The sequence below is a fragment of the Macaca mulatta genome, chromosome 1 (genome assembly GCF_049350105.2).
Source record: "Macaca mulatta isolate MMU2019108-1 chromosome 1, T2T-MMU8v2.0, whole genome shotgun sequence".
Taxonomy (NCBI): domain Eukaryota; kingdom Metazoa; phylum Chordata; class Mammalia; order Primates; family Cercopithecidae; genus Macaca; species Macaca mulatta.
Genome location: NC_133406.1, coordinates 69,119,721 through 69,263,899, shown reverse-complemented (window position 1 = coordinate 69,263,899; position 144,179 = coordinate 69,119,721). Strand labels below are relative to the sequence as shown.

Below are 144,179 nucleotides of genomic sequence, written 5' to 3'. Positions count from 1 at the left end.
GTCTGGGTGGGGGCTGCAGGGGTGGAGGCTGCATTCCCTTAATCTGAGCAAAGGATGCTCCCCTTCACCCCCAGTAGGGAAGCCAGGGGTAGAGGAAGGTGTGTGAAAGGAGGAAACCCTCCTACTAGGAGGATGGGGGTGGAGGGGGCAAGGTGTCTGGGGGTGAGGAGCTTTCTGGCTCCAGGCTTCTCTCTGATGCAGGGCCCAGAAGGAAGGAAGCCAGATGAGGTGCCTCCTCCTGAATCCTTGTGAAGTTTTGTTTCCTGTTGCAAAGCAGGCTTTTGACATCAAATGCCTTTCTTTTCCAATGGCCCTGCATTCTCACCCTGCCCACCCTTCCTCAGTCCCAGCCCTGGCCCATCTCATAGGTACGTTGGGAGTTCTGGGCAGAAGGGAGGAGTCCATCAGGGACAGGGCCTGTGTTCCTCTGTCTTGCATCACGGTGGCTGACTGGGCTCATGATTAGGCAAAGCAGGGGTCCTGGGACCCCTTTGTCTCAAGGCTCTTGGATGGGCCCCCCAGGCATGGCTGGGGTGCCCATGCCAGGTATCAGCTGGTTTCTGGTTGGTCCAGAGTGACTAATCCCAGGGTGTCCTGGGCACAGACCCTGGGTCACCTGTGAAAAATTTGTCCCCACTCTTGTCTGTGGAGGTCCCACTTCTTTGTGCCTTTTTTTTTCTGACTCTTATTTTTCTTTGCTCACTCTTTTGCCATTTATTTATTTTATTTTTTTATTTTTTTGAGACGGAGTCTCGCTCTGTCGCCCAGACTGGAGTGCAGTGGCCGGATCTCAGCTCACTGCAAGCTCCGCCTCCCGGATTTATGCCATTCTCCTGCCTCAGCCTCCCGAGTAGCTGGGACTACAGGCGCCCGCCACCTCGCCCGGCTAGTTTTTGTATTTTTTTTAGTAGAGACGGGGTTTCACTATGTTAGCCAGGATGGTCTCGATCTCCTGACCTCGTGATCCGCCCGTCTCGGCCTCCCAAAGTGCTGGGATTACAGGATTGAGCCACCGCGCCCCGCCTGCCATTTTTTTTTTTTTTTTTTTTTTTCTGAGACAAGATCTTGCACTGTCACCCAGGCTGGAGTGCAGTGGCACAATCAGAACTCACGGCAGCCTCGAACTCCTGGTCTCAAGTGATCCTCCTATTACCAGACAGGGGTCCTGATTCAGACCTCAAGAGAGGGTTCTTGGACCTCAGGCAAGAAAATTCAGGGTGAGAGTCAAGTGAAAATGAGTTAATTAAGAAAGCAAAGGGGCCAGGCACGGTGGCTCGCGACTGTAATCCCAGCACTTTGGGAGACCAAAGCGGGTGGATTACTTGAGGTCAGGAGTTCAGGACCAGCCTAGCCAACATGGTGAAACCCTGTCTCCACTAAAAATACAAAAATTAGCCATTCGTGGTGGTGCACACCTGTAATCCCAGCTACTTGGGAGGCTGACGCAGGAGAATCACTTCTCAGGAGGTGGAGGTTGCAGTGAGCTGAGATTGTACCACTGCACTCCAGCCTGGGTGACACAGTGAGACTCTGCCTCAAAAAAATTTAAAAAAAAGCAAAGGAATAAAGAATGGCTACTCCATAGACACAGCAGTGGCATGGTCCACTCTACTGAGTATAGCTATAGTTACTTGTTGATTATATGCTAAATGCGGGGTGGATTATTCATAAGTTTTCTGGGAAAGAGGTGGGCAGTTCCTAGAACCGAGGGTTCCTCCCTTTTCTAGACCATATAGGATAACTTCCAGATGTTGCCATGACATTTGTAAATTGCCATGGTGCTGGGGGAGTGTCTTTCAGCATGCTAATGCACTATAATTAGCATATAAGGAACAGTGAGGATGACCAAAAGTCACTTTCACCGCCATCTTGGTTTTCGTGGGTTTTGGTCAGCTTTGTTACTGCATCCTGTTTTATCAGTGGGGTCTTTGTGACCTGTATCTTGTATTGTCCTCCTATCTCATCCTGTGACTAAGAACGCCTAACCTCCTGGGAATGCAGTCCAGCAGGCCTCAGCCTTATTTCCCCCCCCACCCCCATTATTCAAGATGGAGTCGCTCTAGTTCAAATGCCTCTGACACTCCCATCTCAGCCTTCCCAAGCACTGGGATTACAGATGTGTGCCTTCACATCCAGGTGTATATATATATGTGTGTGTGTTTAATTTTTGGTAGAGACGGAGATCTCTATGTTGCCCAGACTAGTCTTCAACTCCTGGACTCAAGCAATCCATCCACCGCAGCCTCCCAAAGCACTGGGATTACAGCTGTGAGCTATCATGCCTGGCCTTTTTATTTGTTTTCTTTATGAATACATAATTATTACCCCTTAGCCCTTTCCAGGGCACCTCCCCTGACATCCGCAGCCTCCCCCATTGCTACTGCTGCCAAAGCTCATTCTGTTCTGGGAGGGGCTCGGGTCTTCTGCTTTATCCTCCTGGCAATGGGCTACTCCACCTGAGGAGCAGACGTGGGGCGGGCGGGGGGGTGGTTGGGTGGCAGGGAGGGAGCTCAGGGAGCTGGGGCTTACCTCCTGCTTGGAGCAGAAACAAAACCAGGCACAAGTGTGGTGCGCTGGGGAAGTCTCAGCACACTGGCGAGGCCTCCCCTGGCCTCAGAAAGCAGGACTAGCCAGGGCAAGCCGCTGGGAGAGCAGCCCATGGTCTGCTGACCCAATTCCCGGGGAATGGCTGAAGTTCATCTTCCCTGAGGAAGGCTGGCCCAGATGAGGCAGGAGGCCATTTCCAGAGCCAGAAGACGAAGCAGCCAGCTGCCTGCCACCGGCACAGGCACAGGCTCAGCATACCAAGGGGCCTTTGCACATGCACTGTCCGGAGTGAGCCATCCCACCCAGCCTGAAAATAATAAACTTTATTTCTATTTACTCTTTTTTTCTCAAAAGTAATTGCGTCATTGTTTGCTACAAACAAACAAACCTTTGCTTTATTAAAGGTCACTGGTAGATAAAAGTGGTATCTTGGAATTAGGCTCCTTAGTATAAAAGGAAGGAATTCAAACACACCCAAGCAATGGAAGTAGCTATCCATTTGCTAATGGTTTAACAAACCACTTAAGAAACTAACCCAGATGTCCATCAGTGACAGACTGCATTAAGAAAATGTGGCACATATACACCATGGAATACTATGCAGCCATAAAAAAGGATGAGTTTGTGTCCTTTGTAGGAACATGGATGCAGCTGGAAACCATCATTCTCAGTAAACTATCGCAAGAACAGAAAACCAAACACCACATGTTCTCACTCATAGGTGGGAACTGAACAATGAGATCACTTGGACTCGGGAAGGGGAACATCACACACCGGGGCCTATCATGGGGAGGGGGGAGGGGGGAGGGATTGCATTGGGAGTTATACCTGATGTAAATGATGAGTTGATGGGTGCTAATGAGTTGATGGGTGCAGCACACCAACATGGCACAAGTATACATATGTAACAAACCTGCACGTTATGCACATGTACCCTAGAACTTAAAGTATTATAATAATAATAATAATAATAATAATAATAAAAGAAACTACTTCTTTGGGACTATAGCCTGGAGGGGACTCCAAGTCTTCCAGCTAGAGATTCTCCTCATTATGCTAATGTATTGAACACATTGCCTTTGATAGTTCTCAAGGTTGTGCTTGGTGGTGGTGAGTGGGGAGGGGGATTTGCAAAGTGTTTCAGTTATTCGAATTCATTCAACAAATATTTACTAGGCACCATCCTAGGTGTTTTGGGATAAGGGCTAAACAAGACAAGATTCCTGTACTCCTGGGGTCTGCCTTCAAATAAACCTGGCAGTTTGTAGCTAACACCAACTTCTCAGGAAGCAAGCAGCCATCCGTCCCATCAAAGGTGGCAACAGCAGTGTGGTTAAGAGCCAGGTATTTTCAAGTCAGATTAAAGGTGGTTTTGAATCCCAGCTGTCTGAACTCAGGCAAGTGACTTAATCTCTTTCAGGCTTTCAAGAGTGAAGTGGGAGAAACAGAACCTACTTCACAGGGTGTTTGGAAGATTAAATGAGATGAAGGATGTGAAGTGCTTTCTACTAAGACCGATACATAATAAGCTCTCGGTAAATGATAGCCACTGGCATTAATGATCTTTGAGACAACTCAAAAGCCAAGTGAGCAGAAAAGAGGTTTTAATATGGTGAAGAGGGTGGTAATGAATTTAGGAGGAAATGGTCCAGATCACACTTCAAAATCACTGGCAGAAAGGTTTCTCAAGGGCTGGGACTGGGTTTTGTTCATTTTACATCTCCAGTGTGTAGCACATAATAGGTCATTAATAACGAGTCCTGCATGAATGGTTCTTAGCTCTCAGTCAGGACCCAGGAGAGGGACTAGGTGTCAAACAGTTCCAGAAAGATATTATTCCATGGGCTACTTAACTCTAGCCAAGAAAGGTCAATGGGACCTGGGACATCATCAAGAACTGGGTCATTTGTGAAATAAGCAAACACGGCATGGACACCTGATAACACATTTTTGGAAAGAGTGCAGAAAGCAGAAAGTTCAGGGGAGAGCAAGCTAGCAGCAGAGAAGGGGAGGAGTCATTTTGCAAAGGGAAAACCTTAGGGGAAGTGTCCTGGAAAGTCTGTGGCAAGGAACACCTTTGTTTCACAGTCCATGCCTTTGACCCTCAACCTGCCTGCCCATGAGCTGCAGCGGCACATGCGGTTCTTTCTCCTTCTCTTCAAATAAGAATGAGGGGCCTAGGGTTTCCCATGCAAGAATAGGGCTCTGGGGGTCTCAGGTTGGTCCATGATTGGACTAGAAGAGGTACAGCCAGGGTCAGAACAAGAACATCCCAAAGACCAGTCTAACAGAGCCAGGAACACTCCTAAAATCGGAGGACCTCTTTCCCTGGTTTTGGGAGGACTTTAGGGATGTTTGGGCAATACTCCATCTTCATGGGCTCACAGATTCAGAGAATGTTAGAGCTGGACAGAATTGTGGTCCAACCTCTCATCGGACACGTGAGGACTGTGAGTCCCAGAGTGGGGCAGTGATTTCACCAACGAAACACAGTGAGCTGAGATCAGAACCCACACCCGCTGGTTGATTCGCGGGTCAGTGCACACTCATACAAGTGATCTCTGAGCTCCTCACTGAAACATCCAACTGCCTAGGTGACATCTCTGTTTGGAGGTATCAAAGTTTCCCCCAATTCGACGTGTCTAGGGTGGAACACTTAATATTCTCCTTAGCCTGGTTGGTTCTCTCACAATGTTTCCTAGTTCCATGACAGGTGGTGCCACCTACCGAGTTGAGCAAGCCAGGAAGAAAGCAGGAGTCTCCCGACACACTCTGTCTTCCTCTCTCTCACCCTGCATAGCCAATCAATTACCAAGTTCTCATTTATCTTCTAAATGCATTTCCAGGCCCTCCTCTTTTCTCCACTTCCTGTACCATCACCCTATGGCAAGCTACCCTGCCCTCTCATCCCTCCACTACTGCAATAGTGGTCTGCCCACTATACTCCAGTCTGTCTAGGATCTGTCTAGCCCATTCCTCATGACACAGCCTCAGAATTTTACAGCACACACAACTAGTCATGTCATACACACATCTGCTTGGGGAAACTTCAGTGGCTCCCCTTTGTTCTTTTCTTTCCCCCTGCCCCCTCCCCTCCCCGGCTTTTTTTTTTTTTTTGAGACGGAGTCTCGCTCTGTCACCCAGGCTGGAGTGCAGTGATCTCGGCTCACTACACCCTCCACCTCCCAGGTTCAAGCAATTCTTCTGCCTCCGCCTCCTAAGTAGCTAAGATTACAGACGCGCGCCACCACAACCGGCTAATTTTTTGTATTTTTAATAGAGATGGGGTTTCACCATGTTGGCCAGGCTGGTCTCTAACTCCTGACCTCAAGTAATCCACCCACCTCGGCCTCCCAAAGTGCTGGGATTACAGGTGTGAGCCTCCACACCCAGCCAATTCCCCTTGTTCTTAGGACTATCACAAAACTTAGCAAAGTGACTTCAAAGGCCCTGCATCACCTGGCTCCTTTCCCTCTCTGCCACCCACTCTCACGGTGGGGGACACTCGCTCCCCCTCTCTCCACTCCAGTCATACTCTCTCCAACTACAGTGCCTTTCCCTGAAATGCTCACATTGCTCTCTTGGCCTGGTTAGCACCTTTCATCCTTTAGATTCCAGCCCACACCTCACTTCCTCAGGAAAGCCCTCCTGAGTGGGCCAAACCCGCCTGTGCTATGCCCTTTCAGTGTCTGTGCCAGCTAGTGGTTTACACGTGTTTGGCAAGTGTTTGATGAATGACTTTGCCTCACTATGCTCTAAGCTCCAAGGAGCAGAGACAACGTCTGGTTTTGTTCATCATACCCTAAGCACATAGTTCAGTGCCCTGCACGTAAGAGGCACTTAAATATTTACTTATTGAACAAGTGAGTGAATGAAAGCTCTGTTTTTTAAGAGTTTCTCTAACAGTGACACTATGGAAAATAATTGGCACTTTTCATCCACAGACGGCCTCCTGTGCCTCTTTTCTGAAACAAGATGATAGGCTAGGTGGCGAGATGCATGTGAACACGGTGGGGCCACGAGACTTGCCTCCTAAAAGTTTCCTTTAAGTTTTTGTAAAGAAGATCCCCATGTGATGGTAAGTGGTGAGAAAAACAAATTGAAGTAATCTCTACTGCATGACCCTCTGTAGTTTGTTAAAGGTATATGCACACATGAACCCACTGAAAAAGAGTAACAGTGCAGGGTGGCATACAAGTGACTTCCTTTTTTCTTTCTTTCTTTCTTTTTTTTTTTTTAAATAAGTTTTCCATTCTGGATATGTATTTTTTGACAAAGAAATAAAAAGTATAATAATTTTTCTCAATGTGTATATATGTATGTGTGTGTGTGTATGTGTATATATATATATCACAATCACACACACACACACATACACACACACACACGGTTGAAAAAATGGAAGATCATGTGTTCAGACACCCAAGGATGAAAACCAAATTTCCCCTCAGCCTGGGACCTCTCTGAAAGTAGAAATCATCTCACTTCCTCTCTTTATTTCTCTGAGCACGCTCCTCTGCTCATTTTGGTCACCATTATTAGTTTCAAGTGACAGAAAACCCAATTCACATTAACTTAGGAAATGTAGGCACTCATATAGCTTAGCCATTCCAGCCACGGTGGCTCCAGGAGCCCAAGTGATGTCCTCAGGAATTGGTCTTTCTCTGTTCCTTGGCATGGCTCTCCCTGGTGGTGCAAGATGCCCACCAGCGTGGTCGGAGGCTCGTGTAATCCAAATCCACCAGTAGAGAGTTTCTCCTCCCACTAGTTCCAGCTAAAGCCCTGATGCAGATGATCTCTGTGGCCAGTGTTGGAGGCTGGGGTAAAATATCTCTTGGCCGCTGGGTGTGGTGGCTCATGCCTGTAATACCAGCATTCTGGGAGGCCGAGGCAGGCGGATCACGAGGTTAGGAGATTGAGACCATCCTGACCAACATGGTGAAACCCCGTCTCTACTAAAAATACAAAAAGTTAGCTGGGCATGGTGGCTCAAACCTGTAATCCCAGCACTTTGGGAGGCCAAGGCGGGCAGATCACGAGGTCAGGAGATGGAGACCATCCTGGCTAACACGGTGAAACCCCGTCTCTACTAAAAATACAAAAAATTAGCCGGGCGTGGTGGCAGGTGCCTGTAGTCCCAGCTACTCTGGAGGCTGAGGCAGGAGAATGGCATAAACCTGGGAGGCGGAGCTTGCAGTGAGCCGAGATCGCGCCACTGCGCTCCAGCCTGGGCGACAGACTGAGACTCTGTCTCAAAAAAAACAAAAAACAAAAAATCTATTTATCTATCTATCTATCTTGTGGCCAGGCCTGGCCCACGGGCTTCCTTCTGGCAGTGGGCCCTGTGGGAATCTTACTGACTACAAGTGAAAGGTTCAGAATTGGAAAGCTTTTGCCAGAATAAGGGGAAGGGATAATAGGCAGGCAAAACAAAAGGTGAGTATCATACACTGAGCACTTGGCTCTGCACACAGTAGGTGCTCACCCCACAGGGCTGACTGGCTGGCCTCTGGCTGGAACCATCTGGGGAGAGAGGAAGTGGTGGTTTCACATCAGCTGTAGAGCCTCCACCAGGCTCACTTTTACATCTAGAGAGAGGGATTTGGATCCCACGCAGGTCCCAGAAGGTGACCAGGTGGTAGAGAGTGGTAAGTGCCTAGTTGCATGGAAAACTGCCCTTGGGCTCCAAACATGGTATGCCCAGAGGCTGAGCTTGGTAATGGGTGAACCCTGGCCCAGCCTGGCTAAGAGAGCCACTCAGGGGCACATGGGTACCCATGCCCTGCTCTCTGCAGGCTGGCCTATGGCCGGCAGGTGCCCAGTGAGCAGATTGTACTCCAAGGGATCCAGCCTCTTACACAAGGTATAAGATGAAGAAGAAACACAGTTTGTGTCTTTGGGAAGTTTTCAGCCCAGTGGGAAAACCGTAACATGACAAGACTAACGCTGTATTTGGGGGCTTCAGCCTGATGTGTCAGCCTCAGAGGGATGGCATGGTAACCCCCTCTGTACCAGATTTTAAGCTTTATTCCCAAACCCCCTTTGCTTCCCTTACCAGCTCTTTTACCTTTGTCTTCCATGTTCCCAGTTCATGCTGACCACCTAGGCTGGTTCACTACCACCACACCTGGGAGTGAGAGAAGCCCACCTTCTCCCACTGGCTTAGCTGCTCAATTGCCTGGAGGGCATCGTCAGGCAAGGGTGGTCTGCATCTCTACTATAGAAAAAGGCTCCAGGAAGCCTGGGCCCAAAATTAAAAGCAAGGCCAGACCAGGAAACCATGGCTCACGCCTGTAATCCCAACATTTTGGGAGGCCGAGGCCGAGGATTACCTGAGCTCAGGAGTTTGAGACCAGCCTAGGCAACATAGGGATGTGGAGTCCATCCAGGTCCCAGAAGGTGATGAGGTGGTGGAGAGTGATACTTGGAACCCATCTCAGTAAAGATAATAACAATTTTTGAAAGAGAGAAAGAAGAGTGAGGCTGGGTCCTGCTGTACCCCGGAAGTGGGTTTTTCCAGGCGCCTGTTTCCAAACTCTCCGTATGAAGTTGAGAGGGCAGGTAAGGGAGAAAGTGACAGTGAGCTCGGCATAGAGAAGTGACAGCAGGTTGAAGCAGGATCCTGAGAAGACAGCACGGAGGGGCCCTGAGCTGGCTGGGCAGGTGTGGGGCTATGAAGCCACACCCAGCTCAGTAATTCCCAGGGAGCTTCTGGGAGAACCTGGGCTCAGCAGTGAGATCACAGGGCCTGCTGAGGCCATATGGGTGAGGCCTCGCCCATCTTCCTGCTTCCTCTACCATGCAGTTCCTGCCTTTCCTCCCCCTTCACCTTGCATCCCTCCTCCTCCCCTGCAGCAGCCCTCCCACTCACACAGTTTAAGAAAGGCTGGTGCTGAGCCTGTGTGCACAACTGATGGTGTCATGGGCGGGGTCTTTCATGATTTTTCTGCTGCCACTGAGAAGACGGATGGTCATCTTTCGGGCAAGTTTGTAATAAACATTTAACGAATGAATGGGTTAGTGACGAACATTCGTTATCTGATTTGAACCCTTTACCAACCCTTTGAGGCAGCCCACACAGTTCCTATTAGTGCTGTTTACAGCTGGGGAAACTGAGACTCAGAGAAATTATGTGTCATCACATAGGTATGCAGTGACCAGCTGGACTCAGGACCCATGACCCTAGTTTCTGCACTAATGTCCACTGCCTGTCTCTTTCACCCACCTGCACCCTCACAGCTGCTCAGAGGGGATGACTGGAGCAGGAATAGCAAGGACACAGGCATCATGGAGGCAGATTTGACCTCACTGGCTTTGGGCTGTCCAGACAGCCAATCTGGGCAGCTGTCTCTGGCTGCTGTTATGGCTTCGTCCCAGGGGCCAGTCCACTTAATACAGGGACAGCATTTCAGGTCTGCCTGCCCAGTACAGTCACATCAGGAGCACCACGGCAGCCGAAGTGAAACCTGGCCAGTCATGGGCAATAACCTTTGACCTGCTGGCAGGTGGGTGTTAGATTAAATGTTAATCTAACATTAGGCCTCGCTGGCCAGGCGAGGTGGCTCATGCCTGTAATCCCAGCACTTTGGGAGGCCGAGGCGGGCGGATCACCTAAGGTCAGGAGTTAAAGACCAGCCTGACCAACATGGAGAAACCCTGTCTATACTAAAAGTAGGAAATTTAGCCAGGCGTGGTGGCACACGCCTGTAATTCCAGCTACTGGGGAGGCTGAGGCAGGAGAATCGCTTGAACCCGGGAGGTGGAGGCTGTGGTGAGCCGAGATCGCGCCATTGCACTCCAGCCTGGGCAACAAGAGCGAAACTCTGTCTTTAAAAAAAAAAAAAAAAATGTTAAATGATCTCAACCATGAGGCCATGGGAAATTAAGGAAAGTAGAATAGAATTCCCTGGGGGTTGCAAGTGGGAGATGCTAGGATTTTTGTGCATCTTTACTAGTAATGCCTACAGCTGAATTAGGAGAGCTCTCCTGGCACCCGAGAAAGCTTTAACCTCTGGAGTGGCCTTCACAGGAGACGGCCTCAGGGTACTGGGAGAGCCCCTGACCCTCCAAAACCTACTACCAATTCCTGCGCGCCGTTACTTGGGCATGAGGTCCTGAACCTGGTGGAGGAAGGGTAGCAATGCCTTCCATTGTATTGGTTACATGCTTTTTACAGTCAATTAATTGGTTTGATCTTTTCCAGACAGTGGAGGGCTAGAGGCTGACCTTCCCCACTCCGGACCTTGGCTTCTTGAATAACCTCACAGGCCACGGGGCATGCGGGGTGCGCGTGCGTAGCTGGGCCGGCCTAGTCACCCGGGCGGGAAGGTTTACGGCTTTGGGGAGGCGCCGCCTCGCGCCCCCGACACCGCCCGGCCAGGCCCGCCCGCCTCTCCGTGGCCCCGCCGGCTTCCCGCGGTCGGGGCGGGCGCCCCCTGCTGACTGTGGACGGCGGCGCGCCGAGGAGGGGCCCCTGGGAAGCCCAAGACCTCGCCACGGCTCGAATCCCGCGACTCTTGGCCCGGAGGGAGGTCCTGGCTGCGGGGAGCTGCCTAGGCCGCGGTGACTCAGCGCGGTGGCACCGGGAGAGCTGGGGCGGACGCCCCGCTGGGCCTGGCCACCGGGTAGTTAATGATTAATGTTCCATCCCGGGTGGAGACGTCGAAGGGGAGGGAGGCTCTGGGGCGCGTCTCGGCCCTGGCTGTGCCGGCGCGAAGCAGAGGCCCGGACCGGGAGAGACTCATGCCTGGGCTGAGGCGGCTGGGGGCAGGGGAAGGAGCGAGCCTTGAACTCTCTTCTCTTCCCGCCCCACACGCCGCCCCCGTCCTCAATGCCCTTCTCTGCTGCCCCAGGAGCCTCCAGGCGCCGCACTCCTCCTCCCTGCCTTACCAAATGCCCATCCGTGCCAGCCTCGGTGCCAGGCACCACAGGCCACTTTCACATAAATGACTGATTGCCTCTTGCCCATTTTACAGATAAACTTAGAAAGCTCAGGTGAGGTACCCATGGGCTCCCAGCTCACAGTCAGAGTGGGGATTCGAACCCAGGCTCCGGACACAGACCAGGTGTCCTTCTGCCCCACCCATTGGTGCCCAACTCCAGAGACACCTACACCCCAATCTACCAACTTAATCACCTGGGCAGAGGAAATAAGAGGTGGCACTGCCCCCGCCTACAGGGATTGCGGTTCCATTCTCTGCCTTCGTAACTCATTACCCTAATTTTAGTCAATCAGAAAATCGTGTCAGGACTGGATGTCAAGCTACCAGGGATAATGGTTCCTGTTTAAAATGCTCCTTTGAGATAAAAGCAATTGTGAAGTGAGGCGCCCGATTCAAGGAGTAAGCCTCCCCACTTGAGAAGACAACTGTGGCGGTGCCACGAGGCTGTGATTCATAGGCTCACCTTTTAGGGGTGGAAAGACCAGGGAAGAAACTTATTTACAAAAATGAGAATAAAAAATATTCTGGGCTGGGTACGGTGAGCCATGCTTATAATCCCAGCGCTCTGGGAGGCCAAGGCGAGAAGATCATTTGAGCCCAGGAGTTGGAGGCTGCAGCGAACTATTAGAGCACCACTGTACTCCAGCCTGGACAACAGAGTGAGATATTGTCTCTAACAAAAAGTGTAGGGGGAAATCGTTTTCTGAAACGAAGCTGGAGGTTCTGCACAAGATGAGGTTTTCCTGTCCTCTCTAGGGTAAATGAGGCATGCAGGCGCCTGCACCCTCTGGGTGAGGACAAGGCGTGTGAGAGTCTCTGGGTCTGCCCCAGGGCCGCCGGCGGCCTCTGGGCGGTGCCGCCTGGTGGGCATCATCCTGGACGCGTGGGTAACCAGGGCTGAGGGAGTCCAAGGTACATTGTGTTCCTCACCACAAGATGTCGCCGCTGCTAATGATTAGAGGGCTCTCAGCAAGACCAACTCCCAACCCCAGACGCTGAGTCAGAAACTCTGGGGTTGGGGCCCAGCAATTCGTGTTTTTCACAAGGCGTCCAGGGGATTCTGAAACATGCTCAAATTTGAGAACCATTGGTAAAAGGCATCCTGCAGGTCTCACTGCCTCTGAGGTCTGCCCTTTCTGCTAGGTGGTCAGGGCAACTCAATCTGTTACCCACCTGGAGTCCCACCCCAGTGCCCAACTAGGGCAGGACCTACGATCTCAGAGCTTCAGTTTTTTCAATTGCAAAATGGGGATAGTAGTACCCACCAGACAGGGCTGTCACGAGGCTAAAATGAGTGTCTGAGAATGCATTTGCGCAGGGTAAAACCCTATGCAGTAAGGATATGTTGTGACTGTTGCTTTTATTTGGAGTGACAAGCTCTAAAGCAAGTTAAAGGCAGCTGGTTCTGAAGGTTCCATCCTCTCTCTTGTCTTCTCTCCAATGCTCCTATTTCTCTCCCCTCCTAGAATTACCTTTCAGCCACCCAGGGAGAGCCACGTTCAATGCACCAGCTTGCAGCACAGAAATAGCTTAACTTTCATCTAGTACTTGTCATGTTCTAGACTTTGAGTGGAAAGGTCTAAGTGTGTTATTTTATTTAATCCTTACACAGCCCTATGAGGTAGACACTACAAAGGATGCTGATAAGGCAACTGATAAAACACAAACAGATGAGATAATTTGCCTAAAGTCATGTGGCCAGCAAGCAATAGGGCTGGATTTGAACTTGGGCAGCCCAGCATACATTCATGCTCTCAATGGCTCCACAATGCTGCCTCCCCTAAAGCTTGTTTCCCAAACCCTGCACGGTGAGAAGTAGCATGGAACTGCGGAAAGAGCACTGGGTTGGGATTCAAGATCCTGGTTTTGCCATTTTCTAGCTCTGTGATCATGGGTGAATCACTTAACCTTTCTGAAGTAGAGTCTTGGGAGGGTTACATCATGTAACACACAACAGAGTGTCTGGTATAAAGTAGCTGCTTCATATATTTACCGTGTCCAACAGCCTCCTCTTTCCTCAGTGTCCCCTCCCTCAATCAGGCAAAGATGATTCTGGGATCGAGAGGGACAAAATGTATGCCCTCTTCCCCCATTGTGTCCCTGAAAGGCACATGATGAGGCTGGAGTCAGGACCAGGAGACAGGCTCCAATCCTGGCCCTTGCTCAGGGCAGTCTCCCCAGGTGCCCTGCCTACCAACATGGGGTCACTGGTATTCAGCTGCTCTCCGGTTTCTCCCTTTGATGGTTCTGAACCTACAGCTGTCCAGGGAATGCATGGAGTTGGTCAGGGAAGCTCTACCATGCCTAGTAGCTGGCTAGCTTTCTCCAACTCTCCTTCTGAAACTTGGCCAAGCCCCCTACCTCTTACTCAGCCCACTGACTCTTGAGCTCTCGCTGGAGTGAGGTGCGATAGCCAGGTGAGTGTGTAATGTGGAGACATTGCAGATCTAAGTTTGAATCCTAGTTCTGTTTCTTACAGGATATTTAACTCAAATAAGTCCCTTTGACATGCCTCTTTTTTCTCATTTATTCTTTGGAAAGCTTTTTTCCTTTTTTCTTTTTTTTACAGAGATGGAGGTCTTGCCATGTTGCCCAGGTTGTTCTTTGAACTCCTGAGCTCAAGGTGCTGGGATTATAGGCATGAGCCACTGTGCCCAGCCCTTTTTTTCTTTTTTAATCATTTTTCTACCCCCCCCAAAATGCAGAAAAATCATTTGGATTCCTATCCACCCCCTTCACAATTGGGCTCTTTTTAAAATTCTATTTCAACTCTGTCCTGGAACCTGTTTACCTAGAGGAAGCCCCTACACCTTTCCTTCCAAACCCCCTTGTGGAAGTTTGTGTTCCAACTTCCCAGGAAGGAGCAGAGTCATCATGCTCGCCCTTGTACCAACAATGTGGTTTTCCGCATCACTCTGTCCAAGATCCACAACCTCTGGGAGAGTGTGTTCAGTTGCCCGGGTTTGGCTTCACACCCAGCCTTGGCTAGTATCGAACAGGACACCTCATTTACTAGAGTATCAAGACTGTATACACAGGGGAAAGAAGTAATTCTCCAAGAGAAAATAAATCTGGAGTAATAATAATTTTAGAAAAGTATACCTGGGCCAAGGGTGGTGGCTCACACCTGTAATCCCAGCACTTTGCGAGTCCGAGGTGGGATCACTTGAGTCCAGGAGTTCAAGACCAGCCTGGACAACATAGTGATACCTCATCTCTGCAAAAAAAATAAGAAAATTAGCTGGGTGTGGGGGGGTGGTGTCCGTAGGACCAGCTACTTAGGAGTCTCAGGTGAGAGGGTCGTTTGAGCTTGGGAAGTGGAGACTCCAGTGAGCTATGATCGTGCCACTGTACTCAGCATGGGCAGCAGAGTGACACCCTGTCTCGAAAAGAGAAGTAAGAAAAGAGAAGAGGAGAGAGCAGACCTCAAGGCAGAGGGGCAGCCACACTTGCAAGGGTGGAGCCCGTTATCCCCCCGCTGGTCATCACACCTGGACTCTGTAGGTGCCCTTGTTCTGGGGTAAGTGCACGTTGGAGCATTTAGGGGCAATAGAGCATTTTGTCTGCAGCTTGCTCTCAAATCATTCAGTGTGAAGACCTATGATAACAGAATATATGTAAAACTAGAATGATAGAGGGAGTGTGCAAATGAAATCTAACATTTGGGGAATCTGAAAGAAAAAGATGGGAGTTCTTTTACTATTTTTGCCACTTTTAATTTGAAATTATTTTTTAAAACAACACATTTGAAATTAAAAACAACAACAACAATGTATTGAGGCCTGGCATGGTGACTTATGCCTGTGATTCCAGCACTTTGGGAGGCCGAGGCAAGTGGGTCCCCTGAGGTCAAGAGTTCGAGACCAGCCTGGCCAACATGGTGAAACCCTGTCTCCACTAAAAATACAAAAATGTTGGTTATACAGTGTATGTAATTATTATAACTAGAGAACTGTACACTTAAAAATCTGTGCATTTTATTATGTATAAATTATGCTTTGATTAAAAAGGACCTGTGGAAAATACAAGAGAGGCTAAACAAAGCTAGAAATTAGTCCTTGAAGAGACCAGGAAAAATGTCAAACCTCTGTTGATACTGATCAAGAAAATACTGTCTAATATCTAACAGCTAACATCACAAATGAAAAAGGGCATCCTTGTGGATAAAGTTGAATGTAAAAAGATAATAAGAGAGGCCAGGCACGGTGGCTCACGCCTGTAATCCCAGCACTTTGGGAGGCTGAGGCGGGTGGATCACTTGAAGTCAGGAATTCAAGAGCAGCCTGGCCAACATGGTGAAACCCCATCTCTACCAAAAATACAAAAATTAGCCAGGCATGGTGGTGGGCACATGTTATCCCAGCTACTCGGGAAGCTGAGGCAGGAGAATCACTTGAGCCCCAGGGACAGAGGTTGCAATGAGCTGAGATTGTGCCACTACACTCCAGCCTGGGCGACAGAGCAAAAGTCTGTCTTAAAAAAAAAAAAAAAATCACATGTATTGAGTTTATTGAATGTTGGGTACTAAGTATGTTGTGCAAATCTCCTTTAATTCTCATAGTAGCCTATAAGGTAGGTATTTTTATGGTTGTTGTGGTTTACAGATGAGGAAACTAAGACGTAGAAAGGTTAAAGGACTTGTGCAAGGTCTCACAGCTAGGAAGGAGAACTGGGTTTTGAAGCATAGCAGTTGGGTTCTGAGCCTATGATATCATCCTTGAGCTGATGCGTGGGGCTGAGAGATGACCCTGTGCGTCATTGCTGTGCTTCTGGTGAGATGCTGTGACACAGGAGAAGCACCTAGAGGCAGGGTGGCGCCAACTGAGAACTCATTAATTCAACAGTTACTGGGGGCTTGCTGAGGGCCAGGCACTGCGCTAGGCACTCAGAAAACAATTGTAAGACAGATACTGCTCAAGTTTGCATTCTAGTGCAAATAGAGACAAATATAATACACAGAGATAATAAAGACAAGAATAAACAGCAAATTCAGGCTGGGCATGGTGGCTCACACTGTAATCCCAGCACTTTGGGAGGCCGAGGTGGGTGGATCACTTGAGGTCAGGAGTTTGAGACCAGCCTGGCCAACATGGTAAAACCTCACCTCTATTAAAAATTCAAAAATTAACCAGGCAAGGTAATATGAACCTGTAGTCCCAGCTACTCGGGAAGTTTAGGCAGGAGAATCGCTTGCACCTTGGAGGTGGAGGTTACAGTGAGCTGAGATCCAGCCACTATACTCCAGCCTAGTCGACAGAGCAAGACTCTGTCTCGAAAAAATAAATAAAAATAAATAAATAGCAACTTCAGATGGTGGAGTTATGAAGAAAATAAAACGTTATAGGGATATGGGGGCAGCAGATGGATACCTGAGATGGGGGAGTCAGAGGATACCTCTCTGAGGAGGTGGCTTTTTCTCTCTTTTTTGAGCAGAGAGACTGAGGCAGCATTGGGCAGGTCTGGAGGAAGAGTGCCCAAACTACGGGCACAACAAGAGGGGAAGCCCATAGTCAGTGTGTCAAGAATAGACAATACTTTTTTTTTTTTTTTTTTTTTTGTCAGACAGAGTCTTGCTCTGTTGCTCAGGCTGGAGTGAAGTGGCGCGATCTCGGCTCACTGTAACCTCCGCCTCCAGGGTTCAAGCGATTCTCGTGCCTCAGCCTCCCGAATAGCTGGGACTACAGACACACACCACCACACCCAACTAATTTTTGTATTTTTAGTAGAGACAGGGTTTACCAGGTTGACCAGGACGGTTTTGATCTCTTGACCTTGTAGTCTTCACCCCTTGGCCTCCCAAAGTGTTGGGATTACAGGCGTGAGCTACCGCACTGGGCTGAGAATAGACAATACTTTCATCAATTTCAATACTTTCCACCAGCCCCAAGGTGGAACTGGTGTTGGCACAACACAGGACAAAAAGAGACCAGTGAGGCTGGGCAGAACCAACAGGAGAGCCAGCAGCCAAGGGGCCTCCAAGGGGCCTCCTCTCCCTGACTGCCAAAAATATAGCAAACTCCTCCTTCAACTTCCTTGCCCTTCACCTCCTCCTGCTTTGGGGATGATTCTGTTCATTTCCTGGCTCCAAGTCTATAACCCCTCCTCTTGGAACTAGGCCCCAATTTGCCCAGGAAAGTTATGAGTGGGCGGCCCGGTCAGGAGGAGGGGAGTGAGCTGACCTGTGTCACAGACCTACTGTCAGCCCTGGCCTGGCTCATCTCCAGGCAGCCCCCAGCATCTTCCTGCCCAACCAGGAACAATTCTACTTTCTTTTTCTAGAAAGACTGTGACAGATGGGGAAGGCTCCTGGGGAAAGGGGGGCTTGAAGAGACCAGAGTGTCTTATCTTCTCCTCCCACAGTCCCTGGGTCCAAGCCATGCCCTCAGCAGCTGCTCAGCTGGGAGTACGTGTATTGGAGTGTGGATGGAGTAGGGGGGTGTGCTGCTTTCCCTGCCCTGTGGCTTGTGACTAAACAATGAATGTCCCCAACTGTGTTAGTACTCTGTTGTTGCATAACACAAGTATCACAACCATAGCAGCTTAAAACTACATGTGTGACCAGGTGTAGTGGCTCATGCCTGTAATCCCAGCACTTTGGGAGGCTGAGGCAAGCGGATCACCTGAGGTCAGGAGTTTGAGACCAGCCTGGTTCAAAGTGGTGAAACCCCGTCTCTACTAAAAATACAAAATTAGCCAGATGTGGTGTTGGGCACCTGTAATCCTAGCAACTCAGGAGGCTGAGGCAGGAGAATCACTTGAACCCAGGAGGTGGAGGCTGCAGTGAGCTGAGATTGTGCCATTGAACTCCAGCCTGGGCAAAAAGAGTGAAACTCCGTCTCAAAAAAAAAAAAAACAAAAAACATAAAACAAAAAACTACACATGTTATTATCTCATGGTTTCTGTGGTCAACAGTCTAGACACAGCTTAACTGGGTCCTCTCCTTTGAATCTCACAAAGCTAACATCAAGGTGTCAGCTGGGAGGTGCTGTCATCTGGAAGCTAGATTGGGGAAGAATCTGCTTCCAAGCTCACTTGGGTTGTTAGCAGAATTCATTTCTTTGAGGTTATAGACTGAGGGTCCTGGTTCTTGCTGGCTGGAGGCTGAAGGCCACCATCAACTCCTAGAGGCTGTCTACATTTTTAGGAGGCTATCCACAGATCCTTGCTATGTGTGTCTCCCCAGCATGACTGGCTACTTCATTGAACCAGCAAGGAGAGTCTCTAGAGCAAGCTGGCTAGCAAGAGGGAATCTTATATAAAAATGTAATTAAAGGAGTGACAGTTTATCACCTTTGTCATATTCTGTTGGTTAGAAGCAAGTCACAGCTCCTATCCACACTCCATTTCTATATATATCCCATTATCATTAGTCTTTTTCTGAATGATTTGAGAGCAAGCTGCAGACAAAATACCTCATAGCCCTTAAATACTCGAGTGTGTACTTCTCCCCAAAAGAAGGGCACTCTCCTGCAAGACCATATACAACACAGTCTTCCAAGTTAAAAAATCAACAGTGATTCAGCATTATCATCCGATCTGTAGACCTAGAAGTCTTTGATGGTTTCCTTGCTGTGTAATAGATGATGTTCCAGATTTGCCTTGTACATTTCTGCCCATACCTGAAGTCAATCTCTTCCCCAAAAAACTGTCATGACTTTTAGGAATAAATGGCATTTCAAGACCTCAGTCTGGGCCCTTAACATCCATTTATTTTGTTTTATTTTATTTTGTTTTTCTGAGATGGAGTCTTGCTCTGTCACTTAGGTTGGAGTGCAGTGGCGCTATCTCAGCTCACTGCAATCTCTGCTTCCCAGGTTCAAGAGATTCTCTTGCCTCAACCTCCCAAGTAGCTGGGATTACAGGCATTCACCACCATGCCCAGTTAATTTTTTTTTTTTTCTTGACACAGAGTCTTGCTCTGTTGCCCAGGCTAGAGTGCAGTGATGCAATCTTGGCTCACTGCAAGCTCCGCCTCCCGGGTTCATGCCATTCTCCTGCCTCAGCCTCCTGAATTGCTGGAACTACAGGTGCCCACCACCACACCCAGCTAATTTTTTTGTATTTTTAGTAGAGACGGGGTTTCACCATGTTAGCCAAGATGGTCTCAGTCTCCTGACCTCATGATCTGCCCTCCTCGGCCTCCCAAAGTGCTGGGATTACAGGTGTGAGCCACTGCACCCGGCCTAATTTTTGTATTTTTAGTAGAGATGGGGTTTCACCATGTTGGCCAGGCTGGTCTCAAACTCCTGACCTCAAGTGATCTGCCCACCTCAGCCTCCCAAAGTGCTGACATTACAGGCGTAAGCCACCACACCTGGCCACATCCATTTTTAAAAATTTTAATTTGATCTTATATTACACATATTTTTAAATGTAAGTAAATAGTTTTAAAACCATTTTTTATTTGCTTGTTCTTTGGAGAGCAGAACTAACCCATAGGTAGTGCATTGAGAGGAGCCAGTACTTGCATTAATGTATTATAATGCCTATTAGGCATCAGGGAGTTTTCTGGAAGAAGGCGGATTATAAACCAGAATAATTTAATACCACCAATTTCAGGACCCTGAAGAAGTGAGGGAGGGCTTGTGGGTCCATGCCAGGCCCCTGTGCAGTGAGGCCTCAGTGGATCCTGAGGGTCAGAGGGGCTGCTGCACGTGATATGTAGAGTAACCTGGTCTCCCAGCTGGAGCCCAAAGCTTGAGCATCTTTGTATCTGTTCGGCTGGCGAGGAAGAGATATTTGAGTGGAAAATGGGGCCAGGTAATGAGGGCAGGTGACTTCTGTTGCCATGTTTACCAGCTCGGGTGCCCCTGGGGACTGAGGGCCAGGCAAGAGACACACAGCTGAGCCTTCTGAACAGCAGCTGTAGGCTCCCCCTCAGGTCTGCTCCGTGGCACCTGACTTCTATATAAACAGGTAAGAGTCTCAGAGGTCAACAGATCAGTCTGAGCACTGCAATTGACCGTGCCCTGCCCCCAGGCCCTCAAACACAGGAGCTGGGGGTGGTTGAGTTTGCTCCAGTGAGCTATGATCAGGGAAGAGCTATGGAGGTAGGAGGTGAAGCACCGATAGGATCCTGATGTGAGAGGGGTGTTGTCCCCAAGAGTCCATTCTTGGTTGACTCAGTGCCCACTGGGCAGTTTTGTGGACAACAGGGCTCCAGGTCAGGGTGCATGGGGGTGGGGGTGTGCCAAAGGATGGCTCCATTTCGCCAAAGGAATGCAAATGGAGCCCTGGCCACAGGTCCAGGCTCCATAAGAACAAGGCTTTCTCCTCTGTTCCGTCAGCCCATGGGGATATCTGTCTACCTGCACCAGAGTCACAGGTGATGGCTCTAGGTCCCTGGTGTTACACTGAGGACCTGGCCTTTAGGATCTGCCCATTTTAGCGCCAATACATCCAACAATGACTTCCTGAACCTCAATTTCCTCCTTAACAAAATGAAGATAGTAAGAACACCAGCATGGGGTTGCTGTGAGAGCTGAATGGGTTGGTGTGTGCCAGTGGCCTTGCAGAGAGTCTCCAAAAGAATTTGGTTCTTTTTTCTCTCATCCCATTAGAGAAACTGAGCACCTATGTAAATGACATGAGTGTCTGTGGAGAGGTTGTAGACTCACCTTCAGGAGCCACAAGACTCCTAGATGTGTGAAGTAGTAGGTATGAGAAGATAAGGAGGGGACAAAGCAGAGACAGCATCCCAAGGGCATCCAAAACAGAAACCTTCAAAGCTGTGCTGGCCAAACAGCCCGGGAGGTGGCCACCAGCTTTACTCTGTGTCCCCACATTTATGTGCCCACATTGCTGGGCTTGCACGAACAAATAAGAGCCAGGGTGAATAGCTCCCCAGTATTCGGGAGGATACTGGAGGATATGTCGAAGCCTCTCCTGCCCCATGTCTCACAGCGCACTCAGGTTGGACCCTTAAAGTAGCATTTCACGTCTGGCGCGGTGGGTCACGCCTGTAATCCCAGCACTTTGGGAGGTCAAGGTGGGTGGATCACTTGGGGCCAGGAGTTCAAGACCAGCCTGGCCAACATGGCAAAACCCTGTCTCTACTAAAAATAAAAAAGATTAGCCGTGTATGGTGGCACATGCCTGTAATCCCAGCTACTCAGGAAACTGAGGCAGGAGAATCGCCCGAACTCAGGAGGTGGAGGTTGTGGTGAGCCAAGATCATGCCACTGCACTCCAACCTGGATGACAGAGGGAGACTCTGTCTCAAACAAACAACAACAACAACAAAAACACAACATTTCTCCAGCCAGAGAGCAAAGCCTTTTTCTGGATATACGCTGTCCAAGGCCTCAGAACTTGGTCTGGGGGTTTGCTGGGTAGCAAGGCCCTTGACTCACCTCCTCTCCAAGCCTGCTTGGGGGACAGGTCTGGCTCTACTCCAGGGGGACCCAGTTCCGAGACCCCATGCAGATCCTGGGGAAAGGGATGGAGAGGGACTAAGGGTGTTGTTCTTCCTGCTGGAGGTAAGGTCTGCACTGTTGGGGTGGCTTTTGATAGAACTAAGGAGACAGGGGGCTGTGGGCTCTGCCCCTGAGAATGCCAACGCAGCCACACCAAGAACTAATTCTGGGGTACCCAAATCTGCACCTAGCTGCTGCTTATTGAGGAGCGACTCAGGGCAGATCACTGGACAAGATGCTTCCCAGACCTATCTCCTTTAATGCTCACAACAACCCTACAAAGGAAGGTATTATTACCTCTAAATTATAACTGAGGTTCAGAGAAGTTGGGACACAAACCTAGGATCACACAGCAAACATGTGCTAAGTCTAGATTTGAATTCAAAGAGATGGGTCTTCGAGGAGCCCCACTCTGTATCTGTAAGGCCCTCTGCCTCTACACCAGGCTCCCACAAGGATAAGAACTGCTCTATGCAACACTTCCCAGATACTATGGAGCAAACAGCTCCTGAAGCTTCCTGAACTCAGAGGGTAAGCCAGGAGAGGGCAGGAGCTGTGTTCCAAAGATTAGATTAGTTATTCACAGCTCCAGCACCACGGGAATTTACCCTGCCTGCCCTCCTCACTGCGCTCTGGGGCAGGAGGATGAGTGTTTGTGAATGAAATGGAACAAAAGATGTGAAAATGCTCTGTAAGTTGTTGGCTGCTGTGCAAATGCAAGATGAATGCAACTTATGTTTCCTCACAGGCACAGGCACCGGACTGATGAATTATGAAGTTGGATTTGCAGAGGGTTAAATACTTTCTTCGGTGAAGTAATTAAACAGATTGGTCAGGTTCCAGAATTATGGTTGTATAGAACTTTTTCTCCTCCAGTACTGTGTATACCAAATACTTTGTATTAATAGTTACACTTTCCCTAAGAGATGTTTCCAAAATCCAAGAAGAGGCTTTTGTACTTGCAGATTTAAGCATTATGTATTATGTCGTTTTTGGCTTGTTAAGAAAACCACAATAGGCAGGGAGTTCAAATTGCTCTACCCTTTGAAGAAACGTACAAGTTCAAAAGAAACTGTGATTTTCTCTGAACTTCATATATGTCAAGAAAACAGGCGAACTCTGGAAGTGGAGAAGCTGCCAGCTAGAAGGTCAATGAATAAACTCCTCTATTCCTTGCAGAGTCATTTTTATTTCATACTCTGGATTTAAAAAAAAATTGGAACATTTGAAAAGAATCCCAGCACACATGCAGTCATTTTCTCCACCTGGGGTAATAAGTTAATTCCACCATGACACAAATGTTTTCTCCTGTGCCGCTTACCTCCCTGGCTCTGTCCACCTGCATACAGTGGGTGCACCATGGCGATTCTGCTGTTTTTCACAGGATGGGAAGCTAGAAGCCAGTTTTGTCACAAGTATTGTCTCGCGGCTGCATAGTCTGGGATATTGATGCACTGTACTTTCTAAGTGGTTCCTCCATTGTTGGACAAAATCTAGTTTTTTCCATTTCTGTTTCTGGTTTCCTCCTCATGAGGTTTCCAGTGACTTCATGTGGAGGCTAAAGCAGCTCCATCTTGGAAGCTGATGTGCTATCTTGCCTTCTGATTAACCCCCGTTCCAGGAATGACTCTAAGATTTCTACTTTATCTGCTATTACCTTAAATCCTGCCCTTAGGTCAAAGCAACCTTGACCATGAATCCTGCCCTTAGGCACTCTCACGTAGCATTCTCACCTTTCTCTGAGGGGTCAACTTCAATTATCCGACACATTCCTTCCCTACAGTAGGTAAGTCCCAGTTCTGGAAGATAATAGTTCTGGGGGATAATGGTGCAGGGATCCACCGTTCCTCTCAACGCTGCCTGGGACATGGCTTCTGTTTGTAAGTCCCTAATAAACATTTCTTCCTATGAAACTGGATTTGTCAGCCTCTTTCCTCGGCCTTTGGGGGTGGGTTTGCATAGACCTGCCCGCCACAGAACACCAAGCATCTGGCAGCTTTCACAAGGCACTTAGCTTTGGCCCAGAAGCGAAAGAAGCCTGTTGCCCCAGAGAGAAGCATGGGTCACCACTGGTTAAGCAGATGGTTCTGTTCTTTCTTCCTCCTTGACAGGCTGTTTGGCAAGCAGGAGGAAGTTAAGATGCGTTCAGTTTGTCTTCCAGGAAAAGAGCTAAGGACACTGGTGAAAGGAACCCTGGAGAACCTGCCGCTACCTTCTGGCAATTTCCAGCAGCCAGCATGGGGTCTTGCACAGCGAGATGCCCACCCTCTGGGGCATGCAGTGACACCCACATCCCCTGGGGTCCCTCCTCGCTCAGCCCCCCAAGAACAAGCTGTCATTTGGAAGACTGCCAAAATTCTTCCTCTTTTAAGCAGCCTTCCAGGACCATGAGAAGAGAAATCACACGGAATTCCACCCAAAATGCGAACGCAGATGCACACACACACAGTCTACCTCATCATCTCCTCCAGATTAAAGCGTTTACCCTTGTCAAGCACAGAAAATGAGATGTGTTTGGTGTTCATGAGTGAGGCGTAGGCTGTATGGGCCCAGAGGCTTCTATCTGATTTGCTGATGTCACAAGGTCAGCAGTGGGCAGGGCAATGGTTTGGAACAAAAAGAACATAGGCTATTGTCCTGGCTTTGTTACTCCCTTGCTGTGCTAAATGAGCAAGTTACTAGCCTCTTCTGAGTCCGTGATCTCAGCAGATGTGGGAGTAAAGGGTATAGAAGCTCCCCGTTGCTCTACTGTTTCGGGATTCTTAGTAGAGCACCCAGGGATGAAAGAACAGGGTGTATGGTGAGGGAGTGGGAGCCAGGAGGCAGGGGCCACCTTCCAGGGGCATCTCTGGGTTTCTGTGCAGCTCCCAGCCCTGCTGCACACAGCCTGTCCTCCTCCTCTGGCTGGGAGCCTCATGTGGTCACAGGTGGGCCTGCCCTCTCCAGCTCCACCCTTGGAGCCAGGCCCTGGTCCTGGCACTAAGTACATGCCTAGTAAACCTTTGTTGAGGAAATGAATGTGGGGCTAGTGTGCAGGGAGGGTGGATGTGGTGAATGAAAAACAGAGCACTTAGAGTTCCTAGGGGTTAGGATTCCAGCTGCTTATGGGTCTATCAGAGAACATGCTGGGGGAAAATCTTCCAGAAATAATTGTTCAGTCCTGGCCGGGCACGGTGGCTCATGCCTGTAATCCCAGCACTTTGGGAGGCTGAGGCAGGCAGATCACGAGGTCAGGAGATTGAGACCATCCTGGCCAACAGGGTGAAACCCCGTCTCTACTAAAAATACACAAAATTAGCCCGACATAGTCGTGGGTGCCTGTAGTCCCAGCTACTCAGGATGCTGAGGCAGAAGAATGGCGTGAACCTGGAAGGTGGAGGTTGCAGTGAGCATACATCGTGCCACTGCACTCCAGCCTGGGCGACAGAGCGAGACTCCGTCTCAAAAAATAAAAAGTAAAAAGAATTGTTCAGTCGTTCTCGTGCCAGCAGCAAGGTCTCCACTTTGACTTCTGGGGAAGGATTATGTTAGAGCAACCAGACTCCTGTCCCTGGCCTGTCTTCTCTATAGAAAGGCACTGTGGGAGGAGGCAGGTTACTGAAGTGGGAACCCCACAGAGGACATGGGAACTGAGTGCCTCGGTGAGCTCACCGCTGTGGCTCATGTCTCAGCATCATTCACGTCCGAGCCCAGCCCTCAGCGAGGTGGCTGCTGAGAGAGGCCGCTGGCTGTGTGGGGAAGGGAGATCCAGGAGTGGAGGGGCAGGGCCACAGGGAAGAGGTGTTAGTAAAGGGGGACCCTGGTGGTGGGCTGGAGGGAGAGACTGCGGAGAGAGTCAATGTCCAAAGGTAATTGGAGTTCACCATGCCGTGCAGGTGCAGTGAACACCTCCCTGTTCAGCTCTTCTCTAAAGCTTTCAGCACCTTCTGGTTTAGGAATACTTCCTGGAGAACGACGGAGGTGCTGCACCGTGTGAAGAATCACACAAGCAAGAGCAACTCTGTGTCCTCAGTGGGGTAGCCCTGGGAGTACTGGTCCCACTCCCAAGCTCCAGTGGCAGTGTCTCCAGTAACCTGTACCTCCTTCCCTGTTGCCAATGCCCCTTCCTGGGCCATCATTCTACTTGACCTCTTGTTGGCATTTAACATCGCAGATCACCATATATATATATATATATATATATATATATATATATATATATGTTTTTTTTTTTTTAGACAGTCTTGCTCTGTCGCCCAAGCTGGATTGCAGTGAACAGTGATGCAATCTCGGCTCACTGCAACTTCCTCCACTTTCCGGGTTCAAGTGATTCTCCTGCCTCAGCCTCCCGGAGTAGCTGGGATTACAGGTGTGCACTGCAACACCCAGCTGATTTTTGTATTTTTGTGGAGACGGGGTTTCACCATGTTGGCCAGGCTGGTCTCAAACTCCTGACCTCAGGTGATCTGCCTGCCTTGGCCTCTCAAAGTGCTGGGATTACAGGTATAAGCCACGGTGCCTGGCTCCCTATTTTCTTCACATTTCCTCTCTGCTTTTCCCAGAAGCAGACACTGGAACAAGGACTTGGGTGTAGCTTCCAGGACTTGGGAGGCGGTCCAGGAAGCAGAAAGGAGAGTGCAAGGAGAGTGAGACAGGAAGGAGGAAAGTCGGCACAGGGTGTGTTATCAAGGTCACTGATGGGGGCAGCACGGCCGCTGGGTACGATTCTGTGGCGCCTCCTGAGGACTGTAACAACATGCCTTCCAGAACTGTCCATGTGAGGGACAGGAGTGTGGAGTATGTATCTTCTGGTTCCTGTCTCCCGACTGAAGATTGTCCTGGTGATATGAACCACCCCACACTTCAGAGCCACACTTGCACATGGGCCCAGTGGGCTTCCCTGGCCTCAGAGGGCAGAGAGTGAAAAGGTGGCTGTGAGCTTGAGCTGGGATGCTATCAATTAAAGGAGCCCCTGATCTCACACAGAACAGCCTGCCAGAGCTGCTGTGTAGGCAGAGGAGGGATGAGGGGATGTGATGAGGGCACAGAGGCATTGTGACTGTCCCTGGTCACACTTTCTTACTGCGTCTTTGGGGTGGATTCCCCGACCTGTTGACAGTAAACATCTGCTAATGCCACATGATCTCCACATCCTTTCTTAAATGCTCACATGCTCCTTGTTTAACAGAGTCTGGAATTTGGCCAGGGTCCAGGGATCAGAACACTACCTCGATGGCCTCCTGGTCTGTGCTTTAGCCAAACCCTTTCTTCTGCATAAGGAGCTGGTCCCAGGGCCTCTCCTCCCTGGAGCCATGAAGTCTCCTCCTCCACCTCCACCAAGCCAAAGCCACACTCTACTTCCCATCCAATCTGCTTCTTCTCCTGGACACCATGTCTCACCACCATGGGCTCAGTCCTCGCCTGGACACTATGTCTCACCACTGTTGGTTCAGTCCTCCTCCTGGATGCCATGTCTCACTGCCATGGGTTCAGTCTTCCTCCTGGATGCCACATCTCACCGCCATGGGCTCAGTCCTCCTCCTGGATGGCATGTCTCACCACCATCTGTTCAGTCCTCCTCCTGGACGCCGTGTCTCACCACCATGGGCTCAGTCCTAGTCCTGGATGCCACGTCTCACCACCATTGGCTCAGTCCTCCTCCTAGACTCCACATCTCACCGCCATGGGCTCAGTCCTCCTCCTGGACGCCATATCTCACCACCATGAGCTCAGTCCTCCTCCTGGACCCCGTGTCTCACCACCATCTGTTCAGTCCTCCTCCTGGATGCTGTGTCTCACCACCATGGGCTCAGTCCTAGTCCTGAATGCCATGTCTCATCACCATTGGCTCAGTCTTCCTCCTAGATGCCACGTCTCACCACCATGGGCTCAGTCCTCCTCCTGGACACTGTGTCTCACCACCATGGGCTCAGTCCTAGTCCTGAATGCCATGTCTCACCACCATTGGCTCAGTCTTCCTCCTAGACGCCATGTCTCACCACCATGGGCTCAGTCCTCCTCCTGGACACTGTGTCTCACCACCATGGACTCAATCCTAGTCCTGGATGCCTCGTCTCACTGCCGTCGACTCAGCTGCCAGTCAGAATTTCCTGACAATTCCCCTCTCTCCTTCTTTCTCCACACCAAGTCCAGGCGGCCTCTGGTAGCCAGGCAATGGACTCTGCCAGGCTGCTTCTTTGGGAACTGATATGAGAATCTGTTAAGATCCACATGCAACATCCAGGTTCGCCTGAGCCATGTTTTTAATCCCACAGGGTTGCGCCTTCTACCATATTATCCACGAATAGTGTCTCTTTCCTTCCTGGGCCCCACCACATCCCCCTCTACAGCTTCATCAGCCCTCTCCAAAGGGCCCAGTGCAGCTTGTGCTGCTTCAGGTTTTCTTGGCTCTAATGCAACATTGCAGGGCTGACTCCCTCTTCCCATTGATTTCCCAGTATTCTACCTCGTCCCAGAAGCACTTCCAGGTTGAACAGAAGGGAAGTTCTGACTGTCTTAAGCCTCTACTGCTTTGACCTGGATGGAGAACACCCAGGCTCTCCACCGCCCTCTAATAGTCCCATGTCCTCCTCACCTCCCCTGGAATGTGCATTCTTGGACTTCTAGGTGACCGCAGCCCCACAGTCCATTCCTGCCTTCCTTACATCTGTTGTCTGTGGTCCTTAAGCCTGTGACATTACGTCTCTTGGGGCTCTTTCAGGTTCAGGAGAGCAGAGAGCAAGTCTATGGCATTTGTTTAACACAGAGACCAAGCCCAGTCACTCTGGCTATTGTGTTCTCTGTGGGTACAGCAAACACGAACTTAGCTTTTACCATGTGCTGGGGCTTGATCTCCTTGCCCTTGGGGAGCTCTTCTTCTGCAGGGATGCTGGTCAAATGCTCAGGAGATGGTGTGAAGCACAGCCAATTCTTGTTATTCACAGTAGTTATTATCTATAAAGTTGTGAATTAGCAAACACGGAAACATTGCTCCTAGGGGAAATACAGAGTGAGGTTCAGTCCTCGTCCTGGACGAGGTTCCTGAAGCCTCTGGTCATGACATTTTTGTCAGCTGACCAATACATAACCTTATTTTATGTGCATTTCTATCGAAAGACACCTTATACTCTATATTGTTGATTCATTAGCACTGAATTCATAGCCAGCAGTGCTAAGTCAGGCCTGAAGGAAGCTGATCTAACTCATGTAGTAAAGTGTGTCCCTGCCTCCTTGCACTTAGGAACATTAGACAGCCCTTCAGCACTATGCTTGGGGCCGTTTTCAACATTAAAATCACCAATAAAAAGCAAGCATAAAGTATGAAAAGTGGGGCACTAAATAGACTGTGAAAAGGACACTTAAGATTGTGAGAGCTGAAACAAGAAGGCAGAGCATGCCTTGTTCAAGCTCAGCAGGGAACAAGTCCATCAGGTCACTAACATTTTTCTACATGTGCAGAATGACCACAAAAGTATTAGGTTGGTGCAAAAGTAATTACTTTTAATGGGAAAAACCACAATTACTCCTACAGCAACCTAATACTATGAGTAGGCCGGGTGCAGTGGCTCACACCTGTAATCCCAGCACTTTGGGAGGCTGAGGCAGGGGATCGCTTGAGCTCAGGAGTTTGAGACCAGCCTGGCCAACATGGTGAAACCCCACCTCTACTGAAAAAACACAAAAATTAGGCCAGGCCTGGTGGTTGATGCCTGTAATCCCAGCACTGTGGAAGGCTGAGGCGGGCAGATCACGAGGTCAGGAGATCAATACCATCCTGGCTAACAAGGTGAAACTCCGTCTCTACTAAAAAAATACAAAAAAAATTAGCTGGGCGTGGTGGTACGCACCTGTAGTCCCAGCTACTCAGGAGGCTGAGGCAGGAAAAAGGCGTGAACCCAGGAGGCAGAGCTTGCAGTGAGCCGAGATCATGCCATTGCACTCCAGCCTGGGCAACAGACCGAGACTCCATCTCAAAAAAAAAAAAAAATTTAGCTGGGTGTGGTGGCACATGCCTGTAATTTCAGCTACTTGGGAGGCTGAGGTGGGAGAATCACTTGAACCTGGGAGGCAGAGGCTGCAGTGAGCTGAGAGCACAGCACTGCACTCTATCCAGCCTAGGCAACAGACTTTGCAGCAAAAAAAAAAAAAAAGTACTATGAGTATTGATTTTTGGATTACAAATAAATTTTAGTGAGTAGGCAAATTTGCCAGTACTTTGGTAGGTAATGAGGATCAACTGTGTGTACAGAAGTAAGAATGAGGCTTCAGGCCAGGCACAGTGGCTCATGCCTGTAATCCCAGCACTTTGGGAGGCCAAGGTGAGTGGATCTCCTGAGGTCAGGAGTTCGAGACCAGCTTGGCCAACGTGGTGAAACCTTGACTCTACTAAAAATACAAAAATTAGCTGGCTGTGGTGGCACACACCTGTAATCTCAGCTACTTGGGAGGCTGAAGCAGGAGAATGCTTGAATCCAGGAAGCGGAGGTTGCAGTGAGCCGAGATTGTGTCATTGCATTCCAGCCTGGGCAACAAAAGCAAAACTCTTTCTCAAAAAAAAAGAAAAGGAAAAAGAAAAAAAGAATGAGGTTTCAGAGTGGAGAGGAGGGAGCAACAGACAGAGGATAATTCACAAAGGGGTTACCATGAAGCTAAACTTTGCGGGATAAGTTAACTTCCCCAGGTAGGAGGGGACTCCGCATCATGCACAGAAGCATGAGACAACAGGGGATGAAGTAATGTCTTTAAGGTGATGATGAAAAAACCAGCGGTGAACATGTCAGGAAGAACCCTGATGTCCAGGAGCCTAGGAAAGGGCAGTGCTTCCACACCCACCCCTTCTCACAGGGTTTTGTGCAAGTTGGGTGGTGTCAACTGCTGTTACAGAGAAACCCCACCTCAGTGCTTTGACCCAATAAGCATATGATTTTTTGCACACATTAGAGTTCAACATGAACGATGGGTGAGCAGCTTTTCACAAAGTGATTTAGGGACCTAAACTCCTTCAAAACTGTGTCTCCCCCACCTCCGAGGGCCTCAGAGTCCTGGCTGATGATCAGCAAGGGGGAAAGGTGGAAGGTGGACAGTTGCACGGGGGTGTCCACCTGCCGCACTTGAAGTGACCCACGTCCCTTCCATCTACGCCCTATCATCACACGGCCCCACCTAGATGGGAGAGGGGATGGGGAATGAAGCCCCCGGCTGGACAGCTGCTTCCCAGGAACATGTCTACTACATGCTCACGTACTCTGGAGGAGAAATGTGACTCTTGGTGGACAGCTAGCCGTTTCTGCCACAGACCCTCACATTAGTCCATCAGACCACAGGGCAGAACTGAAAAGAAGCTGTGGTCAGTGAAGTCTATGGGAATGGAGTGTCAAGGTGCTGTCTAGACAGAGTAGATAGCCAATAAATGCTTGGTGAATGAATGAATGAGTAGATGAGAAATGCATTATGCCTCCAGCTAGCAGGGAAGGGAGCATTCTCGTTTTTCCTGCCGTCAGACACATTGCTTCCTGTACCTGATGTCTGAGTCCATCCAGGCTGCTATAACAGAATACCATAAACTGGTGGCTTATAAATGACAGAAATTTATTTCTCACAGCTCTGGAGGCTGGGAAGTCCAAGATCAGGGTGTCAGTAGATTCAGTGTCTGCTGACAGCCCACTTCCTAGTTCATGAAGTCATCTTCTCACAGTGTCCTCACATGGTGGAAGGGCCGGGAAGCTCTCTGAGACCATTTCAAAAGGGCAGTAATCTCATTCCTGAGGGCTCCCCTAGTATGACCTAATCACTCCCAAAAGGTCCCACCTCCTAACCATCACCTTGGGAGATTCAAGATCAAATTTTGGGGAGAACACAACATTCAGTCCGTAGCACTGGAGAGGAAATGTGACCACAGGAATAGAAAGAGGGATGCCCAGAGAGAAGAGGTCTAGGTAACTGCAAGTCTGGTCTGTACCTATGAATATTCTGTCCATTTAATTCAACTTCATTTGGGATTTGGGCTACACAGACCTTCTGCAGGACTTGGAAAACCCAACGCACGACTGAGTGGTTAGAAATGATTTGAAATATCCTGGAAAGACTCCAGGGAGGAGAGAATGGGAGGAGCACGCACACACACACACACACACACACACATACACACACACAATACACACATACACACACACACATACACACACACATACACACACATACACACATACACACACACACACACAAACACACATACACACACACACACACACACACACACAGAGCCAGGGCTCTTCTCTAATCTCCATGCGGATTTTAATCCAGCCTTGCATGCAGTCGCCTCATAACTCCACATTTCCAATTTATTAATCAAATTCCATCTATGAGGCAATGTTGTGGGCCCCACCGGTGTTTCTGCGTTTGATGGTTGCTGAATATCTATGCTTCAGCAACTTCCATCCATGCCAAACAAGAGAAAAACAACTGCCACCTTTTCTCCCCAGAGCAAATTCATACTCAGCAAGGATCATCACAAATCCTCCACAGGTGAGCAAATCAGAATAAATAAGCCGTCAACACACCCACCAAGGCCTGTGAGTTATGATGTCAAGGCAGCCGTCAGGGAGGGTCGTGGGGCAGGGAGTGCCTTTCTCTCCTAATCACAGGTACCATTTGAAAAATGCAGGAGAGGGGCTGGCTGCGTCTGGCAGGGAGACTCCTATAACTCGGGTCGTCTGTGTGCCTGTTCCCTGGAGTCCCCGGGTCAGGAGTCCTGAAGCTCATCTGGCAGCTGCTGCGACAAAATCTTTCTGATGGCTCAAGACATTGGCCTCTATGATCTCATTTACATTCATTGTGTGTGCATTAGAGAGGGGGATACTGATACAAAAGCATGGCTATAGAAAAGGGATGAATTGTTTTTATTCAAACACAGAATGGTCAGTAGTAGACCCAAGGTTGTACTACCTGGAGATAAAAGCCTTTAACTCTGGGCCCTAAGGCTGTCCCTGCTCCCCACCTGCCTGCCAGACTTCCACCTCCTCCTCGTCTGATCCAGCACACACAGGCGTGGCTGGGACGTGTGGAGAGGGAAGAGCCAGGCTCAGCCAGCTCCTAGCTTTGTGCCCTGTAGAATGGGGCTTTAGAAATACGTGCTGCACAGATGAGCATGTGACTTGGTCCCTGGACCCTTCTCCTCATTGCCTCCAGCAGCTTTCCTAAAGAGAAGGTAAAGTCTTGTCATCCCCCTGCTCCCTCCCCTACAGTATGGAAATGCCTGGAATTTCTGCCCTTGGACCTCCAAGCCACACCCCTTGGGAAAGTGCCAGGATAGTGGTAGGGTGCTCAGAGTGGGGGACTCTCTGTTACATGCTTTGGGTGACTCTGGCCTTAGCTGGCCCCATGGTGAAGGCCGCCTGGGAGCTGTGAGTCGGAGGAAGTCCCCTAAAGGTGGGGATCTTCCATCCCCAAGTGACCCACTCAATCTTTGGGATTGTCGTGCTGTGAACTGGTCAAGAAAAGTATATGATCCAGCTCCTGACTCAAGACCCTTGCCTGCTCGATGGATGAGGAGGGAAGGCGGATGGAACCAGCTGAGTGGAAGCAGCCACAGAGCAAGCACAAAGTGATAAATCACCCAGGGACGCAATCATGCAGGCAGGCAGGCGGGCAACCTGAGTCCATTTCATCAGCCATTGTTTAACTTCTTCTTGGCTGTACTTTCTGCTTTATTTCCAACACAATCAAAACCAGATGTGTTCATAAGTCACTTTATCACCCAGCACAGGATTACCTAAGATCTATTATAATGCAGCTTCATGCCCATTGCAGTATTCCCATGCCCCTCACAGGGCAGCGTGCATCTGTTTTAGTGCCACCTAATGTCTGTTAGGTACAAGCTGGCCCACACATGGCTCCTAGCCAGAACAGTCTACAAGTGACAGCGTGACCAGAGAGCAGAGACAGGAAGGAGGCCCAGACATGAGTGTGGGATGCCACAGAACAGCAACAGGATGCTTCGGCTAGCCCCAAATGTTATCTCAAATACCTCAACATCAATGTTTTATGTTCCATGTTCTCTTCTCCCTGGACAGCCCTCCTTCGGAAAGTCAGAACTGTCTGCTCTTGAGCTTGCCTTGAGGGAAGGAAATAATTTAGATAAGCAGAGAGGAAGACAGGCAAGGGATGTGGTGGGGCAAAGGCGGAGCTGTATCTTCACAGGTCCCTGTCCTCAGCACCCAGAATCACCCCCTCCCTGTAGGAGGGAGCTGATAGAAAGAGGGGCTCTCCATCCAGGAGCCACCCACCAGGCAGCTGGAAACATCTGCCAGCAGCAGGTACACCAGGGCTCAGCAGAGGGTTGGGTGAGCATGGTCTTGCCCAGTTTGTGCCACACTGAGCACCGGCTGGAGGAGGAAGGGGCCAGAATGCCATCTGGACACAAGTGCTCCCTCACCGCCTGGGCCTGGGTCACCTCAGGCTTTTGTGTCCGGATCAGCCACTCCCTCTACAGATAATGCTGCTCCAGGCAAAGAGGCTTAGGTGGGTCTCCAGGGCAACCACAGCTCAGGAGCTGGCCCGCCTCCATGGTTCATCAGGGAAGCTGTGGCTCCAGCCTCGCGGGACACACACACACACACACACACACACACACACACACACACACATACACACACACACACCGCAAACAACAGCCCAGGCTGGATCTCTCCTCCTGTCTCTTCTCTTGGTAAAACTTCTCAGAGACCCAAAGAGAAGCAAAATCCTAAGTCCAGTTGGCAGCAGCAGAGAAGCCCTGCTGTGGCTGCTCAACTTTCTTTTTTTCTCCTGAAAATATCTAGACACTCTCTTCTCCTAGACTGGGAAGCAGAACGCAGGCCCCCTGCTGCAACGCTGCACCTGAGCAGAGGCTGACCTCAGAGGTAAGACGGAGGTCTCCCCAGGAGACAGTCTTCCCCACCCGCACCCTGGCACAGCTGCACCTTTGGAAGTTAGGGCCGAGGTTTGGAGCTGGGTTGGGTGGCCTCAGGGGGTGTGGCAGGCTGGGGAGCCTAGAAAGCTGCCCACCTCCAGGACCCAGATGGCCACAGTGAGGCCCCTTTAGTCCTCATCAGTTCCACAGGAGTTGGAACCGATGAGGTTCCTACAGCATCCTCGGGGCTATAACCTGCCCCTTGTTTTGTAAACCTGTGGAAGCCATCACTTCCGCCTGTTCTGGAACTGCAAGCCTCTCGGGGAGGACCCAGCTCCAGCAGGTTCCCTTCTGCCTTTATAGAATGGACGCAGGCAGGGGGAAGGAAAGTGAAACCCAAATCAGAGGCTCTTGCATCAGTTTGCAAACTGTGATTCAAGCACCTACCAAGTCCAGGGCACAGAGTCAGGCTCTAGGGATGCAGTAGCACCCAGGGCACGAGGGTGATGGATGTGTCTCAGTCCCCTTGACCATGGAACAGTCTGTGCATCCCCGATAACATGCCCAGGAGAGCAGGCCCAGGCAGATTGGTGCAGGGTGGGGCACCAGGGAGAAGATCAGGCCTAGAAGGAAAGTCCAGCTGCAACTGAGGGAGGAGGGTCAGTCCTCTCCCACTGTGGTCAGTCAGACCTGTGTACATGCCCTCTCCTGGCTGCACCTCTGCCTCAGAATGGGGAGGACTGGCTGCCATTCACTCATTCATTCAGGAACCGCTTATCAAGTGCTACCATGTGCAGCAGATTCAACCCACATACCTCTCGCCCTTGCAGAGTTCATAGCTAGGTCGGGGAGAGATAAATACAACCAAAAACATGAGAAACGTGTTTGCTAGATGCTGTGGTGATGGGCCCTTGTGCCAGGCCCTGGTGACTGGGATCAGTGCTGCATGGGTGGGCGGCAGTGAGGGGCTGGCTGCTGGGAGGAGTTGTATCTTGAGGGGTTCCTGACAAACAAGCAGATGTCTGTCAGGTGGGCAGAGGATCCACAGGTCAGGCCCGCTCATACCTGGCTTAGTGGATTACAGGTTATTTTTCTATGATGCCAAAGAGAAATAAGGTCAATTTGCAATCTGTAAAGTTGGACTTGGGCTTTATCAAACACAGGGCTGGGAGGAAGATTCGCCAGAGAAGCACCTACTCTCTGCCTCCACTGAGAAGTCTCTGCCCAGACTGAGGGTCAGGCGTCAGCAGAGCCAGGCTACCCGTGCAGTGAAACAGCCGGTGCTCTGGGACAGCCTGACTCAGGTGCTGCTCCATGCCCGGGCCTGGTGGGTCACACAGGGCAGCCCCTCGCCCTGGCCTGCAGATGCCCAGCTCAGCTTCCGAGGCAGAGGACCCGGGCCAGGTCCCCTGGCCATGGCTCCCTTTGTATTGAGAAATTAGCCTTCCTGGGCAAGGTCTGCTCGCCCTCACTGTTTGACTGGGGCCAGCGCAGGGCCTCAGTTCTCACTAGAAGTGAGGGCACTCTGATCCCTCCTGCAGGGGGTCAGAGCCCTGCTTCCAGCTCCAAGGTCACACTCCCCATTGTTCCCACCATTGAGACATCCCTGGTCCCCCTCCGAGTGCCAACTGGAACCAGAGACTCCTCTTGCCCTTGAGGCACAACGGGAGAGTTCTTCCAGCACAGCTAACGAGCCACAGCTGGTAGTGGCACCTCCCAGGGAGCCACAGAAAAGACGCTATTCTCAGGGACGTTCAAAAATAGGCTGAAAGGAAGGCTCTGAGAGTGTGGGGGTGGAAGAGGTAATGAAGGGGAAAGGAAAGAGGAAAGAGAAGATCAGAGAATGGAAGATAACGGGCGTGGGTGAGTGACGCAGAAGGCAGAGACAGAACATGCGAGGGCTTCCCTATCATCTGCTCTGCTCTGTAAACCGGAGGCCGTGCCACCTGGGCCTTCTCTTGAAACAGGGAGGCTCAGTTCTCCCAGCATGGTGACCAGAAGCCAGGGATGGGGAAGGCCAGGAACAAAGCTGAGGTCAAGCTTGCACCAAGCCAGGAGATCCTTTACTTTTTGTGCCCACTTTGGGAGTCTGTGAAGCCTGTGGACACATTCTCAGAAAAATGCTTCTACATGCATAAAAGCAAATTCACTGGGTTACAAAGGAAATGAGCTCTACTGAAACGCAGCCATCAAAAAGAAAGAAAAAACGATCTGTGATACAGTAACCTGTGTGCTTCCCCATCAACATGTGAGATTATAAAACCTAGTAGCAAGTCTAATAAATGCCACAATTTCATAGCAGCGATGAGCATACTTAATAATTCAAGAATAACAACTTTAAAGCGTTTTGTGAAAAATCTGTGATTTCTGCTGGAGATAAAGCCACGGGGCTACTGATACTACTGTGGTCCATGGCCCTCATTCATAACTAAAGGAAATACCACATTTCAGCCAAAGGTTAGCAAAAATAAAGATGACTTTTTTCCCCACCCAAGTTCATAAATCTCTGAATTTTCCCTAGGACCCCAGGGTAAGAATCTGTACTAAGCGACAATGGTAGCCACTGATCTAGGTGAACCAGCTCATTGTTAGTTTATAAAAATAAAACATTTACACAGACATGACCTCATTTGATTTTCACAGTAACTTGAAGTAGGTACCTTTATTATTCCCTTATAGATTGGGGAAACTGAGGCTTGGGGCCATGAAGGTGACTTGGACACAGGTAGCTATGCGGGAGGGGAAGGGCGTAGGAACTGAATTCAGGTTTTCTCTGCTGAAGGCTGCGCTGTCTCCCCAAGCCCAGCCTGCTCCACCTGAGCTGGTGATCAAGCAGAGGCGGAGTGGGGGTGCAGCCAGGCCGCCCAGCATGCATCTGAGGTCAAAAGCAGTGGAGGTGGTGAGTGGGGGTGAGAGTGGGGAGGGTACTGGACCCCAGGCCCCAGGAATATGGGGAGAGGGAACAGAAGGCCTGTATGTGTCAATGAACAGCAGCAACTCTGTCCCCACGCTGGCTCCCAGACAAAGGAGGGAAACGCAGCCCAAAGATTCTTACTGAGGACCCCAAGGTGGATAGGGGTCTTAACAAGCAGAGTCCAGCCCATGCTCCTAGCTGGCTTTCATTTCTTTTCTTCTCGTTTTGTGTCGTCATTGGATTTGGTCATCTGTTTGCTCTCTACAGAGCCTTCAAGACCTCTTTACAGGTGGGTTTTTTTTTTTTTTTTTTTTTTTGACGGAGTCTTGTTTTGTCGCCTAGGCTGGAGTGCAGTGGCAACATCTTGGCTCACTGCAGCCTCCACCTCCCAGGTTCAAGCAATTCTCATGCCTCAGCCTCCTGAGTAGCTGGATTACAGGCACCCGCTGCCACACCTGGCTAATTTTTGTATTTTTAGTAGAGATGGGGTTTCACCATATTGGCCAGGCTGGTCTCAAATTCCTGGCCTCAAGTGATCTGCCTGCCTCAGCCTCCCAAAGTGCTGGGATTACAGTTGTGAGGCACCGCACGCGGCCTCCAGGTGAACTTTTTAGCCACCTGGTTGTGTCATAAGAATTACAACCCCTGATCACTGCACAGGATTTTTTTTTTTTTTTTTTTTTTTTTTTTTTTTTTGAGATGGAGTCTCGCTCTGCCACCCAGGCTGGAGTGCAGTGGCCGGATCTCAGCTCACTGCAAGCTCCGCCTCCCGGGTTCACGCCATTCTCCTGCCTCAGCCTCCCGAGTAGCTGGGAGTACAGGCGCCCGCCACCTCGCCCGGCTAGTTTTTTGTATTTTTTAGTAGAGACGGGGTTTCACCGTGTCAGCCAGGATGGTCTCGATCTCCTGACCTCGTGATCCGCCCGTCTCGGCCTCCCAAAGTGCTGGGATTACAGGCTTGAGCCACCGCGCCCGGCCTTGCACAGGATTTTTATAGTTTACCAAATGTTTTCATATATTGTCTCCCACCCGAGTCTCAGAGGAACCCTGTGGAGTGGGCTGAGCTGGCGTCTGAACACCGTATTATAAATGCAGAAACCAAGGCCTCACTGGTTAATGAGCTGTAGCGATTATGCAGAGAATAGTGGGCGGGTACTTCCTGGGCACACCCTGCGCTAATTATACAGCTGAGGCCTAGGAGTCCCCTTCCATTCAGGAGAGCTGTGCCTTTCGTGGCATCGCAATTGCCTGTCTGCTTGTTTTCCTCCCTCTCTTGAGTGTACACTCCTTGAGGGAGTCCCAGCACCTAGCACAGCGACAGGCAGGTCAGCGAGTGACCAGATGAGAACTCAGCCCTGCGCTTCAGTCTCCAGGCCCTAGGCCCTCCCCGCACACGCCACTGTGCAAGGCCTCAATGCCCAGGCTGGTGGGTGGAGAAAGGCTCAGCAGCAGAAATGAGCAGAATAGGAACTGCAAGCAGGAGTCCCTAGGAACAACGCAGGCCGTCAGGTAGAGTGAATCAGGAAGGCTTCCTGAACAAGTGAATTTTGAGGTAGAGTTTTTCCAACTTTTAAACTGTGAATATGCATAAACATGCAGAAATATGCAATAAATATCCATCAATATTCCCCAGATACAACAATTGCTAATATTTTGCCATATTTGCCCTTGTAGGGGCCAAGGGCTTGGCCCTATGAAGGTTCACTTAAAAATCACCTCAAGAAAGGCTGATTAATTGGAGAAAAGGCGTACACATTTATCACGAATGCATACATGGGGAGAATCACAGAGGCACTGCTCACCCCACACTGGGGTTCGGAAGCGTATATACCTACCACCCTGGCAAAGCGAGTTATGGGAGGGGGAGAAGAGCAGTTCTGGTGAGAGGATTACTAGGGAGAATGAATGGGGAAGGGATCAAAAATGAACTTGTACATTATCCTGTGAGAAGGTCTGTTCAGGTGGGGGCTCGTTCTCAGTCTTAAGGGAAGAAAAAAAACATTGTTCCCTTTGGTGGATCTGGATCTTAGGCAGACAAAGGGCTTTGGAAGAGACAGTGGCCATGGGGAGGGCCAGAGAGACCAGGAGGCTTCTTCAGCTCAGCATATGCAATGCCATATCTTGGGATATTAGTTTCTGAGCCCCAACACCCTGTTTATGGGGTGTGTGTATACATATTTATGTAACGTTTTCTGAACTATTTGAATCTAAGATATTGTAGACACTCGTAAACACTTCCACACCTCCTAAGATTGAGCTATTGGCCAGTATTCCACAGATCGTTTTTTTTTTGTTTTTTTTTTTTTCTTTTTTTGGAGACAGAGTTTCGCTCTTGTCACCCAGGCTGGAGTGCAATGCTGCACTCTGGGCTCACGGCAACCTTGGCCTCCTGGGTTCAAGCCATTCTCCTGCTTCAGCCTCCCAAGTAGCCAGGATTACAGGCGTGCACCATCACGCCTGGCTGATTTTTGTATTATTAGTAGAGACGGGGTTTCACCATGTTGGCCAGGCTGGTCTGGAACTCCTGACCACTGGTGATCCACCCGCCTCGGCCCCCTAAAGGGCTGGGATTACAGGCGTGAGCCACCGTGCCTGGCCCCATGGATCATTTTCTAACATCCAGCTCATATTCAAATTTCCTCAGCTATCCTAATTTTTTTTTGTTTGAGTCGGAGTCGCTCTCTGTCACCCAGGCTGGAATGCAGTGGTGCGATCTTGGCTCACTGCAACCTCTGCCTCCCAGGTTCAAGCAATTCTTCCTCCTCAGCCTCCTGAGTAGCTGGGATTACAGGTGCCCACCACCGCCCCCGGCTAATTTTTGTATTTTTAGTAGAGGTGGGGTTTCACTGTGTTGCCCAGGCTGGTCTCAAACTCCTGACCTGAGGTGATCCACCCACCTTGGCCTCCCAAAGTGCTGGGATTATAGGTGTGAGCCACCACACCCAGCATTTTTTTCTTTTAAATATAAAGAAGGGGATCTTTCCTAACTTGATAAAGGGTGTCTCCTCCTTTTTTTTTTTTTTTTTTGAGATGGGGGTCTCACTCTGTCACTCAGGCTGAAGTGCAGTGGCGCGATCGCAACTCACTGCAACCACTACCTCCCAGGCTCAAGTTATCCTCCCACCTCAGCCTCCCGAGTAGTTGGGACTACAGGCGCGTGCCACGTCACCTGGCTAATTTTTTTATATTTTTGGTAGAGATGGAGTTTCACCATGTTGCCCAGGCTGGTCTCGAACTCCTGAACTCAAACTTCCCAAAGTGCTGGGATTACGGGCATGAGACATCGTGCCTGGCCTATCCTAATTTTTTAAAACAAGGATTCAGTGTTAGTGTGGTTGAGGCTGGTTATAAGTGCCATTGACTGAGTAGGAACCATTCATCACAGGAAGACTCTGAGGACACCATGGCACTGCCACTCACCAGGTGGTGAGCCAAGTGTGGGGGCCTCGGGGCTTACACTGAGGAGTTGGCTCTGCCACAGTGGTGAATCTGGAGCCAGGCGGTGTAGCAAATTGTGCCAGATACTTAGCGAAGGTTGCTCTTGCTATTGTTTAACAGACCTCCCCCAGGCACCACGTCCTTCCCAGTCTCAGCCGAGGTTCAGGTTCTGGGCATACCCTGGGATAAGGCGGCACCCTCTGGAGTCTGTCTAGCCTGCCCACCTGCCTCTCTGTCTCTGTTCTTCCTCCCTCTCTCTCCCTCCCTCCTTTGCCCTTAAGAACTTAATCGGACCCACTGAAGAGCCTTCTGGGGGAGCAGCTGGCACCAGGGACAGAAATAGCACCAGCAGAAATCTTGTCTCTGCCAAAGCTTCCAGTCCTGGCCAGAGTTGCGGGGAGTGAGGGGACGGGAAGGAGGTGACTCAGAACACCCTCCTCCCCTGTGAGACCCTTCACCTTGGCCAAAGAGGCTCAGAGCCCACAAAATTCAGGACTCAGGTGGGATCATCCCACTCAGCCCCTGCCATCTGGAGTTGGGAGAGGCGGGTGACAAAGCACCTTTTCTAGCGGCCAGCTCAGGTCGGGAGACTTAAGCCCAGCAAAGCAGGACCCCATACAGGCTGCACCCCAGAATGTACTTGGGCTTGCTTCTGGCCTTACTCTGCCTCGAGGTGAGGCGTCTGGGGGTCCAGTAGACATGCCACCCTGTGGGCACTTCCCTTCGAGATCAGGCTTAGAGACCGAAATCAGAATTCCCTGCCAGACAGTCGCCCACCTACTTCCCCACAGAAGGGGCCACTGAGCAGGGCAGATGGCACTGCCAGTGAGAAACCCTAAGTCAGAGGGTGGCAAAGAGGTGGCTGGTTGCGGGGGTGTGGCTGGGTCTTGGAGGTGAAAGCTGGGGTGTCCCCACACGTGTTTGCAAGGCCCCTTACCATGTGGGATGAAACGGAGCGGGGAAGAGAGGGAGGCTGGCTGAGGGCCGGGAGCTGTCCCAACCCACCTCCATGTGCCAGAAAACTCTGAGGAGTCCAAGAATGCTGTCTGAATCTCCTCCTCCACATTGTTAGGAAGGTGTGGTTGACAAGGAAGGAAATGGAACACGCTTTATTTAATAGTTTGTTAGCTTATGTTGTTATGCCCAGACCGTTTATTCCCCGAAGAAGACCACCAGAGTCCAGAGTCAAAGCTAAGCAGCAAGGATCTTTATTACAGGTTCGAACCTGGAACTCTCCTTCGCTCGTGAAACGAGACGGGCAGGAGAGCTCCCCCACTCAGCTCCGAACAATGTTATATAGTCTAAGAAAAGTGGGCATAGAGTTATTATACAAATCAGATATATGATTGGCTAGTGTTTGAACAAGGCGATTTGGCTAACTATGATTGGTTCCTGCCATTTCTGATATTTTGGTTCAAACTTTGAGGCGGGAGAGCAGGTTTATGGCAGCAAGAGTTTATCTTACTTAAACACGTCTTGTGACCTTGCCTCAGAACTTACAAAATCTCTGGTATGTGCAAAACAAAATCTCTGGTACGTGCAGAAAACCAGGTACTCACAGAACTTACGGAATCTCTGGTATGTGCAAAGATTAGAGAGCAGAACAGGGGTGTAGCGGGTGGGGGGCGGGTACACATCTATCTTTGTGTCCTTTCAATGTGGCCATGGCATGGATATTCTGAGGTCTATTTGCCCTGGAGGCAAAAGTTATCTTCAGTGTCTCCCATTTCTTCACTCACATTTCTCCCGGCCACAGGAGAACCCTCTATTGCCAAGCCACTCTCTTGCAATCTTCTTTCCGCTCAAACGCAAACTCAGATTAAGAAGAAAAAAAGCTCCCTAAGAAGCTTTGAAAAATGCCTTCTTGTTCAGGGTCAGTTCAGGTCAGGTCTGTGGGGCTTGTTCCTTGATTCAGCTGTTATAGCTTCTCCATCATTTATTCCTTCCTTTGTTCTGGCACTCATTCATTCATTTGTTTGCTATTTATTAAGTGCCTACTGACTATGTGTCCAGCGCCAGGGATGGAAAGGGGAATAAGGCACAGGCCCCCTACATACCACACTCGGGGTCAGGGGAGGTAGGCAGTCATGTTCCGTAAAGTGCTCCTGAGCTCTGAAAAACACCTGTGCAGAGTGCATTAGGGGACAAGGTAGAGAGTGGCCACATCTACCTGGGAGGTGGGAAGGTCAAGAAAACCTTCTGAGGAGACCCTAGACCTGGTCTCCACGAGAATGGGCAGGCATTTCAGGCAGAGGGAGGAATATGACAAAGGCATGGAGCTGTGCAATAGCCTAGCACATTCAGTAGCCCTTGCAGGAATGAGTGACTCCGCATGCTTGTAGTACTCTTCAGCAGCTACACCATTCACTCTTTTGGTGCTAAGCATCAAGCTAACCCATATACTTTGAAAAACACAAACCCTCCAGGGAAAGTGATACATTCAGTTACATTTGCAGTCTTTGTGCCTGAACTGATGGAATCCTTTAGCCTTAGGCGAGGCTCCTGATGCTCCTGGCTCTCTGGCCATAACACCTCCACTCCTGCACTCCCACTCCCCAGTACCCCCAGTACACACAGTACTGCCTAACCGCTTTATTCTGGGCACATACAGCAGGTAAGAGCTAAGAAGTACTCTTAAGTAGCTACTACTGACCCCAGGAGTAGGGTCTAATGGTTCGTCCTTTCGTCCCACCCTCCCAGGAAGGGGTCAGCTGTGTAATCTGAAGCCTCCATTGGTGATAGGCTTAGGTTGAGTGGAGAATGAAAGTTTTCAGATTGTTTTTGTTTTTTTTTTTTTTTTTGAGTTGGAGTCGCTCTGTCACCCAGGCTGGAATGCAGTGGCGCCATCTCGGCTCACCGAAACCTCCACCTCCCCAGTTCAAACGATTCTCCTGCCTCAGCCTCCTGAGTAGCTGGGACTACAGGCGTGTGCCACCATGCCCAGATAATTTTTGTATTTTTAGTAGAGACAGGGTTTCACCGTGTTGGCCAGGATGTTCTTGAACTCCTGGCTTCAAGTTATCCACCCTCCTCCGCCTCCCAAAGTGCTGGGATTACAGGCATCAGGCATCGCCTGGCCTGTTTTCAGATTTCTTAATTCTGTTGGTTGCTAAAGGAGTTGGTCATTCAAATCTCCATCTTAAGTAGGGATTTAGGTGTGGCCTTCCAGAAGGCTGCTGCTACCCCATCATAATATTCTCCTTTGGTCTGATTATTTACCTTAACAATTCATTTCTCTGGATTAAGCACTGGGGTGCAGGGTGGTGGGAGGGTGGCTATCGGGAGAACCCGCTCCCGATGTTTAACGTGGGTTCTTTTCTATTTCCTAAGTGTCTCGGCTGGGTTGAGAAATAAAGGGAAAGAGCACAAGAGAGAGAAATTTAAAGCTGGGTGTTGGGGGGAGACATCACATGTCGGCAGGATCAGTGATGTTCCTTGCGCGGCAAAACCAGCAAATTTTTATCAGCGATTTTCAAAAGGGGAGGGAGTGCACGAATAGGGTGTGGGTCACAGAGATCACATACTTCACAAGGTAATAAAATATCACAAAGCAAATGGAGGCAGGGCGAGATCACATGACCACCGGATGAGGTGAAATTAAAATTGCTAATGAAGTTCCGGGCACGCATTGTCATTGATAACATCTTATCAGGAAACAGGGTTTGAGAGCAGGTAACCTGTCTGACCACAATTTATTAGGCAAGAATTTTCCTCGTCCTAATAAGCCTGGGAGCGCTACAGGAGACCGGGGCTTATTTCATCCCTTCGGCTTCGACCATAAAAGATGGGATGCCTTAAAAGGGGCCGTCTATAGGCCTGCCCTCAGGGCCCATTCTCTTTCTCAGGGATGTTTCTTGCTGAGAAAACGAATTCAGCGATATTTCTCCTATTTGCTTGTGAAAGAGGAGAAATATAGCTCTGTTCCGTTCGGCTCACCTGTGGCCAGTCCAAAGTTACCTCTCTTGTTCCCTGAACATCGCTGTTATCCTGTTCTTTTTTTTAAGATGTCCAGATTTCATATTGTTCAAACACATATGCTCTACAAACAATTTGTGCAGTTGATACAATCACAGGGTCCTGAGGCGACATTCATCCTCCTCAGCTTAAAATGACGGGATTGGCCGGGCGCGGTGGCTCAAGCCTGTAATCCCAGCACTTTGGGAGGCCGAGACGGGCGGATCACGAGGTCAGGAGATCGAGACCATCCTGGCTAACACGGTGAAACCCCGTCTCTACTAAAAAATACAAAAAACTAGCCGGGCGAGGTGGCGGGTGCCTGTAGTCCCAGCTTCTCGGGAGGCTGAGGCAGGAGAATGGCGTGAACCCGGTAGGCGGAGCTTGCAGTGAGCTGAGATCCGGCCACTGCACTCCAGCCTGGGCGACAGAGCGAGACTCCGTCTCAAAAAAAAAAAAAAGAAAAAAGAAAAAAAAGATGACGGCGTTAAGAGACTAAAGTAAAGATAGGCATAGGAAACACAAGGGTATTGATTGGGGAAGTGATGTGTCCATGAAATCTTCACAAATTATGTTCAGAGATTACCGTAAAGATAGGTGTAAGAAATTATAAAAGTATTAATTTGGGGAACTAATAAATGTCCATGAAATCTTCACAATTTATGTTCTTCTGCCGTGGCTTCAGCTGGTCCCTCCATTTGGGGTCCCTGACTTCCCACAACAGGTGGCCTAAAAATGCAAGTGTCCTAGGGAGGTGTCACCTCCCTCACCACCATGATGTTGAGACTGAGTTCATCTGACCTCTTTTCTCTGCATATGGAGGGTCTAAGCAGAAATGGGATCATTGGTGCATGGAAGGGGGAACTTCTTGGAGAGAGAAAAGTGCAGAAAGGGGAAGTGGGGCACCTTGAAGACCCACTTCAGGCTTTAGCTCGGGAATGTCATTTCCCTTCACTGTGGTCAGAATCACAGACTACATCTGACAGGTCATGGAGTAGCTCATTCACCCATTCATTCATTCACTCATTCATTCATCTACTCGGTCTGTCCTTCACCAAACTTGTATTGATCAGGCCCATGTGGGGGCTCCATGATGAGTTAGGCTCACTGCTGTCATACCTCCAGCTGTCTCACCTTGTTCTATGGCCGGATCCTGTCTCCACCTGGGACCCCTTCTCCATCAGCCCACATGTCTGAAGCTCGCACTCACTTCTCAGCCCACTCTGGCCCCTTTCACTGTCTAGGGTCACTCCTTCCCCTCCCACATCAGTGCTGACTCTGTGCTTCACCAGCAGAGTTCCCTCTCTCCATTGATGTTGCAGCATTTACTCAATAAATATTGCCTTTCCTGGAGAGCAGGATCCTGGCATCCTTTCGTGTTTATGTCCCTCCACAGATGTGTACACAGTACTTGATTAATGCTGAATGAATGAATGAATGGTGGGTAAGTTGGTTTTTTTCAGGTTAATGTTAATCCCATACAGTTCTTTTTTTTTTTTTTTTTTTGAGTCAGAGTTTTGCTCTTGTTGCCCAGGCTGGAGCGCAATGGCATGATCTCAGCTGACTGCAACCTCCGCCTCCTGGGTTCAGGCAATTCTCCTGCCTCAGCCTCCCGAGTAGCTGGGATTACAGGCATGCGCCACCATGCCTGGCTAATTTTGTATTTTTAATAGAGACAGGGTTTCTTCACGTTGGTCAGGCTTGTCTTGAACTCCTGACCTCAGGTGATCTTCCCGCCTTGACCTCCCAAAGTGTTGGGATTACAGGCGTGAGCCACCACGGCTGGCCAACCCCATAGAATTCTGTGTCTTTCGTCAATAGGCTGGAGGCATTTAAAAACTGAGGGTGTTTTCCTGGTACACTGACATAGGATGTATCTGTTCTGAGTGTGTGTGTGTGTATGTGAGTGTGTGAGTGTGTGTATGTGTTCCCCTTAAATCATAGGGAAAGCTTGTGCTCAGCCATAGTCCATATGTTTCCTGCTTTGTTGGGAGTTAGTGGGGATTCAGGAGGCCCTTTCTCTGGGCACAATCCTGGAGATGCTTTAAGGATCATAACCACAAGAGTCTCTTACTTTTATGTGATGCCTACAGTGTACAAAGTTTATTCACAGCTGCTTCTCACAACAGCCCTATGTTTTTTGTTTTTATTTTTGTTTTTGTTTTTTTGAAATGGAGTCTCGCTCTGTCGCCCAGGCTGGAGTGCAGTGGCACGATCTCGGCTCACTGCAAGCTCTGCCTCCCGGGTTCACGCCATTCTCCTGCCTCAGCCTCCAGGGTAGCTGGGACTACAGGTGCCCACCACCACACTTGGCTAATTTTTTGTATTTTTAGTAGAGATGGGGTTCACCGTGTTAGCCAGGATGGTCTTGACCTCCTGACCTCGTGATCCGCCGGCCTCAGCCTCCCAAAGTGCTGGGATTATAGGCGTGAGCCACCGCGCCCGGCACAACAGCCCTATCTTGTCTTACAGAATTAGAAATGATTGCTCAGGGAAATTAAGCCACCTACTTGAGGCCACTCAGCTGTTAGGGCGGAGCAGGTCTTCTCCCCTGGGTCCCAGCTCTCCTCTCTCCCCCTTGGGTTCCCAGGTTCCCCACCCTAACAGAGGGGCCCAGGAAAGATGCACACCTGTCCTGTCTCAGCAGGGCCAGGGGCTATGTCTCTCATCTCATGGCTTCGGTGGAACGAGGCCCCATCCCGACTGTCCTCCAGGAGCCCTGCTGAGATGGTGCTGGAGACACTTATGATGGAGCTGACCGGGCAGATGCGAGAGGCTGAGAGGCAGCAGCGGGAGCGCAGCACTGCGGTCAGGAAGGTCTGCACCGGTGTGGACTACAGCTGGCTGGCCAGCACACCCCGGCCCACCTATGACCTCAGCCCCAGTGAGCGGCTGCAGCTGGAGGATGTCTGCGTTAAGATCCACCCATCCTATTGTGGGCCTGCCATCCTCAGGTGAGCACTGGGATGGGGATCCCTGCTGGGCTGCAGGCTCCAGGAAAGGTGGCTGCAGTGGCAGGGGCCTGAAGCCACCAGGACTAGAGCCAGGGAGCCTGGATGACCTAGTTACCTGTTAGAAGGAGCAAGAGGGGAAAAGGAATCTGAAAGAGACCATGAAACGCTGGGCTAGGGTTGGGGGTCCAGCAGGAGGCAGGATGCAGAAGGCTGCTCCTGGAGGCGTGTGAGTTTTGATTCAAGAGAACACAATACCCTTGAGTTTTCTCTTCTCCTTGCCCAGATTGTTATTGTCCTGGATTTTAACTTACCTGGCTTCTTTTCTTTCGTCAGTTTACCTTCAATATTACCTTCTTGGAGAAGTTTTCCCAGACATTTCTCCAAAATCAGATTCTTAATTATCCTAGCTTACGTTAGCTTTCATGCTAGTCTGCCCACAGATGAGTGTGTGTGTATGTGTGTGTGTGTGTGTGTATGAGAGTGTGTGTGAGTGTGAGAAAGTGTGTGTGTGTATGAGAGTGTGTGAGAGTGTGTGTGAGAAAGTGTGTATGTGTATGAGAGTGTGTGTGAGAGTGTGTGTGTGTATGAGAGTGTGTGTGAGAGAGTGTGTGTGTGAGTGTGTATGAGTGTGTGAGAGTGTGTGTGAGTGTGTGTGAGTGTGTGAAAGTGTGAGAGTGTGTGTGTGTGAGTGTGTGAGTGTGTGTGAGAGTGAGTGTGTGTGTGAGTGTGTATGAAAGTGTGTGTGAGAGTGTGTGTGTGAGTGTGTGTGAGTGTATGTGTGAGAGTGTGTGTGAGTGTGTGTGAGTGTGTGAGTATGAAAGTGTGTGAGAGTGTGTGTGTGTGAGAGTGTGTGTGTGAGTGTGTGTGAGTGTGTGTGTGTGTGTGTGAGAGTGTGTTTGTGTGAGAGTGTGTGTGTGAGTGTGTGTGAGAGAGTGTGTGTGTGAGAGTGTGTAGGAAGGGTTCAGACAGAATTCTGGGGCACTGCACATTTAGAGCTTGGGTACAACTATGTTCCTTGAATTTAAATGTAATCCTACCGAAGCTGTGACCACATGGTCCTGTCTCAGAAGAATCAGTGCTGTTCTCAAAGAAGCATCGAGTAATTTCAAAATAACTCAAGTTCTTTATCTACATTTCTCTTTGTAAAGGAATATAAATCCACAATAAAACATCTTAACATTCCTGTTAGTCTCCCAAAATCTTCCCTCACCCATCCCTTTAACTAACATATGCATTTATTGTACACCTTTTTCTTTGAAATTCTCTTTAAAAACTCCTCTCCTTCAGCCCCATTCACCTTCTTCAGCCCCGTCCACACTCCTTGGTTTCTGTAGAGCTTTTACCACCCCACCCCTTTTTTCCTCCGGGTGGAGAACCTTACCCTCCCCCAGCTTTCTGAATCTGGACTGCAGAAGCCTCCCAAAGCCTATCTATTCCAGAAGCACCTGGGGACAGGGGTGGGTCATGGGGTGGAGCTGCTGAAAAGGGCACCTGGGCTGGCAAATGAAACCTCAAAAGTGAGGGGGAAGACTGAGTGCACACAGGTCATGATTGTCCTGTCTCATTTCCGGTCTCATGTCACTGCTGAGAAGTCCTGACTCTCAATCTGGTGGAGGAAACCTGGTATTAAATAGACTTGCCAGCATTAACTCGTGAGCTCTAAGCAAAGATAGCCTAGGCAGAGTAAACAGCTTGGGAAATCACACAGGGCCTTGGGAGAACCTGGGACATGTTGGGGCCACAAGTGATTCTTCCCAGCTGATGTGCAGAGTCTTCCAGGGAAGTATCAGGGGACCCCTGTGCATGGCAAACAGCGCACCTGGAAGGAATAGCACAGGGGCAGTGACATAATCAGATATAGGTTTCAGAAAGATCATGCTGGCCAGGAGGTGGAGAAGAGACAGGAGCGGCCTAGCCAGAAGGCCTCCCATCAGTAAGGCTGCCACTGCAAAGGGCTCCCCTTAATGCTGTATCATCAACAACCTTAGGTAAGTGTCAGGATCTTTACATACCTTAGTTCATTATAGCTCACAAAAAGGCAGCTGTCATCTCAGATTACAGACGAGGAGGCTAAGGCCAATGGAGGCCAGAGGTGGCAGGGCTGAGATTTGAATTTAGGATTAGTTGAATCAGTAGCAACGTGGGGTGGTTCCTGATTCGCTTCAGGAGCAGGGTGGAGTGGACTAACTGGCCACAAGGATGCACGGGCAGCCCCTCGGGGTTAGACGCCCCGGGGTGCCAGGCCCGCTGTTGTGGATGAATGGCCCCAGCGCCCTCCCCTCCCCCCCAGGTTCCGGCAGCTGCTGGCGGAGCAGGAGCCCGAGGTGCAGGAGGTGTCCCAGATTTTCCGCTCGGTGCTGCAGGAGGTTCTGGAGAGGATGAAGCAGGAAGAGGAGGCCCACAAGCTGACGCGCCAGTGGAGCCTGCGGCCCCGTGGCAGCCTGGCCACCTTCAAGACCCGCGCGCGCATCTCCCCCTTCGCCAGCGACATCAGGACCATCTCCGAGGACGTGGAGCGGGACGCGCCGCCGCCACTGCGGTCCTGGAGCATGCCCGAATTCCGGGCGCCCAAAACCAACTGATCGCGGCCGCTCCCCTGCCCAGAAGCGGAGCCGTCTGCAGGGGGAATGATAGGCCGGTGACTGGAGCGCCGGGCCCTGGAACCTCCTCACCTAGCCCTGAAGAGGAGACCCAAGAGGCGGCCGCATCCCAAGACGCTGCTGTAAAATGAAGCTCCATCTTCCTCCTCTGGCCACAAAGCCGAGTCAGGTCGTAGAGCGGCACCGCCTTCGCCCTCTCCTGCGCGAGTCTGCGGGAGTAGCCCCTTCCCTAACTGGCAGATTCAAGGTTTTGAAAGACAGACCATTGCCCCATCCTCATCTCCTGCTTCTGTCTAAAAGGGGACAGTTGCCCTGCCTTTTTGCAAGACCTAGATTCTCACCCCAATTTCAGGGATGTCCCATTCACTCCCCTACCCCCATCCCCTCCCCTACCCCCATCCCCAGTGCTAAGGGACCTGTTGGATGGTATCCATTCTTGCTAGTGACTGGCTGAGCTCACCACTGCAGACGGGTCACAGCCTTATGGGCAGGCACAGCTGGAAGGGACCAGAGAGACAATTAGATCCACTCTTTTCAGCTAGTAAATGTGGAACTTGAGGCTCAGACAGGGACACTTGTTTTGCCTTTAACTGCAGCCAGCTGCTCATGAACAGTGAGATTGTTCCTGCAAAAATAGTGTCTGTTCTTGAGTTTGGAACCCTGGGCTATGAAGGGACAGATCCAAAGGCTACATCTCTACCTACCTGTGGCCTGATCCATCTCTTACCTTGGCACTGGGATGAGAATCTCAGCTGCTCTCCAAGAAGTGTAGCTAGGGGTGGAGGTAGGTTACTCATTACCCCACTCCACAATGTCATCACATGGTCTGTGGCCAGTCCCGAACAGCTTCTTTCAGAGGCTAAGCTCCAAGGTCTTTAGATGCTCCTCTAAAGAGCCCAGGCTTCTCAATTCCAGGGTGCCCCTTTCTGCAGCTGGTCACACCTGCTCTCTGGCTTTCTCCAGAAAGCGATGCCCAAACCCCTGACTGACCTTGAGGCAGCTGAGTGAAATGTTCTAGAAGAGCTTCCTGCAGACTTCATTGTCCTTCCATTTTCTAACACGGTTAGGCCTTGATGATGGGTATGTGGATTACCCAATGTGTGGATCACCCATGGAAAATCTGGAAGGCCAGGAGGCCTTCCCACACACTCTGGGGTTGAAGTGGGGTGTGAGGGGGATGGGCGGGGAAAGTGTCTACCCTCAACTACCAGTGCACATGCGGAAAATGCAAGTGGACCTTAATAGTAGCCTAAATAAAATGCTAGGAGGAGATATAATCAACGGTGGGGGGGGGGGGGAGAAATCTGTGTATTCCCTCAGTGGAAAAAAAGTTTTTTTGAATGATTTGGTTTTGAACTTCCCTTTTGAAGATTTTTTGGATTTTCACTTGAATCTGGACGGAGAATCATAGGATGGTGGGAAACCTCTGATCCAACACTATCAAGAAGAAACAGTTGATTGGCTTATTAATATAATTGGTAGATGTGAGAATCACTTAAAATAGGTATCTTAAACATCTTACATATTTTATCTGAAGACATAAAAAAGTTCACTCGATTGCCAAATTATTTTTATTTTTATTTATTTATTTATTTATTTTTTTGAGACTGAGTCTCACTCTGTTGCCCAGGCTGCAGTGCAGTGGCGTGATCTCGGCTCACCACAACCTCTGCCTCTCGGGTTCAAGCGATTCTCCTGCCTCAGCCTCCTGAGTAGCTGGGACTACAGGCGCCCGCCACCACGCCCAGCTAATTTTTGTATTTTTATTAGAGATGGGGTTTCACTATGTTGCCCAGGCTGGTCTCAAACTCCTGACCTCGAGATCCACTCGCCGTGGCCTCCCAAAGTGCTGGGATTACAGGCATGAGCCACTGTGCCTGGCCGACAAACTTTTGATGTAGGTCCAAGCTGTGCTTTTCTGTGACCTATATGTTTTGTCTGGTGGGAGTTCTACACTTACGTTTTCTTGGTTTGCACTTTAATCATAACAATAATAACAACTGGCATAAAAGTTTTGGAACAAGCAGAAGTGACCCTGGGTAAGCAGACTGCTCAGCTGGTAGGGGCAAAAGTGCTGGGGGAGAATTAGAAAAAGGCCTCCACACGGTGGGCTTTCCCGGTGCCCTGGATATGGGTCAGCAAATGTTTTAGAGGAAGTGGTTAACCTGGAGAGAGATTCAAAGGAGGCTGGATAAGAGAATGTCTATTTTTGTCCTTCCCTATCACCTCACATGTACCTATTCTCCCCAAAGAGAAGGAAGACCTTACGTTTTCAATGTGGTGTTCTTTTTTAAGCTTAAGTAACTGGCTGCCAATGAAAACCTTCCCTTCCAGTCACAGGCATGTGGACAGAACCCACCAGCCTCCTCAGACACTGGTTGTCCTACTACAGGCAATCCCAGCTGGTGGCTCTCAAATTCATGTGGGTCCGGAAGTTGTTCCTCTGGATTCAGGTTGTTAAAGGGACTAATGAGATCTGCTTCCATTTATATTTTTAAAAACTCAATAACCACAAATAAAAGAACAAAAAGTTTGAGAGTGTCCTTGTAAGTATCTGATGAGTGGCTGGCGGTATTCTGGAGGGGGGACAGGTTGAGTGTGTTCAAGACTGCTGCAGCCAGCCTGTTTGCACCCAGCTCAACACCACCAGCCACTAGAGGGCATGGGAGGGAGGCTTGTACTACTTTGTGACTACTTTTTTTTTTTTTTAACTTAACTATGAAAATCTTCAAACACACAAAAATGTAGAGGGAAAAGTTTAAGAAGCCCCATATATCTATCATGAAAGTTTAATAGTTACTAACATTTGGCCATATTTTCTTTATTTTCGTATGTGGAGTATTTTAAGATAAATCCCAAGATGTTGTGACACTTTACCCCTGAATACTTCAGTATGCACTGCATAGGAATAAGAACTTCTTCCTGTATAACTATAATACCATTATCACTCCTAACAAAATTAACAGTAATTCTTTAATATTACCTAACGCCCTGTCCATATTCACATTTCCCTGTTCCCAAGAAATGATTCTTGCCGTTTATTCCTTTGAACAAGGATCTAATCAAGCCCCATACATTGAGAAGAAAGTTGCAGTTTGTTTTATTTTTTTTGTTGTTGTTGTTATTTTATTACATTTTATTTGCAGCTTGTTTTACAGTGGTCATATAGTATTATGTAATTCCATAATGAAGCATTGTTTAAAGATAGAGTGCTTATGGAACACTCATGTTAACATGCAATAAGCTAATGACTGAACATAAATGATAAAAATTCTGCAAATTAGCCTAATGATACTCTTTACTCAGATCCTTGTCATATTATTTGATTAAAATTCTTCCACAGTTGGAACCAAGATTCCTTCATACTTTGAAAAGTAACGTTAAAAATTGATAGTGGGCCGGGCGCGGTGGCTCAAGCCTGTAATCCCAGCACTTTGGGAGGCCGAGACGGGCGGATCACGAGGTCAGGAGATCGAGACCATCCTGGCTAACACGGTGAAACCCCCGTCTCTACTAAAAAAATACAAAAATCTAGCCGGGCGAGGTGGCGGGCGCCTGTAGTCCCAGCTACTCGGGAGGCTGAGGCAGGAGAATGGCGTAAACCCGGGAGGCGGAGCTTGCAGTGAGCTGAGATCCGGCCACTGCAGTCCAGCCTGGGCAACAGAGCAAGACTCCGTCTCAAAAAAAAAAAAAAAAAAAAAAATTGATAGTGGGCCAGGCACGGTGGCTCACGCCTGTAATCCCAGCACTTTGGGAGGCCATGGGGGGCAGATCATGTGAAGTCAGGAGTTTGAGACCAGCCTGGCCAATATGGTGAAACCCTATCTCTACTAAAAATACAAAAATTATCCAGGCATGAAAACACATGTCTGTAATTCCAGCTACTCGGGAGGCTGAGGCAGGAGAACCGCTTGAACCCGGGAAGTGGAGGTTGCAGTGAGCTGAGATGGCACCACTGCACTCCAGCTGGGTGACACAGCCAGACTCCGTCTCAAAAAAAAAAAAAAAAAAAAAAAAGTTGATAGTGACAATTATATATAATCTGACTTTTCATTTGATGAAAATCCTTGTCACATCATATGTTTTCTTTTCTAGGACCTGCTTGCAAATAGCAACCTAAAACCTTCTCCCTTTTTCTTGCCATTTAGGAACAAAACACTAACATTTATCAAAATAACTCAGGGGAAATCTTAAGAATTCCAATAGCAGATAATGAAAAAAGTTTGCCTATTTTTGATGCCATTGTTCATCACATAGTTAAATTTCAGTCTATGTCTTAATATTCATGTGGTCTCCCAACAAAACACAATGTTACTTCAAAATTTATTCATAGACAAATTATTTTTATTTTATGTATGTATGTATTAATTTTTGAGACGGAGTCTTACTCTGTCACCCAGGCTGGAGTGCAGTGGCACGATCTCTGCTCACTGCAAGCTCCATCTCCCGGGTTCACGCCATTCTCCTGCCTCAGCCTCCCAAGTAGCTGGGACTACAGGCGCTTGCCATCACGCCCGGCTAAATTTTTTGTATATGTAGTAGAGACAGGGTTTCACCATGTTAGCCAGGATGGTCTCGATCTCCTGACCTCATGATCCACCCGCCTCAGCCTCCCAAAGTGCTGGGATTACAGGCGTGAGCCACCGCGCCCAGCCGACAAATTATTTTTAGACAATTATTTTGATTTATTACCTTGACTCATTTGTTAAAAGGGGAAATTGACATCTGTTTCCCTTTACAAATATTATTACATATTGCATCAAATTGGCATTATAATATTAAGGTGCTAAAGACAAAAACAAAAATTATTTCTTTATCGTATTCAAGGTAAAAATAATAATTTAAGTTTCTAAAAATGTGCAAGTTTTTATGTAACTGTAAAAGCTGTTCACAAGCCAATAGAGGTTGGGAAGTGTTTTCTTTAACATTTTATTGTATTGCATTCCAGTTACAATTCCCTTGTTGGAACAAACACAATATTCTTAAAGCTCTGCAGTAAAACTTGGAAGTTTTCCAGCTCAGTCTCCCATCTCAGCTAGGATTTGATTCAGGGAAAATTACATTCCAGTAACAAGTTGTTTCTCTCTGTGTGAACTGAGCACTGCTGCTAACTGCTTCGAAGCCACTTCTGGCACCTGGTCAGGGCCATAGGCAAATCCAGGGCAAAGGGGGATACAGTTAAAGTTAGCCTCTCCTTAGTAGAAAAGAAATCAAACCACTAGGAAAAAAAAAAAAAAAAAAAAAAAAAAGGCTCCAAACTGCAAAAGGAACACGGGAAATGTGTACTTTATCCAAATAAGCCAGCCCAATAATATTGCTATGGACAGAAAAGACTTTGTCATCAAGAAACTCTTTTATTAACATTTGAATGACCCTTTACAGTTTACAAAGTGCTTTCACTCATATTATCTCACTTGATCTGGATCAGTGATTGAGGTACATTATGTTTTGTTTCAGACTGGGCATCATATGGCTGCCTAGAACTGGAAGCCAGAGTTCCTTCCACATGCTGTCAACATTATAGATCCTTCTGTGTTCTCGGAACAGCCCCCAAATACTCTATCACTGTACTTATCACAAAGTGATGTAAATGCACATGCTTTTGCTATTGCTTCTTCCTCCCACTTTGCTGTTCCCCCGCCTCCAGTAGTTTGTGAAATCCTTAAGTGGAGGAAGCAGGTCTTTTACTTCTGTGTCCCCATCTTCTGGGCACACAGTAGGTACTTTACAAATGCGCTTAACAGATGGGTGCATAGGGACACCGACATAGAGAGCTTATCTAGGACAGAGGCAGAGTGAAGAGGTGAGTGAACACTGAGGCAATTATGATACATCTATATCATTCATTATAAATTCTTTGAGGCACTACGGTGCTCATGTCTCATTTCAGTTTGTGTAACTCAAGATATGTCACTCACACAGTAGTCAAAAACCTAAGAATGCATTCCTTTGCTCATCAAGTATGTACTGAACGACTCCATGTGTAATAATTATAAAGGAGATGGGTCAGGGCTGTGGTTACCCATAAGCCTGCCAGCTAGATAAGACTCTTGTTGTCTTGAAATTATTAATGATTTTTTAATAAAGGTCTCCAAATTTAATTTTGCCCTTATGTAGCTGCAAGTTATCTAGCTGGTCCTGATGGCACCCATAATTGGGAAGTTCAGGGTTGTTACTGACCAAACCTGAGCGCAATGGAATGTGCTCTCTCTCCTCCTCCTCCTCCTCTTTTCCTTCTTCTCTCAATCTCTCTTCTCTTCCTCCCCTTCTCCCTCTCTTTTTTTTCCACCTCTTAGCTCTGCCTTCTTCTGTGTGGTGGTTGACTCTTAATCACCTCTTTTAGTGTGATCATATCCCTCCCTGCAACTAGAAAAGATGGCTGATGGAAGTTCAGGCTGACATGTCCCTAGTTTAGCACTCCCAACACCCATATACTAATTCCAGAGGAAGACCTTGTGGCAGAGCCTGGTGAGCTAGTCACCAAACCCGCTTCTTCATTCTGCTGAACTCACAACTAGAGTTCAGCCTCCCTTTCCTTGGCAGTAGCCATGTGACCAAGTTTGGCCAATAGAATATGAGCAGATGTGAAAGCCTCTATTCCAGTTTGGCCCATTAAAAACCTTCCAAAAGTGATTCTCTGTCCTCTTTCCCCATCATGCTGGATTCTGATACCCAAGAAGAGACGGTAGTCACAAGATGAAAGGGGCCTGAGTCCCTGAATGACCATATGGAAGGCCATATTGGACTTATGTGAATTACAAATATACTTCTATTTGTTAAACCACTGAGATTTGAAGTTTATCTTTGCAGATGTTGGAGTAACTGATCTGTAACCAACATACACCTTGATTCCCCCTACTTGGGATGCCTACCACCCTTGGACCAGTTACTATTGCTGGGGAATGAGGTGCTAAGAGTGACCTAGCCTGGATCATGTGCCCCTCTGGGAACTTGGGGCACCAGATCACAGCCCCACTAGGACCACATGAAGTGAAAAGGGGGTGTTGTTGCTATAAAAAGGTGGATGGGGGCCGGGCATGGTGGCTCATGCCTGTAATCCCAGCACTTTGGGAGGCCGAGGCGGGTGGATCACGAGGTCAGGAGATCGAGACCATCTTGGCTAAAACGGTGAAACCCCGTCTCTACTAAAAATGCAAAAAATTAGCCGGGCGAGGTGGCGGGCGCCTGTAGTCCCAGCTACTTGGGAGGCTGAGGCATGAGAATGGCGTGAACCCGGGAGGCGGAGCTTGCAGTGAGCCGAGATCGCGCCACTGCACTCCAGCCTGGGCGACTGAGCCAGACTCTGTCTCAAAAAAAAAAAAAAAAAAAAAGAAGATGGATGGGAAAATATATGAGATGCCCCCGCCAATCCCAAAATCAGCTCCCAAAGCTCTGAATAAGAGAGCAACCTGAAATCTCAAAGGGTCAAAAGATGGACTCTTTGAAAATCTTAATAGCTTAATATTAAAATGGTTTTCCTTATCACTGACTGCTGTAATATCATCTCAGTTCTTCCAAAGACCTTAAAAATTACCTTTAATCTCATATCAAAGTAATTTGCAGAAGCGTCCATCCTACCTTTATTCTTGCTTCAAAGACAACAAATAAGGTTCCAACTGAAGGTCTCATGGGTGGGAAAATGAGAAAGTTTCTTTGTCTAGCCGTCTGTTGCCATATCAACCTTCTGCCCAGTTGTAGATACATACAGGAAGAAATGACAGCCATTCATTGTCCCTACTATGAAGTCAGCTCACTATTGTTGCTTTCTGAGAAACTTTTCATTTGTTTGTTTGTTTTCTTCTCTGCCACTCCGTCTTGTCTTTAAAGGCTTCCTGTTTTTGTTGTTGTTTGGTGGGTTGGTTGGTTTTTGGTTTTTTTACTCATGAGCAGATTTTGCTCTTACTCAGGGGAACAAAAGGAAATTAACAGTCTAGATAAAATTGTTTGAATTTTGAGGCTATTGAACATTCCGGATTATAGTTCTGATGAAATTATTCTGCCACTTACATCTTTGCAAATCATTCACTCTCTTGAGGCTCCTGTTCCTTATCTATTAGAGAAGCATAGATATCTTTCTACCGCCCAGGCTTGTGGTGAGGTTTAAATAAGATCAAATGCTTTCCACTATAAAAGAACTTTCAAGTTTAAGATCTTACAGTTGTCTGTGACAGTCTTCTCTTCAATTAGTATGGGTAACCGAAAGTCAATTGAACACACTGAAGAGCACTTTTCACCTTCCTTCCTCTGGAGTGTCCAGACCCGGCTCTTTAATCATTGCCCTTAAGCCCAATTTCCCTCATCTTTTAGATCTGTGGTTCTCAAGCTTGGTTGCACATTAGATTATCTGGTGCCCAGGCCACATCTCAGACCAATTAAATCAGAAACTTGGGACGGGACCCAGGCATCAGTTTTTCTAAAGTTTTCTAGGTGATTCCATTGTGCAGCCAAGGCTGAAAACCATGGTTTTAGATGATTCTCTCTAGAGAAATCAGGAAATTCTCTGTTGGCACAACTGAATCTATCTAACTGTAACACATGCACGAATGATTTCATTTCAATAGATTAATGCACTTTGGACCTATTACAATGGCCTTATGTGATCTTATGTTAGAGACAGATGGTTGCAAAGATGTTTATCACATAGATGTTTATCAGCTATGATCGATGTTTATCATCTTAGCAGCATTCAGGAAATGCTTGAAGATAAGAGTATCTTTTTTTTTTTTTTTTTTTTTTTTGAGACACAGTCTCGCTCTATTGCCCAGCCTGGAGTGGAGTGCAGTGGCACGATCTTGGCTCACTGTAACCTCTGACTTCTGGGTTCAAGTGATTCTCCTGCCTCAGCCTCCCAAATAGCTGGGGTTGCAGGCATATGCCACCATGCCCGGCTAATATTTTATTTTTAGTAGAAACAGGGTTTCACCATATTGGCCAGGCTGGTCTTGAACTCCTGACCTCAAGTGATACACCCACCTCAGTCTCCCAAAATGCTGGAATTACAGGCATGAGCCACCGCACCCAGCTGAGATGTATCTTGTCAAGAGTGCTGCAAATGCCATTTTATAGCAACTAGAAAATGGAGAGGGTGATACGATCTGAGCTTTTTCTTATAAACCTGCAAGAATACAGTTACATAGGATGAAAATTATCTGGTGTCTTTTATGGACACTATTCATAAGGGGTGTATGTGTATGTGTGTGTGAGAGAGAGAGAGAGAAGAGAGAGAGAGACAGAGAAAGAGAAAGAGAAAGAGAAAGAAAGAGAAAGAGAGAGAAAGAGAAAGAGAAAGAGAAAGTTGTAATCCAGCAGGTAGAAATAGCTGTCTGGGAATGGGTTGTAGGGAACTCTTTCTTTCCTTCTTCTTGTGCCAAGTGGTAGAACTGGGAGGGAGGCAGCTGGAGCTAGTAAAGGTGAGTGGGAGGGTGTAGGTGCTGCCCTTGTCCTCAGAACTGGTAAAAGTGACAGCTTAAAGCCATCTTCAGATGCGAGCCAGTCCTGGGAATCAAGTTTGTTCTTATTTGCAGAGGTTCCGTGAAGGCCCCCTGGTGGTCATGGGCGGCTCAGCCAGAGAGTCCATTGTGCTGGCTGTGGGATCCCGGGGGATCAGCTCCTGTACCAGAGCAGAGTGGGCTCTGAGTACACCATTCTTCTCCAGCTGGAAGCAGCCTCCCTTTGCAGGTTTGCCCAGGATACCCTCTGGCAGGACAAGAGACCTGCAGCATCACATCCTCTCCCAGCTGCAGACACGGAGCACCTGTTGTGACATCTACAAACAGTGTGACCTTGGCACAGCTATTTAACTTTGCTGAGTCTCAGTTTTCTCATTTGAGTAACAATATTTGCATGACACTGTGGTTGTGGAAATTAACTGAAATCAAGGCATATAAAGCTCCTGAAACCAGAAGGGAGTTCAAAGGCTCCTTGCTGTGTTATGTGTGTGCTCTTATTTTCCACCTGCTCACTTGCCTCTGGGTCCTCAGTGACCTGTCCCCATGGTGTAGCCTCTGTTTCCTGAGGTTCAGCTTGGATGCCTCCCACCTAACACCACATCACATTGCTTTCCTTCAATTCATTTTCTCATTTGATCTCCACACTAACTCTGGGAGGCAGACGAAGAAGCAACATCCTTTCCAGTGTAGCCAGGAGCTAAGCAATTTGCCCACCATCAAACAGCAAATCACTGGCAACAATAGCAAGAAAATGACCCACCATTTTGGGACACTTACTATGTGAGTAAGGCACATGCTGAGCATGGTGCATGCATTATCTCATTTTATCCTCACAAACAACATGATGAGGCAGGTATTTTTATCCCCATTCTACAGGTACGGAAGCAGAGATTTAGATGGTTGACTTTTTCCAAGGTTGTAAAGAGAGTAGCAGGCATAGCCAGAACTTGAACTGATTTCTCATCAGCTGCCTCTCTGGCAGTAACTTGAACCTAGTTCTCTTGGTTCCTGAAAAACTGCTTCTTTTGCAACGTGATGCTGCTCTAGGAACAACTTAGCAAATCCACAGCTACCGAAAGCACAGTACTTGATTTCTCTTCTCTTTGCCTGGAGATGCTTTTGTTTAGGATAACTTACTGTCTAACGCTGAATAGCCAAAACTGTGTGCCTCTCATGACTTGGAATTTTGATGGCCATAATCAGCTGGTCTCAGAAAAATATCAATCCCAGCTTTGTTCTCACAGGAGAGCTCCAAAAGAGAAGTATAATTCATTTTTTCTTCCTCTTTTCTATTTCCATAGGTGTCATGCTCTGTTATTCTGTTGGCTGTCATTTTTTATTTTTATGGACTGATTGATATAGACAAACCACTACTACCAACCCAGACAGCCTGAGAATGGATAACACATGTGGCTTCACTGCCTCTTGAGATATTTCAGGTCCATTTACCCTGAATGGCTAAGACATCTAAGAAAGAACACACATTTCTTTAGCTGAGGATGCTAAGTTGACCCACATAGGAAGCAGATGTTTCCTTCTGGCCATTTGGCCACTCCATGTGACTTGGGCTTTTCACACATGGTGGCTGAGTTCTGAAGGACAGAGAGTGTTCCAAGAGCAAACAGTCTAGGCAGAAGCTATAGGCTTGTTAAAAGCTAGCTATGGACGTTTTAAGACATCATTTTTGCTTTGTCCTATTGATCAAGCAAGTCACTATAGTCAGCCTACTTTTTTGGGAGGGGAATCAGACTCCAGCAGGGAACTGGGGTAGTTGATCCCTCAGCAATATTGGTTTTTTTCTCTTTGCTAGTTTGGTAGGATAAAAATGTTATTTTAATTACATTTATTTCATTACAAGAAAGATTGAACATGAAAAGGGACATGTATTAGCAATGTGCATTATCACGTAAATTACCTAGTCAAACATTTTGGCTATCTCTTTCTCTAATTTGTCTTAGGAACTGTCGTGTTGCTATGTAGGAGCACCAGACGCTGGGTAATTTACAAAGATAAAAGGTTTATTTGGCTCATGATTCTGATGACTAGAAAGTTCAAGACCTGGCATCAGCATCTAGTGAGGGGCTCAGGTTGTTTCCTCTCCTGATGGAAGGCAAAGGGGAGCCTGTGTGTGCAGAAATCACGTGCAAGACAGAAAGCTAGAGAAGGGAGGACAGAGGCCAGGCTCTTTCTAACAACTAGCTTTCTCAGGAACTCAAAGAGTGAGAACTGACTCACTCCCAAGGGAGGACATTAATCTCTTCATGAGGGGTCAACCTGTGTGACCCAAACATCTCCCATTGGACCCCACCTTTAGCTTTGGAGATCAAATTTCAACATGAGGGTTGGAGTAAACAAACATCCAAACTATAGCAGACTGCAAATATTAAAAACATTAAATTTTGGTCTATTATATATATTGCGACCTTTTTTTCCAGTTTCAATTTACCTTTTAATTAAAAAAATTTTTTTTCTTTTTAAATCAAAACAGGAATCCTTCTTGCTCTGTTACCCAGGCTGGAGAACAGTGCATGTGATCCTACCTCACTGTGGCCTCAAACTCCTGGGTTCAAGTGACCATGCAGCCTCAGCCTCCTAAGTAGCTGGGACTACAGGCATGCACCACCACACCCAGTTAATTTTCTAAAAATTTTAAACTTTTGGTAGAGACAGGGTCTTACTATGTTGTCCTGCCTTGGCCTCCCAAAGCACTGGGTCCTTTTAATATTTTACAGTGCTTTTTAAAAACTATCAATTATAGGCTGGTGTGGTGGGTCACACCCATAATCTCAGAACTTTGGGAGGCTGAGGCAGGTGGGTCACTTGAGGTCAGGAGTTTGAGTGAGACCAGCCTGGCCAACATGGTGAAAAACCATCTGTACTAAAAAAAAAAAGTAAAAAGTGAGCCAGGCATGGTGGCACACACCTTTAATCCCAGCTACTTGGGAGGCTGAGGCAGGAGAATTGCATGAACCCCAGAGGCAGAGGTTGCAGTGAGCCAAGATTGGGCCACTGAACTCCAGCCTGGGTGACAGAGGGAGACTCTGTCTCAAAAAAAAAAAAAAAAAAAAAAATCAATTATTCCATTAGATTCCAGTTTCAAATTTTTTTTTTCCCCCTCAGCTTCAATAATGTATAGTTCATAAAAATTGTATATATTTATAGTACAGGATAAGATGTTTTAATATATGTTTAATTGTGAAATGATTAAATTAAGCCAATTAGCATATTAATCACCTGACATACTTATTTTTTGTATGTGGTGAGAACATTTAAGATCTACTCTCTTAGCAGTTTTCGAGTATACCTTGAATTATTAACTACAGTCACCATGCCATACAATAGATCTCCAGAACTTATTCATTCTGAAACTTTATATCTTCTCTATTAGTCTGTTTTCATGCTGCTGATAAAGACATACCTGAGACTGGGAATAAAAAGAGGTGTAATTGGACTTACAGTTCCACATGGCTGGGGAGGCCTCAGAATCATGGCAGGAGTTGAAAGGCACTTATTACATGGCAGCAGCAAGAGAAAATGAGGAAGAAGCAAAAGCAGAAACCCCTGATAAAACCAACAGATCTCGTGAGACTTATTTACTATCATGAAAATAGCATGGGAAAGACTGGCCCCCATGATTCAATTACCTCCCCCTGGGTCCCTCCCACAACATGTGGGAATTCTGGAAGATACAATTCAAGTTGAGATTTGGGTGGGGACACAGCCAAACCATATCACCCTCTGATCAACATTTCCCCATCTCCTCCTCCCCTCCCTTCCAATCCCTGGCAACCATTCTCTCCCTCTCTCTCTCTCAGTTCTTTTTAAGATTCTGTATATAAGTGAGATCATGCAGAATTTGTTTTTTTGGGCCTGGTCTATTTCATTTGGTATAATGTCCTCCAGGTTCTGATTTATCCATGTTGTCACAAATGACAGGATTTCCTTCTTTATAATGCTGAATAGTATTCCATTATACATGTATGTATGGGGGTGTGTGTGTGTGTGTCTATATAATGTGATATATATTTGTTTCTTTATTCATTCATCTGTTCGTGGACACATAGGTTGATTTTACATCTTGGCTGATGCAATGAACATTGTAGTACAAACATACTGATTTCATTTTTTTGTAGATGTATATCCAGAACTGGGATTACTGGATCACATAGCAGTTCTATTTTTAATTTTTTGAGGAACCTTCCGACTGTTTGCCATAATGGCTGTACCAATTTATATTCCCACCAACAGTGTACATAGGTTCTCCTTTCTTCACAAAACTTGTTATCTTTGATCTTTTCTGTAGTAGTCATTCTAACAAGTGTTAGGTGACATCTTAGTGTGGTTTTAATTTGCATTCCCCTTATGATTAAAGATACTGAACATATTTTCATACCTCTGTTGGCCATTTTCATATATCTGTTGGTCACATCTGTTGGTATGTCTTCTTTTGAGAAGTGTCTATTTAGGTCTTTGGTACATTATTTATTTATTATTATTATTATAATTTTTTGAGACAGGATCTCACTCTGTTGCCCAGGCTAGAGTGCAGTGGCACGATCATGGCTCATTGCAGCCTTAACCTCCTGGGCTCAAATGATCCTCCCACCTCAGCCTCCCAAGTAGCTGAAACTAGAGGTGTACGCCACCACATTCAGCTAATTTTTCTCTCCATTTGTTAATTGGGTTGATTTCTTTTTACTAAGTTGTTTGAGTTCCTTATATATTTTGGATATTAACCCCTTATTTGATGTATAGTTTGCAAATATTGAGGTCTTTAATCTATTTTTAGTTTATTTTTGTATATGGTATAAGGGCCTAATTTCATTCTTCTGCATGTGGATATCCAGTGTTCCCATCATTTATTGAAGAAATTATTCTTTCTCCATTGTGTGTTTTTGGCACCTTTGTCAAATATCAATTGACCAGAAATGCATGGATTTATGTGTTTAAGTAGACTTCCCATCCTGTACTCAGATACATATTATCTTTATTCCTAACTCATCTATGGTTTAATTTTTAGTAATTAAATCAATAATCATTTAGACTTATTTTGATATATACTGGAAGGTAATACAATTTTTCCCAATGTTTACCCAATTTTCCTCACACCATTTAATAATCTGTGCTTTCCTTACTGATTTAAAATGCAATCTTCATCTTCTACTAAATTGTTACATAAACTTGGACCTGTTTGGATATTTTGAAGCAAGGGGATGAGAGATCTATGCTGTAGAAAAATGACTGATTTACAGGAGGTGGAAGCAGAATATTTGCTGCTAGTGCCATGTTAGATGTTAATCTAAGGAACACAATATGTTGCTTGGTTTGGAAAGTTTTTTAGGGGCGTAGGCAGCAGTTTTGGGGTAGAGGAGTAATGGAGGTTCATGTAGAGCAGCAATGTTCAAAAGTGTGGTCTGTGGACTTCTAGGGTCCTAAAACCCTTTCAAGATGTCTGAGAGAAAAGAACTATTTTCATAGTAATATGTCATTTTGCTTTCTCATTGTATTGACAATGGCACTGATAATGCACAAGCAACGGTTGTTTTTACTGATCAGCAGTTTTCTGCTGACACCTTAGCATGAATCAAGGCAGTGATGCCAAACTGTACTAATAGTCATTGTACTCCTCAGTGCTAAACACTTGCAGCAAAAACAACAACAAGCAAAAAAAGAAAAGCCAGTTTCAGAAATTATTTTTAATTTTTTGTGGGTATATAATAGGTATATATACCTATGGGGTACATGATACGTTTTGATACAAACATGCAATGTGAAATAAGCACATCACGGAAGCTGGTCTCGAACTCCTGACCTCAGGTGATCCACCCGCCTCGGTCTCCCAAAGTGCTGGGATTACAGGCATGAGTCACCGTGCCCAGCTTGGTTTAACTTTTCAAAACAATGACTTTTTGTTTCATTGATCTTTTGTATTTTTTATTTCAATTTTATTTCTTTCTGCTGTGATCTTTATTATTTCTTTTCTTCTACCAATTTTAGGTTTGGTTTGCTCTTGCTCTTCTAGTTCTTTTTTTATTTTCTTAGCCTACCTCACCCCCTGCCACCTTCTGGTTCTTTAAGATGCATTGTCAGATTGTTTATTTGAAGTTTTCCCGAAGTGCTGGGTGGCTCATGCATGTAATTCTAGCACTTTGGGAGGCAGAGGTAGGCAGGTCACTTGAGCTCAGGAGTTTGAGACCAGCCTTGGAAACATGGCAAAGCCCTATCTCTATAAAAAAATTAGCCGGGTGTGGTGGCACACACCTGTAGTCCCAGCTCCTTGAGGGGGCTGAAGTGGGAGGATCACCTGAGCCTGGAAGGTCTCAGCTGCAGTGAGCTGTGATTGTGCCACTGCACTCCAGCCCAGGTGACAAGTGACAGAGTGAGACTCTGTCTCAAAAAAAAAAAAGAAGAAAGAGAGAGAGAGAGAGAAAGAAAGAAAGAAAGAAAGAAAGAAAGAAAGAAAGAAAGAAAGAAAGAAAGAAAGAAAGAAAGAAAGAAAGAAAGAAAAGAAAGAAGGAAGGAAGGAAGGAAGGAAGGAAGGAAGGAAGGAAGGAAGGAAGGAAGGAAGGAAGTCTTCCTCTTTTTTGACATAGGCACTTGTAGCTATAAATTCCCTCTTAGTACTGCTTTTGCTGTAACCTATGTTTTGCTATGTGTTTCCATAATCATTTGTTTAAAGAAGCATTTCAATTTCCTTCTAAATTTCTTCATTGACCCACTGGTCGTTCAGGAGCATATTGTTTAATTTCCATGTATTTGCATAGTTTCCAAGGTTCTTCATGCTATTAATTTCTAGTTTTATTCCGTTGTGGTCAGAGAAGATGCTTAAATTTGTTTGAATGTTTTAAGACTTGTTTCATAACCTAACATATGGTCTATCCTTGAGAATAATCATGTGTTGAGGAAAAGTATGTGTAGTCTGCAGCTGTTGGATGAAATGTTCTGTAAATATCTATTAGATTCATTTGGTCTGCAATGTAGATTAAGTCTGATATTTCTTTGTTGATTTTCTGTCTGGAAGACCTGTCCAGTGTTGAAAGTGGGGTGCTGAAGTCTCCAGCTATTATTGCATCAAGGCCTATCTCTCTCTTTATCTCCAATAATATTTGCTTTATATATGTGGGTGATCCACTGTTGGGTGCATATAAATTTAAAATTGTTATATTCTCTTCCTGGATTGACCCGTTTATCATTATATAGTGACCTTCTTTGCCTCTTCTTATAGTTTTGGTCTTGAAATCTATTTATTTGACATAAATATAGCGACTTCTGCTCTTTTTTGGTTTTCATTGGCATGGAATATCTTTTTCCATCCCTTTATTTTCAGCCTATGTGGGTCTTTACAGGTGAAGTGTGTTTTTTATAGAAATAAATCAATGGGTCTTGTTTATTCATCTGTTCAGCCACTCTATGCCTTTTACTTGAGAGTTTAGTCCATTTACATTTAATATTATTATTGATAAGTAAGGACTTACTCCTGCCATTTTGTTATTTGTTTTATGGTTGTTTTGTGTTTTTTTCTTCCTTCTTTTTTCTCTTTTTAAGCCTAGTCAATCTTTCTTCTTTCCTTCTTGTCCTCCTTTAGTTACGATGATTTTCTCTGGTGATATGATTTAGTTTCTTGTTTTTTATTTTTTTGTGTCTTCATTGTATGTTTTTTGGTTTGAGGTTACCATGAGGTTTGCAAATACTATCTTGTGACCCATCATTTTAACCTGATAACAAGTTAACACCGTTTGCATAAAGAAACAATCAAAAAGAAAGCAAATAAAAACTCTATGCCTTAACTTCATCCCTTTGCTTCTTAAGTTTTTATTGTTTCTATTTATGTCTTATTGTACCAACTATATCTTAAAAAGTTGTTGTAGTTATTTTTGATTGACTCATCTTTTTTTTTTTGAGACTGAGTCTCACTCTGTTGCCCAGGCTGGAATGTGGTGGTACAATCTCTGCTCACTGCAACCTCCACCTCTCAGGTTCAAGTAATTCTCCTGCCTCATCCTTCTGAGTAGCTGGAATTACAGGTGCCCAGCCCCACACCCAACTGATTTTTGTATTTTTTATAGAGATGGAGTTTTGCCATGTTGGCCAGGCTGGTCTTGAACTCCCGACCTCAAGTCGTCCACCCACCTCAGCCTCCCAAAGTGCTGGGATTCCAGGTGTGAGCCACCGACTGCACCCAGCCTCGTTCATCATTTAGTCTTTCTACTTAGGGTGAGTAGTTTACACAGTTACAGCGTTATAATATTCTGTGTACTAGAATGCATGTAATTCTAGCACTTTGGGAGGCAGTTTTGTACCTTTGGGTAATCACTTATTGCTCATTAATGTCCTGATTGAAGTACTCCCTTTAGCATTTCTTGTAGAACAGGTGTGGTGTTGATGAAATCCCTCAGCTTTTATTTGTCTGGGAAAGTCTTTATTTCTCCTTCATGTTTGAAGAATATTTTTGCTGAATATACTATTCTAGGGTAAAAGATTTTTTCCTTCATCACTTCAAATATGTCATGCCACTCTTTCCGGGCCACTGAAAAATCTGCTGCTAAATGTATTGGAGCTCCAATGTATATTATCTGTTTCTTTTCTCTTGCTGCTTTTAGGGTCCTTTCTTTATCTTTGACCTTTGGGAGTTTGATTATTAAATGTCTTGAAATGGCATTCTTTGGGTTAAATGTGCTTGGTGTTCTATAACCTTCTTGTACTTGGATATTGATATCTTTCTCTAGGTTTGGGAAGTTCTCTGTTATCCATTTTGAATAAAGTTTCTACCCCTGTCTCTTCTCTACTTCCTCTTTAAGGCCAATAACACTTAGATTTGCCCTTTTTAGCTATTTGCTAGATCCTGTAGGTATGTTTTTATTTTTTGTTTTGTCTCTTCTGTGTATTTTCTTTTCTTTTTTTTTTTTTTTTTTTTTTGAGACGGAGTCTTGCTATGTCGCCCAGGCTGGAGTGCAGTGGCTGGATCTCAGCTCACTGCAAGCTCCGCCTCCCGGGTTCACGCCATTCTCCTGCCTCAGCCTCCCGAGTAGCTGGGACTACAGGCGTCCGCCACATCGCCCGGCTACTTTTTGTATTTTTTAGTAGAGACGGGGTTTCACCGTGTTAGCCAGGATGGTCTCGATCTCCTGACCTCGTGATCCACCCGTCTCGGCCTCCCAAAGTGCTGGGATTACAGGCTTGAGCCACCGCGCCCGGCCTCTTCTGTGTATTTTCAAATAAACTGTCTTCCAGCTCACTAATTCTTTCTTCTGCTTGATCAATGCTGCTAAAGGGCCCTGATGAATTCTTCAGTATGCCAACTGCATTTTTTTTTTTTTTTTTTTTTTGAGCCAGAATTTCACTGTTGTTACCCAGGCAGGAGTGCAGTGGCGTGACCCTGGCTCACTGCAACCTCCATCTCCTGGGTTCAAGCGATTCTCCTGCTTCCGCCTCCCAAGTAGCTGGGATTATAGGTGCCCACCACCACAGCCAGCTAATTTTTGTATTTTAGTAGAGATGGGGTTTCACCATGTTGGCCAGGCTGGTCTCGAACTCCTGACCTCAGGTGATCTGCCCACCTCAGCCTCCCAAAGTGCTGGGATTACAGGTGTGAGCCACCTCACTCGGCCGCCAACTGCATTTTTCAGCTCAAGAATTTCTGCTTGATTTTTAAAAATTATTTTAGTCTCTTTGTTAAATTTATCTGATAGAATTCTGAATTCCTTCTATGTGTTATCTTGAATTTCTTAGAGTTTCCTCAACACAGCTATTTTAAATTCTCCATCTTTAAGGTCACATATCTCTTTCTCCAGGATTGGTACCTGGTGCCTAATTTAGTTCATCTGGTGAGGTCATGTTTTCCTAGATGGTGATAATGCTATTAGATGTTCTTCAGTGTCTGGGCATTGAAGAGCTATTTACTGTAGTCTTCACTGCCTGGGCTTATTTGTATCTATCCTTCTTGGGAAGGCTTTCCAGATAGTTGAAAGGACCTGGGTGTTGTGATCTAAGCTGCATCACTTTAGGGAGTACCCCAAGCCCAGTAATGCTGTGGTTCTTGAAGACTCATAGAGGTACCACCTTGATGGTCTTGGACAAGATCCATGAGAATTCTCTGGATTACCAGGAGAGACTCTTGTTCTCTTCCTTTACTTTCTTCCAGAGTATTTCCCTTTGTTCTGAGCCACCTAAGGCTCAGAATGGAGTGACATAAGCATCCCTGTGGCCACCACCACCATGACTGCACCACCACTATGACTGCTGACCTGAAGCCAGCACAGCACTAGATCTTGCCCAAGGTCAGCTGTAACCACTCCCTGGCTACTGCCTATGTTCACTCAAGGCCCTGGGGCTGTACAATCAGCAGGTGGCAAAGCCAGCCAGGCCTGTGTCCTTTTCTTTGGGGCAGCAAAGTCCTGCGGGCCCTGGATGAGTCCAGAGGTGCCAATCAAGAGTCAGGGACTAGAGTCAAAAATCTTAGAAGTCTACCTGGTGTTCTATTGTACTGTGGCTGAGCTGGCACTCAAATCACAAGACACAGTCCTTCCCACTCTTCCCTCCTCTCCAAAGGCAAAGGAGCGTCACCCTGTAGCCACCGCCACCCCGGCCCATGAGGCATACTGCCAGACTATGTCTGATGTTCTCTTAAAGACCAATGGCTCTTAAGTTAGCTTGTGGTGAATGCTGCCTGGCCTGGGACTTACCCTTTATGGCAGTGGGCTCCCCTCTGGCCCATGACATGTCCAGAAATACCATCCAAGAGTCAAGTCCTAGAATTAGGGTCTCCATGAGTCCACTTGATGCTCTATCCCCTGTGGCCATGCTGGTACCTAAGGTGCAAAACAAAGACCCCTTTATTTTTCCTCTGCTTTTCTCAAGCAGAAGGAGTTTTGCCCCATAGCCATCACAGCTGGTAATACTCTGAGTCTCCTCTGAAGCCAGCAAGTCTCAGAGGCTCACCAAGGCCCTCGATGTAGTACCTGGGTATCGCTGCTGGTTATTCAGGAGCAAAGGGCTCTTCAGTTAGAAAATGATGAATGCAGCAAGGACTGGATTCTTTCCTTCAAGGCAGCAGGTTCCCTTTTGGACCAAGGTGTGTCTAGAAATGTTGCCTAGGAGCTAGGGCCTGCATCAGGGGCCTCATGACTCTGACTGGTGCCCTATCCTGCTGTGACTGAGCTGGTATCCAAGATGCAAGACAAAGTCCTGCCCGCTCTTCCCTCTGCTCTTCTCAAGCAGAAGGAAGGGGTCCCTTTTGGAGTGTGAGCTGTGCAGCCTGGGACTAGGGGATGGGTAATGCCAGCCCTCCCTTAGCCACCCTAGCTTGTGTCTCAGTAGGTCGCATGGCCCCCCAGTCCACTGTCTTTGGACCTAGTTTAGCACTAGGACTCACCTAAGAGTTGCAGTCCTTATGGCCTACACTGCCTTTCAAGTTTACCTGGAGACACAGAGCACCATAGCCCTCAGTGGTGAGATTTGCAGAAACTCAAGTTCCAACCACTGTGATCTGTGATTCCCCTTTGGCTAGGGCTGGTTTAAATGTTCCCTCCATGGGCAGGTGTCACTGAGTCTGGTCCGGTTTTCCTTTCTGCTCTACCAGAACAGCGCTGAGTTCACTGCCTCACAATTGCTGTGTTCTCCCTCCCCCGGTGCCCAGAGCAGCTCTCTGCGCCATGCCACTACTGCCAGGGGTGGGGAAGGGGTGGCGCCAGCAATTCAGGACTGTCTTTTCTATCTCTTTGGTGCCTCTTTCAGCAATATGGAGTTAAAACCAGGTACTATGAGTGTTCACCTGATTTTTGGTTCTTATGAAGGTGTTTTTTTCTGTGTAGATAGTTGTAAAATTGGGCTCCTTGTGGTGGGGATGATTGGTGAAGCCTTCTATTCTGCCATCTTTCTCTGCCTCTCAAGAAAAATACTCTTGGTGAGGTGGTAAAAAGTAATAATTTTATTAAATCTCAATCCTTGAGTATACATCTTTGTAATATTCTGTGTGACAAAATGGGAAGTGTATATAAAGTACTTCTGCATGCCAAAGTACAGTGGTTTCTCAAGGAAAACTACTCAAACTGATTGAGTCGCAAGCTGAAATAGCTGTTTTTCTCAGAGACCACCATTTTTACTTGAAAGAAAAACTGACAGAGAAATATGGTTATCCAGATGAGTATTTGGCAGACATTTTCTCTAAAATGAATGACATGAACTTGTCATTTCAAGAAAAATGTCTGACTGTATTTGTTGCCAATGATAAAACTCAAGAAAAAATAATTTTGGAAAATACATCTATAACTCTCATTTCCTTCTTACATCACGAGTTTGACATTTTTCCAATACTTAATGACTTTTCTGAAAATACTGGTAGAGATACTGGTATACGATTTTTATATTGTATAATTAAATGAGTTAATTTTTGGAAGATCTGTATAACTCAGCAGACCAGTATTTTTCAGATTGTCCAATGCATGATGTTACAAAATCATGCATGGATAAAAGAGTCAATTATAGTGCAAGATAATTCAATGAATTTTAATGTAACAAAGCATGAAAACCAATGATATAATTTCAGATTCCAACTAACTTCCCTTTGCAACTAACTTCTCTTTCTACCTCTGAATTGTGGGCAAGTTTTAAAAAATTATAGTAAAATATACCTAACTTAAAATTTACCATTTTAATCATTTTTAAGTGTACAGTACAGTGGCATTAAGTATATTCATATTGGTGATTAAACCATCACCACTGTCCATTTCCAAAGGTTTTTCATCATTCCAAAGAGAAACTCTACCTATTAAACAATGTCCCATTACCCTCCCCTGAGTCCCTGGTAACTTGTATTATACTTTCCTTCTATATGCATTCTAGGTACCTTATATAGGTGGAATACTATATTTGTTCTTTGTGTCTGGATTATTTCATTTAGCATAATGTTTTCAAAGTTCATCCACATTGTAGCATATATCAGAATTTCATTCCTTTTTATGACTGAATAATATTCCATTGTATGCATATACCACATTTTGTTTATCCATTCATCTGTGATGGATATTTGAATAGTTTTCACCTTTGGCTTTTGTGAATAGTGCTGTATGAACATTGATATACAGGTATCTGAGTTTGTTTTTCAATTATTCTGGGTATATACCTAGCAGTGAAATTGCTGAATCATATGGAAGTTCTATGTTTTTTGTTTTGTTTTGTTTTTTTGAGACGGAGTCTTACTCTCTCACCCAGGCTGGAGTGCAGGGGCGCTATCTCAGCGTACTGCAACCTTCACTTCCTGGGTTCAAACAATTCTCCTGACTCAGCCTTCCAAATAGCTGGGATTACAAGCGTGTGCCACCACGCCCAGCTAACTTTTGTATTTTTAGTAGAGATGAGATTTCATTGTGTTGGCCAGGCTGGTCTCAAACTCCTGACCTCAGGTTATCTGCCCAACTCGGCCTCCCAAAAATTGCGGGACTTATAGGCGTGAGCCACTGCACCCAGCCTACCTTTTAAAGGAACCATCATGTTTTCCACAGTGGCTGCACCATTTTATTATACACCCCCACCAAGAATGCAGCAGAATTTCAATTTCTCCACATCCTCATCAACATTTTTTAAAAACTGTTTTGATAATAGTCATTCTAATGGCTGTGTATAAAGTTATATCTCATTGTAGTTTTTTTTAGTTTTCATAGTTTTTTATTTGCATTTTCTTAATTATTAGTGATGTTGTACATCTCTTCATGAGCTTATTGGTCAACTGTATATCTTTTTTGTAGAAATGTCTATTGAAGTCTTTAGCCAATTTTTAAATTACGGTTTTTTGTTTTTGTTGTTGACTGTTAGAAGTTCTTTATGCTATATTCTGAATATTTACCCCTTTTTAGGATACATGACTTACAGATATTTTCTCCCTATTCTGTGGGTGACATTTTTACTCTGTTGATATCCTTTGATGCACAAAAGTTTAAATTTTGAAGTTCGATTTGTTTGTTTTTTCTTGTCACCTGTGCATTTGGGGTCATATTCAAGAATTCATTGCCAAATCTAATGTCATGAAGATTTCCCGCTATGTTTTATCCTAAGAATTGCATAGTTTAATCTCTTATGTTTAGGTCTTTGACATGTTAGTTAATTTTTGTGTATGGTGTTGTGTAAGGGTCTAACTTCATTCTTTTGCATGTGGATATCCAGTTTTCTCAGCACTATTTGTTGAAAAGACTGTTCTTTTCCCACTGAGTGATGTTGGCACCCTGGTTGAAAACTACTTGACCATATATCTAAGGGTTTATTTCAGGACTCTCTATTCTATTCCATTGGGATATATAGTATTTTACACCAGCACTATACTGTTTTGATTACTGTAGCTTTGTAATAAGTTTTGAAATAAAAAAGTTAGTCTTTTAACTTTATTATTTTTTTCCAGGATTGTTTTGGCAATTTGGGGTCTCTTGATATTCCATGTGAATTTTAGCATGGATTTTTACATTTCTGGAAAAAAAAAGTCATTGGAATTTCAATGAAGATTGTATTGAATCTGTGGAGAACTTTGGGTAGTACTGACATCTTAACAGTATTACGTCTTCCAATCCATGAACATGGGGTGGCTTTTCATTTATTTGTGTCCTCTTTAATTTCGCACAGCAATACTTACAGTTCTCATTGTACAAATCTTGTACCTTCTTGGTTAATTCCTAAGTATCTTATTCTTTTCAATGCTATTATAAATTGAATTTTCTTAATTTCCTTTTCAGATTGTTCGTTGTTATTGCATAGAAACAACAGTGATCTTTTGAGTGCTGATTTTGTATCCTGCCTTTTTGTTGACTTTGTGCTAACAATTTTGTGGAATCTTCATGGTTTTCTAAATATAAGATCATGTCATCTGTTAGCAGAGATAATTTTTCTTTTCTTTCCAATTTGGACATCTTTCCAACTAACATTTAAGAAACTACAACTAGTTGAGTTTTGATATAGTGCAAAGAAGACTATTCATGATAATCATAAAAAGCCATTAAAATACAACCTTCCCTTTTCCAGCTACATAACTGATCTGCGTGAGGCTGGATTTTCTTTATGTACTTCAATTAAAATAACATGTTACAATAGTTGAATGCAGAAGCCAATGTAAGAAGCCATATATATCAGTTTTCTATTACTATGTAACAAATTATCACTTTAGCAGCCTAAGACAACACTCACTTATTATATCAGTTTTTCCTGGGTTGGGAGTCTAGGTTCAGATGAGCTCCTCAGGGTTTTTGCTCAGGGTCTCACAAAGCTAAAATCAAAGAGTTGGCCAGGGCTGCAATCTCATCTAAGGCTCAGATCCTTATCCAAGCTTACTGGTTGTAGGCAGAATTTAGTGTCTTGTAGCACTGAAGGCCTTATTTAATGGCTAGCTGTTGGCTAAGGACTGCTCTAAGCAACTAGAGGTCATCCACAGGTCCTTGCCACATGGTCCTCTCACAACATGGCCACTTATTTCTTTAAAGCCAGCAGGGAAATCTCCCTCCAGTCAGCTATGATAGAGTCATATATAACATAATATGATTATGGGTCACTCTATCATCCCTTTTGCCATATTCTTTTAGCTAGAAGCAAGGCACAGATTTTCCTGCACTCACAAAACTCACTGGTAACACTTTAGGGTGTTTGTACCACTCCAGACATTAGATTTGCAATATGTAAAACAATGCTACTGTTTGTTTTGTTGTTGTTGTTGCTGTTTTTGAGACAGGGTCTCACTCTGTGGCCCAGGCTGGAGTGCAGTGGTTCGATCATGACTCACTGCAGCCTCGATCTCCTAGGCTCAGGTGATCCTCCTACCTTAGTCTCCCAGGTAGCTGGGACTACAGGCATATGCTACCACACCTGGCTATTTTTTTGTGTTTTTAGTACAGGTGAGGTTTCACCATGTTGCCTAGGCTGGTCTCAAAACTAAAGCAATCTGCACACCTTGGCCTCCCAAAGTGTTGAGATTACAGGTGTGAGCCACCACACCTGGCCTAATTATTATTTCATAAACATGTATTAGGCCGGGCGCGGTGGCTCAAGCCTGTAATCCCAGCACTTTGGGAGGCCGAGACGGGCGGATCACGAGGTCAGGAGATCGAGACCATCCTGGCTAACACAATGAAACCCCGTCTCCACTAAAAATACAAAAAAATTAGCCGGGCGTGGTGGCGGCGCCTGTAGTCCCAGCCACTCGGGAGGCTGAGGCAGGAGAATGGCGGGAACCCGGGAGGCGGAGCTTGCAGTGAGCCGAGATCGCGCCACTGCACTCCAGCCTGGGTGACAGAGCGAGACTCCGCCTCAAAAAAAAAAAAAAAAAAAAAAAAAAAAAAAAAAAAAAAAACATGTATTATTTATACTAATATATAATGAGTTTCTAATTGTTATTTTTTTGAATGTTAGAAATTTATTATTATTCTTAAGTGCCAGCTTAATACTGCAGAACATTTCAAATCACCCTTGATAACCCACTTTCTTTTCTCCCACCCAAATTCTTGATCAGGAGTTATTCAAGTAACGACATGCTCTTCTCTCTTCTGTATAAAACTTTATGAAATAAAGGCAAAAGATTGTGTACATCTTGCTGGAAAATGCTGCTCAGGGATCTGGAGATGGTGGCTGCCTGGGCTTCCTTCACTGTCCAGGTCCTGAAAGACTCTTGTTCATGAACTGTCTCTTCACAAAGCAAGTCCACCACTTGCTGGGTTTATCATTCTGAGGGTCAAAAACTTGCTCACAGTCTCTGTCCAGCCTCTTGCCTTAGCTGATGTAAATAGGCTGTCATTACTTCATCTTCCTGTTTGTTTGCAGGTTTGGCATAAATTGCATTAAATAGAAAACGAGGCTCTCCAGGAATAGGAAAATTAGCGATTCCCAGTGTATACATTTCTTTCTCACCTTGGCTTCTGGAATTACGCTTCTGGAGTTTCTTCAGACACTCAGAAATGTAGAGAGGTATATATATCAAGGTCCTATCAGCTTCATTCTTAATTTCTTAGTTTTTGAAGAAGACATTGGCCTTGAAGTAACAGATGGCTTCATCCACAATATCTGTATCTTTTGTCTCTCTGGGGGCAGGTCTTTTTAATTGACTTCTGATAGGTAAGAATGCCATGTTTCCAATGAGTTTGGTGTCAGGATCCATGAGAGAAGAGTGGTAAGCCGGCATCTTGCCGGTACCCGGGTTTCCTCTAATTGTTATTTTAAAAGAATTAGTAATGAATTATATTTCTTAATTTCAATTGTAATTTCTAATACAGAAATTAAATTTTTTTTGAGACAGAGTCTTACTCTGTCACCCAGCCTGTAGCGCAGTGATGCCATTATAGCTCATAATACAGTAAATGTTGATAGACACTATCCACATAAACAGCAGCTCTTTGGGCTCCTTAATAAATTGTCAGAGGGGAGATGGAATGAGAACTATTAATATAATAACACCAAATAGTTAGAACTTTCCACACTTTTTTTGTGATCCACAGAAATGCATTTTACATTGTGACCTAGCATATACATACATATGCATATGCATATTACATGGATATATAACTGAGGCAAAAATTTCATGAAATAATACTTTTTTTTTTTGAGACAGAGTTTCACTCTTGTTGCACAGGCTGGAGTGCAATGACACAATTCCAGCTCACTGCAACCTTCGCCTCCCGGGTTCAAGCAATTCTCCTGCCTCAGCCTCCCAAATAGCTGGGATTACAAGCATGCACCACCATGCCCAGCTAATTTTGTACTTTTAGTAGAGACAGGGTTTCACCATGTTGGTCAGGCTGTTTTTGAACTCCTGACCTCGAGTGATCCACCCGCCTCGGCCTCCCAAAGTGCTAGGATTACAGGTGTGAGCCACCATGCCTGGCCAGTGCACTTTACTTCTATTATTATTACATTGTAATATACAATGAAATAATTAATTATACAACTCACCATAATGTAGAATCAGTGGGAGCCCTGAGATTGTTTTCCTGCAACTAGGCAGTCCCATCTGGGGGTGATGGGGTCAATGACAGATCATCAGGCATTAGATTCTCGTAAGGAGCATGTAACCTAGATCCCTCACATGCACAGTTCACAATAGGATTCACACTTCTATGAGAATCTAATGCTGCTGCTGATGTGACAAGAGGCGGAGCTCAGGTGGTAATGAGAGTGATGGGGAGTGGCTGTAAATGTAGATGAAGCTTTACTCACTTGCCCACTGGTCGTCCCCTGCTGTGTAGCCAGGTCCCTAACAGGTCACAGACCAGTATCAATCTGTGCCCCAGGGCTTAGGGACCCCTGCACTAGATGACTAATATTTACATTGAATTTTGAGAAGCACTGGCTGGGCGAAGTGGTTCACACCTGTAATCCCAGCTCTTTGTGGGGCCAAGGCAGGCAGATCACTTGAGGCCAGGAGTTCGAGACCAGCCTGGCCAACATGGCGAAACCCTATCTCTACTAAAAATACAAAAATTAGCTGGGTGTGGTGGCCTCCCAGCTACTTGGGAGGCTGAGGGAGGAGAATCGCTTCAAACCAGGAGGCGGGTTTGAGGCCAGGAGTTCAAGACCAGCCTGGCCAACATGGCAAAACCCCATCTCTACTAAAAATACAAAAAAAATTAGCGTTGCGTGCCTGTAGTCTCAGCTAACCAGGTGGCTGAGGCAGAAGTATCGCTTGAACCCAGGAGGCAATGTTGCAGTGAGCTGAGATCATACCACTGCACTCCAGCCTGAGCAACAAAGCAAGACTCTGTCTCAAAATAAATAAATAAAATAAAATAGAGATGATGATATCAATAAACTCTTATCAGTGACATATTTGAGAGGTATAGTAAAAGAGTGCTTCACTATACTTTTTGTAAAATTCCACATAAAGCATTTAAAAATCTAATTTATGGGATGTCCTTTTAAAATGGTCACTTCTATAATGTATTTATATTTATAGCACAATTAATTTGTATGCAATAAAAATATAAAATCTACAAATTATGGAATATGCCAGTATTTCAGTCCATTCCTGTTGCCATAACAAAATAACTTAGAGTGGGTAATTTATAAACAACAGAAATTTATTTCTCACAGTTCTGGAGGTTGGAAAGCACAAAATCAGCACCAGCATGTTCAGTGTCACTCTCTGCTTCCAAAATGGTGCTTTCTTGGTGCATACTCACATGGTAGGAAGAGTGAAAAGGAACAAGCAGCTTCCTTGCACCTTATATAAAGTCATTAAATCCCATTCATAAGAGCTCTGCCCTCATGACTTAATTACTTCCTAAAGACCCCACCTCTTAATTCTAGCATATTGGCAATTATGTTTCAACATATGAATTTTGGGGGGTACATTTAGAACACAGCAGCCAATTTCCTAGTTCTTGACATATATGTGAACATCCTGGAATACAGAGGGGTTGGGAGTATACGTAACTCTCCATCTATGTATTTCCACAATCCCAATAACATTTTACACTCATACTGACACTCCAAATACTCTTTCTCCTCTTTCTGTGTTGGTTTCTACTTTTCTGGTTAGCAATTGCCAAAGCAGGAAAATAAGAAAGCCCACGACAATGGAACTGTCCAGAGTTTCGTTTCTTTATACAAGAATATTGTGTCCTGGCTGGGCACAGTAGCTCACGCCTGTAATCCCAGCACTTTGGGAGGCAGAGGCGGGTGGATCACTTGAGGCCAGGAGTTCGAAAAAAGAAAACAGTCCATTTATAACCTAAAATGCCTTTATTTCTTCAGTAAATAAGAAAATGAAAAACAAACATAAAAAAACCCTGTATCCTCTGCTGGTGCATTTCAGAAATGTCACCATTTCAAACATAAGGAAATAACTTTCTTGATACATAAATACTAGAAGCCCAAGAAAATATGAGGAGAAAATTATCTATAGTCATATGCTAAATATCTCTGTAATCAAAGATAAAGATGCTTAATTTATGTACAATCCTCCTATTATAATTTACCCTGAGTTAATATCCTTGGGGAAAAGAATCCTTTAAGAATTCCATTCAGTAAAACACTACATTAGGATAATATGAACAACATATTGTTTTATTTTTTAAAATATGTTTAGAGACAGGGCCTTGCTGTATCACCCTGGCTGGAGTACAGTGGTGTAATCATAGTTCACTGCAGCCTCAAACTCCTGGGCTCAAGCGATCCTCCTACCTCAGCTTCCCAAGTAGCCAGGACTACAGGTTGGCATCATCATGTCTGGCTAATTTTTTTTTTCTTTTTTTCTTTTTTTTTGTAGAGATGGGGGTCTCTCTGTTGCCCAAGCTTGTCTCAAACTCCTGAGGGCTCAAGCAATCCTTCTGCTTTGGTGTCCCAACGTGCTGAGATTACTGAGCCTGGCCTATGAACAACATACTAAACTCTAACATCGTCACAGAATGATACTCCAGATTATTTTAAAGTTGTCTGCCTCAACAACATAACAGTACCAAAATTTCCAATTAAAAAAAATCAACTAGGCACGGTGGCTCACACTTGTAATCTTCCTTTTGGGAGGCCAAGGTGGGGCCATTCCTTGAGCCCAGGAGTACGAGACCAGCCTGGGCAACACAGAAAGACCATGTCTCTACAAAAAAATTTAAAAATTAGCCAACCATGGTGGTGTGTACCTGTGGTTCCAGCTACTTGGGAGGCTGAAGTGGGAGGATCATTTGAGTCCAAGGGGTCTAGGTTGCAGTGAGCCATGATCATGCTCTCACACTCCTGCCTGGGTGACAGAGCAAGACCCTGAATAAACGAATGAATGAATGAATATTTAAAAAATCAAACTAGCCCTCTCTTTCATCATTTACTTCTAACAGTAGTTTGTTTTACAAGCAAATATCAAGTACACAGTTAGATGGGATACACATTCACTCACAAACCTAAGTAAGCAAAAATCCCAAGGATCTGTAAAACTGTCAAAGGCAACATAAATGGCTGACCTGGCAAATCGCTTTCTGTTTTTGTTTGTTGTTTTTTGTAGACAGAGTCTTGCTCTGGCGCCCAGGCTGGAGTGAGGTGGTGTGATCTTGGCTCACTGCAGCCTCTGCCTCCCGAGCTCAAGCAATCCTTCCACCTCAGCCTCCTGAGTAGCTGGGACTACAGGCATGTGCCACCACGTCTGGCTAAATTTGTGTGTGTATGTGTGTATGTATGTATGTGTGTGTGTGTGTGGAGACAGGGTTTCACCATTTTGGCCAGGCTGGTCTCAAACTCCGCTCAAGCAATCTGCCTGCCTTGGCCTCCTGAAGTGTGGGGATTACAAGCATCAGTCACTGCACTTGATCTGCTTTCTCATTTTATAAAACACTGTGATAATTTTTTTCTTACATAATTTTTTTTTCCACTTTCATTTTAGACTTAGGGGGTAGATGTGCAGGCTTGATTCCTCGGTATATTGCATGATGTGATCATTTTTAGACCTGAAAACTTTTTAATCAGTATATCTAATGTAAAAGAAGATTACATCATGCTTTAAAAACAAATATTTGTGATTATGAAAATCTGTAATATTTGTTGAAAGAGGAAGATGTAATTGCAAATGTAAACATAAAATGTGGGAAGAAAAACTAAGTAAGAAGTACATGGGCTGGGTGTGGTGGCTCACACCTGTAATCCCAGCACTTTGGGAGGCTGAGGCAGGTGGATCACCTGAAGTTAGGAGTTTGAGACCAGCCTGGCCAATATGGTGAAACCCTGTCTTTACTAAAAATACAAAAATTAGCTGGGTGTGGTGGTGCACGCCTGTAATCCCAGCTACTTGGGAGGCTGAGGCATGAGAATCGCTTGAACCCAGGAGGTAGAGGTTGCAGTGAGCCGAGATGGCACCACTGCACTCCAGCCTGGGTGACAAGAGCAAAACTCCGTCTCAAAAACAACAACAACAAAAAAGAAGTACATAGAGGCCAAGCAAGGTAGTTCACGCCTGCACTTCCAGCACTTTGGGAGGCTGCAGGGAGCAGATAACCTGAGGTCAGGAGTTCGAGACCAGCCTGGTCAAAATAGTGAAACCCTGTCTCTACTAAAAATACAAAATTAGCTGGGCATGCTGGCGTGGGCCTGTAGTCCCAGATACTCAGGAGGCTGAGACAGGAGAAGTGCTTGAACCTGGGAGGTGGAGGTTGCAGTGAGGCGACATTGCCCCTTTGCACTCCAGCCTGGACAACAAGGAGTGAAACTGTCTCAAAAAAAAAAAAAAAAGTACATGGAAAAGACTTTACCTTTTTCATGGCATCTGTAAGTTTTCTGCCTTGCATATAACTTTGGTAAAAGAATTTTATACGTAATAATTAGGCATAATATTCAAGAAAGCAGACTTATTCTCCTCCCCTATAACATATCTAAATATAAAATAAGTACCCTAGAATTGCCACAACTGGCTTAGACTTAAGGATCTCAAGTTTTGCATGTGGGCCTTCAAAGACAAAATATAATTTCCAAACTCTTTATTATGTGGTTTACAGAGCATCTGAAGATTGGTTTCATGAGTCTGAACTTGGTATGAAAGACGTTCAAATTCAAATCCCCAAGCCAGCGCGTCAATGTTTTTGTAGGCTTCACAGTGCTGGGCTCTGCATCCTTCTTTGGCCGCCTTACACCAAAAGGCTGAGTTTGGAAATCAAAAGGGTCAGCCCGGTTTCAGCCCCTCTGCAGACAATAAGTAGAACAGATTAGAATAGATTCACTACTTATTTTATTATACATAATACTTTTACTTTTCCCAATACTTACAGTAGAAAAAAGAAATTTTGCACATCATTGTTTATTTAGATAAGAACATGTTAAGCCTTGAAAAGTAAGTTAAATTGACACTGGAGCTTTACTTCAAACTCTAAACATATAGTCTTTTTTTTTTTTTTTTGAGACGGAGTCTCGCTCTGTCGCCCAGGCTGGAGTGCAGTGGCCGGATCTCAGCTCACTGCAAGCTCTGCCTCCCGGGTTTACGCCATTCTCCTGCCTCAGCCTCCCGAGTAGCTGGGACTACAGGCGCCCGCCACCTCGCCCGGCTAGTTTTTTGTATTTTTTTTAGTAGAGACGGGGTTTCACCGTGTTAGCCAGGATGGTCTCGATCTCCTGACCTCGTGATCCGCCCGTCTTGGCCTCCCAAAGTGCTGGGATTACAGGCTTGAGCCACCGCGCCCGGCCTAACATATAGTCTTTAAAATGCTAATAATACTATTAGTCATCAAGTTTTACCATTAAATAAATGTTTTAGATACAGTGGCTTTATTTCAGACTCCATTTCCTGTGGCCTAAAAAATGGGAGAAAAATAAACTTCAACTATAAAAATCTAAATTTCAAATAAGAGGTTATTCTATGTGGAAAAAACACAAACAGGCATTTATAAAGACTGAATAGAAATGAATGGAAATGAAAATAACTGACAGTAAATTTCTTGGATTTGCAAATTTTGAATACTTATTTTGAAGGCTGGAATGTTTAGCAACTTTTAACCTTAAATTATTTCAAATCAACCAAGTACTTAGTTTTGAGGAATTTTTGTGAGGATGAGGCTCATTAGTGAGTTTTTAATCCACAAAAATAAAATCCAATTCCAATTACCAAGTAATATTTAGAGTTATCTTAAAGATTATACAGCTGGCCACATGTTTTAGGGAGGTACAACAGTTTATAATGGGACACAATATTTGCACATATTAAAAGTTAATTCCTATTGTATCTTTATCCTTTTTTCCCTTAAAATATTTTTCATTTTATTTATTCTTACTTTATTATAGTTTTCCTTTTTCCCAGAAATCACCACAACATTACAGTCTGGTATTTAGTATATAAGCATATTTGTTCTTCAGCATAGTTAACATTTTCCACTAGCATCTGATGCCATGCTACTGTTAATTCTGTTAACTCTGCTGCCTAGATTGCTAGACCCCAACCACAGCCTGGCAGAGAGTGAAGGGAGGTTTTGTTTTTGTACCGCTTTATTCTGGTCTAGTGCAACAGGAAGGAAGAGCTTTCTGCCATTGCAGGTACCCAGACTAATGTTAGGAAGGGAAAAAGCTTTAACTCTGAGTAAAATTCAGAGTATTAATTATTGCAACTATTAAGGAGAATATTCAAAACTTGGAAATAAGGTTAAGCGATGGCTGCATGACCTTTTAATGTCATGCTAGAACACTGTTTAAAAAGGCTGCCTAACAGTCATCTAATTCTCCAGGGAAAGTAATTTTGTTGGACACTGTATTCACTATGGCTTGGAGCTAACATATCTACATAAACAAACAATTTTATAGCTAGAGGCTAACTTGAATAAAATGGATGAAGTGTGACAATTCTCTTTTCTGACCAGTAGAAAGAGCAACTTTAAAGATTATACTTTCGTTGCCCTATAGAACCTAACCAGTTTTGTATCTAATTTAGCAATCTTATCTCAGCATTCCTTTTCCCCCCATTCATTATAAAAAACAATAACCAAATTTTTAATATTACCATTTCAACTAACTTTTTCACCCTACTGGTTCTCTCACTGAGTTAAATGAAACTTGGGCACATGCCCCCAATCTAGTTTATTCTAATTTGAACCTATTTAACTCTCATCCTAGAATTATGTTTCTATGCAGTGGCTCAAGCCTGTAATCCCTGCACTCTGGGAGGCAGAGGCAGGTAGATCAGGAGGTCAGGAGTTCAAGACCAGCCTGGCCAAGATGGTGAAATCCTATCTCTACTAAAAATACAAAAACTAGCTGGGCATGGTGGCAGGCGCCTGTAATCCCAGCTACTCGGGAGGCTGAGGCAGGAGAATCGCTTGAACTCGGGCGACAGAGGTCGCAGTGAGCCGAGATCGTGCCACTGCATTCCAGACTGGGTGATAGAACAAGACTCCATCTCAAAAAAAAGAATCATATTTCTAAGATTACAAGAATTTTATCTTATATCACTGGGGCCAGAAATTGTGCTAAATGGCTATTACTAGCTGTAAGGGAGGCTGGGAATTTGAAGATTCACTTTTTAGTCTTTGTAAGCTAAGAAGGAAAAAAGAGCTTTCAAGAGACCAAACCTATAATAACTGTCACTAAAAATGCATGTGTGGTAGTAATGGCAGGGGAATGGTGAGAGAGAATAATCAAGAATGATCCCCAGATCAGGCTTAGGTTGTAAATCTACTAACATGAAGAACTCCGGAGAAGAAACAGGTCAATACTAAGCACTGAGAAATTAAAAGCTTTATTATTATTATTATTTTGAGATGACATCCACTGATTCAGCCCTGACATTATGTACAATTGTTATGTGCTGGATTTTTTTTTTTTTTCTGAGATGGAGTCACTCTGTTGCCCAGGCTGGAGTGCAGTGGCACCATCTAGACTCACTGCAACCTCCACCTCCCAGGTTCAAGCGATTCTTGTGCCTCAGCCTCCCAAGTAGCTGGGATTACAAGCATGCACCACCATACTTGACAATTTTTGTATTTTTAGTAGAGACAGGGTTTCACTGTGTTGGCCAGGCTGGTCTTGAACTCCTGACCTCAAGTGATCCACCTGCCTTGGCCTCCCAAAGTGCTGGGATTACAGGCATGTGCCACTGTGCCCAGCCTGTGCTGCAGATTTTAAAGGAAGAAAAGTAATTTATAATTATCCAAATCCTTGTAATAGTTGGTCAGTTGGGTGGCAAATCCCAGCCTATCAATTACATAGTAGAGTGCCCCATCCAATGAAACAGTTTATGACAGAACGCTTGCATTAGACATTGCTTGTATTAGACACTGGATTTGTGGCCTCCAAGAAAATTTTCCAAGCAAATGACTCTATTTACCTCCAATTTACTACAAAACAAACACCTGAAATATAGGAATTACTTAGAAATTTTAGTTCAAGTGTGTACTAAACACAAATGAAACATTTTTATAGAGTATAGAAGAACTGTAAAAACACAATGCAATGTTTATTTTCAGATACAGTTGTCCCTCAGTCTACATGGAAGTTTGGTTCTAGGACCTCTGCATATACCAAAATTCATGCATACTCAAGTCTCACAGTTAGCCTTGTGGAACCAGCCAACAAAAAGTTCGCCCTCAGTATACGCAGGTTTCGCATCCCACAAATACTGTATTGTCAATCCACGTTTGGTTGAAATAAATTTACATGTAAGTGGACTCTTGAAGTTCAAACCGTGTTGTTGATGGGTTAACTATACTTTATAAATACCATCAGCAACAACAATATTACCTTTTTCCTAGGAAAAATATCTGATGGTATTTACAAAGTTCAGTATATTTAAACCCTTTATCTGTCAAACATTAATTTTAGAATTCGATAAGGTTTAATTATTAACCAGATTATTCCTCTTCTACAATTTGACTAGTTGATTATGTGGCAAATAAGGACACCAATCACACCAAGGTGGGATGATACTATAACACTATTGGGTACCTATGACCAAGTCCTCTATTGAGTATGAAAACTTGTAGCCTGCCAAGTCGTCCTGAAGTCCACCAATCTTTATTATACTTATTTTAAAGGAATCATCCATTTTGTAAAACTTTTAATTTCCAAAATGTGTACTGCTTTAAATTTGGGAACTCTGTGCACAGTATTAAAAAAACCATGTAGGATGATCCCTTAATAAGATTTATCCCATTAAAACAATGAATTTCTATAAAACTATGCCTTCCAGACTCTATATCCAGTTATTAGGTCATACAGATTTTACTTTTGCAATATCTCTTCTATCTATTCTTTTCAACCCCCTAATCACTGTCTTTAGTCTGATCTATAAATTGGCTGTATTAATATTTATCTTCCTCACTAGGCTACAATAGCTTCCTGTAGGTTTTTTCCTTCCAAATCATTCTGATATTGAATTATACTCCTAGAACAAAGGTTAGAAAATGTCATTTCTGTTTTAAGATGTTCAAATGTTCCCAATGCCTACAGAGTAAAATCCAAACTAGTCCCAAACTACTTCTTTGGTTTCATTTCTTACTACATGCCACTTCTCACTTTATGCTCCAGTTTCAACTGCAAATATCCTAATCCAAAATGAACTTTTGTTCCTATTTGCCTTTGCTAATGCTTTTCCCTCAGCCTGGAATGCTCTTTACCCTTTTTTCCGCCTAGTAAAATATACTCATCCTTTAAGATTTGATTCAAATACCGTCATCTCCTTTGGGGAGGACTACATGTCTACCAATCTGAAACAGATTAATAATTGCTCTGGGCACCCATGGAATTGTACCCTTACAGAAGCATTTATTTTCCATTAGTTTCTGCCTTCTTGGAGCCCATAGAAAAAAAAAGAGTGAATAAATATAAAATAAGAAACATAGTCACAAATATAGGCATAAAGTGTTCAAGTTCAGATACCATATTAAGCAAGTTAAAGTAATTTTTTTTTTTTTTTGAGACAGAGTTTCGCTGTTGGTGCCCAGGCTGGAATGCAATGGCGCAATCTTGGCTCACTGCAACTTCCACCTCTGGGTTCAAGCCATTCTCCTGCCTCAGCCTCCCGAGTAGCTGGGATTACAGGTGTCTGCCACCACGCTGGGATTAAAGGTGTGAGCCAGCGCACTCGGTCAAGTTAAAGCAATTTCTAAATGTATTTGTAAAGCACCTGATTTGTTAGAGCAGATAGTATCCTAACTATTCCGTACAAGATGAAAACCAACTTTGTCATTTTTATTATATTTGAGAGTAACAGGACATTTTTACTTAAAAAAAATTTTTTTTTCCCCCCGCAGGTTGCAGTGGCTCATGCCTGTAACCCCAACATTTTGGGAGGCCAAGGCAGGTGGATCACCTGAGGTCAGCAGTTTGAGACCCCATCTCTACTAAAAATGCAAAAATTAGCCAGGCGTGGTGGCATGCACCTGTAGTCCCAGGTACTCGGAAGCCTGAGACAGGAGAACCACTTGAACCTGGGATGCAGAGGTTGCAGTGAGCAGAGATCATGCCACTGCACTCCAACCTACACAACAGAGCAAGACTCCATCTCAAAAAAATTTTTTTGTTGTTGTTGAGACAGGGTCTCACTCCAAATGCAGTGATGTGATCACAGTTCACTGTAACTTCGAACTCCTGGGCCCAAACTATCCTCTCACTCCAGTCTCCTGAGCAGCTAGAACCACAGATGCATACCATCACAACTGGCTAATTAAAATTTTTTTTATAGAGACAGGGTCTCACTATACTGTCCAGGCTGATCTGAACTCCTTGCCTCAAGCAATGCTCCTGGCTTGGCCTCTCAAAGTGGTGGGATTATAGGCCACCATGCCTGGCCCATTTTTAATTTGCAAAAAAATTTTTTTTCTAACGACATTGTAATTCTGTATTTTAATTATATCATGTGAGTCCAAGAACATTATATGAAACTATGCTACGTTAATACATATTTTCAAAAAAAAACTTTGAAGGAGATACCTGTTCACTGAATGTCATCTCAGAGTACAGAGATAAAATCCAATTGGCAATTTTTGATGCTTTGAAGTATGTGGGATTGCTACTATTCTTGATAAATTTAAGAGATGAATGCAGTTTATATAGCCAACAAGAAAAATTACACACATAATTTTTTCCTTAACATGTCGTACACCGTGATTTGTAGTAAACCAGGCTGGGTGTGATGGCTCATGCCTCTAATCCCAGCACTTTGGGAGGCTGAGGCAGGAGGATTTCTTGAGCCCAGTTTGAGACAAGCCTGAGCAACATGGCAAACCCCCACGTCTACAAAAAATAGCCAGATGTGATGGTGCATGCCTGTAGTCCCAGATACTCGGGAGGCAGAGGTGGGAGAACTGCCTGAGCCCAGGGAGGTTGAGGCTGCAGTGAGCTGTGATCGTGTTACCGCACTTTAGCCTGGGCGACAGAGTGAGACTCTATCTCAAAAAAAGAAAAAAAAAAAAGTAAACCAACTACCAAAGTACTGCAAAATAAATTTCTTAAACATGAAACACATGATACCTTGGAAAGGTGACATATGTGGCTGTTTCCTCCTTTTTTTCCTTCTCTTTCTTGGTGTTTCATATTTTGTCCTTAAAACAAAAGGAAACATATTAATGATTGCTTCCATAAAAAAAGACACACAGACCTTATTTATTTTTTAGTAGTGATTACATTCATGGCCCAAAATTTAATAAGCAAAACATCTCCCTTCTACCTGTCAACCAGCCATCTAAATTTTCCCTTGGTCACTTATGGTTGTTATAACAAAATGCCACAGGTGGGTGACTTAAACAACAGACATTTCTCACAGTTCTAGAGATTTGGAACCCCAAGATCAAGTTGTCATCAGATTCAATGTCTGGTTAGGGCCCACTTCCTGGTCTCCAGACTACCTCTTATCATGGTATCCCCACAGAGTTGAGAGAGGAAGCTCTAGTATCTCTTCTTCTTCCTCTTTTTTTTTTCTTGAAATGGAGTCTCACTCTGTCACCCAAGCTGGAGGGCAGTGGTGCACTCTCGGCTCACTGCAACTTCCATCCCCTGGGTTCAATCAATTTTCCTGCCTCAGCCTCCCAAGTAGCTGGGGTTACAGACATGCACTACCACACCCTGTTAATTTTTGTATTTTCAGTAGAGACAGGGTTTTACCATGTTGGCCAGGCTGGTCTCGAACTCCTGACCTCAAGTGGTCTGCCTGCCTCAGCCTGCCAAAGTGCTGGAATTATAAGGGTGAGTCACCGCACCTGGCCTCTTCCTCTTGTTATAAGAGCACTAATCCCATCATGGGATATCTACTCTCATGATCTCATCTAGACCTAATTACCTCCCAAAGGCCCCACCATCTAATACATTGTTGGGGGATTAGGATTTTAGCATATGAATTTTGGAGGAACACATTTAGTCCATAATATTTCCCAAAGATAACAACAAATCTTACAGTTTTTTTTTTTTTTTGCATATCTTTCCAAAATACTTGTACGCATTTATAGGTTACTAAGTATATATGTTCTTCCCTTCAACACCACTACTTCCATAAATGGCAACACATTTTACACACCATCCTGTGTGGCTATAACTTGAAGGCCATTCCTAATCACTAAGCAAAGGCTTACTTAGTATTTTTTTATGATTGCAATATATTCCATTGTATAGAGATTCCAGAATTTAATCAGCCTACTACAGATGGACAATTATGTTGTTTCCAATCTTTTACATACAATATTGCTACAAATAACGTGTAAACATGTGGTTTTAAAGGTGTGTGAATAAATTACTAGAAGTGTAATTGAGGACTCTGGATTATATGTATTTCTAATTTTAATAGATATTGTCATATTGCCCTCCACTGACGCTGAATCAACGTTCTTCGCCATCAGCAGAAAGTACCTAAACTTCCCTGAACCTTGTTCCCCATGTTATTACATGATGTGATAACAAACTTTTGAATCTTTTAACTAATTAGATAGGTGAAAAATGACATTTTTAATTAAAATCTTCATTTTTGTTACCATGAGTAAGTTTGAGTATCTTTAAATAAATTTAAAAGGCATTTATATCTTCCTTTTGTGAGCTGTCTGGTCGTATCTTCTGCACATTTGTCTACTGGGTTGTAAGGCCTTCTAAAATTGATTTTTTCCCCATCCTAAATCACATTTTTAGACTACCTGGTGTGGCCAGCCCTATCGTAAGTCACGTGACCCAAGGCCTCCAGGCAAACAAAGATAAAAGTTGAGTATTCTTTATCCAAATGCCTGGGACCAGAAGTATTTCTAATCTTAAATTTTTTTTTATTTTGGAATATTCATATATACAGAATGAGACACCTTAAGGATAGGACCCAAATTCTAAAAACAAAATTCAAGGCTGGATGCAGTGGCTCATGCCTGTAATCCCAGCTACTCAGGATGCTGAGGCAGGAGGGTCCCTTGAGGCCAGGAGTTTGAGACCAGCCTGTGCAACATAGAGAGACCATGTCTCTAGAAAAAAATTTAAAAATTAGCCGGGTGCAGTGGCATGCACCTGTGGTTCCAGCTACTCAGGAGGCTGAGGTGGGAAGATCACTTGTGCCCAGCAGTTCAAGGCTGCAGTGAATTAGGATTGCATCACTACACTCCAGCCTGGGTGACAGAGACAGACCCTGCCTCAATACAAACAAATTAATTAATGAAGTTAGTTTATATTTCATATATACCTTAAACACATAGCCAGAGGGTAATTTTATACAATAATTTTTTTTTTTTTTTGAGACAGAGTCTCACTCTGCCACCCAGGCTGGAGTGCAGTGGCGGGATCTCAACTCACTGCAATTTCCACCACCCAGATTGAAGCGATTCTTATGGCTTTAGCCTCCCGAGTAGCGGGGATTATAGGCACGCGCCACCACACCCAGCTAATTTTTGTATTTTTAGCAGAGACAAGATTTCACCATGTTGGCCATGCTGGTCTCAAACGCCTGTGATCCACCCATCTCGGCCTCCCAAAGTGCTGAGATTACAGATGTGAGCCACCACACTCGGCCAATAATTTTTTTTTTTTTTTTTGACACAGAGTCTTGCTCTGTCACCCAGGCTGGAGTGCAGTGGCATAACCTTGGCTCACTGCAACCTCTGCCTCCCCGATTCAAGAGATTCTTGTGCCTCAGCCTCCGGAGTAGCTGGGATTACAGGTGCACACCACCAAGCCCGGCTAATTTTTGTATTTTTGGTAGAGACGAGGTTTCACCATGTTGGCCAGGCTGGTCTAGAACTCCTGACCTCAAGTGGTCCACCTGTCTCGGCTTCCCAAAGTACTGGGATTACAGGCATAAGCCATCATGCCTGACCTATGCAATAATTTTTAATAATTTTGTGCATAAAATAAAATTTGCGTGCATCGTAACATCAGGAAGCAAAGGTGTCACTACCTCAACCACTACCCATGTGGGTAATCTGTGGTTGTTTGGCATCACCATCATTCCTGACTCTGAAATTTATTTGCTACTGATAAGGAATCATTTTCCTATACTTATTCCCACATAAGTACATAACAGCAAAAAATATGATACACCAGTAATCGAATGAAAAAATAATACATTCAGGGTAACCAAGCAGCACAGTAGCACCACCAGAATACCTGTTATCAGCTGTTAAACAACAGCAACAACAAACAATGGTAGGCTTTCAGTCCCCACCTATCATGCTGTGTTTTGATTACAAGGTTACTATACACCATTTTTTTAAGTTATCAGAAGCAGGTGAGAGACCAAGAAGTGGGTCTTCTAAGGATAAGAAGGCTTTCTGCTGGATGGCTTTTTAAAATGTTTTCTCCAGAGTCATCTGCCTTATTAACAATGCTTTTGATTTAGAAGTCTCTCTCTGACATTATAAACTGTATGATTTCTTGTTCTTTTGTAAACGTACACTGTTTTAGTCCTTCAATAAGCCCATCACACATTTTCACCATTGCTATCGTTTGGATATTTGACTCTCCAAACCTCATGTTGAAATCTGATCCCCAGTGTTGGAAGTGGGGCCTAATGGGGTGTTTGGATCATGAGGGCAGATCCTTCATGAATGTCTTGGTGCCATTCTCTCAGTAATGAGTGAGTTCTAACTCTATTAGTTCCCACAACAGTTCACCTAGAACTGGTTGTTGAAAGAGGCTGGTACCTCATCCTCTCTCTCTCTTGCCTTCTCTCTCACCGTGAGATCTGCAGGTGCAGGCTCCCCTTCACCTTCTGCCATGAGTGGAAGCAGCCTCAGTCTCTTGCCAGAAGCAGATGCTGGAGCCATTCTTGTACAGCCTGCAGAACCATAAACCAAGTAAACCTCTTTTCCTCCTTTTTTTAGAGACAGGGTCTCACTCGGTTGCCCAGGCTGAGTGCAGTGGCACAATCATAGCTCACTACAGCCTTGAACTCCTGGGCTCAAGAGATCCTCCTGCTTCAGCCTCCTGAGTAGCTGAGACTATAGGTATGTGCCACCACGTCTGGCTAATTATTAAAACTTTTTGTAGAGATGGGGTTCTTGCTATGTTGCTCAAGCCGTTCTCAAACTCCTGGGCTCAAGCAATCCTTCTGCCTCAGCTTCCTGAAGTACTGGGATTACAGGTGTGAGCCACTGTGCCAGGCCTAAGTAAACTTCTTTTCTTTATAAATTAACAAGCCTCAGGCATTCCTTTACAGCAACACAAACAGGCTTAGAAAATCATGTTGTCTGTAGGTATTTTTCTACAGTGTTAACAATATTCATCTTCGTTGTCACCATTTTCATGACCACCTTGACTCAGAACCATTTCAGCTATTTCATCACTGGTCAATGAATGAACAACTGGAATCTCATTATCAATGTTAAAAACTTCAATACCCATTTTTCCAGCTTTCAGGACTCTGAAGGAGTATTTTCTTGCATATGTAAGCAGGCCAGATTGCTTATCATTTTTTCTCATTTGACATATGGAATTCTTCAAAGTTACCATCTTGTTCATCTCACTGAACACAGTTGCAGGCCAGAGGTTGTGCCAGGCATGCATAAATTTGTCTTTAATCACTGTGCTCCAAGTGCTGGCAACAGCATAGATGGTAAACTTCGTGCTAAACCCCTGAAAACCTTCCACAGCCATGCCCCTGTCCACTGCTGTTGCATGCTATTCAAGAAAACGTTTTTATATTTACTCTTCATTGATCTAAGGATACTCTGTCACATGGCTGAATTAATAGTCACATTTTGGGGAAAGTACATGACATAAACATTATTTTTTATGAGAATTTCAGCTGGAGTATGAGCAGAACATTTGTCAAGGAATTTTTAAAAATTTTGTAGTCATCACCCAGTGCAGCCTTCTGTGCTGTGAGCCTGAGCCACTAGTATACAATTTTTGTGAAACCAATCAGAAAAGATATTCCTGGTTATTCAAGCTATTTTGCTAGCATGATGATAGACACATAAGAAATTCACCTACTGAAAACAGCAAGGACACAGCTTTTGCCTATCACAGCAAGTTTACACTTAATGTGTGCTTTATGCATTAGCCCATATCAGCAGTTATCCTGTCCCTGACATCCTTAATTCTATAGGGGCTGTGTCATCAGCTGTAGTCAGTGTCCTTCCAGGGCAATAATGCCAAAACAGTGATATTTCATCCACATTACATACTTGTTGTGGCATCAGATTTCAACACCAATAGTTTTGGCAAACTCACCAATAAATTTCTCCACTGCTTCATGATCAGCAGAAGTTTTATCACCACAAATCTTTAAAAGTTTAATGCCATGTCTTCTTAAACATTTCTGCAATCACCTGTTGAATATTCACAGTTCCTTTCAATTTTCAGTTCATTATTACACGTCTTTGTTTCATGATCAGCAAACCATTAAGTGGCATAATGTTCACTGCAATGCTGGCAGATCTACTCTTTCAATACACAATTGAGACTTTCATTTTCAGCTTTATGCAGCGCTGTTTTTGTTTTTTGTTTTTTGTTTTTTTCTCTCACTGACTTCTCTTTGTCCTTTCAACGTAGAACTTCAATAGTTCATATTTCTGTTTCTTCAGGTCATATACATAATGATTCCAACACCCTGCTCTTTTGTAAGACATTTGACACTTACACCACTGTCCAGTTTCTCCAGCCACTTGACTTCCTCTGTTATATATAAACACAAATGCTTCATTTTTCTTATTACTATTACTCATAAGGGTATCTGCAGGCCTTTTTGGCATTTGTAACAATATCTTTATACCCAAATAATAAGCAAAACAAAACAAAACCACAGTGAGTCATGCATGTAGGTCTTGGCCCCATGTGGGGCACTGTGGGGAACGTGCCATTTGGTGTGGCCTGCACACATGTCATTTATTGTCTTTTGTAGATATGCTTCCATGGGGGAATCTGGAAAAAAAAGATATACTGCAACTAAAGTGGGCTGGAGGGGGAGTCTTTATTTCCTTGGGTTTGCTGAATAAACTGTGTTATATACCTGTTTTTTGACTGCGACCCATCACGTACATCTCAGGTGTGAAATATTCCACTTGTGGTGTCATACTGATGTCCAAAAGTTTTGGATTTTGGAGAATTTCAGATTTTCAAATTAGAGAGTGCTCAAAGTGTACTCCTATCAAGCATGACACTGGGGTTACAGACCATCGGGCTTACAGATTAATTCTCAGAAGTCAAGGGCAAGGGCTAGACGTCTCTTAGGGCAAGATTAAATTCTTTACTACACACCTACACTATAATTTATCTGTCTTTTCTATTGTTAATAGATATTTGGGTTTATTCTATTTTTTGACAATTATGAACAACATTGCCATGAACATTCTTGTCCAGATACACTGATATAAAAATGCATGAGTTTCTCTGGAGAATATACCTAGGAGTATGACTGCTGAGTCTTTGGGCTTGGGCTTCAATCTATCAATGTTTATCTCAAGGTTTGGGGACTTTGTGATATATATAGAAAGGCTTTCTATATATATTTCTTAATCATCTCTGATTAAGATTTCAAAAACTTTCCAATGATTTCTTCAATTTATTTCTTTGCATGTAAATCTTTGATTCATCTGGAATCTATCCTAATATAAAGCTGAGGCATGAATTCAGCTTTAATTTTTCTGCAGATAGCTAGTTGTCTCAACATTACTTTTTAAATAAGTCAACTTTTCCATACTGATTTGAGGTGACTGTTATATGCCAAATTTTGTGTGTATTGCTTTTTTCCCCTAAGCTATTTCACTGATCTGTCCATCTAGCTATGTGTCAATACCTCAATATTTTAACTTTATATTTTTCATATTTTTCAATATCTGGTATGGCTAGTTCTCCTCCTTATTAGAATAATCTATTCTCGCTTTTTTTTTTTTTTTTACTAGAACTTTAGAATAATCCTGTCTAGTTCTACTCTAAAAATGTTGTGGTTTATTTTAAGGTGGATTTAAATGTCATTAAAATTTAATCTAAAAGTAGTTGGTATCTTCATCATATAGAATATTCCTGTCCAAGAACATAGTATGTCTTTTCATTTATTTCACAAATCATTATAGTATTTAAATATTTTATTCATAATACCTTGCATATTTCTCAAATTTATTCCTATGTATCTTTTTAAAATTTCCACTGTAAATAGGATTTTTCCATAAAATCTTCTGATATCAATATATTTAAAGATTATTGATTTTCAAATTCAGAATTTTACACAGAAATTTAACTGAATTCTATTAGGTTTTAAATAAACTTTATTTTTTAGAGAAGTTTTATGTTCACAGCAAAATACACACAGCAGAAAGTACAGAGAGCTCCTATATACTCCCTGCCTACATACATGCACAGCCTCCCTCACTATCAACATCCAGCATTAGAATGGAGTATGTTATAATCGATGACCCTGCATTAACAGATGATCATCACCCAAAGTCCATAATTTACATTAGGGTTCATTCTTGGAGTGGTAAATTTTATGGGTTTTGACAAGTATATAATGAATGACATACATCTACCATTATATTATTGTATTAGGGTTCTCTAGAGGGACAGAACTAATAGGATATACTATTATATATTATATATAATGTGTTTGTTATATATTATATGTATATATGATATATAATGTATATATTGTATGTATATATTATATATTATATAATATATATTATCATATATATGTGTTGTATTGCTAAGGAGTATTAACTCACATGATCACAAGGTCCCACAATAGGCCATCTGCAAGCTGAGGAGCAAGGAAACCAGTCTGAGTCCCAAAACCGAAGAAGTTAGTGTCCAATGTTCGAGGGCAGGAAGCATTCAGCAAGGGAGAAAGATGTAGGCTGGGAGGCTAAGTCAGTCTAGTCTTTTCACATTCTGCTGCCTGCTTTTTATTCTGGCCTTGCTGGCAGCTGATTAGATTGTGCCCACCCAGATTAAGAGTGGGTCTATCTTTCACAGCCCACTGACTCAAATGTTAATCTCCTTTGGCAACACCCTCACAGACACAGTCAAGATCAATACTTTGCATCCTTTAATCCAGTCAAGTTGACACTGAGTATTAACCATCACAATTATCATATAAAATAGTTTTACTGTCCTCAAATTCCTCTATGTTCTGCCTTTTTGTTCCACCCTCCCCCCATAATTTTTAAAGAAATAAACTTTCAATTGATTCTCTTGAGTTGTCTAGGTGTAAGAACATACATCCTAATAATTATAGTAACTTCATTCCTCCTTTCCAATGTATATCTCAATTTTGTTTTTTATTTTTTATATTTTTAATTGATATTTCATAGCTGTACATATTTTGGGACTATATGTGATATTTTGTTTCCTTTTTAATTTCTTTATTAGCTTATCTGCCAAATCAATAGATGCATAATGTGATATTTTGATACGTGTGTACAATCTATAATTATCAAGTCAGGGTAACTGGGATATCCATCACCTCAAAAATTTATCTTTTCTTTGTGTTGGGAATACTACAATTATTCTCTTCTAACTGTTTCCAAATATGAACTAAATTACTGTTAACTGTAATTTCTCTACTGTACTACTAATACCAGAACTTATTCCTTCTATCTAACTGTATTTTTGTTCTCCTTAACCAACTTTTCTTCATCCTGCCCTCTACTCTTCCCCTCCCAGCCTCTCACAGCCACAATTCTCTCTACCTCCATGAGATCCAATTTATTAGCTCCATGTGAGCAAATAATGTGATATTTGCTTTTCTGTGCCTGGTTTATTTCACTTAATATAATGACCTCCAGTTCCAAACCACATTGCTGCATATAACATGATTCTATTCTTTTTTATAGCTAAATAATATTCTACTATGTACATAACCACATTTTCTTTATCCATTCATCTGTTGATGGACACTTAAGATGATGCCATACCTTGGCTATTTGTGAACAGTGAGGCAATAAACATAGGAACACCGATTGCAGATATCTCTCTTATGTTACGATTTCCTTTCTTTTAAATATATACCCAGCAGTGGAATTGCTGGATCATATGGTAGTTTTATTTTTAATTTCTCGAGGAACTCCATGCTGTTTTTCATAATGGAGGTACTACTTTACATTCCCACAGAATAGGTGATTTCCCCTTTCTCTGCATTCTACCAGCATTTGCTATTTTTTGTCTTTTGGCAATAGCCATCCTAACTTGGGTGAGACAGTATTTCATCATGGTTTTGATTTGCATTTCCTTGATGATTAGTGATGTTGGATATTTTTTTTTCAAATATCTGTTGACCATCTGTGTACCTTCTTTTGAGAAATATTTATTCAGGTCTTTTACTCATTTTAAAAATTGGATTATTTGGTTTTTGCTATTGAGTTCCTTATATATTCTGGCTATTTTTGTTTGTTTGTTTGTTTTGAGATGGAGTCTTGCTCTTGTCACCCAGGCTGGAGTGCAATGGCACGATCTTGGCTCACTGCAACCTCCACCTCCCGGGTTCAAGTGATTCTCCTGCCTCAGCCTCCTGTATAGCTGGGATTACAGGCATCCACCACCACATCAGGCTGATTTTTGTATTTTTAGTAGAGACAGGGTTTCTGCCATGTTGGCCAGGCTGGTCTCAAACTCCTGACCTTGTGATCTGCCCACCTCAGCCTCCCAAAGTGCTGGGATTACAGGTGTGAGCCACCACGCCCGGCCAAGGTGATTTTTTATATGGTAAAAGATGGGGATCTAGCTTCAGTCTTCTGCACGTGGATATTCAGTTTCCCCAGCACCATTTATTTACTTATTTTTATTTTTTAAGAACGGTCCCACTCTGTCGCCCAGACTGAAATACAGAGGCACACACACAGCTCACTGAAGCCTCAAACTCCTGAGCCCAAGTGATCCGTCCACTTCAGCCTCCCAAGTATCTGGGACCATTTATTTACTTATTTTTATTTTTTAAGAACGGTCCCACTCTGTCGCCCAGACTGAAATACAGAGGCACAAACACAGCTCACTGAAGCCTCAAACTCCTGAGCCCAAGTGATCCGTCCACTTCAGCCTCCCAAGTATCTGGGACCACAAGCACAAACCACCATGCCCAGCTAATATTTAATTTTTTGTAGAGATGGAGGTCTCACTATGTTTCCCAGGCTGGTCTTGAACTCCAGGCCTCGAACAATCCTCTTGCCTTGGATTCCCAAAGTGCTGAAATTACAGGTATGAGCCACTATGCCCAGCCTGTCACAGTACCATTTATTAAAGAGACTATCTTTTTCCCACTGTATGTTCTTGTTACCATTGTTGAAAATGAGTTGGCTAGAAGTACATGGATTTATTTCTGGGTTCTCTATTCTGTTCCATTGGTCTGTGTGTGTGTTTTTACAGTACCATACTGTTCTGGTTACTATAGCTTTATAGTATAATTTGAAATCAGGTAGTGTGATGCCTCCATCTTTTTTCTTTTTGCTCAGGATTATTTAGCTATTCATACGAGTTTCAGAATTTTTTTTTCTATTTCTGTGAAAAATGTCATTGGTACTCTGATAGAGATTACATTGAATCTATAACTCACTCTGGGTACTATAGACATTTAAACAATAGTAATTCTTCCATTCCAAAGCATGGGATAGCTTTCCATTTTTTTGTCACCTTTCTTTTATTGGTGTTTTATAGTTTTCTTTGTAGAGATATTTTACTTCTTTGTTCTTTAGTTACATTTATTCCTAGGTATTTTAATTTTTTGTAGCTATTGTAAATGAGATTGATTTCTTGATTTCTTTTTCAGGCTGAATGCTGTTAGCATATAGAAACACTCCTGATTTTTGTATGCTGATTTTGTTTCCTATGATTTTACTAAATTAATTTGTCGGTTCTAAGAGTTTTCTGGTGGAGTCTTTGGGCTTTTCTCAATTTAAGATCATGTTGTCTGCAAACAAGGATAACTTGACTTCTTCCTTTCCAATATGGATGTCCTTTATTTCTTTCTCTTGCTTAATTGATCTGGCTGGGTATTTTTGTTTAACTGAATTTGCTCGTATCTTCAAAACAAGAGATAGCAGATGTCTTTTTCTTGTTTTTGACTGTAACAGGAATGCTTTTAGTATTTCCCCAATCTAAAACTTACAGAAAAGTTGCAAATACAGTACTTCCAGTAAGTTGTCATCCAAAAAACAAGGACATTCTTCTATGTAACCACAATTTGAGGTCAATATCAGGAAATTCACACTAATACATTACTATTGTCTAATTTTCAAACAGCATCCAAGTTTTTCCAACTCCTTTATAGATAAAAGACTGATGTCCTTTATAGTTAAAGGATTCAGGTCAGAATCAGGCACTGCATTTAAATGACATGTCTCTTTAATCTCCTTCAATCTGGAACAGTTCTTCAGTTTTACCTTGACTTTCAAGATGACAATTTTGAAGATTACACAGCAGTTGTTTCGTAGAATGTCTCTCAATTTAGGCATGTATAATCATTTCTCATTATTAGATTTAGGTTATGGATCTGCAATAGAGTGAATTTTCTGTGTCACCCCCCAAAATTCACACACTGAAACTCTCATCCCAATATGATGCTATTTGGAGATGGCTTTTTTTTTAAGACAGAATCTCGCTCTGTCGCCCAGGCTGGAGTGCAGTGGCACAATCTCAGCTCACCGCAACCTCCGCCTCCCAGCTCCGCCTTCAAGCTATTCTCCAGCCTCAGCCTCCTGAGTAGCTGGGATTACACCTGGCTAATTTTTGTATTTTTATTAGAGACGGGGGTTTCACCATGTTGGCCAGGCTGGTCTTGAACTCCTGACCTCAAGTGATCTGCCTGCCTCGGCCTCCCAAAGTGCTGGGATTACAGGTGTGAGCTATGGTGCCCAGCCTGGAGGTGGCATCTTTGGAAGGTAATGAGGTCATGAGGGTGGAGCCCTCATGAATAAGGTTAGTGTCCTTATAAAAAGAATAGCTAGCTCTCTTTCTGTCATTTGAGACAGTAAGGAAACCACCTTCTATAAACCAGGAAAAGGGCATTCACAAAGAATACAACCACACTGGCACCCTGATCTTGCACTTTCAGCCTCCAAGCCTCCAGAAGTGTGAGAAATAAAAGCCTGTTGTTTAAGCCACCCAGCCCATGGTAATTTGTTATAGCACTCTGAACTAGGACAACATCTTTGGCAGGAAATCACATCAGTGATGCTGTGTTCTTCTCAATGCATCCTAACAGGAGTCACACAATTCTGATTTGTCTCATTATTGATGACGCTAATTTTGATCACTTGATTCAGTAATGTCTACAAGGCTTCTCCATCACCATAAAATTATTCTTTTTCTCTGTGTTCACTTTCTTGACTTAGCCTTACAGCCAGCCATTTTACCAAGGAGTAAACAAGGAGTACTAGCACCTTTTAGTAGAGAATGGTATTTAGAAACCATGAACTGAACACTAGGTGTGCTCATTGCTATTAGGGTAACACTATTTCTAGACCAGCTACAGAGGTAGGATATATTCTAGAAATCATAAGTTTAAACTGATTAATTTCAAATCTCGATCAAGTCCCACAGGTTCTTCTTTGTCTTCCTCCATTCCATATTTGTGTCTTCCTTCTTCCACAGTGAAAACCCTGGTTTTTTTTCAACCACTCCATGTTTATTCATTTGCTCAATCTTACAATAAAATGAATATTACTATACTCATACTAGTAAGAAAATTTTTGTTATTTTACGTTTTAATTACTGTGTATATTTTGTTATATTTATTTTATCAGTATTTGATATGTTTTCTTTTTTACACTTTTGTGGAGGCATAATATGTATATCATAAAACTTGCCCTAAGTGTTCAATGATTTTTAGTAAAATTCAGAGTTGTGCAACCATTGCTGCAATCCAGTTTCAGAACATTTCCGTCAGCATAAAACTTCCCTTCTAGGCCGGGTGCAGTGGCTCACATCATTAATCCCAGCAATGTGGAGGACTGAGGCAGACAGATCGCTTGAGCCCAGGAGTTTGAGACCAGCCTAGGCAACATGGTGAGACCTTGTCTCTACAAAAAAATACAAAAATTAGCTGGGTGTGGTGGCAAATGCCTGTTACGGTACAAGCTACAAGAGGCTGAGGTGGGATGACAGCTTAAACCCAGGACGTTGAGATTGCAGTGTGCTGTGATTGTGCCACTGCACTCCAGCCTGGGCGACAGAGTGAGACCATCTCAAAAAAGAATAATAAAAGAAGAAAAGTTCCCTCTGCCTATATGCAACCAGTCCCCACTTTGACACCTCACAGACTCAAGCCCAGGTCATCACTGGACTCCACAGATTTGTCCATCCTAAAAGTTTCATACAAATGGAATCAAACAATAGTAGCCTTTTGTGGTCTGACTTCTTTCACTTCATATGATGTTTTTAAGATTAATCCATCTGTAGCATATATCAGTAGCCTATTTTTTATTGCTGAATAATATTCCATTACATGTACATACCATATTGTGGTTATCTACTCACCAGCTGATAGACATCTGAACTGTTTCCAGTTTTTGCCTATTGCATATAATGCTGCTATGAACACTCACAATAAGCCTTTGTGTAGACATATGTTTTGGAGGTATAGGGGTGGATATGTAGAAATAAAACTGCTGGGTCCAACAGCAGGTATATTTTTAACTTTTTAAGAAATGGCCAAACTGTTTTTCAAAGTGACTGTATCATTTCATATTCTCACGAGCAATGTATGAGGGTTCTGATTCTTCCTCACCCTCACCAACACTTGGTATTGGCAATCTTTTTTATTATTGTAGTGGGTGTGTAGTGACATCTCATTGTGGTTTTAATTCGCATTTCCCTAAAGGTTAATGCTATGAAGCATCTTTTCATGTATACATAAGCCATTGTATAAAGAAAACTGTTCTTTAGTTAAAATATAATAAATACTCATTTAAAATTTTTTTTATCCCATTTAAAAAACTGGATTATTGTACTATCAAATTATAAGAGTTCTTTATATACTCAGATAAAAGTCCTCTATTACATACATGATTTGCAAATATTTTTCCCAGTCTATGACTTGTCTTTTAATTCCACTAATGGTGCCTTTTAAAGAGCAGAATTTTTTCTGTTTTGATGAAGTTCAATTTATTAATTTTGTTCTCTTATGGATCATGTTTTTGTTGTCATATGTGAGAAATACCTGTCTAACCCAAAGTCACAAACATTTTCTCCTTGCCATTTTCTAGAAACTTTAGTTCTTATATGTAAGTCTATGATCCATTTAGAGTTAAATTTTGCACATGGCATGAGATAAGGATATATATATTTTTGCATATGGATGTATAATTGTCCCAGCACCATTTGTTGAAAAAATTATCATTTCCCCCATTGAATTACCTTGACACTTTTGTCAAAAGTGGAGATTAAGGCATGTGCCACCACACCCAGCTAATTTTTGTGTTTTTAGTAGCGATGGGGTTTTACCATGTTGGTCAGGCTGGTCTCGAACTCCTGGCCTTAAGCAATCCACCTGCTTTGGCCTCCCAAAGTGTTGCGATTACAGGAGTGAGCTACCATGCCCAGCCATCTTCTCTTTATTTTTTTAGAGACATTGTCTCATTCTGTTGCCTAATCCTTCTCAAATGTTGCTGGATTCTGTTACCTAGTACTTCATTAGGGAATTTTGTATACATGTTCATGAAGAATACTTGTCTGCAATTTTCTTTCCTTGTGACATGTTCACCTGGTTTTGATATCTGAGTAATATTGGTCTCATAAAATGTGTTACAAATTGTTTCCTTTTTATTTCCCAAAAAACAAACTGTAGGATTGGTAATCCCTCTTCCTTAAATGAAGCCATCCAGGCCTGGGTTTTCCCTTTTGAAAAGATTTCTAATTACCAATTCATTTTAGTCACATTATTTTTCTTCATTTATTATTGTTCTATTGATATTTTCTCTTTCTTCTCGAGTCAGTTTTTTTAATTTGCATCTTTCTAGTAATTTGGCCATTTAAGTTGTCTAATTTGTTGGCATAAAGTCATTCATAATAATTCCTTATAATACTTTTAACTTCTGTAGAGTTGGTAATGATATCCTATCTTTTATTCCTAATTTTGGTATCTGTGTCTTTTCTCTATATTTTTTCCTTGATCAGAATAGCTAACAGTTTATCAATTGCATTGATTAAAGAACAATTTTATTGTTTCAAAGAACCAACTTTAGTTTTACTGATTTTCTCTATTGTTTTTCTGTTTTCTATTTCACTGATGTTTGGCTCTGATCTTTATCATTTCCTTCTTTTTTCTTTTTTTTTTAAGAAACGGAAGTCTTCAAATTCCCATTAACGATAGACTGGATAAAGAAAACGTGGTACATTTACACCATGGAACAGTATGCAGCCATAACTAGGTACGAAATCATGTCCTTTGTAGGGACACTGATGGGAGCTGGAAGCCATTATCCTCAGCAAACTAACACAGGAACAGAAAACCAAACACCACACCTTCTCACTTATAAGTGGGAGCTGAACAATGAGAACACATGGACACAGGGAAGGGAACAACACACACTGGGGCCTGTTGTGGGAGTGGGGGAGAGAGAGCATCAGGATAAATAGCTAATGCATGTGGGGCTTAATACCTAGGTGATGGCCTGATAGGTGCAGCAAACCACCATGGCACATGTTTACTTATGTAACAAACCTGCATGTACTGCACATGTATCCTGGAACTTAAAATAAAAATAAATTTTAAAAAAAGATAAAGAAGAAAAAATGCTTATGTATAATACAAAATTCAGTTTAAAAGTTTGACTATATTATGTACTCGTGAGGAAATTTGTCTCTTTAGTTCACTGTTATTTACAGTATCTAGATTACTGCCTGTTACTTGGCAGATGCTTAATAAATGTTTGTCAAATGGATTTTTTAAATGTAACTTTTTTTCCCTCAAAATCCAAATACAAACATGGTGGGGGGGATCTATCTTAAATAAAAGCAAGAAATTAATCATAAAAAAAGAAATGGGGGTCTTGCTCTGCCACCTAAGTGGAGTACAGTGGTGCAATCCTGACTCACTGCAGGCTCAAACACCTAGGCTCAAGTGATCTTTCTGCCCCAGCCTCTCAAGTAGTTAAGACTATAGGCACATACCACAACACCTGGCTAATTTTTTTTTTCTTTTTGTGAGATGAGATCTCACTCTGTCATCCAGGCTGGAGTGCAATAGCACGATCAAGGCTCACTGCAGCCTTGACTTCCTGGGCTCAGGTGATTCTCCCACCTCAGCCACCCTAGTAGCTGGGACTACAGGTACATACCACCACGCCCGGCTAATTTTTTTGTATTTTTTGTAGAAATATGGTTTCACCATGTTGCCTAGGCTGATCTTGAACTCTCAGGCTCAAGCCATCCACCTACCTCGGCCTCCCAAAGTGCTAGGATTATAGGCATGAGCCACTGCACTTGGCCATTCAAAAAAAAAATTTTTTTTTTTTTAGAGACAGGGTCTCACTATGTTGCCCAGGCTGGTCTTGAACTCCTGGCCTCAAGTGATCCTCTTGTCTTAGCTTATCAAAGTGCTGGGGATTACAGGTTTGAGCTACCAAGCCTGGTCATCATTTCTTTCTATCTGCTTGATTTGGATTATTTGGTTTTTTTGTTTGTTTCTTTAGGTAAAAACTTAGGTTGTTTTTCTTTTCTATAGGCATTTAAAACTGTAAGTTTCCCTTTCAGCACTGCTTTAACTATATTGTACACATTTCAAAATATTTTCTATTTTCCCTTGTGATTTCATCTTTAACCCATGGGTCATTTAGTAGTGTGTTTTAAAATTTCCAAATATTTTTATATCGACTACCTTTATTTCTATCGTTGACTTCTAATTCTACTGTGATCAGAGAACATACTTTTAATGATTTCAATCCTTTTACATTTATGGAGAATGTTTTACATGCATTTGCAAAGAATATATATTCTGCTACTGTGGGTAAAGTGTTTTATAGGTACTTTTTATGTCAAGTTAGTTGACAGTGTTGTTCAAGTTTGTATCCTTACTGATCATCTTTCTACATTTTCTATCAATTATTGAAAGTAGGGTATTGAACTCTCCAACAGTTGTTGAATTACCTATTTCTCCTTTCAATTTTGTAAGTCTTTACTTACGTGTTTTGAGGCTCTGTTATCAGCAACATTAGTTTCCTAGAATTGTCCTAACAAATTACCAACACTAGGTAGCTTAAAACAATAGAAGTTTATTGTCTTATGTTTCTGGAAACTGTAAGTCCAAAATCAGGGTGTCCATAGGGTCATGCTCCCTTTGAAGGTCCTAAGGAAGAATTCTTCCTTGCCTCTTCTCATGGCCCCAGCAGTACTTAGTTGTGGCAGCACAACTCCAATCTCTGCCTCCATAGTCAGATCACTGCCTTCCCTGTGACTTTCTGCGTGTCCTCTCCTCCTCTTATAAGGTCACCAGTCATTGCATTTAGGTCCCTCACCCCACTCAAGTATGATCTTATCTTAACTAATAACATCTGCAAAGATCCTATTTCCAAATAAGGTTACATTCTGAGGTTCTGGGTGAACATGAATTTCAGGAAAGATATTGTTCAATCCACTGCAGTGTGAATACATTTATACTGACATTTATATCTTTCTGACAGATTGACCCTCTTATCACATGAAATGTTCCTCTTTGTCACTAGTAATATATCTTGAAATCTATTTATCTGTGTTTTATTAGCTTTATAAAACCAACAAAAAAAGCATTATATATCCTTTCATGTTCTGGGAGAGATTATTATATATGGTATGAGACTCACCCATGCTACCTATAACAATATATAATAATACATATAATAATCTTGTTTAAGAAAGAAATTACAAAAGTTTTTCCTTTTTCTTTTACTTTTTGTTTGTTTGTTTTTACTTCTTGAGTTAGTCTTCGCAATTTAGAGGTAATATAGGGTATTTCTCAATAGGAGTTCTATTAACATTTTTTTTTTCTTTTTTGAGAGGGAGTCTCCCTCTGTTGCCCAGGCTGCAGGGCAGTGGCACCATCTCCGCTCACTGCAACCTCCACCTCCCGGGATTGAGCAATTCTCCTACCTCAGCATCTGAGTAGCTGGGACTACAGGGTATACCACCATGTCCAGCTAATTTTAGTATTTTTAGTACAGATGGGGTTTCACCATGTTGGCCAGGTTGGTCTCAAACTCCTGACCTCAGGTGATCCACCCACCTCAGCCTTTTTTTTTTTTTTTTTTTTTTTGGAGATAGCATCTTGCTGTAGCACTCTGGCTGGAGTGCAGTGGTGCCATCTCAGCTCACTGCAATCTCTGCCTCCCAGGTTCAAGCATTGAGCAATCCTCTTGCCTCAGCCTCCTGAATAGCTGGGACTACAGGTGTGCACCACCACACCTGGCTAATTGTTGTATTTTCTGTAGAGACGGGGTCTCACTATATTGCTCAGGCGCTTTTTTTTTTTTTTTTTTTTTTTTTTTTTTTTTTAAATAGAGACAGGGTTTTACTATGTTACCCAGGCTGGTCTTAAACTCCTGGCCTCAAGCAATCTTCCCTGCCTCAGCCTCTCAAAGTGCTAGGACTAACAGGCATGAGCCACTCTGCCCAGCCTGGGTCAGTTCTTTATTTTTTAGGATCATCACTCCTACTATAGGACACTTAATATTTTAAGCCTCTATCCACTAAATGTCAGTAACTCTCCTTAGTCTTTATAACAACCAGATTCATACCCGTGAGGGTGGGGGAGTCATTCAAGAACCAATGACATAGTTAAGAGAGTAACTGCTTGGGCTTAAATACAAGCTCTGACACTAATTTTGTTAAATATTTTTCTATTGAATTTTTTTGTTGTGATTAGCTGATACATACAAAATTCTTAGAATAGTACGTAGAACAGAGCAAGTGCGTGATAAATATTAACAAGTATTATTCCACAAATTCTGTCATCTTAACAAGTTTTTATATGGCAGGACAATATTTCTGAAATATTGACTTATTTTTCTTGTACAAATTCACTTTTTCCTTGCCCTTTCCTTCCATAGTCCCTTTAATCGGCTAGATAGCTATGACCTCGCTGCTATAGGGGAGAGATAAACCATATTTAAAGACATAAAAATGATGTATTCATAAACTTTATTTCTAAAACTGTAAGCCTTTATGGGAATAGAGAAAGTTCCATACATACATAAAATATTTGGGAGAAACATAACTAAAAAGAACTGGGCTTTGTTATCTCCCCGTTAATTTTTTTTTTTAATTTTTTTTTTCTCCCCGTTATAATAAGCCTAGAAAGAAATTTCCCCAGACTGAGGAAGAAGACAATATGGTGGGAAAGGGATAAGAGTACAGAAATTGACAGATCCTTAAAAAATGAATTCTATGCCCTGATTCATGGAGTAGCAAAGCAGCAGTAAAAGTCCATACAAACATGAGGGCTCTAAGGCAGGGAGACGAGGAGGGTTAAATCCTGAACCTTGGGTAAATAATATGATACCAAAGAAGAAATGACTGGGAGATAAGACTATGCCGACCAGGCTTTAAGAAGTTGCCTTGCATTTCATATGTAAGCATAGCAGTGAAGGCGTAGAATTATGTATATGCCCCTACATGTAATGTGGAATAAAAGAACATACTTGAAGGTACCAGACAAACAGGAATGACAACATCTTAGTGGCAAATGGTGTGGACCAGTGACTGAGGACCAGAAAGGATGATGGACATCTCAGAAGATACCTGCAAGAACAGATAACATTGAGGACTAGGTGAATATGAGTACCTTCTCCCTATCCTTGTCTTAGTAACACAGAGATCACCCCCACTTCATAATCAGACTCGAAGTATGAAACTCCAAACTGACTGAGATCAGGTTTCCATCCCCCTCCAAAGAACGGAGACTTTGAAAAGAAAGTAAGATAGCCGGGCACGGTGGCTCATGCCTTTAATTCCACTTTGGGAGGTCAGGAATTCGAGACCAGCCTGGCCAACATGGTGAAACCCCGTCTCTACTAAAAATACAAAAATTAGCCAGGTACAGTGGTGGGTGCCTATAATCCCAGCTACTCAGGAGGCTGAGGCAGGTGAATTGCTTGAACCCGGGAGGCGGAGTTTGCAGTGAGCCGATATCACACCACTGCCCTCTAGCCTGGGCGACAGAGTGAGACTCCATCTCGAAAAAAACCAAAAAATAAAAAATAAAAAGATGATTCATATAAAATTAGAGTAACATTTCTTGTATAATTTTGTGGACATAGATCTACCCATATGCACAGAGTTGTTCATATAATTGTAAGTTTTTAAAGCTACGTATCAGTTGACATAGCCCCTTTTTACTTTTGTTCATATCTCCTTTATTTATTTTTATTAGATTTTTAAAGATTTAATCAGTTTGTTGGGATTTTTGAAAAACTCAATTATTAGATGTATAGTCTACTCTTCCTGTCTCTTAAAAGTCACTAAGGTTTTTATCTTTATTATTTCCTTTATTCTGCTTTCCTTTGAGTTGTATTTCAGTTGTTTCTTTCTAGTTTATTGACTTGATAAATTCTGTTTTCCTAATTGGACCATGAATGATACAGATGGTAAATTCATTTTATAGCTTAAATGAGCAAATACAATTTTTATAACATGTATGCCATGATATGGCATGTATATATGGCAGAAACTTGATAGCTGTCAGAGTTAAAATTTATCTTCAGGACTATTAAACAAATTCTTGGTAGTAAATACTTACTAAGAACACTTCTTCCATTACTTGGCAAACATTCAAAGAAGTACTTTAGTCATGATTAGAAGAAATAGAGCAAATATGCACTTAAGACCTTTGTCCACCAATCTAAGGTTTTTTCTTACTTGTACTACTGAATTATCTGAAATGTAAATATTATTTGGCCATTTCTCCTTTATCCGACTGAGGATGGTAATGACTACTTTAAATTCTCAAAATACTCTGTGGCAAAAAGACTATTTCCTGCCAAGTATTCCTGCTAAATATCATTATACATTATGTCCTATACTTTCTTTTCATTATAACAAATCCAAAGTATATTTGGATTTTTAACTTTAATTTCTATATTATCCTAAAATAAAGCTTAGATATTACCAATTAAAGAAGTGAAGTAAAAACGAAAAGCTTATCTTACAAGCAAGAGGGAAAATATACTGTAAGTCTTACAGAATAAGTATCTTCTAAATTCTAGCCCAGGTGTCTCATAGGCTAGATGAAGAAACAAAGGCCTAGATAGGATAACTAGCTCAAGATTAAAGGTCAAAAACAGAAGTTGGTCAAAAATTGGATTCCTTTTTTTGTTTTGAGATGGAGTCTCACTCTGGCACCCACGCTGGAGTGCAGTGGCACGATCTTGGCTCACTGCAACCTACGCCTGCTAGGTTCAAGCAATTCTCCTGCCTCAGCCTCCCGAGTAGCTAGGACTACAGGTACATGCCACTATGCCCAGCTTTTTTTTTTTTTTTTTGTATTTTTAGTAGATGTGGGGTTTCACCATACTGGCCAGGCTGGTCTCGAACACCTGACCTTGTGATTCGCCCACCTCAGCCTCCCAAAGTGCTGTGATTACAGGTGTGAACCACCGTGCCCGGCTCCAAAAAACTGGATTCTTATACTCAAAAGCACTCTTTTATTCTGCTCTGTTATTACCTTTTACACTGATTATATAAGGGTCTCATGGAACAAAAAATATAAAATTTGCTGAGAGGTTGGGCTCGTTTGGTGCGGTGGCTCCCGCCTGTAATTCCTGCACTTTGGGAGGCTGAGGCAGGCAGATAACTTGAGGTCAGGAATTTGAGATCAGCCTGGCCAACATGGCGAAACCCGGTCTCTATTAAAAATACAAAGAAATTAGCTAGGCGTGGTGGCACACACCTATAATCCCAGCTACTCAGGAGGCTGGGGAAAGAGAATTGTTTGAACCCGGGAAGCAAAGGGAGGTTGCAGTCAGCTGAAATCGCATCACTGCACTCCAGCCTGGGCGACAGAGCAAGACTCCGTATAGAAAAAAAGAAAAAATGCCCCCAGAAATCTGACCGTAGAACAGGTGCTACAATAAACATCAACTAAGCATCGTCTGTTTTTAAAAACCCAAAGAACAGAAGAAAGGAAAGAAAATAAAGATAAGAGCAGAAATTTGAGGAAATAGCAGAAGAGACAATGGACAAAATCAATGAAGCCAAAAAATGGTTCTTAAAAAGACCTAGAAAAGACATACAATCTCTGGCATGATTAAGAAGAAAGAAAGAAGGCAAAAAACAAATATTAGGAACAAAAAGGAGGACAAAATTATGTATCCAGCAAGGATTTAAAAGAAAATAAGTGCATGTTATGAGCAATGTAGTGGCCAAAAAAACCCACAAAAAACAACAACAACAACAACAACAACAAAACCCACAAAACAATGAAAGGAAAACTTAGGTAAAGCTGATTAACTCCCAGAAATATGTAATTTAACCAAAACGAAATGAGAAAAAATTAAATATTTGAATAGTCTTATAGTCACTAAAGAAACTGAATCCATAGTTAAAAATCTTTCTGCAAAGAAAAAAACAAAAATACCAGGCCCAAATGGTTTTTATAGGTGAGTACCAACAACTTTTCAAGAAACAGATCATTCCAATCTTATAAATACTCTTGAAAGAACAGAGAGAAAGGATCATATAATCTTTTTTCTCCCCACAGGTTATTGGAGAACAGGTGGTGTTTGGCTACATGAGTAAGTTCTTTAGCAGTGATTTGTGAGATTTTGGCGCACCCATTACCCAAGCAATATACACTGCACCCAATTTGTAGTTTTATCTGTCACCCCTTCCCACCCTTTGTCCCTAAGTCCCCAAAGTCCATTGTGTCATTCTTACGTCTTTGCATTTTCATAGCTTAGCTCCCACTTAAGGACCATTTAATCTTGATACCAAAACCATATAAGATTTTCAAGAGAAAGACAAACTACAGGTTCTTCTTATGAAAAAAACCTGAAAAAAAAAATACTAGCAATCCAAACCCAGTAATGCGTTAAAAAAGATAATATATCATAATTATGTTGTTTATCCCAGTAAAGCAACATTTAAAAAATTAATAAACACAATTCACCATAAAAAAACTAAAAGAACAAAACTTTATGACCAAGAGATATCAAAAATTAATAAAATTCAATGGCTATTTATTTTTAAAAACTTTTTTTTTTTTTAAGACAAAGTCTTGTTTTGTCACCCAGCCTGGAGTGTAGCGGCATGATCTCAGCTCACTTAGCCTCAATCTCTTGGGCTCAAGTGATCCTCCCACCTCAGCCTCCTGAGATTACAGATGGGCACCACCATGCCCAACTGATTTTTAATTTTTTTTTGTAAGGACAGGATCTCACTATGTTGCCCAGGCTGGTTTTGAACTCCTGGGCTCAAGGATCCTCCTCCCTCAGCCTCCCAAGGTGCTGGGATTACAGGTGTGAGCCACTGTGCCCAGCAAAAATTCTTATCAAAATAGGAATAGAAGAGAACTTTAAAAACATCTCCATAAATGGTATCTACAGAAAGCATCCTTCTTAATGATAATATTTCAGAAGCATTTCCTTTAAAATAGGCAATCATTCCCACTATTATTGTTTCTACTGTACTAGATATCCTTTTAATAATTCAAAAGCAGTATAAAGATTAGAAAGATGCCATTATTAAACAATAATATGACTGTCTACCTAAGAAAACCCCAAAGAATATGCAAATTATTAGAGATAACAAGATATTTAAACACATGGCTGAATATAAAATCAATTTACAAAGCTATTAAATTTCCAATAGCAAGCAACCGATGGTTAGAAAATATTACTTATAATAGCAACAACAAAAAAGATACTCAAGGCCGGGTGCAGTGGCTCATGCCTGTAATCCCAGCACTTTGGGAGACCGAAGCAGGTGGATCACTTGAGGTCAGTTCAAGACCAGTCTGGCCAACACGGTGAAACCCTGTCTCTACTAAAAATACAAAAATTAGCCAGGCATTGTGGCATGTGCCTGTAATCCCAGCTACTCAAGAGGCTGAGGCAGAAGAACTGCTTGAACCCAGGAGGTGGAGGTTGCAGTGAGCCGAGATCGCACTACTGCACTCCAGCCTGGGTGAAAGAGCCAGATTCTGTCCCAAAAAAAAGAAAAAAAAAAAAGAAAGAAAGAAAAGAAAAAAGATACTCAAGAATAAATATAATTAACAAAAGATGTGCAATGATTATATTGATAAAATTATGAAATTTTATTGAAGGATATTAAAGAATTCTAAAACAAATGAAATGTGATTTTTTTACACTGTTATAAAAAAAACTCACTGTTGTAAAGATGTAAATTCTACCATGAATAATCTATAGTTTAAATTTGATTATGTTCAAAATCCCAGCAGGTTTTTTCATAGAATTTAACAAGCTGCTTCTAAAATTTATGTGGAAGAGGAAAGGGAAAAAATGGCCAACAAGATACCAAATGCTTAGGCAAACTCCCAACCATATATCAAGATTTTTATAAAACCAGAATAATTAAGACTGTGTGGCTATATGACTGTGTACAGACAGTCATATAAATGAATGAAACAGACTAGAGAGCACAGAAACAGACTCCAGTATTGGTGGTGAAAATTGGTGTGGTTAGTTTTCTATTGTTGTTTTAACAAATCACCACAACCCTGACCCCCTGCGCCCACTCCCACAACACATATACACACAAATTTCTCTTGCAGCTCTGAAGGTCAGCAGTCCAAACTAGGCCTTTATGGGGCTAAAATCAAGGTGTCAGCAGGGCTGGGTTCCTTCGGGATACTATAGGGAAGAATCTGTTTCTTACCTTTTCCCACTTCTAGAGGCTGCTTGCATTTCTTGGCTCATGGCTTAGTCACTCTAATCTCTGCTTCCTTCATGACATCTCTTACTTAGATTTTCTACCTCCTGCTTTCCCCTAGAAAGACCCTTATGATTACACTGTGCCCACCTGGAAAACTCTAGATACTCTCCTATTTCAAGATCCTTAATTACATCTTCAATGTAACCTTTGCTGTATAAGGTAACATATTCACAGGTTCTGGAAATTAGATGTGAACATGTTTGGAGGGAGCATTAGTCTGCCTACTACAGTGTGCACATCTTACAATTTAGCAATTCTATTCTTAGACATATAATCTAGAGAAACTTACACAAAAACACCAGGAGAAATGTACAACATATTCATGGTAGTACTGTTTGCAATAGGAAAAAAAATTAGAAGGACTCAGGGAGCAAGACGGCCAAATCAAACTGAAGAATTATCCACACAAAAAAAGCACCTTCATAAGAAACAAAAATGATGTGACTGTGATTTTAAAACAACAGTACCTGGTTTTAACTTCATATCATAGAATGAGACATTGAAGAGGGTAAGAGAGACAGTCTTGAATTGCTGATGCCACTTCTCCTTCATCCCCACTGGCAATGGCCATCTGGCATGGAGAGACAATATACGCACTTGTGGGAGGCAGAGTGCAGCGACTGTGGGACTTTGCTCTGGAACTCAGTGCTTCCATGTCACAGCAGAAAGCAACATTGGGTAGAACTCACCCTGGTGTTTAGACAAGCTCTAGCCAGAGGCAGATTACTCATCCCAGGGTCAGAACCTGAGTTACAGCAAGCCCTGCCACACAGGCTAAAGTACTCTGGGGTCATAAACTTCAAAGGCAGTTTAGGCCACAAGGACTGCAAGTCCTGGTGCTGTCCCGGGTTCGGAGTCAGTGGACGTGTGGGACATGCAACCAAGTGACATACCAGCTGTGGCAGCCAAGGGAATGCCTGTACCACCCCTCCCCCAACCCCAGGTATGGCAGCTTGCAGCTCCAGGAGAGACTCCTTCCCTCACTTGAGGAGAAGAGAGAGAAGAGTAAAGAGAATTTTGTCTCGCAACTTGGCTACAAGCTCAACCACAGTAGCACAGGGGACCAATCAAGAGTTCCGAGGCCTCCATTACAGGCCCTAGCTCCCAGATAACATTCCTAGACATGCCCTGGGCCAGAAGGGAACCTGCTGCCTTAAAGTGAAGGACCCAGTCCTGGCAGAACTAATCGCCTACTAACAAAAGAGTCCTTGGGCCCTGAATAATCAGTTGTGATGCCCAAGCAGTACTTGCTATAGGCCTTAGGGTGAGACCTAGAGATGTGCTGGCTTCAGGTGTGACCTGGCACATTATCTAGTTGTGGTGGCTATAGGGAGAGATGCCAGCTTAAGAAACGGAGAGGCAGGAGTAAAGGGGACTCTGTCTTGGAGCTTCAGGTACCACCTTGGCCAAAGTATGGTAGAGTACCAGGTGGGCTCTTGGGGTCCCCAATTCCAGGCGTTGGCTCTTGGATGGCACTTCTGGACCTGCCCTGGGCCACAGGGGGAGCCTACTGCCCTGAGGGGAGAATCTCAGGCCTGGAAGCATTCACTACAAGATGACTGAAGAGCCGTTAGCCCTTGAGTGAACATCAGTGGTGGCCAGAAGTACATGCTGTAGGCCTGGGACGATGGTGGCCATGGGAAGAGACTCTTTTGCTTGTGAAAAGGGGAGGGAAAAGTGAAAAGTCTTGTGGCTTAGGTGCCAGTTCAGCTGCAGTAGAATAGAGCACCAGGTAGATACCTCAGGTTTCCAACTCCAGGTCCTAGCTCCTGGATGGCATCTCTGGACCTGGTGGGGCTGAGGGAACTTACCACCCCAAAGGAAAGGACATAAGCTTAGCTGGCTTTGCCACCTACTGATTGTAGAGCCCTAAGGCCTTCAGCAAACATAGGCAGCAGCCAGACAGTGGTTACCATGGGCTTTGCGCAAGACCCAGTGCTGTGCTGGCTTCAGGTCTGACCCAACACAGTCCCAATGCTGGTGGCCACAGGGATGCTTGTGTCACCCCAGCTCCAGGCAGCTCAGCACAGAGAGGGAGAGAGACTGTGTTTGCTTAGGAGAAAGCAAGAGAAGAGAACAAGTGTATCTTCATGGTAATCCAGATAATTCTTCTGGATCTTATGTAAGACCACCATGGTGGTCTATGTTATTGGGCTTGGGGTGTCCCCTAATGAAGATATGGCTGCAATGATTAAAAAATTAGATTATCATACCGAAGTCCCTTTGAATTCCTGGAAAGCCTTCCCAAGAAGGATAGGTACAAACAAGTCCAGACTGCAAAGACTACAGTAAATACTTAACTCTTCAGTGTCCAATCACCCAGGAACATCCACAAGTATCAAGATCACCCAGGAAAACATGACCTCACCAAACAAGCTGAATAAAGCACCAGGGACCAATCCTGGAGAAAGACAGAGTTATCTGAACTTTTAGACAATTCAAAATAGCTATGTTGAGGAAACTTAATGAAACTCAAGATAATACAGAGAAAGAATTCAGAATCCTATCAGATAAATTTAACAAGAGATTGAAATAATTTAAAAGAATCAAGAAGAAATTCTGGAGACAAAAAATGCAATAGACATACTAAAGAATGCATTCGAGTTTCTTACCAGCACAATTGATAAAGCAGAAGAAATAATTAGTGAGCTTAAAAACAGGCTACTTGAAACACACAGAGCAGACAAAAGAAAAAAGAATACAAAAGAATGAAATATATCTACAAGATCTAGAAAACAGCTTCAAAGAGAAAATCTAAGAGTTATTAGCCTTGAAGAGGAGGTAGAGAGCTGGGTGCGGTGGCTCACGCCTGTAATCCCAGCAGTTTGGGAGGCCGAGGTGGATGGATCACCTAAGGTCAGGAGTTTGAGACCAGCTTGACCAACATGGAGAAACTCCATCTCTACTAAAAATACAAAATTGGCCACGCATGGTGGCGCATGCCTGTAATTCCAGCTACTCAGGAGGCTGAGGCAGCAGAATTGCTTGAACCCTGGAGGTGGAGGTTGCAGTGAGCCAAGATAGCGCCATTGCACTCCACCCCAGGCAACATGAGTGAAACTCTGTCTTAAAAAAAAAAAAAAAAAAAAAAAGAGGCGGTAGAGAGATATGGTCTAGAAAGTTTATTCAGGCCAGGCGCAACGGCTCACACCTGTAATGCCAGCACTTTGGGAAGCCGAAGTGGGTGGATTACCAGGTCAGGAGATCGAGGCCATCTGGCCAATATGGTGAAACCCCGTCTCTATTAAAAATACAAAAATGAGCTGGGTATGGTGGCACGTGCCTGTAATCCCAGCTAGTTGGGTGAGGCATGAGAATTGCTTGAACCCAGGAGGCGGTGGTTGCAGCGAGCCAAGATTGTGCCACTGCACTCCAGCCTGGCAACAGAGCAAGACTCCGTCAAAAGGAAGGAAGGGGGGAGGGAGCGGAGGGGAGGGGAGGGGAGGGAAGGGAAGGGAAGGGAGAAGAGAAAGTTAGCTTATTCTAAGAGATAATAACAGAGAACTTCCCTAAAGTAGAGAAAGATATTAATATTCAAGGATAAGAAGGTTTAGAACACCAAGCAGAATTAATCCAAGTATTAATAAGACTACCTCAAAACATTTAATAAACACCCAAAGGTAAAGGATAAAGAAACAATCCTAAAAGCAGCAAAAGAAAGGAAACAAATAACATACAATAGAGCCCCTGAAAACCTTACAGGCCAGGAGAGAGTGACATGACATATTTAAAGTGATGAAGGAAAAAAACTACTTTTATCCTAGAAGAGTATATCCAGCAAAAATATCCTGCAAACATAAGGGAGAAATAAAGACGTTGTTCAAGACAAACAAAAGCTGAGGGATTTCATCAACGCCAGCCCTGAACAAAATGAAATGCTAAAGAGAGTTCTTCAATCTGAAGGAAAACGATGTTAATGAGCAATATGAAATCATCTGAAGGTGTAAAACTCACTGGTAACAGTAAGTACAAAGAAAAACAACAAATGTAACACTGTAATTGTGGTGTGTAAACTATATCTTGAGTAGAAAGGTAAAAGGTGAACTGATGATAAATAATAACTACAACAACTTTTCAAGACATAGAGAGTATAATGAGATAAAAATAGAAACAATAAAAAGTTAAGCAAGGGAACAAAGTTAAGCTGTAGACTCTGTATATGTTTTTTCTTTGTCAGTTTGTTTATGCACTCAGTGTTAAATTGTCATCAGTTTAAAATTATGGGTTATAAGATATTATTTGCAAGCCTCATGGTAACCTCAAGTCAACAAACATTAAACAGATATACAAGAAATTAAATCATATCACCTGAGAAAATCACCTTTGATAAATGAAAGACAAGAAGGCAGGAAATAAAGGCCACAAAAACAACTGAAAAACAAATAACAAAATGTCTGGGGTAAGTCCTTACTTATAACACTGAATGTAAATGGACTAAACCTCCCCAGTCAAAAGACAGAGTGGTTGAATGGATTAAAAAATAATAATAAGACACAATGATCTGTTGCTTACAAGAAACATACTTCACCTATAAAAACACACATAGACTGAAAATAAAGGAATGTAAAAGAAATTCCATACCAACGGAGACCAAGTAAGAGCAGGAGATAGCTATACTTGTATCAGACAAAATAGATTTCAAGACAAAAACCACAAAAAGAGACAAAGATCATTATATAATGATAAACAGGTCAATTCAGCAAGAAGATATAATAATTTTAAATATATATGCACCCAACACCGGATAAATCAGATATATAAAGCAACTATTATTAGAGCTAAAGAGAAAGATCTAAGTAGAGACTTCAACACCCGACTTTCAGCATTAGACAGATCACCCAGACAGAAAATCAACAAAAATAATCAGACTTAATCTGCATTACAGACCAAATGGATGTAACAGATGTTTACAGAACATTTTATTCAATGGCTACAGAATACCCATTCTTTTCCTCGGCACATGGTTCATTCTCAATAATGTTAATACACTATATGTTAGGCCACAAAACAAGCCTTTAAAAATTCAAGAAAAAAGAAATTATATCAAGCATCTTTGTTGACCATGATGGAATAAAACTAGAAATCAGTAACAAGAGGAATTTTGGAAACTATACAAACACATGGAAATTAAACAATATGCTCCTCCTGAATGACTAGTGGGTCAATGAAGAACTTGAGAAGAAAATTTAAAAACTTCTTGAAAGAAATGATAATGGAAACACAACATACCAAATCCTATGGGATACAACAGAAGCAGTACTAAGAGGAGAGTTTATAGGTATAAGTGCTTGTATAGGAAAAGTAGAAAAAATTCAAATAAACAACCCATCTATGCATCTTAAAGAACTAGAAAAGCAAGAGCAAACCAAACCTAAAATTAGTAGAAACAAAGAAATAGTAAAGGTCAGAGTAGAAACAAATGAAATTGAAATGAAAATAATACAAAAGATCAATGAAATGTAAAGCTCATTTTTGAAAAGATAAATAAAATTGATAAATCCTTAGCCAGACTAAGAAAAATAGAGAAGATCCAAATAAATAAAATCAGAGACTAAAAAGGAGACATTACAACCAATACAACACAAAAGGATTGTTGGAGGTTCATAAGCAAATATGTGCCAATGAATTGGAAAACCTGGAAAAAATGAATAAATTCCTGGACACATACAACCTACCAAGACTGAACCAGGAAGAAATCCAAAATCTGAACAGAGCAATAACAAGCAACGAGATCACAGCTGCAAAAAAGTCTTCAAGCAAAGGTAAGCCTGGGATCTGATGGCTTCACTGTTGAATTTTACCAAAAATTTAAAGAACTAATACCAATCCTACTCAAACTGTTTCAAAAAATAGAGGAGGAAAGAATACTTCCAAATTCATTCTATAAGGTCAGTATTACCCTGATACCAAAACCAGACAAAGACACCTCAAAATAGAAATCTACAAGTCGATATCCCTGAACATTGATGCAAAAATCCTCGACAAAATATTAGCAAACTGAATTCAACACGTTAGTAAGATCATTCATCATGACTAAGTGGGATTTATCCCAGGGATACAAGGATGGTTCAAGATACGCGAACCAATCAATGTGATATATCAACAGAATGAAGGACAAAAACCATATGATCATTTCAATTGATGCTGAAAAATCATTTGATAAAATTCAGCATCCCTTCAATCCTCAAAGAACTGAGTATAGAAAGTACATACCTAAACACAATAAAAGCCATATATGACAGACCCACAGTTAGCACTGCATTGAAGGGGGAAACATTGAACGCCTTTCCTCTAAGTTATGGAACATCACAAGGACGCCCACTTTCACCATTGTTATTCAGCCTACTACTAGAAGTCCTAGCTAGAGCAATCAGACAAGAGAAAGATATAAAGGGCATCCAAATTGGAAAGAAAGAAGTTGAAGTATCCTTGTTTGCAGATGCTATGATTTTGTATCTGGAAAAACCTAAAGACTCCACCAAAAAACTATTAGAACTGATAAACAAATTCAATGAAGTTGCAAAATACAAAATCAGTACACAAAAATCAGTAGCATTTCTATATGCCAACAACAAACAATCTGAAAGAGAAATCAAATAGTCCCATTTACAACAGCCACAAATAAAATACTGAGGAATTAACTTATCCAAACAAGTGAAAGATCTTGGCTGGGCGTAGTGGCTCATGCCTGTAATCCCAGCACTTTGGGAGGCCAAGGCAGGTGGATCACAAGGTCAGGAGTTCGAGATCAGCCTGGTCAACGTGGTGAAACCCTATCTCTACTAAAAATACAAAAATTAGCTGGGCATGCTGGTGGGCGCCTGTAATCCCAGCTACTTGGCAGGCTGAGGCAGGAGAATCATTTGAACCAAGGAAGCAGAGGTTGCAGTGAGCCAAGATCATGCCATTGCACTCCAGCCTGGGCAACAGGGCAAGACTCCATCTCAAAAAAATAAATAAGTAAATAAAATAGGAAGAGGTTCCAAGATGACCAAATAGGAACAGCTCCAGTCTACAGCTGCCAGCATGAGCGACACAGAATACAGGTGATTTCTGCATTTCCAACTGAGGTACTGGGTTCACCTCACTGGGGCTTGTCGGACAGTGGGTGCAGCCCACAGAGTGTGAGCCAAAGCAGGGTGGGGCACTGCCTCACCCAGGAAGCGCAAGGGGTTGGGGAATTCCCTTTCCTAGCCAAGGGAAGCCGTGACAAACAGTACCTGGAAAATCGGGACACTCCCACCCTAACACTGCACTTTTCCAACGGTCTTAGCAAATGGCACACCAGGAGATTATATCCTGTGCCTGGTTCAGAGGGTCCCATGCCCATGGAGCCTCGCTCACTGCCAGCACAGCAGTCTGAGATCAAACTGGAAGGTGGAAGGCAGCAGCAAGGCTGAGTGAGGGGCGTCTGCCACTGCTGAGGCCTGAGTAGGTAAACAAAGCAACTGGGAAGCTCGAACTGGGTGGAGCACACCGCAGCTCAAGGAGGCCTGCCTGCCTCTGTAGACTCCACCTCTGGGGGCAGGGCATAGCTAAACAAAAGGCAGCAGAAACTTCTGCAGACTTAAACATCCCTGTCTGGCAACTCTGAAGAGAGTAGTGGTTCTCCCAGCACAGAGTTTGAGATCTGAGAATGGATAGACTGCCTCCTCAAATGGGTCCCTGACCCCCGAGTAGCCTAACTGGGAGACACCTCCCAGTAGGGGCCGACTGACACCTCATACAGCCAGGTGCCCCTCCGAGACAAAGCTTCCAGAGGAAGGATCAGGCAGCAACATTTGCCATTTTGCAATATTTGCTGTTTTGCAGCCTCCACTGGTGATACCCAGGCAAACAGGGTCTGGAGTGGACCTTCAGCAAACTCCAACAGACGTGCAGCTGAGGGTCCTGACTGTCAGAAGGAAAATCAAAAAAAACAGAAAGGACACCCACACCAAAACCCCATCTGTACCTCACCATCATCAAAGACCAAAGGTAGATAAAACCACAAAGATGGGGAGAAACCAGGGCAGAAAAGCTGAACATTCTAAAAATCAGAGTGCCTCTTCTCCTCCAAAGGAATGCAGCTCCTCACCAGCAACAGAACAAAGCTGGATGGAGAATGACTTTGACAAGTTGACAGAAGAAGGCTTCAGACGATTGGTAATAACAAACTTCTCCAAGCTAAAGAAGGACGTTCAAACCCATCGCAAAGAAGCTAAAAACTTTGAAAAAAGATTAGACGAATGGCTAACTAGAATAAACAGCGTAGAGAAGACCTTAAATGACCTGATGGAGCTGAAAACCATGGCACGAGAACTATGTGACGCATGCACGAGCTTTAGTAGCTGATTCGATCAAGTGGAAGAAAGGGGATCAGTGGTTGAAGATTGAATGAAATGAAGCGAGAAGAAAAGTTTATACAAAAAAGAGTAAAAAGAAACAAACAAAGCCTCCAAGAAATATGCGACTATGTGAAAAGACCAAATCTACATCTGATTAGTGTACCTGAAAGTGACGGGGAGAATGGAACCAAGTTGGAAAACTCTCTTCAGGATATTATCCAGGAGAACTTCCCCAACCTAGCGAGGCAGGCTAACATTCAAATTCAGGAAATACAGAGAACGCCACAAAGATACTCCTTGAGAAGAGCAACTCCAAGACATACAACTGTCAGATTCACCAAAGTTGAAATGAAGGAAAAAAATGTTAAGGGCAGCCAGAGAGAAAGGTCGGGTTACCCACAAAGGGAAGTCCATCACACTAACAGCAGATCTCTCGGCAGAAACTCTACAAGCCAGAAGAGAGTGAGGGCCAATATTCAACATTCTTAAAGGAAAGAATTTTCAACCCAGAATTTCATATCCAGCCAAACTAAGCTTCATAAGTGAAGGAGAAACAAAATCCTTTACAGAAAAACAAATGCTGAGAGATTTTGTCATCACCAGGCCTGCCTTACAAGAGCTCCTGAAGGAACCACTAAACACGGAAAGGAACAACCAGTACCAGCCATGGCAAAAACAAGCCAAAATGCAAAGACCATCGACGCTACAAAGAAACTGCATCAACTAACAAGCAAAATAATCAGCTAACATCATAACGACAGGATCAAATTCACACATAACAATATTAACCTTAAATGTAAATGGGCTAAATGCCCCAATTAAAAGACACAGACTGGCAAACCGGATACAGTCAAGACTCATCAGTGTGCTGTATTCAGGAGACCCATCTCATGTGCAGAGGCACACATAGGCTCAAAACAAAGGGATGGAGGAAGATCTACCAAGCAAATGGAAAACAAAAAAAAGCAGGGGTTGCAATACTAGTCTCGGATAAAACAGACTTTAAGCCAACAAAGATCAAAAGAGACAAAGAAGGCCATTACATAATGGTAAAGGGATCAATTCAACAGGAAGAGCTAACTATCCTAAATATATATGCACCCAATACAGGAGCACCCAGATTCATAAAGCAAGTCCTCAGAGACCTACAAAGAGACTTAGACTCCTACACAATAATAATGGGAGACTTTAACACTCCACTGTCAACATTAGACAGATCAACGAGACAGAAAGTTAACAAGGATATTCAGGAATTGAACTCAGCTCTGCACGAAGCAGACCTAATAGACATCTACAGAACTCTCCACCCCAAATCAACAGAATATACATTCTTTTCAGCACCACATTGCACTTCTTCCAAAACTGACCACATAGTTGGAAGTAAAGCACTCCTCAGCAAATGTAAAAGAACAGAAATTATAACAAACTGTCTCTCAGACAATAGTGCAATCAAATTAGAACTCAGGATTGAGAAACTCACTCAAAACTGCTCAACTACATGGAAACTGAACAACCTGCTCCTGAATGACTACTGGGTACATAACAAAAAGAAAGCAGAAATAAAGATGTTCCTTGAAACCAATGAGAACAAAGACACAACATACCAGAATCTCTGAGACACATTTAAAGCAGTGTGTAGAGGGAAATTTATAGCACTAAATACCCACAAGAGACAGCAGGAAAGATCTAAAATTGACACCTTAACATCACAATTAAAAGAACTAGAGAAGCAAGAGCAAATACATTCAAAAGCTAGCAGAAGGGAAGAAATAACTAAGATCAGAGCAGAACTGAAGGAGATAGAGGCACAAAAAACCCTTCAAAAAATCAATGAATCCAGGAGCTGGTTTTTTGAAATGATCAACAAAATTGACAGACCGCTAGCAAGACTACTAAAGAAAAAAGGAGAGGAAGAATCAAATAGATGCAATAAAAAATGATAAAGGGGATATCACCACCAGTCCCACAGAAATACAAACTACCATCAGAGAACACTATAAACACCTTTATGCAGATAAACTAGAAAATCTAGAAGAAAGGGATAAATTCCTGGATACATACACCCTCCCAAGACTAAACCAGGAAGAAGTTGAATTCCTGAATAGACCAATAACAGGCTCTGAAATTGAGGCAGTAATTAATAGCCTACCAACCAAAAAAAATCCAGGACCAGAAGGATTCACACCCAAATTCTATCAGAGGTACAGAGAAGAGCTGGTACCATTCCTTCTGAAACTATTGCAATCAATAGAAAAAGAGGGAATCCTCCCTAACTCATTTTATGAGGCCAGCATCATCCTGATACCAAAGCCTGGCAGAGACAACAAAAAAAAAGGGAATTTTAGAGCAATATCCCTAATGAACATCGATGCAAAAATCTTCAATAAAATACTGGCAAACCGAATGCAGCAGCACATCAAAGAGCTTATCCACCACAATCAAGTTGGCATCATCCCTGGGATGCAAGGCTGGTTCAACATACACAAATCAATAAACGTAACCCAGCATATAAACACAGCCAAAGACAAAAAACACTTGATTATCTCAATAGATGCAGAAAAGGCCTTCAACAAAATTCAACTGCCCTTCATGCTAAAAACTCTCAAAAAACTAGGTATTGATGGGACGTATCTCAAAATAAGAAGAGCTATTTATGACAAACCCACAGCCAATATCACACTGGATGGACAAAAACTGGAAGCATTCCCTTTGAAAACTGGTACAAGACAGGGATGCCCTCTCTCACCACTCCTATTCAACATAGTGTTGGAAGTTCTGGCCAGGAAAATCAAGGCAGGATAAAGAAATAAAGGGTATTCAATTAGGAAAAGAGGAAGTCAAATTGTCCCTGTTTGCAGAGGACATGATTGTATATTTAGAAAACCCCATTGTCTCAGCCCAAAATCTCCTTAAGCTGATAAGCAACTTCAGCAAAGCCTCAGGATACAAAATCAATGTGCAAAAATCACAAGTATTCCTATACACCAATAACAGACAAACAAAGAGTTAAATCATGAGTGAACTCCCATTCACGATTGCTTCAAAGAGAATAAAATACCTAGGAATCCAACTTACAAGGGATGTGAAGGACTTCTTCAAGGAGAACTACAAACAAAATAAAAACGAAATAAAAGAGGACACAAAATGGAAGAACATTCCACACTCATGGATAGGAAGAATCAATATCATGAAAATGGTCATACTGCCTAAGGTAATTTACAGATTCAATGCCATCCCCATCAAGCTACCAATGCCTTTCTTCACAGAATTGGAAAAAACTACTTTAAAGCTCTTATGGAACTGAAAAAGAGCCCGCATTGCCAAGACAATCCTAAGCCAAAAGAACAAAGCTGGAGGCATCATGCTACCTGACTTCAAACTATACTACAAGGCTACAGTAAACAAAACAGCATGGTACTGGTACCAAAACAGAGATATAGACCAATGGAACAGAACAGAGCCCTCAGAAATACCACACATCTACAACCATCTGATCTTTGACAAACCTGACAAAAACAAGAAATGGGGAAAGGATTCCCTATTTAATAAATGGTGCTGGGAAAACTGGCTAGCCATATGTAGAAAGCTGAAACTGGATCCCTTCCTTACATCTTATACAAAAATTAGTTCAAGATGGATTAAAGACTTAAATGTTAGACCTAAAACCATAAAAACCCTAGAAGAAAACCTAGGCAATACCATTCAGGACATAGGCATGGGCAAGGACTTCATGACTAAAACACCAAAAGCAATGGCAACAAAAGCCAAAATTGATAAATGGGATCTAATTAAACTAAAGAGCTTCTGCACAGGAAAAGAAACTATCATCAGAGTGAACAGGCAACCTAAAGAAGGGGAGAAAATTTTTACAATTTACCCATCTGACAAAGGGCTAATATCCAGAATCTACAAAGAATTTAAACAAATTTACAAGAAAAAAATCAAACAACCCCATCAAAAAGTGGGCAAAGGATATGAACAGACACTTTTCAAAAGAAGACATTTATGCAGCCAACAGACACATGAAAAAATGCTCATCATCATTGGCGGTCAGAGAAATGCAAATCAAAACCACAATGAGATACCATCTCACACCAGTTAGAATGACAACCATTAAAAAGTCAGGAAATAACAGGTGCTGGAGAGGATGTGGAGGAAAAGGAACACTTTTACACTGTTGGTGGGACTGTAAACTAGTTCTACTATCGTGGAAGACAGTGTGGCGATTCTTTAAAGATCTAGAACTAGAAATACCATTTGACCCAGTCATCCCATTACTGGGGATATACCCAAAGGGTTATAAATCATGCTGCTATAAAGACATATGCACACATATGTTCATTGCGGCACTATTCACAATAGCAAAGACTTGGAACCAACCCAAATGTCCATCAATGACAGACTGGATTAAGAAAATGTGGCACATATAAACTATGGAATACCATGCAGCCATAAGAAAGGATGAGTTCATGTCCTTTGTGGAGACACGGATGAAGCTGGAAACCATCACTGTCAGCAAACTATCGCAAGGACAGAAAACCAAACACCACATGTTCTCACTCATAGGTCGGAACTGAACAATGAGAACATTTGAACACTTGGACACAGGGTGGGGAACATCACACACTGGGGCCTGTCATGGGGTGGTGGGACAGGGGAGGGACAGCATTAGGAGATATACCTAATGTAAATGACAAGTTAATGGGTGCAGCACACCAACATGGCACATGTATACACATGTAACAAACCTGCACGTTGTGCACATGTACCCTAGAACTTAAAGTATATATTTTTTAAAAACCAGTGAAAGATCTTTACAATGAAAATAAAAAAAACACTGATGTATGAAATTGAAAAGACCACAAAAAAGGAAGGATAGTCCATATTCATGGATTGGAAGAATCAATATTGTTAAAATATCCATACTCTTTAAAGCAGTCTACAGATTCAATGGAATCCCTATAAAAATACCAGTGACATTCTTCATGGAAATGGGAAAAAAAATCCTAAAATTTATACAGAACCAGAAAAGACCCAGAATAGCCAAAGCTATTCCGAGCAAAAAGAACAAAACTGGAAGAATCACATTACCTGACTTCAAATTATACTACAAAGCTACAGTAACCCAAACAGCATGGTACTGGCATAAAAACACACACACAGACCAATGGAACAGAATAGAGAACCCAGAAACAAACCTATACATCTACTGTGAACTCATTTTCGACAAAGGTAACAAAAGCCTATATTGAGGAACAGACATTCTCTTCTATAAATGGTGCTGGGAAAACTGGATATCCAGATGTAGAAGAATGAAACTAGACCTCCATCTGTTGCCAGATACAAAAATCAAATCAAAATGGATTAAAGACTTAAATTTATGACCTCAAATTATAAAACTATTACAAGAAAACATAGGAGAAACTCTCCAGGACATTGGACTGGTCAACAATTTCTTGAGTAATACCCCATAAGCACAGGCAACTGAAACACAAATGTACAAATGGGATCATATTAAGTTAAAAAGCTTCTGCACAGCAAAGGAAACAATCAGCAAAGTGAAAAGACAACCCACAGAATAGGAGAAAATTCCTTCAAACTATCCTTCTGACAAGGGATTAATAATCCTTGAATATAAAAGGAGCTCAAACAACTCTATAAGAAAAAATCTAATAATCCTATTTTAAAATGGGCAAAAGGTCTGAATAGACATTTCCCGAAAGAAGACATACAAATGGCAAACAGGCATATGAAAAGGTGCTCAACATCACTGATTATCAAAGAAATGCAAATCAAAACTATAATGAGATATCATCCAACCCTAGGTAAAATCGGTTTTATCCAAAAGACAGGCAATGACAAATGCTGAGAAGGATGTTGAGAAAGGGGAACCCTCATACACTGTTGGCAGGAATGTAAATTAGTATAACCACTATGGAGAACAGTTTGGAAGTTCCTCAAAAAACTAAGAAAAGAGCTATCATAAGATCCAATAATCTCATTCCTAGGTATAGACCCAAAGAAAAGAAATCAGTATGTCAAAGAGATATCTGCACTCTGGTGTATTATTATAATCACTCTGCAGCATTATTCATAATAGCCAAGATCTGGAAGCAATCTAAACGTCCATCAACAGATGAATGTGGTACAAATACACAATGGAGCACTATTCAGCCAAAAAAAAGAATGAGATCCTGTCATTTGCAACCAGGGATGGAAATGGAGGTCATTATGTTAAGTGACAAAAGTCAGGCACAGAAAGACAAAATTCACATGTTGTCACCTATTTGTGGGAGCTAAAAATGAAAACAACTAAACTCATGGTGATAGCAGAATGATCGTTATCAGAAGCTTAGAAGGGTAGTTGGAGGCAGGGAAGGGAGGATGATTAATGAGTATAAAAATATAGCTAGAATGTATAAGATTTCGTATTTTATAGCACAACAGGGTGACTACAGTCAACAATAATTTATTGTACATTTTAAAATAACTAAAAGAGGCTGGGCACGGTGGCTCACGCCTATAATCCCAGCACTTTGGGAGGCTGAGGTGGGCAGATCACTCGAGGTCAGGACTTTGAGACCAGCCTGGCCAACATAGTGAAACCCTGTCTCTACTAAAAATACAAAAAATTAGCCAGGTGTGGTGGCACATGCGTGTAGTCCCAGCTGCTTGGGAGGTTGTGGCAGAACTGCTTGAATCCAGGAGGCGGAGGTTGCAGTGAGCCAAGATCGCGTCATTGCACTCCAGCCTGGGCAACAGGACAAGACTCTGTCTCAAAAAATAAAAATAAATAAAAATAAAAAATAAAATAACTAAAAAAGTGTAAGTGAATTGTTTGTAACACAAAGAAAGAATAAAAGCTTGAGGTGATGGATATCCCAATTACCCTGATAGGATTATTATGCATTGCATGCCTGTATCAAAATATCTCATGTATCCCATCAATATACTCACCTATTACTCACAAAATATTTTTTTAAATACAAGGAAAAAAATTAGAAACATTGTAAATGTCCATCCACAGGACAATAGATAAATTGTGCTTTATTCACCCAATAGAGTATTATATGGCAGAGAAAATTAATGAACTACAGCTATACAAAAATATGAATAAACCATAAAAACAAAATATTGTGTGAAAAAGTAGCCAGAGAAAACTGCAGAAAATGTATTATTCTTATAAAACCCCAAACCAAATAAGCTAAACAAAATATTTCAAGATACATCCATTTGTAATAAAATTATTTTCAAAAGGCATGAGAAGGAGCAACACAAAATTTAGGATATTACTTTTAATGGGAAAGCAAGTGAACAGAAGAAGGAAGAAAAATACTGGGAGATAATCATATTGGTAATATTCTAGTTAAATAGGTTCATGATGCTCTTTTATTATTAAACGTCTAAGTTTTATATATGTTACAAATAGTTCATAAACTTATATGAACTAAATTAAATTTAGAGAAGCAAATTGATAGTCCATTTTTGTCAACATAAAATTACATATGTATTATATAGTACATAAAACTATACACATTTATTTACATCAGTTTTATTTATTTCCATGTGCACAGAGGAATAATCTAAGGTTGTACAGCAAATACTTAAGAGTGATAACCATAAGAAATTAAATAAAGAGAAAGGAGTGTAGCTATTTTACCTTTCATTTAATTTATGTCCATATTACTTGCGTTTATTTCAAAGCACATAGGCTATTTTATAACTATGTTAACACCAAAATTAAAAAGAATCTAAAGAATTATAAGGTTTTACCTGTCTGCATAGTTTTCTGAGAAGTATTTGAAAAGCAGCAAAGGACACTATAAGCTTAGCACCACCATGTTAACTACCATGTTAACCAATCCTTGACTTGTATCTCTTCAAATTCCTTATAGATTGTTTCTTAATTAATAAGTACAATACCCTCTAATAGCCAAATCTTATTCTTACATTACTCACAATTACTAACCTTTCTTTTTCCCCTCCATTTATTTGTTTTCTCTCTTCTCTTCTTCTTAATTTTTCCCTGGGTAGCATCTAAAAGTTTAAAAAGATTTGGAAGTTTCAGTTCTAACATTAAAAATTATTTTATTGATTAAAGAATTTGAAGGATTAAAATAATTAAGATTGATATTTTAATCAACTTTATTATGTTTGTTGGAAGAATCTTACAAGATACAACTAGCAGATAAAATTGTTTAATTTGCCAGGCATGGTGGTGCACATCTGTAATTCCAGCATTTTGAGAGGCTGAGGCAGGCAGATCACTTGAGCTCAGGAGTTTGAGACCAGCCTGGGCAACATGGCAAAACCTTGTCCCTACCAAAAATACAAAAATTAGCCAGACATGTGGAGTGCACCTGTAGTCCCAGCTACTCAACAGGCTGGGGTGGGAGGATCGCTTGAGCCCAGTGGGTCAAGGTTGCAGTGAGCCAAGATCATGCCACTGCACTCCAGCTTGGTGACAGAGTGAGGCACTGTCTCTAAAAAAAAGAAGAAAAAAGAAAAAAGTTTAATTATAGTTGTATCCCAGTATAAATATATGGCATTTAGGAACCCATCCAAAAGACAATGCTCTCCTAGGTCCACTAGAATGCAACCTCCAGTTAATCTAGGGAATATAAGGTGTTATTAGCAGAAACTATGTGAATGCAACTATTAAGCAGTCTACTGGAAAATATAAATGAATTATTTTAATAAGAACATGGAAAAGGAGGACGGGTGTGGTGGCTCATGTCATCTATAATTCCAGCACTTTGGGAGGCTGAAGCAAGTGGATCACTTGAGGTCAGGAGTTTGATACCAGCCTGGGGAACATGGTGAAACCTCATTTTTACTAAAAATACAAAAATTAGCCACGCATGGTGGTGGGCACTTGTAATCTCAGCTACTCAAGAGGCTGAGGCAGGAGAATTACTTGAACCTGGGAGGCGGAGGTTGCAGTAAGCTGAGATTGTACCACTGCACTCCAGCCTGGGCAACAGAGTGAGACTCTGTCTCAAAATTTAAAAATACAAAAAAAGAAAAAGAAAAAGGACATAGAAAAGGAGAATGTTAGTTTGCCACCATATTAACTACTCCATTCTACAAAAGACAACCATTTTCCTGACTAGAAGCAAAGGTTACCGATGTGATTTTTGTATTATCCAGCTTGGTGTTGTCAGTTCCTTGAATCTTTAGTTGATGTCTTTCATCTGTTTGGGGAAACTTTTAGGCGTTTGCTTTTCTTTCCTTCTTCAATTCCAATTACAATGTTAGATCTCATTACTGTGTCTCACATGTCTCTAACATTTTCTTCTGTATCTTTCTTTTTTTTCCCTCCTGATGTGACTTCCAGTTTACTAATTCTTTGTGTGTGTCTAATCTACTGAAAAATCTATCTAAATTGCTAATTTTAGATAATGAATTTTTATTCCAGAATTTATACCTGATTCTTTCTTACAGTTGATAAATCTCTATTTTCTTAAATACATTAATCACAACTATTTAAACTTCATTGCCAGCTAACTCAACATCTGTATTACCTGTAGGGCTGTTACTATTTTTTTCTCTTGTTTTTCAGTCATGTAGGCATATCTAATAATTTTTATTAAAAGTTATGTATGCTGTATTAAAAAATTCTAGAGATTCTAGATGATGTTATCCATCTCTCAAGATTATTTATCCTCCACCAGGCAAACAGAATGATGGATGATGATCTAAACCCAACTAGGGATGCAGAGATGAGACTATAATTCCAGTAAGGCTCAATTTACCTCTGATTCATTCCTATCCCTCCTGGGTTTTCTACAGAGGGTCTGTGTTACTGGAAGCAGAAGTCAATAAAAGAAATTTATTTAATAGTGTAAACTCACAACTACAAACTGAATAGGAATTAGCTGCTCATCTTTTTCCTGGAAGTTATAGGTTCTCCAGTAAAATAAGGGGAAAATAAAAGAGGAAGAAACAATATGATCCAGAAAATGGGTGACCAAACCCAAAAGAGAGGTAAAGGGTATATCCAGAACGAAGACAAAAGAACTTAATATCACAGTTGCTTAACAGGTCTTGAGAACAGTAAGTCCAAATGGAGTATGTTAAATGGATCTAGGAGAGAATCCCGAAACGAAATTAACTGAATACCTGATGTGTCTGAACCTTTTCAAAGGTAATTTATACTACTACAACACATCACAAACACAGAAAACTAAACAAATTTTATTGACTGGGTGCGGTGGCTCATGCCTGTAATCCCAGCATTTTGGGAGGCCGAGGCGAGCAGATCATGAAGTCAGGAGATCGAGACCATCCTGGCTAACGTGGTGAGACCCTGTCTCTACTAAAAATAGAAAAAATTAGCCAGGCATGGTGGCACACGTCTGTAATCCCAGCTACTCAGGAGGCTGAGGCAGGAGAATCACTTGAACCTGGGAGGCGGAGGTTGCAGTGAGCCAAGATCGCACCAGTGCACATCAGCCTGGGCAACAGAGCGAGACTCCATCTCAAAAAAATAAAATAAAATAAAATAATAATTATTATTAACTGTAAGGAATAAAAAAGTTGTGCTAGAAAGGAACCATTATATGGTTCAGCTGTGAACAGCATAGCATCTACATAGCCATAACAATTAAACTATTAAATTATCAAAGTTACAATAAATCCTATTTAGGAGGATGGAAGGAAGAAAGTAAATGCAGGGGAAACAGTGGTTTAAAACAAAAGTAGCTAAATTCTAATCATCCATAGAGCCTAAAACTGAAAAATGTAGAAATGATTACATAAACAAGTTATGGAACCATATCTATCAGAGATAGATATCAAAACAGACTGCTAAAAGAGTTTGAAATGCCTGCTTCTGGAAATTGGGATTGGGAAGAATCATTTTGAAATTATCAATTAATGGTAGGGTAGAATAACGACATTTTGAGATATGCCAAGACTCAGAAAATTTACTTCCCAGACAACATTTTGTAAAAAGTTATTTGACAGTGTACTCCAACAGCCAAGGCAGAACACTGAGAGAGAGGAAGATATGAATCTAAGAAAACAATGGATCCAACCCAGAAGACCAGTAAGTGGAGATCCTAGGATAACAGAGAAATAGCAGGTCTTGAGGGTAGAAAATGGTCTAGATTACACTAGGCAGGCAAGAATATCTCCAGAGAAAAGAAATGAACTCTAAGGAATAGTATAATTAAAAGGATGGAAAATCTTTTCATTATGGCAGTTATATGATCTTTTTGTCAACAATAAAAAACAAGAAGGAGAACTAGAAACTCTAAGAAAAACAAAAACTATGGCCGGGCGCGGTGGCTCACGCCTGTAATCCCAGCAGTTTGGGAGGCTGAGACGGGCGGATCACGAGGTCAGGAGATCGAGACCATCCTGGCTAACACGGTGAAACCCCATCTCTACTAAAAAATACAAAAAACTAGCCGGGTGAGGTGGCGGGCGCCTGTAGTCCCAGCTACTCGGGAGGCTGAGACAGAAGAATGGCATGAGCCCAGGAGGCGGAGCTTGCAGTGAGCCGAGATTGCGCCACTGCACTCCAGCCTGGGTGACAGAGCGAGACTCCGTCTTAAAAAAAAAAAAAAAAAAAAAAAAAAGAACAAGAAAAAAAAAAAACTATAAGAAAGTCATGGTTTGGATACAAAGCAAAACTAAGATACAGCACGGTTTTAACCAACTGATAGAATATAAATGATGTACTTGATGCTGTGACTAGAAAAACACTCTCCTTTGAGAGTCCTAGCAATCATAATATTAGATCCATGAAACAGAAATGTAATTCTTGCCTGTAACTTGGCACTGTAGTAACACTATTTATATAATGATAGTGATTTAAATGCTAATTATTGGTCTTAAAGATTTAAAGTGAATCTATGGACCAAAAAAAGACAATTTTTGTTGTAGATATTAACTACGGAAAAACTAAAAGAATACAATGGGGAGAAAAAAATGGAGGAAAGGATAGAGATACCAATATATTTAACTTACGTAAGAGAGAATAAAATAATTAACTACAGTTGATGGAACAAGCAGAGTTACAAGTAGGTTACTTATTAATACCAAATTAGCCAATAGAAAAACTAATTACAACACAACTTACAAACACTGAGAGAGTAAAGGTAGGTGAGACAAAGGAGTAATTTAAAGTGATCTTGTCTAGGGTTGAGTGTGGAGAACATTTGTTATATTTTGGTTGCCTAGTATCTGATTCCACTTCCTATGTTTAGTGAATATTCGTCCACATGCCTTTCACCATCAATGCTAAAAAAGCCAATCTTGCTTTTCCAGTTCCCTTTGCAGCTGGGACATATTACTTGAATTAGGACTCCAAATGTTAATAGTGGTTACCACATGCAATTCCTTTAGCCTATACTAAATATTTCCTAATTCTACTTCCTTGCCTTTGCCTGAAAATGCCTATTCATCCTCCACCACTCAAGTTGAGATAATCATTTCCTCTCCAAAGCCTTTCCTTGCCCCCATGACATATGCATGTGAAGTAACAGCACTCACCTGCACTGTAATGAACTATTTGCTTGTTTTATTGTCTACTATATTTTCTTTTTTTTTTTCTTTTTAACTCCTCTTACTATCATTCCCAATATTGCTTAATAAAAGTTCCTTGTCTGAAGGGACCATGGCATGTTTACCATTACATCTGGCACATACTGAGTATGCTCAATAAATATTAGTTGAATAAACAAAAATTATAACAGATGTTTAGTACTTTTTTCCTAAATCACCTAACTTATAAATATGAAACTTTAACAGGATGATAAACATACCTTCAGTACTCGAATCCGTCTGGCTTCCTGAAGATGATGATGAAGAAGAAGGAAACACACGATCATCTGAAGAAAAAGATGTCACTGATCTATGTCGGGATCGGTGCTGGTTTTGGTTTTGCTTTCTTTTTTTCTTTCGTTTGTGTTTACCTTAGAGAGATATAAAATGGAACACAATTATTTTCCCAAATATTAGCAACATATGAGAGAGAAATATATGCATTAATTTATAAAATGTACCTTAAATTACCCAAAAGGCCTTCAAGCAAGCATAAACTCCTACCTTCATATTTGCCAGCCTTGGCATCTTCAGGATTTCTGTGAGCGGACTTCTTATCCATGTCTATTAAACCTCCCTGCCATGTCTATAAAACCAAAATATTGACATATTATTAGAGAATTTAAAATGCAAAATGATATTTCTGGGGACAAAGAAAATGCAAATGGTAACAACCTCAGCACTAACATTTTGGGCTGGATTATTCTTGGTTGTGAAGGGCTTTCCTTTGGATTTTAGGCTATCGAGCCACAATTTCTGGCCTCTACCCACTAGATGCCAATAGCACCTTTATGTGTGATGACCTAAAATGGCTCCAGACATTAACAACTGTCCCTTGGGGGGCAACCACTGTTGAGAACCACAATTCTATTGAGAACAAATGGACTAGAGTAGTAGTAATAGAGACAGAAAAAAGAGGCTGAATTCAAGAATCAGAATGACCAGGAATTGCTGGTGGACTGGCTATGAAGGAAAGAAAGAAATAAGGGATAACTTCTAGAATTTTGGAGTGATCAATTCGGTAGAAAACAATACCATTAACTGAGATATGCCAACACTAAAGAAGGAATACGTCTGGAATAATATTCCACTAAAATACAGAATAGAAAATCGGAAGTTTTTTTTCTTTTTGAGACAGAGTCTCACTCTGTCAACCAGGCTGGAGTGCAGTGGCGCAATCTCGGCTCACTGCAACCTCTGCCTCCTGGGTTCAAGTGATTCTCGTGCCTCAACCTCCTGAGTAGCTGGGATTACAAGCACCCGCCACCACACCTGGCTCATTTTTTTGTATTTTTAGTAGAGACAGGATTTCACCATGTTGGCCATGTTAGTTTTGCACTCCTGACCTCAAACAATCTGTCCACCTTGGCCTCCCAAAGTGCTGGGATTATAGGCATGAGCCATCGCACCCGGCCCAGAAAGTTTCAAGGCATACCTAAATAACAATTTAGTAGATGCCTATAGACTAAGTAAATATGTTATTTACTTCATGTTGACAAAGATTATTTGAATAGAGAAAAAGCACTCACAGTAGTAAGTCTGGGAATCTTCAGCACAATATTTGAAGCCACAAGGCTGAATGATACCACAAAAAGAAACAGCACAAATGGGGTACTAAATACTCATCTTTCATAACTGAAAGTCAAAGAATAATGTCTAAGGTGGATAATGTCTAAATTAGGAAACATTACTATAAATATATTACTTTAACATATATAAGTAGATATAGAAAAAGCTAAAAGAATTGAAGGAAGCTGCAAGTTAGACGGAGTACTGTAGTACTTTTTGGTTTTTAAAATGATGAGTAAATGTTATTTTGACAAAAATGTAAAAGTAAATAAATCTCCTCCTTTAAAGCACACAAAGAGTAAGTGGGAATTCTCATCCAAGATGCCAGACTTCCTTCCTAGTCATATTAAAATGACGGTTAAGCAATAAACAAAGAAAGTAAAAGGTGAGGGGTATAAAAGTGTAGAAAACTGCAGGAGTTTGAAGGAAAAAAAAATCTCAGGATAAAGCTGTTCAAAGTACTCAAGAGCAATAGTTCCAAATAAGAACAAAATATCAATGGCTTCTAACAAAGCTGTCAAGAATTAATACTAGCAACATTTCCCTTAAAACCATGAACTTCAAGAGAAATATAACCTAAGCACATTCCTGAGACTTGCAATGAATAATATGTATAAAGTCACAATAAAATGTTATTTTGAGTTTTTTTTCATTTTTTTTTTTTACCTTATTTATTTATTTAGACAGGGTGTTGCTTTGCTGCCCGAGCTGAAATGCAGTGGTGCAATCATAACTTATGACAGCCCTAAACTCCAGGGCTCAAGCGATCCTCCTTCCTAAGTCTCCCAAAGTGTTGGGATTACAGGTGTGAGCCATCGAGTCCAACTATTTTCATTGGTTTTTGACATGTGAATCCAATTTACAGAGGAAAACACTGAAGTGTTCATAACAGTTACAGAACAAAAGTTAATTTATCCAATTATAATGCTATAAATGTAAAGGTAGAGCTGTCAGGACATGAAAGATGGAGAAGGAAAAGAAAAGATAGCAGGAGGGGAGTGCCAGTATCATCCTATGAAATCAAGAGTGCTAAAACTTGTGATAGTGATAGAACAAGAAATATGTTTAAATATATTGATAGAACAATAAATATGTGTTTAAATATATTGCTTAATTGCTTAAGTTTACAAGAGAAAACAAAAGAGAAAATAAAAACACTTTATGAAATCTGTAGAGAAAGCAGCCAGCAGGAGCAGAGGCTGTCATAATTGAGTCCTCATCTATCACAGCAGAAACTCAGAGGACAATAAATAAATTTGAGAAAAAACAGTATCGGCATACTATTTAGAAATGTAGAAATAATCACCAAAATAACTAAACATAAAAAATGTTTAAAGTGTTTGTCTATGGGGATGTGGATCCAGAACGAGGAGAAAGCAGGTGGGATGGAGACTGTTGCTTTTCATTATCAACTCTTACATACAATTTGATCTTTTAATCATGTGCACATATTATGTTGCTAAATGTTTTTAAAGGTTTTTTTAAAAAAGTGAATTGGGAAGTGAGGAAATAAGGACAAACTATATTTTAACATGAAAGCAGAAAAACAGCATAGCAGTTGGAGGAATTACTGAGGTCAGGGGTGAGTTTTTAAAATGAGATTCCAGACTATTGGTTTTTTTCTTAAAAAAATTTTCAGTAAAATTTACTTTCAAATTTATATACAGTAAAATTCACATATATGTACAGTATTAAGAGTTCTAACACATGCATAGATACTTGTAACCACCATTAACAGGATACAGAACAATTCCAACATCCGAAGAATTTCCTCGTGCTCCTCCCTGGCAGTCAGACCCTCTCCCCACCTTTAACTCTGGGCAACCACTCATCTATCTGTTCACTGTCTGTTTAGTCTTACCTTTTCCAGCATGTCATATAAATGAAATCGTAAGTATTTAACCATTTTATATTGGTTTCCTTCGCTTAATATAACATACCTGAGATTCATCGAAGCTACTGCATATATCAATGTTTGCTCCTTTTTATCCAGTCCTATTCCATTGTGAAGATGTACTACACTGTGTTTATCCACATTCACTCACTTAGGGACATTTAGTTTATGTAGTTCTTCTTGTTTAGTCTGCTAATATGGTAGATTCCACTGATTAATTTTCACATGTTGAACCAACCTTAATTTAGGACATTTTGGGCAATTATAAATAATGCTACTATAAACATTCATTTACAGATTTTTGTGTTAGCATAAGTTTTTATTTCCCTAGGATAAACACACAAAAGTGGAACTGGAGAGTTACATAGTAAGTGTATGCTTAACTTCCTAAGAAACTGCACAACTGTTCACCAAAGTGGCTGTAGTAATGTGTGAATGTCCTAGTTGCTCCATATCCTTGTCAGGACTTGGTATTATTTTTTAATTCTATCCATTCTGATAACTGTTTAATATTATCTCCTGGCTTTAATTTGCATTTCCCTAATGATCAGTGATGTTGAACGTATTTTCATGTGCTTATTTGCTAGCTGTATATCATCTTTGGCGAAGTGTATAACTTTTTGCCTATTTTTTAAATTGGGTTATTTGGTTTCTTGTTAGGTTTTGGAAATTTTTTATATATTCTGGATATAAAAGCCTTTGGTCAAGTATGTGATTTGCCAGTATCTTCTCCTAACATGGTTTGTCTTTCATTCTCTTTACAGTACCCTTTATATAGTAAAATATTTTTTGATTAAATTCAATTGATCTTTTTCTTTATAGATAGTGCTTTTGTTGTTACCTAATAATTCTTTGCCTAACCCAATGTCACAAACATTTTCTCCTATGTTTTCCTAAAGAATTTTAGGTTTTAGCCTGGGCGCGGTGGCTCACTCGTGTAATCCCAGCATTTTGGGAGGCTGAGGCAGGCGGATCATGAGGTCAGGAGATCAAGACCATCCTGGCTAATATGGTGAAACCCCGTCTCTACTAAAAGTACAAAAAATTAGCCAGGCGTGGTCACGAGATCAGGAGATCAAGACCATCCTGGCTAATATGGTGAAATCCCGTCTCTACTAAAACTACAAAAAATTAGCCAGGCATGGTGGCAGGCACCTGTAGTCCCAGCTACTGGGGAGGCTGAGGAAGGAGAATGGTGTACACCCGGTAGGCGGAGCTTGCAGTGAGCCCAGATCACTCCAGTCTGGGGGACAGAGTGAGACTCCGTCTCAAAAAACAAACAAACAAAAAAGAATTTTAGGATTTTACTTCAGCTCTGCTCTTCATTCTAAAAAGTCTTTTGCTAATTTAGTTCCTTTACCTTTCCTTATCAACTTTATCATCAAGTAATTTATGCCTAAAAAATATTGCTTGGACTTTGACTGTAATCAAATTCATAGATCTATTTAGGGAGAACTGACATTTTAACTAGACTGAATTTTCCAATCCATGAACACTATGGGTCTTCTTTCATCAGCATTTTGTAGTTTTTAGCACACAAATCCCACACATACTTTGTTAGATTTCTACCTGAGTATTTCATTTGTGAGGGAGGAGGGTGGGTCACTTTCCAAATCCCACACATACTTTGTTAGATTTCTACCTAAGTATTTCATTTGTGAGGGAGGAGAGTGGGTCAGTTTCCAACGGTTCATTGTTAGTGTAGAAATAGGATTATGTATGTTAAGCTTGTATCCTGCAACCTGCTAAATCTACTTGTTAGCTCTACCAGCTTTTTAAATAATTTCTTGAGATTTACTATATAACTGTCATCTGCAAATATAATTATATTTCTTCTTTTCCAATCAGAATGCTTTTCTTGACTTACTATAATTGCTAGGATTTCCAGTAAATATTAAATAGTAGTGGAAGAAACATCCTTGCCTGGTTCCCAATCTTGGAGGGTAGAAAGCATTCAGTCTTTCACCATTAAGTATAACAATACCTATGGGTTTTGTCGATGCCTTTTATTAGGTTCTCTTCTATTACTTGTTTGCTGAGTTTTAAGAATCATGAATGAATGCTGAATTTTCTTAAGTGCTTTTTCTGCATCTATTAATAGGATCATGTAGTTTTTCTTATGGATTGATGTTCAAATGTTGAATTCCTGGGATGAGACTTGGTCACAATGTATTATTTTTCTAGTATACTGCTGAATTCAATTTGCTAATATTTTTTGAGGAAGTTGTATCTTTGTTCATGGGGGATTTTAACTTTTAGATTTGTTTTTTGTGTTGTCTTTATCTGGTTTTGGTATCCAGAAAATGCCGCCTTCATAAAATGAGTTAAGTGTTTCTTCTTTTTCTACAATCCAAAGAGTTTGTAACAGAACTGGTATTTTTTCGTCCTTGAATGTTTGGTGAAATTACCTGGGCCTAGAGCTTTTTTTAATTATTATTATTCTTTTTTTTTTTCTTCCTGGCAAGAGTCTTCTTGCCAGGGTTTGTTTTTCGTTGTTGCTGTTGTTTTGTTTTTCTCACAAATTCTATTTCTTTAATAGTTATAGGACTATTTCATTTACCTATTTTGTCCTGGGTGAGTTTTCGTAATTTTGATAGTGGCCCATTTCTCTCACATTATCAAATTTATAAATACAGAGGTGTTTGTGTATTGCCTCATCCTTTCTAATGTCTGTTGGGTTGGGAGTGCTCTTAGAGCACGTATGTTTTTTGTTTCTTTTTAAAAAATATACTTAAATTTTTATTTGCTGATCTTCTCTGTATCATTCCAATTTTAGTATATGTGCTGCCAAAGTAAGCACTAGCACGTATGTTATACGAATGACTTCAATAAAATACTGAAGACAAGATAGACCTGCCGCATAACTGATCCTCAAACCTGTTATCACTGATTTCTTCTTTCAATTCTATATCCAGTCAGATATTTGTCTTTGCCAATATTTCTTCTAATTTCTCTTCATTCCCAATACTGCTTGGCACAGTCTGCTACCTAAATGATTCCCCTGCCACTTAACTAGTCTCACTGCTTTTTCCCACTGTCATGCATTTTTCATACTGCTACCAGATTTATCAGACCTCAAATGGTTCAACACTGCCCACAAGATAATGGCCTTCCACATCTGGCTTAGTTCTGGTGTTTTGAATAATACTGTTTCCCTAAATCAAGAGTTTTTAACATTTAAATTTGAGAAGGAGGAGTCACGAATCTCCTAAAATTAAGCATATAATGTTGTATGGATGTGAATTTTATTTCCAGAGCAAGATCTATAGCTTTTTAAAAAAATTTATTTGTAGTCTGGGTCTCATGGCTCACACCTGTAATCCCAGTACTTGGGAAGGCCAGGGCGGGTTGATTGCTTAGGCCAGGAGTTTGAGACCACCCAGGCCAACACAGCAAAACCCATCTCTACTAAAGATACAAAAATTAATCGGGTGTGATGGTGCGCACCTATAGTCTCAGCTACTCAGAAGGCTGAAGCATGAGAATCACTTGAACCCAGGAGGCGGATGTTGCAGTGAGCCAAGATTGCACCAGCCTGGGTGACAAAGCAAGACTGTCTCAGAAAAACATAATTTTCATATATTTAGAGGGTACGAGTGCAGAATTCTTAGATGTACATATTGCACAGTGGTGAAGCCTGGGCTTTTAGTGTACCCATTACCCAAATTGTGAGCATTGTTCCCAGTATGTAATTTTTCAACCCTCACCCCCCCCATCCTCCCACCTTTTGTAGTCTCCAGTGTCTATATATACTTGTGCCCACTGCTTCCCAGCTCCTACTTTAAGTGAGAACATGTAATATCTGACTTTCTGTTTCTGAGTTATTTCGGTTAGGATAATGGCTTCCAGTTCTATCCATGTTGCTGAAAAAACATGACTTTCTAATGGCTAAATAGTATTCCATGGCATAGACACACACACACACTCACTCCACATTTTCTTTACCCAATCCTCTGTTGATGGAGGGTCTACTGATTTTATTAGATACTCAAAACGAGAAAACTGTACTCTGAATCCTTCAACCTTGTCTCTGTATTGAGAACATACTACAGGCGGGGTGCAGTGGCTTATACCTGTAATCCCAGCACTTTGGGAGGCCAAGGTGGGAGGATTGCTTGAAGCCAGGAGTTCAAGACCAGCCTGGGCAACATAGTGAGACCCTGTCTCTACACAAAATACAAAAATTAGCCGGGTGTGGTGGTGCACACCTGTAGTTCCAACTACTCAGGAGGCTGAGGTGGAGGCTGCAGTGAGCTTTGATCACGCCACTGCACTCCAGCCTGGGTGACAGAGTGAGATCCTGTCTCAAAAAAAAAACAAAACAAAAAAAACTAACAACAAACTACAGCCTCCACCTCCGTCAACAGTGAGTACAGAGTAATCACTCCTCTCTCTGAACTTTGATTTATAATATTTTAGTGACCCAGCCTAACCTTAACATTTTACTGATAAGTAAACAAATCTAGCACTTACCTGATTTGTCCAAAGTTGCTCTTATACAATTTGTAATCTGTGCAACTGAAATGGGATTTATCTGCTATTTTATGTGGCCTTTTTATGAAGGCCTTTTCATGTTTCCCCTTCAGGTTGGAACTAAACCTCAGAGTTCTTCAAAACCCCAATTATCTTTATTATCTTACATAAGCTAGCTGCCCAAATGTTTGCTGAGAATAGTGATAACCATTGTCATATTGAGGTAGAGGAAGGGGGCTGGTTAGTGGGTACTGGTTTAGGGGTACTTTTTTAAGGAAGCATGAGCACATTTTGGATATGCAAAATATTATTAAGTTTGGAGCTTAGATTTGGTAAAACAACACTTAAGGGTCTGTGTAAGGAGAGCTCTGAGAAAAGGGTTCTCAGACAGAACCCAAATTTCTCAAGAAGAACCCTCTAAACAGCATTAACGAAAAAAATTCCTCTGTAGAAGCAACTAAAAAAAAAAAAAGGAATACTCAGTATTTGGAAAAGCGAAAGGAATGAATGATAATAACGCCAGACTGAGTAAGCTACACAATAAATTCAAATTTGAACCCTACCACATCCAACCTATGTTGCCTTGGGCAAATTATTAAACTTTTCTGTGCCTCAATTTTCTCATGTCTGCCTACTTAAGGACTGCGTGGGAAGATTAAATAAAATGCATGTAAAGTGCTTAGGTCACTGCTTTACTCTCAAGGCACTCTTAAGGGTTTGAGAAGGGAGGGAGGGGCGTGAAGTGGAATGGTCCGTGGTACATCTTTGTTACGAGGCGGTAGGATTCTGAAACAGAGGGCATAGTCACAAAGAAAGTTGGAGTAAGAAGTGGTGGTGGGAGCATCACATTCTCCTGGTGAGTATCTGAGGACCCGTCACAACTGTAGGAAGCGGAAGGGCTAAGGGTCAGGCCAAGAGTACATCCTCCAGGGTGCATCTGAGAAGTCGAGTACTAGCGCTTAAATGCTATGAGAGCTTTCATGACAAAGGACACATCTTCTGAGGAAACTCAGAGCTTGGGAGAGGCCTTACTAGCGGGGCACGAGGCAGAGCGGGGCTACCAACAGTCCCCTCGGAGTGACCAAGGGGGCCGTTGAGGAAAGAGTCAGGTGGTAAGAAAATGACGGCGCGGCCTCTACCGGTTTGCCTTCGCACAATAGCCACACCCCCGGCTGGAACGGTCACTTACTGGAAACTGAAGAGAAACAACCTATTGGTCCAGCTTGACAACCTCAACCCGACCGAAGGTGCCGAGCAACCAGTGCGGCGAGGGCCGCGAAACCCAACGCCCGACCGCGTAGGAAACGCCAGAGCGCGCGCACGCGCAACAGCCGACCAGAAAAGTCCGGCCTACGCCACAGAACTGGGCGGGAGCGGAAGCGACTCTTCCGGTCGCGCGAGCCTCATGCAGGGGCTGCTGGCGCGCAGGGAGGAGAGGGGCGCGGGGACTCAGGCTGCAGTTTTTCTGACCGCGGCTGCACCCCTCTCGAAGCGTTTACACGCACATGTGAGGAACCTCACAACCTGGGGCCGATTTCTGTAGTAGATTGGCGCCAAATGGCAGATTTCCAGGGATTTGTTTGGGATTCCGTATTTTTGTAGATTTGCCAAGATTGGATACTAG

General features: G+C 43.1%; 2 protein-coding genes and 1 pseudogene across 6 annotated transcripts; 1 reads left to right on the top strand and 2 right to left on the bottom strand.

The window, feature by feature from the left end:
• Positions 1-34,575: 34,575 nt before the first annotated feature.
• Positions 34,576-50,780, top strand: RD3 (RD3 regulator of GUCY2D). 3 transcript variants are annotated; one of them, XM_077937324.1, is made up of 3 exons: positions 34,576-34,783; positions 47,727-48,033; positions 50,324-50,780. In XM_077937324.1, exons 2-3 carry the CDS (start codon positions 47,738-47,740, stop codon positions 50,613-50,615), a joined length of 588 nt encoding a protein of 195 aa, XP_077793450.1. In that variant the 5' UTR covers positions 34,576-34,783; positions 47,727-47,737; the 3' UTR covers positions 50,616-50,780. The 3 variants fall into 3 exon arrangements, with proteins under 3 accessions (XP_077793450.1, XP_077793452.1, XP_014972867.1); XM_077937326.1 differs by having other exon boundaries at positions 34,577-34,783; positions 47,794-48,033; XM_015117381.3 differs by lacking the exon at positions 34,576-34,783 and having other exon boundaries at positions 47,513-48,033.
• A 25,776-nt stretch (positions 50,781-76,556) lies between these two features.
• Positions 76,557-77,378, bottom strand: LOC711797 (actin-related protein 2/3 complex subunit 3 pseudogene; annotated as a pseudogene).
• Positions 77,379-82,482: 5,104 nt separating this feature from the next.
• On the bottom strand, positions 82,483-143,884 carry LOC711961 (putative uncharacterized protein encoded by LINC00467 homolog). 3 transcript variants are annotated; one of them, XM_077937315.1, is made up of 8 exons: positions 143,745-143,884; positions 135,124-135,205; positions 134,841-134,990; positions 130,037-130,104; positions 108,493-108,592; positions 92,629-92,729; positions 88,967-89,037; positions 82,483-82,699 (listed from the first exon to the last, which is right to left on the bottom strand). In XM_077937315.1, exons 2-5 carry the CDS (start codon positions 135,179-135,181, stop codon positions 108,527-108,529), a joined length of 342 nt encoding a protein of 113 aa, XP_077793441.1. In that variant the 5' UTR covers positions 135,182-135,205; positions 143,745-143,884; the 3' UTR covers positions 82,483-82,699; positions 88,967-89,037; positions 92,629-92,729; positions 108,493-108,526. The 3 variants fall into 3 exon arrangements, with proteins under 3 accessions (XP_077793441.1, XP_014972880.1, XP_077793444.1); XM_015117394.3 differs by lacking the exon at positions 92,629-92,729; XM_077937318.1 differs by lacking the exons at positions 92,629-92,729; positions 108,493-108,592.
• Between the last annotated feature and the right edge of the window lie 295 nt (positions 143,885-144,179).

Excerpts from the sequence above, each read along its gene's own strand:
- RD3 (XM_015117381.3), top strand. The coding sequence starts at position 47,702 with ATGCACACCTGTCCTGTCTCAGCAGGGCCAGGGGCTATGTCTCTCATC. Across the intron at positions 48,034-50,323 it reads TGTGGGCCTGCCATCCTCAG|GTTCCGGCAGCTGCTGGCGG; the intron begins GTGAGCACTGGG and ends CCTCCCCCCCAG.
- LOC711961 (XM_077937315.1), bottom strand. The coding sequence starts at position 135,181 with ATGGATAAGAAGTCCGCTCACAGAAATCCTGAAGATGCCAAGGCTGGC. Across the intron at positions 134,991-135,123 it reads CAAGGCTGGCAAATATGAAG|GTAAACACAAACGAAAGAAA; the intron begins GTAGGAGTTTAT and ends TATCTCTCTAAG. Across the intron at positions 130,105-134,840 it reads GACGGATTCGAGTACTGAAG|ATGCTACCCAGGGAAAAATT; the intron begins GTATGTTTATCA and ends TTAAACTTTTAG.